This window comes from Zingiber officinale, chromosome 6A (genome assembly GCF_018446385.1).
Source record: "Zingiber officinale cultivar Zhangliang chromosome 6A, Zo_v1.1, whole genome shotgun sequence".
NCBI lineage: Eukaryota > Viridiplantae > Streptophyta > Magnoliopsida > Zingiberales > Zingiberaceae > Zingiber > Zingiber officinale.
Window position 1 is genome coordinate 97650593 of NC_055997.1, and position 144179 is coordinate 97794771.

The 144179-nt window shown below is 36.5% G+C and overlaps 6 protein-coding genes, 2 non-coding genes and 1 pseudogene across 32 annotated transcripts; 6 read left to right on the top strand and 3 right to left on the bottom strand.

Annotated features, from left to right (window-relative positions):
* Positions 1-2616: 2616 nt before the first annotated feature.
* LOC121998938 lies at positions 2617-2722 on the bottom strand. Its single transcript, XR_006116717.1, has one exon. It is a non-coding gene; the product is annotated as a small nucleolar RNA R71 (small nucleolar RNA).
* A 10132-nt stretch (positions 2723-12854) lies between these two features.
* Positions 12855-14118, bottom strand: LOC121995076. Its single transcript, XM_042548913.1, has 2 exons — positions 13954-14118; positions 12855-13649 (listed from the first exon to the last, which is right to left on the bottom strand). Exons 1-2 carry the CDS (start codon positions 14116-14118, stop codon positions 12855-12857), a joined length of 960 nt encoding a protein of 319 aa, XP_042404847.1.
* A 1471-nt stretch (positions 14119-15589) lies between these two features.
* LOC121997069 (pentatricopeptide repeat-containing protein At4g02750-like) lies at positions 15590-17643 on the top strand. 7 transcript variants are annotated; one of them, XM_042551292.1, is made up of 3 exons: positions 15590-16232; positions 16341-16441; positions 16518-17643. In XM_042551292.1, exon 3 carries the CDS (start codon positions 16609-16611, stop codon positions 17278-17280), a length of 672 nt encoding a protein of 223 aa, XP_042407226.1. In that variant the 5' UTR covers positions 15590-16232; positions 16341-16441; positions 16518-16608; the 3' UTR covers positions 17281-17643. The 7 variants fall into 7 exon arrangements, with proteins under 7 accessions (XP_042407226.1, XP_042407227.1, XP_042407228.1 ...); XM_042551293.1 differs by having other exon boundaries at positions 16351-16441; XM_042551294.1 differs by having other exon boundaries at positions 15590-17253; positions 17351-17643.
* A 2509-nt stretch (positions 17644-20152) lies between these two features.
* Positions 20153-42167, top strand: LOC121995077 (annotated as a pseudogene).
* A 22166-nt stretch (positions 42168-64333) lies between these two features.
* On the top strand, positions 64334-80527 carry LOC121997070 (probable LRR receptor-like serine/threonine-protein kinase At1g56140). Of its 7 annotated transcripts, XM_042551298.1 has the most exons (25): positions 65896-66243; positions 66875-66940; positions 68009-68080; positions 69721-70051; positions 70462-70533; positions 70610-70681; positions 70863-70934; positions 71084-71155; positions 71227-71298; positions 74536-74607; positions 74788-74859; positions 74938-75009; positions 75113-75184; positions 75304-75369; positions 75485-75550; positions 76781-76825; positions 76923-76987; positions 77094-77473; positions 77865-78066; positions 78143-78310; positions 78393-78511; positions 78590-78800; positions 79064-79295; positions 79377-79527; positions 79690-80527. In XM_042551298.1, the coding sequence occupies exons 4-25, from the start codon at positions 69927-69929 to the stop codon at positions 80086-80088; spliced, it is 2877 nt and encodes a 958-aa protein (XP_042407232.1). In that variant the 5' UTR covers positions 65896-66243; positions 66875-66940; positions 68009-68080; positions 69721-69926; the 3' UTR covers positions 80089-80527. The 7 variants fall into 7 exon arrangements, with proteins under 7 accessions (XP_042407230.1, XP_042407232.1, XP_042407229.1 ...); XM_042551296.1 differs by lacking the exons at positions 65896-66243; positions 69721-70051 and adding an exon at positions 64334-64470 and having other exon boundaries at positions 66875-67058; XM_042551295.1 differs by lacking the exon at positions 69721-70051 and having other exon boundaries at positions 66875-67058.
* Positions 80528-91972: 11445 nt separating this feature from the next.
* Positions 91973-98994, top strand: LOC121997071 (probable LRR receptor-like serine/threonine-protein kinase At1g56140). Its single transcript, XM_042551302.1, has 24 exons — positions 91973-92211; positions 92916-93093; positions 93255-93326; positions 93718-93789; positions 93861-93932; positions 94085-94156; positions 94290-94361; positions 94454-94525; positions 94691-94762; positions 94909-94980; positions 95061-95132; positions 95251-95322; positions 95424-95489; positions 95608-95673; positions 95843-95887; positions 96004-96068; positions 96135-96520; positions 96642-96843; positions 96916-97074; positions 97154-97272; positions 97371-97581; positions 97801-98032; positions 98111-98261; positions 98384-98994. Exons 1-24 carry the CDS (start codon positions 92088-92090, stop codon positions 98765-98767), a joined length of 3108 nt encoding a protein of 1035 aa, XP_042407236.1. The 5' UTR covers positions 91973-92087; the 3' UTR covers positions 98768-98994.
* Positions 98995-102313: 3319 nt separating this feature from the next.
* LOC121997072 (molybdenum cofactor sulfurase-like) lies at positions 102314-120372 on the bottom strand. 4 transcript variants are annotated; one of them, XM_042551305.1, is made up of 22 exons: positions 120000-120372; positions 119823-119921; positions 119554-119612; positions 118718-118878; positions 117688-117851; positions 116752-116878; positions 116426-116528; positions 116292-116337; positions 116141-116179; positions 115884-116040; positions 113784-113884; positions 112921-113024; positions 110094-110171; positions 108682-108783; positions 108189-108282; positions 107463-107573; positions 106845-106909; positions 106153-106304; positions 104419-104651; positions 103227-103372; positions 102841-102951; positions 102314-102675 (listed from the first exon to the last, which is right to left on the bottom strand). In XM_042551305.1, exons 1-22 carry the CDS (start codon positions 120109-120111, stop codon positions 102670-102672), a joined length of 2370 nt encoding a protein of 789 aa, XP_042407239.1. In that variant the 5' UTR covers positions 120112-120372; the 3' UTR covers positions 102314-102669. The 4 variants fall into 4 exon arrangements, with proteins under 4 accessions (XP_042407239.1, XP_042407237.1, XP_042407238.1 ...); XM_042551303.1 differs by having other exon boundaries at positions 102314-102704; positions 120000-120371; XM_042551304.1 differs by having other exon boundaries at positions 102314-102704; positions 103227-103369; positions 120000-120370.
* A 1229-nt stretch (positions 120373-121601) lies between these two features.
* TRNAK-UUU lies at positions 121602-121674 on the top strand. Its single transcript has one exon. It is a non-coding gene; the product is annotated as a tRNA-Lys (tRNA).
* Positions 121675-133904: 12230 nt separating this feature from the next.
* On the top strand, positions 133905-138651 carry LOC121997073 (OVARIAN TUMOR DOMAIN-containing deubiquitinating enzyme 11-like). Of its 10 annotated transcripts, none has more exons than XM_042551312.1 (11): positions 133905-134120; positions 134299-134457; positions 134844-135064; positions 135215-135288; positions 135898-135952; positions 136045-136119; positions 137346-137419; positions 137515-137563; positions 137726-137810; positions 138289-138345; positions 138445-138651. In XM_042551312.1, exons 3-11 carry the CDS (start codon positions 134900-134902, stop codon positions 138486-138488), a joined length of 678 nt encoding a protein of 225 aa, XP_042407246.1. In that variant the 5' UTR covers positions 133905-134120; positions 134299-134457; positions 134844-134899; the 3' UTR covers positions 138489-138651. The 10 variants fall into 10 exon arrangements, with proteins under 10 accessions (XP_042407246.1, XP_042407247.1, XP_042407248.1 ...); XM_042551313.1 differs by having other exon boundaries at positions 134299-134431; XM_042551314.1 differs by having other exon boundaries at positions 134352-134457.
* Positions 138652-144179: the final 5528 nt, after the last annotated feature.

A 144179-nucleotide genomic window follows, 5' to 3' on the forward strand; every position in this document is an offset into this window, starting at 1 on the left:
AAATAAAACTCTTCCTTGATCTTCAACTCAGATTAGTAGAATACTTATATAAATGAAGTTAAGCAACTAATAAATAGAGAAAGACACAAATGAATTACTTGGTTACAACCTAGTTGGTTGTTAATCCAAGGCAAAGTAAAGCGCTAAAAGATCTTCTTCGTGTAGGTAGAGAAGCCTATTACACTTTTCAAAAGCTCAGGAATGTGCTAGGAAATTAAGATTAGAGTTGATACATATTTCCGAGGTACAGGGGTCTTTTTATAGCTGATGTGCGTAGATTATATACTCTTTTATGCATGTTTTTACGCACATTTACATACTTTGAGCATGCTTGATCTATGCATTTTTATACTTCCAGCTTTCCTTTTAGCATATTTACTCTTTTGGTTCGGAGATCTGCTTTTTGTGCATTTTCTGTACACAGGAGTCGATTTGGTGAAGAATCTACATCTTTGAGCATCCATTGGAGGAAACGAAGGGAGAAAGCACCGGGCCGTGTACTTCACACGGCCCTGCACTGGTATGGAGCTCGGGCCGTGTGGAGTTTGGCACCAACAGAAGAGGAAGATGACATGGTCGTGTGAACCTCGCACGGCTGTGTCAAGATTTGAAGCTAACCAGAGCAGAAGCCTTACAGGGCCGTGTGGATCTACACGGCCGTGTGAGGGGCTTTACACGTGTGTACCACACGGCCGTGTAGCGCTTCCAGAGACTAAGCAGGCTGTGGCCATACGTGTAGCATTTCCAGAGAGCAGAGGGTTCTGGCCGTGTGGAGTCACTGCCGTGGCAGGGGAATGGACATGGCCGTGTGAATCTCACACTGCCGTGTCACGGGGTGGCGCCCGATTCCTCCTCTATTTAAACCCTTCTTCATGAATTGAAAGGGATCTCTCCCTTTGGGAGAAAGCAAGATTTGGTGGTTTCTCCCATTCTTGGGAGGATTTGCGATTCTAAAGGAGATCTCGACGATTTCGACTCGAGCGAGGATTGGATCCAAGACAAGGCTTCTTCGTAGATAAGTTTTCTTTCCTCTTCTTGTTTTCTTGGATTGGGGATTCAAGGAATGCTTGTAATCTCTATTTCTTCGGGTTTTCTTCCTCGATTCATGGAGTAGATCTTGTATTCTAGGATTAAGGGAGTATTTGTATGATGGATTGATGTAATCTCTTATGGATTTGCCATTTTCTTGTTTCAATGACATTATCTTGCTTGTATCAATTAGATCTTGAATGATTGATGGTGATTTGTGCTTAATTCTCATTCTTGATTGATTGTTTGGATTTCTTATGGACTTTGTAAAGATAAACTCTCACTCGATCATCCGAGGGATCCACGTGACAGGTGCAAGCCCGTGTAAGGACGTTTGAGAGATAATCTTGAAGAGGAAATAGGGATATTCAAGAGAGTAGGATGGATTTTATGATTAGCTTCTTGTATCTTGATAGATTAATGAGTCGTGGGCTTCTACGTTGATATCCCAGGAAGGCATAGTAATAGGTGCACTTCTGTGTAAGGACAACATATGTTTATGTCTAATTAATTCTATTTAGATACATTTCTCAGTCCTTAGCCGGTTGACTATTGCAAGAGGGAACCGGCAACTTTCTACATGTTTGGCAATTGAGGGATAAGAATTGGTGAACCATTTACATTCAAGAAATCTTACAAAGAAACCGAAACTCCTAGAATCTTCCTTTATCATAACCCAAAACACTAGACTCTTGTTTGTTGATCTTTAAGATTAGATTTGTTTACCTTTACTTTGCTTTTGAAACGATTGGATAGTTGTTTAGCTAATTCGCATTGAGACATTTCTAGTGCTTATTCCAGTCCCTGTGGATACGATAATCTTTTATATTACTTGTGAGAGAGAGTAACAAGTTTTTGGCGCCGTTGCCGGGGACTGCGCTATAACATTAGGAATTATCAATTGAGTTAGACTAAACATAACATTTGTTTTCCTTTCATATTGCATAGTTGTAACTAATCATTAGATTTCTGTTTTTTTTTACTTACTTGTATAACTTTCTCTTCTTGTTAATTCTTTTTGCACAAACTCAATTCTGCATTTTTGATTCTTCTATTTTTCTTTTTGTGTCGAATTGCTATCTGCTATCTTGTTCTTGTGTATGTGAAGATCTAACTTTGCAGGGGAATTCTTTCCTTTTGACCCTGAGATTGACAGAACTTTCCATAAAAGAAGAATTCTGCAAAGGCAAATTGAAGAACAGGAACATTTGAACATGGCAAATAGACCACTCAAGGACTATGCAGCACCCTATGCAAGAGGTTTCCGATCTAGTATTTCAAGACCTTCAGTGGAGGCTAATAACTTTGAGATCAAACCCGCAATCATATCTATGGTGCAGCAGAACCAATTTGGTGGAGGACCTCATGAAGACCCCAATCAACATTTAGAGGTCTTTTATGAAATATGTGGGACCATGAAAATGAATGGAGTTCCTTCAGATGCAGTTAGATTACTGTTATTTGGGTTTTCTCTAAGAGATAGGGCAAAGCAATGGCTGAATTCTTTGGCCCCTAATAGCATCACCACTTGGGAGCAGTGTGAGCAACAGTTTCTTGATAAGTTCTATCCACCAAGCAAAACAGCTCATATGAGGAATTTAATTGCAAGCTTCAAGCAAACTGACTCAGAATCTCTTTTTGAAGCATGGGATAGATATAATAGTATGCTCAGACAATGCCCACATCATGGGTTGGAAAGATGGTTAGTGTTGCACACTTTTTATAATGGTATCAATTATCATACCAAAGTGTCCCTTGATTCAGCTGCTGGAGGGGCACTTATGAACAAAAGCTTAGATGAAGCTGAAGAAATCATTGAAAGTGTAGCACAAAATCATCATCAATGGGCAAATGAAAGAAGTGGTGGCTACTCCTCTGTAAACCCAACAATTAAAGCATCAGGGAAGTTTGATGTAGATGCAGTCACTCTTTTGTCTGCAAAATTGGATGCTCTTACAAAGAAATTTGAGAATATGGGGACTAGTGCTAATATGGTCAATGCTATTAGTACATCTTGTGAAGTATGTGGGAGTTCAGAGCATTCAAATGACTCATGTCCATTGGGAGCTATCACTGCACAAATCAATCAACTTGAACAATGTGATGCAATCATGAGTTACAATCAAAGGCAGAACAACCCATACTCAAATACTTATAACCCTGGATGGAAGAGTCATCCAAATTTTTCTTACAGAAATAATCAAGATCAAGGACCATCTATGGGGGCAAGACCAAATTTTCAAGCTGGGCAACAAAATTTTCAACATCTATCTTCTCAAGGCTTACCAAAGTCAAATGTTGAAAAGATGCTTGAAGAAATTATCTCAAATCAGAATGAAATGAAGCAAGATTTAGCAAAGCTCATTCAGAGAATGGATAATTCTGAAAAGCATCAAAAGATCCAGGATAGTCAAATTGCCCAACTAGCTTCCTCATCATCCAGAGCACCAGGACAACTTCCAGGAAAACCTGATGTGAATCCTATGGAGCATTGCAATAGGATTGAGCTTAGGAGCGGACGGACCTTGGGAGACTCCCAAGTGACTGCTTCAAAAGGGATACAAAAAGAAGAAGAGCTCTCTCCTCCTATATCAAATCAGATTCAAGCTAATGAGGAGAGTACCATTGAGGTTGAAGAGACTCTTCCACTGAACCATCAGAGCAAAGCTGTCCCTTTTCCTCAGAGACTTACAATGCTCAAGAAGGATGAAGAATTTGGCAAGTTTCTAGAAAAAGTTAAGGAAATTTGTGTAGAGGTACCTCTTATTGATGCTATTTTACAAATGCCTAGATTTGCCAAATTCCTGAAGGATCTCATGTCAAATAAGAGAAGAAGAGGAGAGGTCGAGACCATTGCACTTAGTGAGGAATGTAGTGCTATTTTTGAGAAGAACACTTCTCCAAAACTGAAGGACCCAGGGAGCTTTTATATTCCTTGCAACATAGGGAAAGAATTTTTTGAAAAAGCTTTTTGTGACTTGGGGGCGAGTGTTAGCCTCATTCCCTATTCAATTTGTAATAAATTAGGTCTCAAAAACATTAAACTTACTACTATGGCACTTCAACTTGCCGATCATTCCTGTAGGTACCCTTTGGGTATTATAGAGGATGTGCCGGTAGAGGTGGATGGGAACGTTATTCCCACAGATTTTGTTGTGTTGGACATGGAAGAGGACCCTAGGATTCCTATCATATTAGGAAGACCTTTCCTTGCTACAGCTATAATTGATGTCAAAAATCATAAGCTTTCTTTGGTAATTGGTAAGGAAAAGTTGGAATATGATTTATCTAATATCTCTAACCATGTCTCGTCTCTTTTAAATGCTTGTAGCAGGACAAACATTTATAAACTTGAGGAATGGAATTTCTATCCTCATGGAAGGCCACCAAATGAAGGAGACAATGTGGTGGAAGATGTTGGGAGAAGATCTCCCAACAGAAACGAAAAGTATATCTGTCCTCCAAGGGCGAGGAAAAGGAGCGAATGATTAAGTTTGGTCGAGCTAAAGACCTTAAACAAGCGCTTCTTGGGAGGCAACCCAAGGGTTCTTTTAGTTAGTTTTGATTTGTATTGTAATTTCTTTTAGTTTGATGCATTCTTTTGATTTTGTTCTCAGGTTAGGTGCAAAACGGAGTCAGGCCGTGTGCTATACACGGCCAGGCAGAGGGTGCAGAGAAGGGAGGTGTTTGGGCCGTGTCATCCAGACACGGCCGTGTGGGATCTCCCGAGGAGAAAAAGGTATAGGCCGTGTCATAGACACGGCCGTGCAAAGAATCCCGAGAGGAAAGATGGAGAGGCCGTGTCCCAGACACGGCCGTGCGAGGAATCCAGAGAAGGAAGAGGGGGAGGCCGTGTGGATCTACACGGCCTGTGCAAAGAATCCCGAGAGGAAAGATGGGGAGGCCGTGTGGATCTACACGGCCCGTGTAGGAGAACTATTAAAGTCTACCTCCTACCTCACACGGCCAGATCTTGGCCGTGTTCCGCACACCCCCAACTCTCCAAAACATATCTTTCTCTCCCAATTTCTTAAAAACTCCTCTCTAATCTCTCAAGATCTTTTAGATCCGATTCTCCTCCTCTCTAAGACTTGGACTTTTGTTCTCCTAACCTAAGATCTTTTGTTCTTTGAAGTTTTGTTCTTTGAAGTTCCACAACTCTAGATAATTCTTCCCCTATCTAAACTCATCAAGATGTCCAATATTTTGAAGAGATTACGCAAAGGAGGTGGTGGATCTAGTGGAGACAAAGAGAAGGAGCCATCAAGAGACAAAGGAAAACAACCAGTGAAGGGCAAAGGCAAAAGGACTTCACGCAACGAAGGTAATGACAATGAATTCAATATTGTGTTCAGAAATGATGATCAAGTAACTAGATTTGCAATTCTTGTCAATAGAAAGATAGTGTGTACTAGATATATGGACCCAACTGTTCTTGATATGCTTGGAATTAGGGAAGATGTAGATTTGATGATTGGGTTTTTGGATTGGAGTGATATTATGTACACACATTTGCCTACATATCCTCGTCTTGTTTTGGAATTTTTAAGTTCATTGGATGTCCATTTTACTAATGAAGATGATTATTTTGGAAAAATCTCTTTTAGATTAATGAATCAAGAATTTCTATGGGCATTTAGTGACTTTAATTCTTGTTTTGGAATAACCATCGGTAGCCCTCGTAGGTTTGATCCAAGGTTTAATTGGAATCATTTTTGGAATGCAATAACTGGGTTAGATCAACCTTATGAGCCTTCAAGAGCTAAGGCCTCCCATATGCAAAACCCCATCTTTAGGTATCTACATAGAGTCATGAGTAAAACTATTTTTGGTAGGGGAGAGAGTGATGGGGTGGTTAAGAAGATAGAGCTTTATGCTTTATGGGCTATGCTTTATAAGGTTGAATTTGACTCTTGTTTTCATTTTATTCAAACCTTATTGAGATCAGCTAGGGCATCATCGGGATCAATTGTTTTTGGTGGTTTGATTACCCGAATAGCTTATAATTTAAATCTTGATGTTGATGGGTTGGAAATAATTCATGGTAATGACATGATTGACATTGATACATGTCTTGCTATGAAAATGATCGTTCAGGATGAGAATGGTTTCGCGTTTTCTAGGAGGAATGGTTCTCATTTACCCCTTCCTTTTCCTGAACGAACTACTATTCGTAACCGGGCTAATTGGGTAATTTCTGAGTTAGATTTTGAGGATAACCCTTCTATACCTGGAGACACTGAGCCACATAATGAACCCTCGTCATCTGGACATACGCAGCCTTCTAGTTTTATGGAGCCTGCTAGGCATTCTTTTGCATATGGCACGGGATCTTCTAGGTTTGATTTTTCAGATTTTCGTACGTCTCTAGAATCACTTCATGAGAAGCAAGATTCCCAACGAAAAATGTTGGAGGGGCGCTTCTCTTTATCTGATGATCAGTTTAGGGAGGTACAAAATCATTTTCAATTTACGAGGAATTTTCAAGGTCAAGTGGCTGAGTTTGTGCAGGATTATGATACTGATCAGGCTAGGATGAGAGATTTTATGCAGAGTATGACGCTTACTAGCCAACAAGTTGATGCTTTATATGAGTATCATAGATCCTTGGGTGAGATTCCAGGTTTTCCTAGTTTTCCTATTAGTCAACCACGTCGTAGACCTCCTTTCCCTCGTCCACCTCCACCTCCTCCACCATACTGATTTCATCGGGACGATGAAAAGTTTAAGTCTGGGGGGGTGTCATGTATGGTTTAGTTTGGTTTTCAGTTTTTAGTTTTTGATTAGTTTTTCATGTTGGTTCTTATTTTCTTTGCTTGTTTTTGAAATAATCATGGCAAAAAAAAAAAAAAAATCTTGAGAACATCAAATCTTCACTTATATGCTTTCTTGGATTCAAGTGAAATGTTAGCACGATTATTGTCTTGATTCATGATGTTCGCATGATGCTACTAGTAAACTTTGTGTAGTTCTTTTTTCTATCTTGGGAAGCATTAATAAGCTAAGAATCTTATGGTGATGAGTTTTAGTTTTGGTTCAACCTTAAGGATTTTATCTTCACTACACTTGTGCTTGATGCTTGAATAGTTGATGTCATTGAAATAGTCATGATTCATCTTGTTTGTTTAGTACTTGGTTTCCATGGTGATTTCTTAACTTTCATTTTGGTTACTGGATGAGGCTCAAATCATTAAAGCTCATTTGGATAAATCAAAATATCCCAACATGTGTGCTAAAAGTACATTTGTGAATAAGTTTTGCACAATGCAAACACTTATAAAAAAAAAATGAACAATAAGGGATATAAAAAATAGTTGTCATGAGTGGAATCTAGCAAGTCACCCCTTTGAGACCGAGTTAGGTTACTGGGGAAATGACTGTTTAGCTTCTCTTGAGATTGAGCACACCTTTGAGACCTTGGGTTAGTTGAGAAATATGAACCAAGTGAATGGTAAGTAAGTGTCTATCACTGGTTACTTGTCTTTCACTGGAAACATTAGGAATTCAAATTTGATGACGACTTGACTAGGACATGGATTGAAACTTGAAGGGTGTTGAGTTACTTTTACACTGCGCACAAGATTCTTATGCTTGAACCATACTTTACTTGTTTCCATGATCAAGCTTGTTAATGAAACTTTTGATAGAGTTAGGAAAGTGCACTGGTTTTATGAATGTGTTGTAGAACATATGAATTTAGATCAGATTTTGCTTGAGGACAAGCAAAGGTTTAAGTCTGGGGTGTGATGCGAGATTATATACTCTTTATGCATGTTTTACGCACATTTACATACTTTGAGCATGCTTGATCTATGCATTTTATACTTCCTTTCCTTTTAGCATATTTACTCTTTTGGTTCGAGATCCGCTTTTGTGCATTTTCCGTACACATGAGTCGATTTGGTGAAGAATCTACATCTTTGAGCATCCATTGGAGGAAACGAAGGGAGAAAGCACCGGGACACGACCCTGCACTGGTATGGAGCTCGGGCCGTGTGGAGTTTGGCACCAACAGAAGAGGAAGATGACATGGCGTGGAACCTCGCACGACCGTGTCAAGATTTGAAGCTAACCAGAGCAGGCCGTACAGGCCGTGTGGATCTACACGGTGTGAGATTTCCAGAGACCAGCAGGCTGCGTGTGCACCACACGGCGTGTAGCGCTTCCGAGACTAAGCGGTGTGTGTGCACCACACTGCTGTAGCATTTCCAGAGAGCGAGGGTTCGGCCGTGTGGAGTCACACTACCACATGCAAGGAAATGGACATGGCCGTGTGAATCTCACACCGCCGTGCGGCCGTGTGGCGCCCGATTCCTCCTCTATTTAAACCCTTCTTCATGAATTGAAAGGGATCTCCCTTTGGGAGAAAGCAAGATTTGGTGGTTTCCTCCCATTCTTGGGAGGATTTGGCGATTCTAAGGGAGATCTCGACGATTTCGACTCGGAGCGAGGATTGGATCCAAGACAAGGCTTCTTCAGATATGTTTTCTTTCCCTCTTCTTGTTTTCTTGGATTGGGATTCAAGGAATGCTTGTAATCTCTATTTCTTCGGTTTTCTTCCTCGATTCATGGAGTAGATCTTGTATTCTAGGATTAAGGGAGTATTTGTATGATGGATTGATGTAATCTCTTATGGATTTGCCATTTTCTTGTTTCAATGACATTATCTTGCTTGTATCAATTAGATCTTGAATGATTGATGGTGATTTGTGCTTAATTCTCATTCTTGATTGATTGTTTGGATTTCTTATGGACTTTGTAAAGATAAACTCTCACTCGATCATCCGAGGGATCCACGTGACAGGTGCAAGCCCGTGTAAGGACGTTTGAGAGATAATCTTGAAGAGGAAATAGGGATATTCAAGAGAGTAGGATGGATTTTATGATTAGCTTCTTGTATCTTGATAGATTAATGAGTCGTGGGCTTCTACGTTGATATCCCAGGAAGGCATAGTAATAGGTGCACTTCTGTGTAAGGACAACATATGTTTATGTCTAATTAATTCTATTTAGATACATTTCTCAGTCCTTAGCCGGTTGACTATTGCAAGAGGGAACCGGCAACTTTCTACATGTTTGGCAATTGAGGGATAAGAATTGGTGAACCATTTACATTCAAGAAATCTTACAAAGAAACCGAAACTCCTAGAATCTTCCTTTATCATAACCCAAAACACTAGACTCTTGTTTGTTGATCTTTAAGATTAGATTTGTTTACCTTTACTTTGCTTTTGAAACGATTGGATAGTTGTTTAGCTAATTCGCATTGAGACATTTCTAGTGCTTATTCCAGTCCCTGTGGATACGATAATCTTTTATATTACTTGCGATATTTCCGTACACTTGCGGAGAGTAACAATAGCCCATGGAAAATCTTATCCGTAGCTTGAGGGCACCTCTAAAGGGCTTGGAGGGCGCCCCCAATGAGGCGCAATGCTGAAGGCGCCTTCCATACTCATGGAGGGCGCCTATCATGCTTATAGAGGGCGCCCTCCATGCTTCTGGAGGGCGCCTTCCGCCTGAAGGTGGCGGAGGCGCTGGCGCGCCTTGGAGGCACCGACGCACCTTGGAGGCTCCTTCAACCCTTGTTGAGAGTGCCTCTAGTAGTCTTAATCAGCTTCTTTCGCTCTTCTGCTACTCCGGTCGCCTAGGTGATTGCGGCTAACCAAAATAGGGCTCATCCGAATTCAATTTCCGGCCTTCTCCTCGAGTAGGCTTCCGCTCTAGCTTCTCATCCCTCAAACATTACGTACGTTCTTCTCATCCACCAATATACTCTTCCGCAACATCTCATCCCTCGGATGTACCAGCCCATCGGCTCCCTTCCCATGCCATCCTTCTCGTTGGTTGCATCTTCCGCTCGACTTCCTGTACTCCTAAGCTCCTGCACACTTAGACACAGGGATCAAAAAAAATAGGACCTAACTTAACTTGATTGATCACACCAAATCAACCACGGGGTCCAACAGAGGACACTAGACAGGAATCTTGGTTGATTGAGAATATTGAGCAGGAAGTCTTGGAGGTTAAGAACACTAGTAGGAAGTCCTGGGGATCGAGGACACTAGGCTGGCTTCTTCTGGATCACCTGATAGGACACCCCGCTGCAGATAACTGATCATCATAGCCCTCCAGTCGATTGCCTATTCAATGTTGTTCTGCAAGTCTATTTGAGCTATTAAGAAGATCTGAGCTACCGACCTGTACAACACCCAAGTAGTCAAAGAGCTAGCCATTTTGGCCAATTCGTCGGCCTTTTGATTTTTCGCCCGGGGAATCTTAGTGACTGTGGCCTCCTTAAAGTCCTCCTTCATTTTCTCATAGGCCTCTCGGTATACTTGTAACTTATTACTAGTGACCTCGAAGTTGTCTGCCACCTGCTGAGCTACCAGCTGAGAATCTGAATATACAATGACCCGAGCTGCCCCTACATGCCGAGCTGCTTGCAGACCTGCCAATAAAGCCTCATATTCTACCTCATTATTAGTGGCTCTAAAATTCAATCAGACGACTAATTGCAAGATGTCTTCTTGGGGGATATAAAAAGGATCACTACCCCGCTTCTCTGTTGGGTGGATGATCCATCCACATAAACCTTTCAAGTTTCTTCAAAATCTGTCTGATGAATTTCCGTCAGAAAATGAGCCAGGGCCTGAGCTTTAAACGCCGCTTGGGGTTGATATTGTATGTCATACTCTCCTCAGTTGCCCATTTGATGAGCTGGTCTGCTACTTCCACGTTGGTGAGAACTTTACCCATTGTGCTATTGGTCAGGACTGTAACAGGATGTGCTAAGAAATAAGGTCTTAAGCGGTGTGCCGTGAGTACCAATCCGTAGACTAACTTTTTCAGGGTCATGTACCGAGACTCGGCCCCTTTCAATAAATGACTGAAGAAGTACACCGGTCGTTGTACACCATCTTTCTCCTTGACCAACACCACCCCCACAACCTCAGGGGTGGCTGACAAATACACCCAAAGTGGCTCCCCCACCATAGGTTTGAACAAAGAGGGTAGGGTCTCCAAGTGCTCTTTTAGTTCTTCAAAGGTCTGATTGCATTCTTCATCCCACTGAAACTTGGCCGCCCTTCTGAGAACTTTGAAGAAGGGCAAGGCTCGATCTGCCGATCGGGATATAAATCTGGACAGCGTCATTATCCTGCCTACTAGCTTCTGGGCTTCCTTCAGGTTTTGAGGGGTCTTCATGTCTCGAAGTGCACGCACTTTCTCAAGGTTGGCCTCAATTCCTCGCTTAGTAACGAGATATCCCAAAAACTTTCCTCCTCGAGCCCCGAATAGGCACTTCAACGGATTCAGCTTCAATCCATATTACCGCAATGTGTTGTAGGTCTCTTCAACATCAGCAATCAGATTAACTGCTAGAGTGGACTGGAAGAGTATGTCGTCTATATAAACCTCCACATTACGACCTATTTGCTCTCTGAATATCTTATCCATCATTCTTTGATAGGTTGCTCCTACATTTCTCAGCCCAAAGGGCATGACAGTATAACAGAAGGTGTCATCGGCTGTGATAAAACTGACTTTTTCTTGATCTTCTTGTGCCAGAGGGATCTGATGATAACCTTGGTAGGCGTCCAGCATGCAAATCCTTTCACACCCCAAAGTTGAGTCCACCATTTGATCGATCTTGGGCAACAGATAATAGTCCTTAGGGCTAGCACAGTTGAGGTCGCGTAAGTCGATGCAGACCCTCCACTTATTATTAGGCTTAGAGACAAAGACCACATTAGAGAGTCAGGATGGGAACTGTATCTCTCTAACGTGACCTGCTTTTCTAAGCTAATCCACCTCAGCTCGGATAATCTTATTCTGCTCGGCCGAGAAATTTCACTTCTTCTGCTTAATCGGTCGAGCGTCAGGCAGAAGATGTAACTTATGCTCGGCCACCTCGGGCTTGACTCCAAGTAGCTCTTTAGGAAACCAAGCAAAAATGTCCCTATTGCGAGTCAAACATTGGACCAAGTCCATCTTGACCTCCATGGGCAAATTGCTAGATATGCGAGTGAGACTTTCAGGGCGCTCAGGATACAATTGAACCTCTTCCCAGGGGAGGGGCTCCTCTGCTATAGGCAAAGGCTCATCTTGGATGACGTGAATCCTCCCATCCTAAGTTCTCTAGGCTTTGTGAACCTCTACCTTCACCATGTCTATGTAGCATTTGTGAGAGACCAACTGCTCCCCTCTTACTTCCCCGACCTAGTCTCCTACTGGAAACTTGATCTTTTGGTGGAAAGTGGAGACTGCTACCCGAAACTCATGTAACACCGGTCTTCCTAGGATGACGTTGTAGGAGGATGGTGAATCCACGACGATGAAGGTGCTCCTCCTTGTCCGCACCAGAGGTTCAGTACCTAAAGATGTGGTTGGCTTGATTTGGCCCATGGGGCGTACTTCATTACCGGTGAAGTCGTACAATGAAGTGGCCACAGGTTGAAGCTCGCTGGCATCGATCTGCATGCTCTCAAATGCACTTTGAAAAGCACGTTGACGGAGCTCCCAGTATCTATGAAAACTCTGGCCACGCAACTGTTGGCTATGACAGTCTTAATTATGAGAGCATCATCATAAGGAAGCTCTAGCCCCTCTAGATCGTGTGGCCCGAAACTAATTATAGGCCCAGCCGCTTGCTCTCGATTGCATCCCACAGCATGTACATCCAGACGACGCTCATGAGATTTTCACGCCCTGGCGGAATCCCTGTCTGTGGGCCCTCCAGAGATCATGCTGATCTCCCGGATGACCGTATTGTCCCGGTTTTCTGCCTCCCTGGCTTCCCCAGGCTCCTGGTCGCTATCGGGCTGCTAATTCCCTTGTCTAGCAAGATCAAGCTGAGGCCTGCCGGGTTGACCTGCCCCGGCCGTGACCTGTTGGCTGGCCAGTATCCTTTGTTGAGTCCTGGGCACGATTTCTAGCGGAGGTAGGCCCAGCTCAACAGCACGCCTAAAGTCTCGGGCAAACTGAAAGCAGTTACTGCTGGCATGGGTATGAGAGCAATGGTAAGTGCAGTAGCGCGGTCCCCACGACCCAGGCCTTGGGGATTGAACAGCTGCCACATGCGGAATCGGTCGAGTATCTAGACCGGGACCAAAGGGTGGTCGGGCGTCCCGAGCACACGGAAGAGGCTCGGCTGGCGGCTGTGGTGGCTTCTTTTCTAGTTTTTTGGTGGAAGTAGACACTTTGTCTGCTTTTCGTCGAGCAACCTGAGCCTCTTCCACATTGATATAGCTGGCGGTCTTCCCCAGCATCTCGTCGAAGTTCTTTACGGGATCCCGAATGAGGTCCTGGAAGAACTCCCCCTCTACTAGTCCATGAGAGAAGACGCTCATCAATATTTTGGAGGTAACTGATGAAACGTCCTGAGCCACCTGGTTGAAACGCTTGATATAACTTCGCAAGGACTCAGCTGGCCCTTGCTTGAGCGTGAAGAGACAATGATCCGTCTTTTGGTACTTCCTGCTACTGGCGAAGTGGCACAGGAAGACTATCTTGAAATCATGGAAACAAGTGATGGACCCATTCGGCAATCCATCAAACCATTTTTGTGCCGAGCCGGATAAAGTATTAAGGAACACTCGGCACTTGATGACATCACTATACTAATGCAACAGGGCAGCATTCCTAAACTTACGGAGATGATCCTCCAGGTCCTGACTACCATCATATTCTCCGATAGCAGGAGGTTTGTAACCCTTGGGTAACTTTTCCCCGAGCACCCTTATAGAGAAGGGCACTTACTCCTCAGGGTCCATTTTGAGCTCTTCTCTGAGGACTATAGCTTTACCCTTCTTAGAATCCCTGGGGCGGGGAGCTTTCCGCCTCATAAGCCTATGATTGCTCTTTCTTATTATAGCCGCCTGGGCTCTTGTTATGGTAATCGAGGCCCAGTTCTCGATAGAAGACCAAGGGAAACTCCTCGAGCTGTTTTCTTTTGGACCCTCTGTCAGAAGCGTGGGTCGACTCCTTAGAAATTGCCTGCATCTTATATGGTCGAGAAGCGATGGTCTGCTTCTCGGAGGCTGCCCGCCTCTTGGCTTCCTTGTACAGTTCGTATTCTTTTGTTGTCATAGTTACGTTGATTATGCTGGTGTCCTCCAGCTTTACGCTCCAGAACAGGTGAAGAAGCTTCCCATAGACGACGCTAAATTGATCTTGTTCGGAGTCCGAGTCAGACGAAGGTCGGATGAAGTGTCACTAACGTTGACAGGGAGGAGACTTTGATGTTACGGTCGCATGGGCTTCAGAGAACGGACCCCCATGTGGCCCCGAAGAACTGTTGGGCCTGCGCCGACGATACTAGAACTCTACACTCGCTCAGACAAGCACACAGAACGTTAGAGACCAAGAACTAGGGAAAAAGTCCCCGGAGCAGACTCTCCGACGCTCAAGTTAGATACTTTTTCCCCAGAAGAACAGTGAACGAAGGAAAAAAGAAAAGTAGGCAAGTGTGCGAGTAAGCGTACCTGCGCAAGGGAGAGGGCACCCCTTTTATATAACAGTGCGTACCTTCTGGAGACTAACCCCTGTCAAAGGGTGTCAGGTGTCAAAACTTGTCCAGCGATGGGGGGCACATGGCCTTCTCTTATAGTTGGGAGGAAGGTTCCACTTGCAGATGACCCCAACCGCTGGAATATTCCCTAACATGCAGCAGATATTCTCTAATAGGCAGTTACGATTCCCTGACCTATTGTCGCGTAGCGCCTTATATCCCGCCCGGGTGCCATCGGAACAGCTCGGGTCAGTCCTCTAAGTGCTGATGAACAGACTGGATGGATGAAAGGGTGCGGCCAGAGTTCCTCCCTGTCGGCCTTTACGATTCAGACCTTGACCGAGAATGCCAAGTTTGCTTGCGTAGGCTAGTTTGAGAACACTCAATCAGGAAAGTCAGGTCGGGCTTGATCCTAATCACGCCTCCTGCCGCAGACCTAGTTTTTCGACCCGTAGACTCTGCTTGGGCTTTATATGCCGAATGGCCCCGAGTGGTCCCAGTCTGTATATTGACTGTCACATCTCCTTAACTTCTCACTATCACATCCCTTTAACTTCTGACTGCCACATTTTATTGATTTTTTATTGTCATATTTTTTTTAACTTCTAATTATTACGTCTTCTTGATCTCTAACTATCATGCACGGTATCACCGATCATTTATAATTTAACAACGAGGCATTCTTTTTTTATTATTTCCATGCATGTGGTCCCAATGCGTCACTACAAGATAATTGGGATTTAACAACACTTGAAAGACAACGTTTTTTTAAAAAAACGTTGTCTTTTTTTTTTACAACGCTTTTAGTGAAAAGTGTTGTCTATCTCTATATTTTTTTTACTAATAGACAACGTTTTTTTAAAAACTGTTGTCTATTACTGATTTTTGTAGGTCAAAGACAACGCTTTTTGAAAAGTGTTGTCTATTAGTAATTTTTTAATGTTTATGACAATAATTTTTAAAAAGCATTGTCTATTGTCAAGTTCTAATCTAGATTTAGAATGATATGAACCGTTGGATAAGAAGTTGAAAACCCTAGACTTCACTCGGCACCCACTTATCTCCGAATACCCCCAAATCCCTCTCACGCGTCTTCGATCTCCTCCAGAACCCCTCTCACACAAACCTCATCTCACACCCTCTCCGGCGAACTCTTCCATGAACCTCTCCTCCTAACTCCTCTTTGCCAAATGAAGCCAAGCGACATTTCCTTTCCTAGGCATATAGGCAAGAGAACGTGTTCCTAGGGGCACTCACCGTGAGGGAAACCATCACCTACTTGGCCCACCTGCGACTTCCGACTGCAGGCAAGAGGGAGGCAGAGATGGCAGCAGTGGTGAAGGTGGTGGAGGTGACGATCCTTGAGATGGAGCTGCAGGAGTGCGCAGACCGGTTGATCGGGAACTAGCACATGAGGGGGATCAACGGCGGGGAGAAGAAGAGACTGAGCATCGCGCTGGAGATCCTGATGCGGCCGTGACTCCTCTTCCTCGACGAGCCCACCACCGGGCTCGACAACGCGGCCGCCTTCTTCGTGGTGGAGACGCTGAAGCACATCGTGGTGGACAACAACAAGACCATTGTCTCCTCCATCCACCAGCCCAGCAACGAGGTCTTCAGCCTCTTCGATGACCTCTGCCTCTGATTTGGCGGAGAGGTCGTCCTCTTTGGAGATGCTAAGTTGGCTACCCAGGTAACACTTTTAACAAATATCGTCGTTCAAGGAGAGGGGATGATCGCAGTGATTGAATTATTGATCTATAACTTGAGGAAAGATCTAAACTCTGATTTGGTGTTGTAGTTTTTCGCAGATGTTTGAATTTTTTTGACATTTTCCCCTCAATCTCGCTCTTGCTTTCGTTTGGAAGTTGAGCGCTAAAGATGATCAGATCGCCCTGAATGGTTAAATATGTTCTGTGCGATTTCTAAAGGATTGTTGGTAGTTGCTCGTTTTTTAACGTGAAATTATCTTATGTAGGCTGTGATTGTTGAAGATAGGATAACACGCGCTTGTAATCAACGCTTTCGATGTCGGCGACTTTCGCACCGCTTCCTCCCTCTTCTCCGCCATGCGCCATCAAGGCGACGCCAACCTCAACCATTACACGCTTCCCCTCCTCAACTGGCCTCGCAGGATTGGCCTCGCAGCTGATGTCTATTTATGCAACACCATGATGGAGGTGTACGCTAGGAATGGTCGAGTCCCCTTGGCCCGCCGGCTGTTCGAAGAAATGCCTCTTAGGGATGTGGTAACTTGGACGTCCTTGTTATCTAGCTATGTTAGCGCGGGAGACTCTCCCGAGGCCTTCCACTTGTTCTGCCAAATGCGAGCGGAGGGTCTTGAGGTGAATCAAGTCACAATGGCGGTCTTGCTTCGAGCATGTTATGGTTCCGAAGACAAGGTCGCAGGGTGCCAACTACAAGCATTTGCGAACAAGGCAGGCCTCCAAAGTCATGAGTTGCTTCAAAATTCAATTTTGAGCATGTTCAGTAGATTGGCTTGCTTCGAAGAGGTCATGAAGTTTGTCATCATTCAAAACAGGAGCATTGCCTCTTGGAATATCCTCCTATCATCCTACTCTTTCATAGGGGATGTTTCCAGAGTAGTCAAGTGCTATAGGAAGATGAGACTAGAGGTGACTCCTAGCAATGAGACTCTAACTTTGCCCATCTCTGCATTCGCCAAGTGTGAGCATCTCCCTGGTGGAAGAGAGGTACATTGCAATGCCATCAAAACTTGACAGATTGACTCAGTTCTACGTGCCACTCTCGTCGATTTCTATACTAAATGTGGTGAATTGAAATCAGCAGTCATGTTGCATGATGAATGCCAAGTGAAGTGCAACACCATATGGAGCATCATGATGTGGGGCCTTATTCAGAATGGTGAGTTCTTGGAAGCTGTCAACGTGTTTGAAAGAATGCAAAAGTCTGTAATTAAGCCTTGTAAGGATGCTCTAAGGGCCTTAGTTATCGCATATACTAACTTGGGAGCTTTGTTGTTGGGTAGAGGAGTTCATAATCTTATGTAGGATGTGATTGTGTAAATAGAATTTTTTTTGTAAATATTATAGTTTTTGTAAACATTCGAATTTACTATTGTGGTAAAAGAAAAATAATCGTTTTTTAAATATAAAAATAATAATTTTGTAAATAGATTTTTGTTTATTTTAAAAAGACAACGTTTTTAAAACGTTGTAAAAGTATTATTTTTTGCAAAAAACAACAACGCTTTTAAAGCATTGTAATAATGTTGTTTTTGAAAAAAAAAACAATAACGCTTTTAAAACATTGTAAAAGTGTTGTCATTGCTACAAACGACAACGCTTTTAAAGTGTTGTCGTTGAGCAGACTTTTAACAACGGTACTTTTAATAACGCTTTTTCAGGCACATAGATAACGCTTTTAAAGCGTTGTCTATCAACTTTTTTTTTTTTTTTAGTGCATGCTTCCAATCCAACACAGGTCATTAGGATTAACTTTTTCCCAAATAACTACCAATGTGATTTTTTTTTTTCCTAGATGTGGACACTTTGGTCAAAATTCTCTAAAAATGTCTTTGTAAACGAGTTAATTTTCATCAATTTTAAAGTCATAAGTTCATCTGCAACTGTGGAGTTTAGACGACTTATAGCTTTGAAAATTGAATGGCTTGTGTGTGTGTATATATATATATATATATATATATATATATATATATATATATATATATATATATATATAATAATTTGAATTTTATTTTCAATTTAGTTGATCATTTTATTAAATCTTTTAATTATTAGATAGTAAATGGATGTACAATTTAATTAACTACTGCATGCTTAAGAATTTTAACATCTTACTTGCATTAAGATTTTCATAAGCTGAGAACTCTAATATAATGCTGAAGAATATTATTGTGTCAGTGACATTGGAACAGTAATGTCAATGTGTTTATATCAAGCCATCAATGTCGACATAGACGTGCGGGATTGCTCCTGGCCAGACTAACCAGGAAGGAGCTTTCGTTTGATAAAAACATTAATTATATTCCATGGACTTTTCCCCATGGCGTATCAGATCATCTGTTTATATAAGCTTTTGACGCAGCAGCATGCATGGTGGCCACCAGAGTGGCTGAGGCTTTCTCCTTCCCAAGATTAAAGAATGGTGTTGTAGCTCTTAATTCGTGATCCTGTGTTTAATTTGCTGCTCAGTGCGTCGCTGGAGAGAGAGGACACTCAAGAGTCAAATCAAACTCAATCTAAGTGACAAAGACAAATCCTGGTGAATGGTATATATAATTAATCAGGTTGATTGGATTTATCCTATAATTATAAATCTCATTTGAAAAAAAAATCTTTAAAAAAAATCTTTATAAATATATCATAATTAAAAATTGAACTGTGAATATCTATGAAATAGTTAAGGATCCTTACCGCTACACCAGAATTCTGGGGACCTGATGAAGATATATATATGGCAAAAATCAATTTGCTCATCCTGATACCTTTATCAATCCATCCCTAAATTAATATGGAAGAGATAAATTCTTAACACTGCATGCTTAAGAATTTTAACATCTTACTTATATTAATTAAGATTTTCATAGTCTGAGAACTCTAATATAATGATGAAGAATAATATTTTGTCAGCCACATTGGAGCACTAATGTCAATGTGTTTATATCAAGCCATCAATGTCGACATAGACGTGCTGGATTGCTCCTGGTCCGACTAACCAGTTCCGTAAAATGTTAGGTGTCATTAAGTCAAACGAAAACGGATATCGCTTGGTAAAAAGATGATTCACTCCCTGCCTCCATTAATATATTTTTAGTAAATATAAAAAAGATAAATTATATATGGCCATTAGTCAATAATGTAGATGATCAAGATATGAAAAAAGTATGCTCAGACTAATAAAAGAAGGCACAGAACCAAGTTAAAAGTTTAATTTTATTATTAACACACTGTCCAATTAAGTATATATGTTAATTGATTAATAGGAGTGTAGATCTTCTAATCCATAATCTCTAGTCTTCTCCTAGTCTTTTTCGTAATTTTTAAGTCAAATCAAGTTTGGAATTAGGCCAAAATTGACTACAATCTCTATTGGATTCATCTTCCCACCTATATTATAATTTGAATCGACACAGACGACCGGAGGCTGCTAGTGATAGGCGAACTATATGACACCTAGCAAGGGTTGCCTGCCACCGTTAACGGCATTTGATCGTCTGTCTCGATTCAAACTATAATCTGAATGAAAAGATGAATTTAAGAAAAATCATAGTTAATTTTAACTAGATTTCAACCCTAATAAATTAGGGATGGGACAAGAACGAAAATTAGGATTACGAACTAGAGGAGTTCCTCCAAATTAATCGCAGTCATCTTGATTGTGATTGACAAGGAAAGAAATAAGGGGTCACAATTGTATTTTACTTTTCGCAATAAAAACATTAAATTCGATCCTGAAAGTCTCCCTCTTCGGTCCCATGCCTGCACGACCACGAAAAGAAGGGATGGACCTTTTCCCACTGCATGCATATCAAATTATATATAATAAGCTTTTGATGCAGCATGTAGCTTGTTGTTAAGCAGCTCGATCGGCTTTCTCCTTCTTCTTCTTCTTCTTCACAGCCAACTTCCAAGGTTAACAATGGCGTTCACCTTCACGGTTCTGTATTGTTTACTGCTCTGTGCGTCGCTGGAGAGAGCAGCGGCTCAAACTCAACCTAAGACAGATCCTGCTGAAGGTATATGTGTCTGCGTTAAATCTCATATTGCACGACACTGACTTTGCGAGTCCCCATGGCCGGCCTCCACGAGGCCCCGTCTCGCGAGAAGCCGTTTAGTTTTTTTTTAATAATTTGTTTTAAGCCGTACGTTGAATTTGTTTTTTTTTTTTTCAATTTTTATTTTTTTTTCTTGTTTTAATTGTTAATTTTTTTTTTTCAATGATTAATTCTTTTTCCTTCTAAGTTTTTGCACCTTCCTCTCCCTATTTTAAAATTTTTAATTCATTTTATTCTTAAACACGCCAAAATTTAATTTTTTTATTATTTTCCTTCAAGAAAAAATCGATTAATATAAAGTAAATTAAATTAAATTAAATTTAAATCTATTTAATCCTATTATTAGACCTAGATTTTAATTAATCATAATTTTAAATTATTATTTTAGTCTAATAAGTAAGTATTTATAATAATTAAATAGTTTTTTATCGAACCACATAGTTAAGTTTCTTAAATACCCAATTTACAGACCCCACAGGTCATCCGAGTTGGTATGTGGTGGGATGCTTACCACATGAGGTCGCGAGGTCAAAACTCAGGGTAGTCGGGGCGTAAATCCCCGGTCCCTGTGCAACTCACCCCACCTGCCACATGCTGGCTCAAGATGCTGTGATTTACTTCCCTCGTGATCGCCTTGGGTCGGGTGCGACGGGGGCGCTGGGGGCGAGCGATTTCGCCTTATGCTCATTTTACCCTTCTCATTTACACTAGTAGTAGTTGTAGTAGTTGTCGGACCAGTGTATTATTTTTAAAAATAAATAGTTGTTTTAAGACCTATTCATATTTAAAAAATATAAAATAAATTATTTATTTCAATATATTGTGTATTTTTTTTTATCAAAATCGATTGATGAATTTAGAGTTCGTAATAATATGATACCACATCTTATGTGTTCCTCTAGTTTTCTAATTATATTCATATTCTTAAACATCAATTTAGTCTAATATATTAAGATTAATGATTTTTTTAATACAAATTAGATTTTTTTTTGAACACATTCATATTTTAAAAATTAATACTTTCAATATATTGTGTGAAATTAATATTTAAGGATATGAATATAATCAGGAGACCTAGACGAACATATATGACTTGATTTTATACAATTCTAAGCTCTATAGGTCTATAAGTTTTTTTTTTTTTTTGTCAAAATCGACTTATGGATCTAGAGAGCTTGGAATTGTATGCATTCAGGTCCTATGTGCTTGTCTACTTTTTTTGATTATATCTATACCTTCAAATATCAATTTGACATAATATATTGAGAAATTACAGTAGTTAACTGCTATATTGTAGTAATCACGTATAAATAAGCGGGATAAAATGAATATAGGATATATGATTTGGTTATTTTTAAAAAATGATAAATTTAGTTAACCTCATCGATTATATCTAAGGTGATTGACTTGACCCCACAGAATTTCGCACTGGTCACTACGGTAAGTTGGGAAGCGTGCGTGGTGGACAGTCCAGAAATCTAACATCCTTTAGTTATACGTCCCATTTGGAAAAAAAAATTCTTATAAATACATCATAGTTAAGGATCAAATTGTGGATGCCTAGATAATAATATAAATATTTTATCATGATACTATAGCCTGGCATGATTTAGGTATTTAGGAACTTAATTAGTGGTTTCAGTAAAAAAAAAAATTAATAATTAAATATTATATATCAAAATGATAATAATAAATTTAGCCTAAATTTAATTTTGAAATCCTCATGAATTGACGTACTAAATAAGTCAATTCATATATATATATAAATATATATATATATATATATATATATATATATGTGTGGATAGTTCTCCAATACATATATATTAGATTAATTTACTACAGTAGTAAAATATTTCACTAGTTGTTTGACTTGTATAAAAGACCGCTTGATAAATGTCCCGTAATTTAATGAGAAGGAAGAATAACGGAAAAATAAAGTTTGGAAATGGAAAAGAAATCAATATTTTCATCGAAAAAATGTCTTTCGTTAATGAATTTATTTATATATTTTTAATGAATTGTTGAATTAATAGGGGAAGTTGGGAGGATGGAGGAGATGCATGATTTTGCCACCATTTAATTTATCCAATTTTAGCGATGAAGTAGTTTATTCAACAACTTTAGTCTCGGTATCCGAATCCACCACTCACTTGTAAACGCACTGATCAGATGTCGAAAATGGATCGGAACGAAGGTGCGAAAGATTCTGGTTTTAATCCTCTTTGCCCTTTTCTTTTACTGGGTTCGAGTAGCTTCGTTCGTCTCTGAAATGGAAGTCGTTTGAGCTCCTTTCTCAACGGTTTAATCTCTCTATTTCTTGAAGATCTTTACATCAACCTTCACTCGATATTTCATATTTATATCCTGTGCCATGGTAAGAAAGATCAGAATTCTGTACAGTTCGGTAAAAGAGTTGTATATTTTAATGGCTCGGAGTGCCATTGACCTAATTAAGAAGTATTGCTCTTATATGGTAACAAGATGAAAATGCCTAGTTTTACCATAGCTAACTTGAGTTTATTGAAATGCTTGTAGTTGTGGCGTTGAACTCAATTCTAGGGAGATGGAGTCTGAAGGCATCGTCAAAATGGAATTTTAGTGGTGAACCGTGCAGTGGTGCTGCTGTCGATGAAACTAGCATAGATAATGATGACTTCAACCCAGGAATCAAATGCGACTGCGGTTTCAGCAACAACACCTGCCATATCACTAAGCTGTATGATAAAATAGTGTGAATTTAGAGCTATTTCTTACTTTAGAGTTTCTATTACTCTTCTTCATGGTTTGGCAATTTTACGTCATCTCGTGTCACACATGCTGATTTTCCTATCCAAAGAAAGGGAAAAGAAATCACATACAAGCATGCTTGGAGTATTAAATTATTGCTACTCCTCTACCTTTTTTGAGGAATTAATCACCAAGATTGTGTCGGGAATTTATGGTTCTTATGGTAAAGCTATTTCCTGTTAGAAATATGATGGACATAGTAATGCTTCAGTTTTTGTTGAAGAACTAGAAAATCAATGTGACTGATGACATTTATGAGCGCTCAACTTGTATGTCTAAATTACTAGTTTTGCTTAATTCTATCTTAATCCCATTTCATTCATATAGAAATCATAAACATTATACTTATTATGTTTGGATTAGCCCTATATGTACCAACATTTTCAATCATTAGGGTTGAATGGCGCATGATTCATTGCAATATATTTAATTTTAGCATCACTTATTGTCATGAATGGCCTACTAATGATGTAGTATAGTTTTAAATCACAAGTTTGGCATCACCACACTTAATCACATTTAACATGCACGAATAGTGTTTGAACCATTGCTAAACAGGAGCAAGAACCTCATACATGTGTTCCTTTTTTTTTTTTTGAGAATTTTTTCCTTTTCCTATAAATATGTGTAAATTTTATTCATGTTGCTTTCAGAAAGGTATTTTCCTTGGATGTGACCGGAACTATTCCGCTAGAGCTGCAGAATCTACCCTACCTCACTAATCTGTAAGATAGTTTATGTTCTTGATCCTGTAATTTAATTTTCACTTGTCTTTGAAAATAAATGGTTTCCAACTCTCTACATATCATATATTGTCATGCTATGCCTGAGGTTGATCCATTGAATAGTTGTCTTCAGTTGGCTCACTCGATCTAAAGCAACATCAAAATGAGAACTTAACTATACAATATACCCCAATCAAGATAACCAAAACCAACCATGATTAGTTAGCATGATCAACTCGATAACCAAGCTAGAATTGAAGGTAACACATGGAATATGAGTACAAATGTGGAAAGCATATAAAGAGAAGCATGAATAATTATCCACAGTCTATCATGGCAATACTATAGAAATTGCTTGATTATGGCAAATATATCTATTGCAGAAATTTAGGGAAGAACTGCCTCACTGGTCCTCTGCCTGCATTTTTTGGGAATTTTACTGGGATGGAATACTTGTAAGACTTTTTCACTTAATAGATGATCTAATTTTATTTTTCATTATCACTGTCTTCTAATCAGTTCATATGATCATCGTTAGAACTGTAGGGGTTAATGACTTGTCAGGGCCAATACCAAAGGAACTTGGGAACCTTCAGAAGTTAAACTCTCTGTAAATATATTTTTTAACTTGTTCCTGAGAGTTTTCTTCCTTTTTTTTTCATTTCTGGCATAAAGTTTCTGAAATAAATGATCACATCCTAATGCACATGATTAGTAATATAATGATCATTAAATTTGCACCTTCCAAGTTTCTAAAGGAAAAGGAAAAAAAAAAACTTTTGCAGGGGTTTGGGAAACAACAATTTCACTGGTTCTATTCCCGCAGAATTTGGGAATCTGACCAACCTAAACAAATTGTCAGTTTTTCTTGCCTCTTGAATTCCCAATCACAATTACCTTACTGCATAATTGATACATGCTGAACTCCTTTGTTCTACCGATCTATAGGTTTGTGGATAGTGCTGGACTTAGCGGTGAGCTACCTCCAACTCTGTCCAATCTCAAAATCATGACGACATTGTAAGTTCAACTAAAGTCTAACTTGGCTATATTATAGTTTAGTCCAACATGGAATCTCATTCTTTCTTCAGGCGGGTTTCAGACAATAGTTTCATGGGAAGAATACCTGATTACATAGGGGGATGGAGCAACCTAATCAGCTTGTAAGATTCAGTACTTTCATTCTAGAATCTCAACCCATAGTTCCAACTACTTAGAAAAACTATACATGCATCAAACCCTGCTATTCAACTTCTATTTAAGGATATGTTCTTTTTTTTTTCATGATAAGTATTAGTTTCAGAATGGACTTTATAACTAAAGCATGTTTCTTATGATGATGTCAGCTTTTTGTCATAATTTAGCTTTCAAAGTTGTCAAAATGAATATCAAGATTGGGATCAAATAGAAAAGAATCTCAAGTGTTATGCTATATTGGATTGATTAGATCATCGAAGCTGTATGAAAAATTTAAAAATATAAGAAAATTGTTTTCTATACATGACAACCAAAGATATTTGAAAACTTATGAATAATGAATGTCATATTTCATTAAATACCATATTATTAGCAATACACAATATAAGTAATAAATAAAATAAAAGTTTAATAAAATTCTGCATTAACATACAATATATTATCACAACAACAATCATAATGATATTTGATTATCCATACATATGTTATTTAGGTTATAAATGAGTAATTAAATCATATTTAATAATGTTAATTTAATTTCAATAGGTCAAAATAAATAAGAAAGCATATTCATTAATGTATAAATACTAATTAATATTAGATTATTAATATATTATTTATAAAAGAAGATGGAGGGTTGTATTAGATCTAGATAACTTATGCAAGTTGTCAACCCAACGTTAATCTTAACCATAAGATAAATGGCCGGATAAGAAACATGTCTTTAACCCAATTATTGAGATTCCTAACTTGTTTTAGTTAGTTTGGCTTTGAGAAGAGGGTTCTGCAATAACTGACATATGTTAATTAAAATATTTTCATTATGTAACTGTAACATGTACATCTCTATTCTATGTTCATTGTCACTAAAACAGCAGTTTGATATGTGATCATTTTTCATAGACAATTCTGATACTGGTTTTACTATTTTTCTTGATAGGCGCCTACAAGGTAACTCCTTTGAAGGTCCAATTCCTGCAACATTTTCTAACCTCACCCAAATGACTGAACTGTAAGTTGTTTTATATAATGAATCAAAAGTGAGATTCTTTTCTTGGCGCAAACTAAATTCAGTTTCTCAAGTGCTATGAATGTGTTAGATTTCTCTAATCTATGATTTTGTGGCAAACCCTCATTGAGTATAATATTTCAGATTCACACAAAGCATCATATTTCTAAAGATCCAGAACTATAAATTCTTAATTGATTAAGAAAATATTGAACTTTCTTATGCAGAAGAATAGGAGAGATAATAAATGGGAGCTCTTCTTTGGAATTTATTAGTAACTTGACATCTTTGAGCACTTTGTAAGTTAACCTGGTTAAATTTGTTTTCTTGTTTAGCTTAGGCTTCATGTCCCATATAACGTCATAATTATTTTTGTAGAGTGTTAAGAAACTGCAAGATTTCTGATTCTATTCCACAAGACTTCTCACGATACACAAGTTTAAAGGACCTGTAAGCTTCTTATGCCTTGTATATGAGCTGTCAATCTGTGTAATGTTCCCTGATGTTCTAGACTTCTAGTAGTGGATCTCAGCATTTTATTTAATGTCCATCTTGTCAATGATTTCACCATTCATAACTATTTGCTTCTGCAGAGATTTGAGTTTCAACAATATAACAGGCCAAGTTCCTCAATCTCTCTTCAGTTTAAGTTCACTTCAATACTTGTGAGAAATGCTCAATTAGTCCTTCACACTTAATTTAACATTTTTTTTTGGTCTGGATTGATCACTTTTTGAACTTAAAATCTTTACTCATCTACTTTTTAATCAGATTCCTTGGCAACAACAGCCTATCTGGTAACCTACCAGCGGAAAAGAGTAATTCACTAATGAACATGTATGTTTCTTGTTGCTTATGGCTTCAAACCTAGGTTTAAATTTCCATCTAGTTTAATTTCCTTATATGTATTCATCTGATTCTTATTATGTAGATTTATGTGTTTCTTTGCAGTGACCTATCATACAATTATTTATCAGGAAGCTTTCCCTCTTGGGTTAATCAACAGAATCTAGAATTGTATGTGGTACACATGAATCTTCTTTGATCCTATAAAAGCCAGTTAATTCTAGCATTATTTCTGAAAATATTATCAATTAGAGCATCTGCTAACTCATTATCTTCAAGTACTCTTGAACTTTAGTCAGACTAAAACGTTTTCATCATAACAGTTTAGTTAGCTTCTTTGTGTTTCTTCATCCCTTTTTTCTCTTAATCTCGGGTATCCAGGAACTTGGTGGCAAACAACTTTGTTATTGACGCTTCCAACAGCAGGTACTTCCTTAATACAAAAAAATTATCCCAAGTGTTGTGTTTTTTTTGTGTGTAATGTCTTTTTGTTTTTAAATCATTTTTCTTATGTTTGGTGATCTAAGCAGCCAATTGCCTTTGGGGTTAAAATGCCTTCAGCGTGATATCCCATGCAATCGTGGTTCTCCAAACTGTGAGAAACTACAACTTTGTTCACTAATAATTATGTGTTAACTCCTCTTGATAGAAACTTATTCAAACATTCATATTGATTCAGCATTATCTTTAAAATAATTTCAGATTATTCCTTTGGTATATTATGTGGAGGTAGTAGTCCGGTTAAATCTTCTGATGACACTGTGTATGAGACAGACAATGCAAATCTCTCAAGTGCATCATATTATGTGACAGACCCAATTAAATGGGGTATTAGCAGTGTTGGAAATTTTCTAGATGCTGCCAATGCTAATTATATAATTAATCTCGCAACTGTATTCGAGAATACTTTAGACCCAGATCTATTTCACAATGCAAGAATGTCTGCATCTTCACTGAGATATTATGGTTTCGGTCTTCAGAATGGAAATTACTCCATAAGGCTTCAATTCTCTGAGTTTATCATCCTTGAAAGTACTTGGAAAAGTTTGGGTAGAAGGGTTTTTGATATCTATATTCAGGTATGACTTTTGAAACTGAATTTTTAGCAATCTACTTTATTGAAATGATTTTCATTACAAAATTTAAAACATAAACTACTAAAGTCGAGAACAAACAACGCATCACATGCTTGCATCAAAACTAACTCTGACTTTGCAATAATTTTTGACTGATCTTGTACAGTGTGTATGATTTTCTAATTTAACTATAAATTTTTAAATATTTTAACATTATGTTTCCAAGGAGACTGCAAAAAGGTCAAATAACGGGTTGTAGTAGTAAGAAATGTTTCTATTGTTTCCACATTAACCATGCTTTCAATGTGAAGAACATACGATCATTGAACTGTTGCAACTTGCATGAAGTTACTAGTTCTTTATGTTCTTTTTCTGTATATCTTTAGGGTGAACGTAGAGAGAAGGACTTTGATATAAGAAAAGAGGCCGGTGGGAGATCCTTTAGTGCTGTTGTTAAGGAATACATTTCTCCGGTAACAAACAATTTTCTTGAAATCCATTTCTTTTGGGCTGGGAAGGGTACTTGCTGCACACCGTATAGAGGATATTATGGCCCTTCCATCTCTGCTATTAGTGTATACCCTCATGGTAGTCACGCAAAGTAGATTTTCACTTTCTTATTTGATATGGCTAACTCCTAATATTTAGAATGACTGCAGATTTTACACCCAATGTATCAAACAAACCACTGACAGCAAGCCCTGAAAATGGTCATAAGCATAAGAGTTTAATTGCTGGTGTTTTGGCTGGTGTTACGGTTGTAGTGTTCTTAGCTGTATGTGCAACCTTTATGTTAATTCAACGACAGAAAAGGATAAATGAACAATCTAAAGGTACTTGTCAGCATATTAATCACTCATATAGCCATATCTTAATTAACATCTTATATCTCTTTGCAAAATGTTAAACAGTATTAAAAGAACTAGATGTGAAACCTTACACCTTTAGTTATGCTGAACTGAGGGCTGCAACCGAAGACTTCAATCCGGCCAACATATTAGGAGAAGGAGGTTTTGGTCCAGTGTTTAAGGTAAGTATATATATTGTTCAGTGTATAACAAGTTTGCTTCTTTGCATCATCTGAATTGACACAATTACATAATTTGGATGGTTAACAAATTTTGTAAGAGCTTTGTGCATTTAAATTATTACCTAAATTAAAGAAGGAATTCATATTGGTCAATAATTTAATGGTGAAGTGAAAATTGTCATTTACTGTATTTTTATACTAAGTTACCAATCCTTTATCCATACAACAATAAGTTGGACCAATAGAAGCAAATTGGCTAACATGCAGGGCACACTGAGCAATGGAAGAAAAGTAGCTATTAAGAAACTCTCGACCACATCTTACCAAGGAAAGGACCAGTTCTTGACAGAGATTGCAACCATATCTGCTGTGCAGCACCGAAACCTTGTAAAATTGCACGGCTGCTGTGTCGATGAAGAAAACCGGATTTTGGTGTATGAGTACCTAGAAAACCGTAGCCTTGATCAAGTAATTTTTGGTATGTTGTTATAGATGCTTAATAGATCATGGAAGGACACTTACATGTATGCTGTGGAGTAAATGATTTTGTTGTTTCTGAGTGCAGGGAAGAGAGATTTACATCTTGATTGGCCAAAGCGTTTTAATATATTATTGGGTGTAGCAAAAGGTTTAGCTTATCTCCATGAGGAATCAAGTGTTCGTATTGTGCATAGAGATGTCAAGGCTAGTAATATTCTACTCGATGCTGATCTTAACCCGAAAATCTCAGACTTCGGTCTAGCTAAGCTCTACGACGACAAGATTTCTCACATTAGCACAAAGGTTGTTGGTACAATGTAAGTGCTACTTCATCTGGTATCGATTTCACTATAACTAATATTTGCTAATTATTGATATTGATTATGCTAAGTGGCTATTTGGCACCGGAGTATGCCCTGAGAGGGCATCTTACAGAGAAAGCTGATGTCTTTGCTTTCGGAGTTCTAGCATTGGAGGTTGTTAGCGGAAGGCCCAACTCTGATCGACTTGATCACGAGACAGTTTACCTTCTTGAATGGGTAAGTACGTATAACACATGCTAATTATGGTGATATAACTAAATCCCAACATTTTAGATCTGATTAATTGTATTAATTTACTTGAGTTCTTTGAAATGAATTAAGGCTGTAGCCTTTTTAAAAGGAAATCTCAGCTGAGACCAAATTCCTGTCTTAATTAGGTCTGGAATCTACTCGAGAACAATAAAAAAATAGAGGTGGTGGATCAAAGCCTAACATCATTTGACGAGGAAGAGGTCAACCGGGTCATTGGAGTAGCTCTACTTTGTACCCAAGCATCACCAGCGCATCGACCACCGATGTCGAGGGTCATGGCTATGCTTGTAGGGGATCTAGAAATCATGGATGTGACTGAGAGGCCTTCTTATTTGCTCCTGTGGCAATGCAGGGATGTGAGCAGCAGCAGCTCTGTAACAGCTGAGAATTCTGATGCTTCATACCGAAGACATGTACAAGTGCGACCTAGCTTTCCAGTTTGGAGCACTGACAGTGTGGAAACCAGAATTTTGTCTGTTGAATCGATTGGAAACAGTAGCATCGATGAGGGAAGGTGAACTTGAACTTGATCGCCATGGCTGAAACTTCTGTTAATGCAAGGTTGGACTCAGTTATACTGAACTCATGATCGGATCGACTGAATTTCAAATTTGTATGGTTTGCTAAAATATTTGGAAGTTGAATTTCTAAATTGTATGATTTGCTCAAGTTTGTAGAATGAATTACATGTTGGAAATCATTACTATCGATTCCAACTTACATGTAGAGATTAAATTAGTTAGAAAAATGTCTTTAAAAATTGGTATAAATATTGTATTGCATCAAAGGTAAAATAATTGAGTTTACAAATTATTTTTCCTAATATTTTCTTAATATTTTCTGAATTTGAGAATGTTGAAAGCAAGAAAGTACAGCCAACAAAGCTTGTTGCGGTCAACCTTCATTTACCATATTTTTCATGGTTTAATTTCAAGTCTATGCTTCGTGGATCTACACTTTCTCCCGCACTACTGATTGATCATGATTTGACAACACAGAATTCACAAAGAATACGACGAACAAATATTATTTTAGTTGGGCAATTGATCTAGAGATGCCTCGGTCCAGTACAATTACAAGCCATTCACATTAGTTTTTCCCAAAATAATTGCCGTTGTTTTCTTGGTTAAAATTCTCTAGAAAATAACTTTGTAAACAATGTTTTCATCGATTTTAAAGTCGTGAGTTCATTTGCAACAAGAGAATTTTAAAAAGAAAAATAATATGCTCAAAGAAAAGTTCAAGGATAGACACATAAAATGATGATGCCTACAAAAAGTGAAATGATGGGTCGTGACTTTATGTGTCTATCTTTAAATTTTTTATTAAGTTTTTTTTCCTTGAGTATATCATTATTCTTTTAAAAAACCTTTGTAAAATTTTATGTGAGTTCATTTCCAACTGAAGAATTTTCATGTAAATTATATATGCTAGTATTATCAGTAATCATATGTGATTTATTTTCTCAGTGTTAATCTAAAAATAGATTTATAGAGACGTTGACAATGAATCAATTTTTACCACATGTATTAGTACTAATCAAACAAAAAAAACTCAAAGAGGAGAGGAGGAGATCTAAAATTCATTAAATCTAACTTTTTTTGAGTAGTATTCAATCGAAATCAAATTTCTTACATGGAAGAATGTGTTTATATTATGTCATCAATGCCCAAGTATAAGGTCTTTTGACGATTTATGGAGGTTTATAATATGAAATCAACTTTCACATGAGTACAAAATAAATAAGGGTTTAAATGCGTGCACATATTATAACTTAAATAAGAAATAAAATAATTAAAGAGAAAGTTAAAATTAAATTAGGCAAAGAAAATTTGATTAGGAATAATAAAATATATTTAAAATATACATAATAATAATATGGTAGAGAATCAAATAATTAGAAAATTGTTTAATTTTATTATAACGGAAGGATGAAATAAAAATGACGAAAACTTTTGATAAAAAATTTTCCCCCTATTTACTTTATTAAAAAAAAAATAAATTTCACGGAATTTCATGATAAATTTTTTTAACCATCGTATTATTATGTTTGATCATTTTCTACTAGCGGTGCATTCAAATTTCACTACTGCAATCAGTGCACGATAGCCCAATTTAAATTATAATCTAATGGAAAAATGAATGAGAAATCATAACTAATTAATTTCATTATGAACAGATCCATAAAAAGTGACCAAGGATCCGGTCTCACCCTACGCCGCCACAGCCAACAACCCTCCGACGACCGGCGCGAGGAGACATCGCGCAGTAGCCCCTAGTAACTTTTTTCCCACTTAAAGTCTGTTGATTGAGAAGTTCCCCGAAACAGCAGTCATATGACGACTCTGAGTGACAAGGAAAGAAGTGGTTGGATTCACTTGCGTTTTACTTATTCAGAAAATTACGACTCCCTTCTGAAATCAAATGCTTTAGTTGACTGGACAAGGAGACTCACCAACTCACCCCGCACAATCCTGTCTCTGAATAAAAAACTAAGAAAGTCTGTGAGCCTCGTTCCAACACGGAAGCTTCATTTTGGCGGACGAACAGTTGATGATTAATTATAATGCTAGTTTTCTTTCAATAAAAACATTATATTCGATTCTGAAAGTATGTCTTTCTCGTAATTTATTTTTTTCCGTATTAGGTCCGGACGGATTGACGGGGCGCTGAGGACACGAAAGTCTGTCTTCCTTTTGGTCCCACGAAAAGAAGGGATGGACCTTATCCCACTGCATATCAAATTATAATAACCCAACTTGTCGTTAAGCAGCTCGATCGGCTTTCTTCTTCTTCTTCACAGCCAACTTCCGAGGTTAACAATGGCGTTCTCCTTCACGGTCCTGTACTGTTTGCTGCTCTGTGCGTCGCTGGGGAGAGCAGCGGCCCAAACTCAGCCTAAGACAGATCCTGCTGAAGGTATCTATATACATGTGTGTCTTCTCAGCTAAATCAATATTTTTATCAAAAAAAATGTCTTTTTTTAATGACTTTATTTATTTATTTTAATGAATTGTTGAATTAATAGCGTCGTGGATCGAAGGGCAACAATATAATTGTCCCATTTTAGTGATGAAGTAGTTTATTCAAAAACATTAGTCTCGGTATCCGAATCCACCACGCTCGTAAACACACTCGGATGTGGAATGGGTTTCGAGTAGATTCTGGTTTTGATCCTCTTTGCTCTTTTCCTTCACTGGGTTCGAGTAGATCCGTTCGTCTCTGGAATGGATTTCGTTCAAACTCCTTTCTCAACGGTGTAATCTCCTCTCTATTTCTTCAAGGTCTTTACATTATCCTTCACTCGATATTTCATATTTATGTCCTGTGGCTCTGTGCTATGGTAAGAATTCTTTGCAGTTTAGTAAAAATGTTGTATATTTTAAGAAGTATGGCTCTTATATGGTAACACGATGAAAATACCTAATTTTACCATAGCTAACTTGAGTTTATTGAAATGCTGCTAGTTGTGGCGTTGAACTCAATTCTAGGGAGATGGAATCTGAAGGCATCGTCAAAATGGAATTTTAGTGGCGAACCGTGCAGTGGTGCTGCAGTGGATGAAACTAGCATAGATAATGCCGACTTCAACCCAGGAATCAAATGCGACTGCGGTTTCAGCAACAACACCTGCCATATCACTAAGCTGTACGATAAAATAATGTGAATTTAGAGATATTTCTTAGTTTAGAGTTTCTATTACTCTTCTTTATGGGTATTTGATTTACCAGTCGTTTACCAAATCATTGCCAATTTTATGTCATCTTGTGTCACAAATGCTGATTTTCCTATCCAAAGAAAGGGGAAAGAAATCACATACAAGCATGCAACAATCACGTGTCGGTAATTTATGGTTCTTATGGTAAATCTATTTTCTGTTTGAAATATGATTGACATAGTAATGCTTCAGTTTTTGTTGAAGAACTGGAAAATCAATGTGACTGATTGAGCATTCAACTTGTATGTCTCAATTACTAGTTTTGCTTAATTCTATCTTAATCCCATTTCATTCATATAGAAATCATAAGCATTATACTTATTATGTTTGGATCAGCCCTATATGTACCAACATTTTCAATCACTAGGGTTGAATGGCGCATGATTCATTGCAATATATTTAATTTTAGCATCACTTATTGTCATGAATGGCCTACTAATGATGTAGTGTAGTTTTAAATCACAAGTTTTGGCATCACCACACTTAATCACATTTAGCATGCACGAATAGTGTTTGAACCATTGCTAAACAGGAGCAAGAACCTCATACACATGTTCCTTTCTTTTTTTTGAGAATTTTTTCCTTTTCCTATAAATATGTGTAAATTTTATTCATGTTGCTTTCAGAAAGGTATTTTCCTTGGATGTGACCGGAACTATTCCGCTAGAGCTGCAGAATCTACCCTACCTCACTAATCTGTAAGATAGTTTATGTTCTTGATCGTGTAATTTAATTTTTCACTTGTCTTTGAAGATAAACGGTTTCCAACTCTCTACATATCATATATTGTCATGCTATGCCTGAGGTTGATCCATTGAATAGTTGTCTTCAGTTGGTTCACACTATCTAAAGTAACATCAAAATGAGAACTTAACTATACAATATACCTTAATCGAGAAACCAAAACCAAGCATGATTATTTAGCATGAACAACTAGATAACCAAGCTAGAACTGAAGGTAACACAAGGAATATGAGTACAAATGTGGAAAGCATATAAAGAGAAGCATGAATAATTATCCAGAGTCTATCTATCATGGCAATACTACGGAAATTGTTTGATTATGGCAAATATATCTATTGCAGAAATTTAGGGGAGAACTACCTCACTGGTCCTCTGCCTGCATTTTTTGGGAATTTTACTGGAATGGAATACTTGTAAGATTTTTTTCACTTTATAAATGGTCTAATTTTATTTTTCAGTATCACTGTCATCTAATCAGTTCATATGACCATCATCAGAACTGTAGGGGTTAATGCCTTGTCAGGGCCAATACCGAAGGAACTTGGGAACCTTCAGAAGTCAATCTCTCTGTAAATATTTTTTTTAACTTTTCCCTGAGAGATTGTTTTCTTCCCTGTTTTTCATTTCTGGCATAAAGTTTCTGAAATAAATGATCACATCCTAAAGTACATGATTAATAATATAATGATCATTAAATTTACACCTTCTGTCAAGTTTCTAAAGGAAAAGGTAAAAATACTTTTGCAGGGGTTTGGGAAACAATAACTTCACTGGTTCTATTCCTGCAGAATTTGGGAATTTGACCAACCTAAAACAATTGTCAGTTTTTCTTGCCTCTTGAATTTCCAATCTCAATTACCTTACAGCATAATTGATACATGCTGAACTCCTTTGTTCTACTGATGGATAGGTATGTGGATAGTGCTGGACTTAGCGGTGAACTACCTCCAACTCTGTCCGATCTTAAAACCTTGATGATAATGTAAGTTCAACTAATGTCTAACCTGGCCATATTATAGTTTAGTCCAACATGGAATCTCATTCTTTCTTCAGGCGGGCTTCAGACAATAGTTTCACAGGAAGAATACCTGACTACATAGGGGGATGGAGCAACCTAATCAGCTTGTAAGATTCAGTACTTCATTCTGGAATCTCTCAAGCCATGAGTTCCAACTATTTAGAAAAACTATACATGCATCAAATCTTGCTATTCAACTTCTATTTCATGATAAATATTAGTTTCAGAATGGACTTTATAACTAAAGCATGTTTCTTCAGATGATGCCATCTTTTTATCATAATTTAGATTTCAAAGTTGTCAAAATGAATATCAAGATCGGGATTAAATAGTAAAGAATCTCAAGTATTATGTTATATTGGATTGATTAGATCATCAGAAGTTGTATGAAACATTTTAACATATAAGAACATTATTTTCTATGCAAGATAACTAAGGATATTTGAAAACTTATGAAGGATGCATATCATATTTCATTAAATACCATTATTATTAGCAATACACAATTTAAGTAATAAATAAAATAAAAGGTTAATAAAATTCTACATAGCGGACAATATATTATCATAACAACAATCATAATGATATTTGATTATCAATACACACCTTATGTTTATTAGATTATTAATGAGTAATTAAATCATATTTAATAATGTTAATTTAATTTAAAAAGGTCAAAATAAATAATAAAAGTATATTCATTAATGTATAAATACTAATTAATATTATATTATTAATATATTATTTATAAAAGAAGATGGAGGGTTGCATTAGATCATGATAACCTATGTAAATTGTCAACCCAAATGTTAATCTTAACCACCAGATAAATGGCAGGATAAGAATCATGTCTTTAATCCCATTATTGAGTTTCCTAACTTGTTTCAATTAGTTTAGCCTTAAGAAGAGGATTCTGCAACAACAACAGATGTTAATTAAATATTTTCATTATGTAACATGTACATCTCTATTCTATGTTCATTGTCCCTTAAACTGCAATTTGGTATGTGATCATGTTTCATAGACAATTCGAATACTAGTTTTACTATTTTTCTTCATAGGCGCCTCCAAGGTAACTCCTTTGAAGGTCCACTTCCTGCAACATTTTCTAACCTCACCCAAATGACTGAACTGTAAGTTGTTTTCTATAATGAATCAAGTGAGATTCTTTTCTTGGTGCAAACTAAATTCAGTTCCTCAAGTGCTATGAATGTGTTAGATTACTCTAATTATTGCGTATAATGTTTCAGATTCACACAAAGCATCATATTTCTAAAGATCCAGAACTATAAATTCTTAATTGATTAAGAAAATATTGAACTTTCTTATGCAGAAGAATAGGAGAGATAATAAATGGGAGCTCTTCTTTGGAATTTATTAGTAACTTGACATCTTTGAGCACTTTGTAAGTTAACCTGGTTAAATTTGTTTTCTTGTTTAGCTTAGGCTTTATGTCCCATATAACATCCTAATTATTTTTGTAGAGTGTTAAGAAATTGCAAGATTTCTGATTCTATTCCACAAGACTTCTCACGATACACAAGTTTAAAGGATCTGTAAGCTTCTTATGCCTTGTATATGAGTTGTCAATTTGTGTAATATTCACTGATGTTTTAGACTTCTAGTAGTGGATCTCAGCATTTTATTTAATTTCCATCTGGCCAATGATTTCACCATTCATAACTATTTGCTTCTGCAGAGATTTGAGTTTCAACAATATAACAGGCCAGGTTCCTCAATCTCTCTTCAGTTTAAGTTCACTTCAATACTTGTGAGAAATGCTCAATTAGTCCTTCACACTTAATTTACCATATTTTTCTGGTTTGGATTGATTGCTTTTTGAACTTAAAGTCTTTACTCATCTACTCCTTAATCAGATTCCTTGGCAACAACAGCCTATCTGGTAACCTACCAGCGGAAAAGAGTAATTCATTAATGAACATGTATGTTTCTTGTTGCTTATGGCTTCAAACCTAGGTTTAAATTTCCATCTAGTTTAATTTCCTTATATGTATTCATCTGATTCTTATTATGTAGACTTTTGTGTTTCTTTGCAGTGACCTATCATACAATTATTTATCAGGAAGCTTCCCCTCTTGGGTTAATCAACATAATCTAGAATTGTATGTGGTACACAAGAATCTTCTTTGATCCTATAAAAATCAGTTAATTCTAGCATTGTTTATGGAAATATTATCAATTAGAGCATCTGGTAACTCATTGTCTTCAAGTACTCTTGAGCTTTAGTCAGACTAAAATGTTTTCATCATAACAGTTTAGTTAGCTTCTTTATGTGTTTTCATCACTTTTTTCTCTTAATCTTGGGTATCCAGGAACTTGGTGGCAAACAACTTTGTTATTGACGCTTCCAACAGCAGGTACTTCCTTAATACAAAAAAATTATCCCAAGTGTTGTGTTTTTTTTGTGTGTAATGTCTTTTTGTTTTTAAATCATTTTTCTTATGTTTGGTGATCTAAGCAGCCAATTGCCTTTGGGGTTAAAATGCCTTCAGCGTGATATCCCATGCAATCGTGGTTCTCCAAACCGTGAGAAACTACAACTTTGTTCACTAATAATTATGTGTTAACTCCTCTTGATAGAAACTTATTCAAACATTCATATTGATTCAGCATTATCTTTAAAATAATTTCAGATTATTCCTTTGGTATATTATGTGGAGGTAGTAGTCCGGTTAAATCTTCTGATGACACTGTGTATGAGACCGACAATGCAAATCTCTCAAGTGCATCATACTATGTGACAGACACAGTTAAATGGGGTATCAGCAGTGTTGGAAATTTTTTAGATGCTGCCAATGCTAATTATATAATTAACCTTGCAACTGTATTCGAGAATACTCTAGACCCAGATCTATTTCACAATGCTAGAATGTCTCCATCTTCACTGCGATATTATGGTTTCGGTCTTCAAAATGGAAATTACTCCATCAAGCTTCAATTCTCAGAGTTTATGATCCTTGGACCAACTACTTGGAAAAGTTTGGGTAGAAGGGTTTTCGATATCTATATTCAGGTATGACTTTTGAAACTGAATTTGCAGCAATCTACTATATTGAAATGATTTGCATTACAAATAAAAAAAAATATAGTAAAGTCGAGAACAAATAACGCATCACATGCCTGAGTCAAAACTAACTCTGATGTTGCAACAATGTTTGACTGATCTTGTACAATGCGTATGATTTTCTAATTTAACTATAAATTTTTAGATATTTTAACATTATGTTTCCCAAGAGACTTCAAAAAAGTCAAATAACAGCTTGCAGGAGTAAGAAAAGTTTCTATTCTTTCCACATTAACCAGAGAATGCTTTAAATGATTTCTAAGAAGAACATACAATCATTGAACTGTTACAATTTGCCTGAAGTTACTGATTCTATATGTTCCTTTCCTGTATATCTTGACTGTTATAGGGTGATCTTAGAGAAAAGGACTTTGATATAAGAAAGGAAGCTGGTGGGAGATCTTTTAGAGCTGTTGTTAAGGAATACATTTCTCCAGTAACAAACAATTTTCTTGAAATCCATTTCTTTTGGGCTGGAAAGGGTACTTGCTGCACACCGTATAGAGGATATTATGGCCCTTCCATCTCTGCTATCAGTGTATACCCTCATGGTAGTCACGCAAAACAGAATTTCACTTTCTTATTTGATATGGCTAACTCCTAATATTTAGAACGATTGCAGATTTTACACCCACTGTATCAAACATACCATATACAGCAAGCCCTGAAAATGGTCCTAAGCGTAAGGGTTTAATTGCTGGTGTTTTGGCTGGTGTTGCTGTTGTAGTGTTCTTAGCTATATGTGCAACCTTTATGTTAATTCAAAGACATAAAAGGATAAATGAACAATCTAAAGGTACTTGTCAGCATATAAATCACTCATACCATAGTTGAATTAACATTTTAGATCTCTTTGCAAAATGTTCTGCAGTATTAAAAGGACTAGATGTGAAACCTTACACCTTTAGTTATGCTGAACTGAGGGCTGCAACCGAAGACTTCAATCCTGCCAATATATTGGGAGAAGGAGGTTTTGGCCCAGTGTTTAAGGTAAGTATATTTTGTTCAGTGTCTTCTCTGCATCATCTGTCTTGATTCAATTACATAATTTGGATGACTAACAATTTTTTTAAGAGCATTGTGCATTTAAGTTATTACCTAAATTAAAGAAGGAATTAGTATTGGTCAATAATTTAATGGTGAAGTGAAGATTGTTATTTGCTGTATTTTTACAACTAAGTTACCAATCCTTTATCCATACAATAATAAGTTGGATTTATTGAAGCAAATAGGCTAACATGCAGGGCACACTGAGCAATGGAAGAAAAGTAGCCGTTAAGAAACTCTCAGCAACGTCTTACCAAGGAAAGGCCCAATTCTTGACAGAGATTGCAGTTATATCTGCTGTGCAACATCGAAACCTTGTAAAATTGCACGGCTGCTGTGTCGATGAAGAAAACCGGATTTTGGTGTATGAGTACCTAGAAAACTGTAGCCTTGATCAAATAATTTTTGGTATGTTGCGATTGATGCTTAATAAATCATGGAAGGATAGTTACATGTATGAATGAGTTTGAGTCCTGACTGTGGAGTAAATGATTTTGCAGGGAAGAGAGATTTACACCTTGATTGGCCAAAGCGTTTCAATATATTATTGGGTGTAGCAAAAGGTTTAACTTATCTCCACGAGGAATCAAGTGTTCGTATTGTGCATAGAGATGTCAAAGCTAGTAATATTCTTCTTGATGCTGATCTTAACCCTAAAATCTCAGACTTCGGTCTAGCTAAGCTCTATGATGACAAGATTTCTCACATTAGCACAAAGGTTGCTGGTACAATGTAAGTGCTAGTGTGCTACTTCACCTGGTATTGATTTTACACTATAAACTAATATTTGCTAATTACTGATATTGATTATGTTAAGTGGCTATCTGGCACCGGAGTATGCCCTGAGAGGGCATCTTACCGAGAAAGCTGATGTCTTTGCTTTTGGAGTGCTGGCATTGGAGGTTGTTAGCGGAAGGCCCAACTCTGATCGACTTGATCAAGAGACAATTTACCTTCTTGAATGGGTATGTATAACTAAATCTCAACATTTTAGATCTGATTAATATTGTATTAACTTATTCCTTGAAATGAATTAAGGGTCTAGCGTTTTTTAAGAAAATCTCAGCTGACCAAATTCCTGTCTTAGGCCTGGAATCTACATGAGAACAATCAAAAAATAGAGGCGGTGGATCGAAGCCTAACATCATTTGACGAGGAAGAGGTCAACCGGGTCATTGGAGTAGCTCTACTTTGTACCCAAGCATTACCAGCGCATCGACCACCGATGTCGCGGGTCGTGGCTATGCTTGTAGGGGATCTAGAAATCATGGATGTGACCGAGAGGCCTTCTTATTTGCTCCTGTGGCAAAGTAGGGATGTGAGCAGCAGCTCTATAACCCCCGGGAATTCTGATGCTTCGTACCGAAAACATGGAACAGAGCGATCTAGCTCTAGCTTTCCAGTTTGGAGTACTGACAGTGTGGAAACCAGAATTTTGTCTGCCGAATCGATTGGAAACACTAGCATCGATGAGGGAAGGTGAACTTGATCGCTATGGCTCAGACTTTTGTTAATCCAAGGTTCGATTCTGTTATACTGAATTCATGATCGTATCAATTGAATTTCTAAGTTGTATGGTTTGCTAAATTTCTAATTTGTATGATTTGTTCAAGTTTGTAGAGTGAATTATATTACATGTTTGAGTTCATGACCACCAATTCCAACATACATACATGTACTAGAGATTAAATTAGTTAGAAAATCTCTTTTAAAATTGAAAATTGATATAAATATTGTGTTGCATTATAGGTAAGGGAAAAAAATGGAAAAAATAGTTGAGTTTACAATTTTTTTCCTAAATATTTTCTGAAATTTGAGATTGGTCGATCTACGCTTTGTCCCGCACTACTGATTGGTCATGATTTGATAACACAACTAGCGATGAGGACCATTATTTTTGATCAATAATTCACAAAGAATCTTTGCTCCAAAAGAGTGGCTTTGACTTTAGACACATCCTTTCTTCTGCTTTCGGTGCTGGGTGGATGGAAGTCAACGGTCAACTCCACTCAATTCGGCTACATAAATCTGGGAAACAACGAGCCTAATTCAATCAGTGAAGGAAAGAAGAGGGCGAGGAGTAGTGCAACTCATGGGGAGGAGGAAGGAGGATGGAGTGCCAAAAGGCTATGTGCCGATGATCGTCGGAAAAGAAAAAGAGGAGAGATTTTTGGTGCCCACTAAACTCTTAAAAGATCCGTTTTTCGCAGCGTTGCTGAAAATGGCTGAGCAAGAGTTTGGGTACGCGCAGCCAGGAGTTCTTCGCATCCCGTGTGATCCTGAACAATTCAGATCAGTGGTCGATGCCGCAACTAAGAAGGCCAAATCGTAGCATTTCATTTTCTTTCTCAATGCTTGTCCGATGCTAGGATCTTTGATCAAATCAAATTTTCATAAATTTATGAGTAATTACTAATTAGAGAAGATTTTGTACACGAGTTAACGGTTAAAGTTATACAGATATTTGTATATGCACTCGAGAAAAATGAAAGTGTCTATTTCTTCCATACATGTTTTCAAATATTATGCAATTTACATATAGTTCAATTATATCACCCGCCTTGTTTCTTCGCTTTGCTTCATCTAGCCGAAACTTAAAGACGCGATGAAATATAATTTTCGTAAAACTATACAACTAAAACCGATCCAAACTTGACCCGGTCTGAGATCGTGCCATGCTAATTGGGATTCCAACACATTGAAACCTTTACAAACAATTTAATGATGAGTTCTTTATTATCAATCCTAACCAAGTCAAACTTGACCTGATCTAAGTATAAGTCTAGTGGTCCCAAATAGTGTAAATTAAAGCTTGAGACTCTAATTGATCGAAACCTTTACCGATAATTTAATGATGAATTCATTATTATTATTTCTTGACTGTGTCTTTAGGTCACGTCTGCTTGCGGTCTGATATGGACTCACACTAGTAGATTTTCGAGGACTGTGATCAGGACGCAAGTCATTCGGATTAACCTTTTTCCCAATATAATTACCAATGTAATTTTTTTTTTCTTAGATGGCTACACCTTTGATCAAAATTCTCTAAGAATACCTTTGTAGACACAGTTTTCATCAATTTTAATTAAAGTCATAAGTTTATCTGCATCTGAGGAGCTTAGACGAGTAGTTAATGTTGAAATAGTGATATATGTTTCATCCCACATTGAAAAGAATGAAGATGTTTGATAGACTTATTAAAAGATGTGCATCAAGTGTGTTGTATTTAATTGGTAACCTTGGTAACCAAGTGGAGCATATTTATATATATATATCAAAGATGGGCACTTGGGGTGCCCACATACGGAATGAATTTAATTTTGAATTTTTTTGATGAACAGATGTGACAGTTAACGTGTCCGCTCATGAATAGGTGTCTTCACAACCTTTCTCAAAGGTTGCATTGTTCACTATATATACATCCTTTTAACATCTTCTCGGTAATTACTTTTTATTCTCTAATTTGTCTTGGGAGAATCTATAGAATTACTGTCTATAGACTCTACATTGTTTTGAGTATCCTTGAGAGAATTTGTCGCTAAAACCCGACAGCAATATAGTGGGGGCAAAATTTCCTTAAGAAAAATGATTCACGCTCCAAACAAGGTTCCATCTTCATACTGCTTTCAACACTTAATTAATAGCTTTAATTTATATATATATCACCTTTTAATTTTGTCTTAGATAAGGAGATCAGAAAAGAAAATTGAATATGTATCACGTCACTATGCCCGATCGATCGACGACTTAGGATGACATGATCTATTAGATTTTTAAAGTGATCTATATTATTTATTTAATAATTTAAAATTTTAATCTTTTATAAGATAGTAGATTATATTCATCATCAATATAATTAATTAACTACTTAACTACTGCTTAAAAATTTAACTCTTTTAACTTACGTTAAGACTTTTTTATTTCAATTATCAACATAATTGGTTTAACCTTTAAAATATCCATTTTGGAAAAGAAAAAATATTGGAAATTTTTTTTGAGAAATTTTGTTTGTTAACCGCCAAATCACTTAAAATATCACACATCCAAAGTAATCACATTCCAGTTTATATCACTATTTGTTAATACGGTGGAAATTCATTATTTAAGTTAAATAGAATTAAATAATATAATCTTAAATAGTGATGTAGCATCAACTTAACATGACTTTTTAAACTTCAAACGATCATAACTCTTGACACAGAATTCGGAATCAAACTCTATCAAATCTATGCAGAATTTGAAAATTTACATTTATTATTAGTGTCTATAAGAATCATAGTTAGTCTATAATAGTATCCAGTTTTATTAATTTTAATTTCTATCAAGAATTTTTTTTTTATGAAAAGATCTCTTTTCTTTTTTCTATAAGATTAAAATTAAAGTACATATATTAAATTTTTTTTCTTAATTATATGGTCTAAAATTTATATAAACATACTTATAATGGGATGGAATCAAACTCTTTTATATATAGGTGATATCCTGCGGGACTTCATTTCCGCGCTTGTGCGCGACTGCAGAAAATGAAAGTCGACGTGACTTATTTTATTTCCTTCTTTTCCTTAGCCATTACGTGGCTTTATTTGATGTTTCTTTTATTTGACTTATACAATGCTTTGCTTTTTCACAAAACGTCGCGCACAACTCTCTTCGGCAAGGAAAAACGACGAAGCTAGGGCACGCCATCCTCGCCGCGAAGCTGTTCTCTCGGCCGCGAAGCTTCGCCGCGAAGCTGTTCTCTCGCCCGCAAAGCTTCGTAGCGAAGCTAGGGTAGCTTGGCGACGCTCTCTGTGCTCATCAACTCTCACAGCGACGAAGCGAAGCTCTACATTCTCGCCCCGACGCTCGCCGCATCCTCTCACAGCGAAGCTTTCCCTCCCTGTGCGGTGTCCTCTTCCCTCGACGGTGAAGCTTCGTAGCGAAGCTAGGGTAGCGAGGCGACTGCAGCAAAGTTTCTCCTTCATTGTTCCGGCTCACCGTCATTTCCTCTCCAGGCATATAGGGTTTTCTATCGACTTCTAGCCCTAGTTTCGCCCCTCTATGTGAGACTCCTATACCTCATTTCTATTTGCAATTCATTTTTCTTGACATGTATCTAAAGGATCACACTGTTTCAATTTTCATGCGACTTTAGAAGATCCATTTTTCTTACCCATTCCTAAATGAAATGATACAAAGCTTAATATTAAAATTTATGTTTTTGTTTAGCAACTTGACAGCTAATCACCATGGCAGATAATTAATAGTAAGATTCAAGATGAGTTTGGGCAATCCGGTGGTTAACAACTGATTTTGGTTAACGATTCAATTGAGATTTTTAGCTACTTATAATTGAGGAAATGTGCAATTTTATAATATTTCTTTTTCTTTACTAAGAGTCCTTACATCAATTTGTATTCGTTATATAAAAAGTCACATATGCTTTTCTAGCAACTGATTGTGTTTTTTTTTTTGTCTTATTATTATCTTTGTGTTTTTGTTCGGGTTGCATGCATGAGCTTGAAGTATCACTCTTACAATATTTTTTCTGGCTATTTGATAATGATATGCAGAATTTCATTTCATCTACATCTGAAATTTCTTAGCAATGGGTGAAAATCATAGTGAAGATCAGCTATACATTCCTCAAGTTGCAGATGATCGAAAGCCAAAAAATGGGATGAAATTCTCATCAATAGATGAGGCCTTTTTATTCTATAACCAATATGCACGCGAATCCGGATTTAGTGCCAGGATAAATAGTAGCAAGAAAAATAAGATAACAAATGAGGTTGTGTGGAAAACATTTGTATGCTTTAAAGAAGGTCATACGGATGATCAACGGAATAAACAAGCAAAGGGTGATCAACGGACAAGGGAAAGAACACGTGGTGAAGTTAAAACTGGTTGTAAGTCAAAGATTTCACTTGTCAAGAAACAAACTGGATCTGCATGGGTTGTCACTAATTTCACAGAAGGTCATAATCATCCACTTTCGACTCCTTCAAAGGTGCATTTGCTACGCTCACATCGTACTGTTTCAGCAGCAAAAAAAGCATTGACTCAACGGTTTTCAGAAGCCAATGTGCCAACTTGCCAACAAATGCGATTATTAGAGATAAAATATGGAGGGCCCGAGCAAGTAGGATGTACAGAAAGAGATATTAGAAATTTTGAGAAAGAGCTAAGGGATGAACAAAAAGGTATCGATGCTGAAACACTAATCGAGCTATTTGCATCTGAGAAAGAGAAAAATCCAGCTTTTTTCTTTGAATACCAGACTGATTCAGATAACAGATTCAGTAGATGTTTTTGGGCTGATCATATATCAAGAACGGCATATAGTGTATTCGGTGATGTGGTTGTATTTGATACAACATATAACACCAACAAATATGGGTTGATTTTTGCACCATTTGTAGGAGTGAATCATCATCACCAGACAATTATTTTTGGTTGTGGCTTTATAAGTGATGAGAAGACTGAATCTTTTGTATGGCTGTTTAACAAGTTCATAGAAGCCATGCCTAAAGGTGCACCAAATGTGATTATCACTGATCAGGATCCTGCTATGACAAAAGTCATTGCCCAAGTTTTCCCTCAAACAGTGCACCGATATTGTCTGTGGCACATACTGAACAAATTTCCAGAAAAATTGCATCCTTTGACTTTTCGTGACTACTATCAAAGTATAAATAATGTTATTAGAAATTCTACAACGCCTGATGAATTTGAGAATTCATGGGAAGAGGTTATCAAGTGTGCTAATTTAGAGAAAAATGATTGGTTATCTTTGATGTATCAATTGCGACATAAGTGGGTGCCAGCTTATATTAGTCATGTATTTTGTGCTGGAATGTCAAGTAGTCAGAGATCTGAAGGCTCTCATGCTTTTTTCAAGAGATATGTCTCAAATAAAAACTCATTGATGGACTTTATCACCCGTTTCAATAGGGCACTGAGACACCAAAGACACAATTGTTGGGATCTTAGATGGCTAGAGGGGGGTGAATAGCCTCTTTGAAAAACACTAAACAGAAATTTCTTCAAGAACTTTGTTAGCACAACACAGCGGAAGTAGAAAAACTAGAACGAAAGAAAACAAACACACAGCAGACACAAGAATATACGAGGTTCGGGGATAACTTGCCCCTACTCCTCGGCGTGTCCGTAAGGAGGACGACTCCTTGATCTTTCGGTAGATCACACCCCGGACAAGATCCGGCTAAAGATGTCTCCTTCTCGGTGGAGCAACCTCTCAACAAAGTCTCAGATGATTATAGATTTAAGCACAAGACTTACAGTGGCTGAGAAAAATATTAAGATGAGCTTACAGCCACGCGGAGAAGAGAACAGAGCAGAGAGCGCACAATCAACCTTCTCAGCAAAGAGCTCACTGCTTCACCAACTTGCTTTCTCGAAGGCTTGATCACAAAAGACAGAGAATTCAGAATCGCACTTTCTGAACTCCTCTTCTTCCTACTTATGTCTCTCTGCTCGAATCACCGCCGTCTGCAGAATCGCTGCTGCCAGCAAGGCGTAGCCAATCACCTCTCCTCCTCTTCTGATTCTCTGAACACATGCCAATGGAAATCACTGGCGTCTCTGGATACCAACCAATGGGTAGAAGTCAAACTGAGCAGCTCAATCGTAATCGGATTTCACCAGTGAACGTTGATGCCCCAAATGTATCTGTTGCAACAAATTACAGTGAAAAGGGTACTTGTCTCCTTCTCTTAATGAAGCTTAATTTGAATCCAAACATGAGAATGTGACCTGCAACCTGCAAGCTAGAAAGACTCACAGCAGATGGTTAAAAACAGATGGTGAAGACAAATACGGCAATCAGAAAAAGTACATGCAAAACAAACAATACTGTGGATCGGTCTACCGATCGACGGAGAAGCCTCTGTGGATCGCATCTGTATCCCTCTCAGAATGGCTTCCAGTTCGTGATACCACCGACTTTGGGGTCGCGATTCTGCTAGCTACGGCGTCTGCGAACATCACTGTGCCAGTGTGGCTCGACCGATGCACCCGAGTCCTATCTGATCAGTGCGGATCGATGCATCGCAGTTGATTTTGATTTCTCCATCGGAAGTGGGGTCGCACCGACACATCACAGCGGGCTTCTGCGATGCTGCTAAGAAGGCGACAGACGTGGAGGAAGATTAAGGTCACTGGATCGGTCTGCAGACCGATCCAGCTTCTTGACTCAGTCCGGGTCGAGCCCTCTCTGACCTAGTCCGGAGAAATGAGCTCCCTAGCCCTCTCCGACTTCATCTGGTCCTAGAGAACGAGCTACCGAACCCTCTCTGACTCCGCATGCCAAGTTTCCTTCTTGGACTTTTCAACACCAGATGTCCGATCACCCTTGATCCATCTGGATTTTCCCTTGCCCGGCTTCACTCACCAGGACTTGCACCTAGCTTCACTCACTAGGGTTTTCACCTGGCTTCACTTACCAGGACTTGCACCTAGCTTCACTCACTAGGGTTTTCACCTGGCTTCACTCACCAGGGTTTTCACCTGGCTTCACTCACCAGGACTTTCCAACTGCTTCAATCAGGTCAACCTAGTCAACCTGGATTAGTAATTAATCTGAGTTAATTATCTGATACAAACTTAAATCAGTGTCAACAGCAAAACAACATCCAGGTCAGACTGTATCAACAATCTCCCCCTTTTTGTTGTTTGACAACACGATTTAAGTTTAGATCAGAAATGCTCATATACCCATAATTTTAGGGAAATCAGGATCCTCCCCCTAAGACGGATACACCACCAAGTCAAGGACGGGAATCAAGATCCTTCCCGTTATCCTCTCCCCTAAAATCAAGCTTTCATACATTTCTAAACTTAGGTATCCTCTCCCCCTTTGTCAAACACCGAAAAGGTGCAAATGAGGTGACAAAAACTCAAAAGGCTCCCCCTTAATCCATACTGCCTTCTCTTAACCAACCTAGAGTTCCCTCTAAGGTCTCAATATGACAGTAAGATAGACAAAAGATACAATCAAATCATGGCATAGGAACAGCATAATAAAAAAAAAAAAAAACATAGACAATGAAGCATAATAAGGAGCAAGCAAATATAAAACCGAGTATCATAAATATATGAGTAGCATCAGAAGTGCAAACATCCAGGTCCGACATAAAGACTAACAAATAACATCCAAAATACAGACAGCCAACAAACAAACTGTATCAATCAACATCCTCACACTGAGGAACACCGCCATCATCGGCAGGAGGGGTGAAATCCTGAGGCGGCACGCTGGAGGATGAATAGCCTGGGTAAGACTGCGGAGGCGGGTAGCGTGCCATCCATCCGAGTAGCAACTGCTGTGTCACCACCTGATGACTGCGCATATCATCGAAACGCTGGTCAATATGCCCGCGCAGGTCATCGTAGCGCTGGTCTATCCGAATACGTAGTCCATCGAACTCAGCAGCCACCATCTCCTCGTGTCGATCAAAGCGACTCTCCAGCTCGGCGATCTGCCAGCGCAGATCAGGATCCGCCTCGCCAATGTCAGCAGGAGGAGCAGCTGCAACCTGTCGTGGAGGTCCCCATGGTAACTCACCTAAAGCTCTCCCATCCTTCCACTGAACATCCCCATTTCGCCCTATGATTCCAGACTTGGAAAATGCCCGTTTCCCAAGTCGGCAATCCTGCCTGACCATTTTGATTATTCTACCCTTAGAGACATCAACCTGAAGGGTCTCAAGCCAATCAGTAATTATATGCCCATAAGGCATATAAATGGTGAAGCCGCTAGGCTGAGAATATGATATGATCGAGGAGTAGATGCTCGACATGATATCAAAATCGAGACGCCGACGCAAACCATAAAGCATAAGACAATGATATGGTCGGATCTCAGATAATGGTTTAGATGTGATAGGTAGAAGACAGTTCGTGACAATTTTAAAAAGAATGTAATCTTGAGGAGATAATCTCAAGGCTGCAAAAGTAGGGAAGTCAACATCTAGCTCATCTAGCCCTTGTCTAGGCTGTCTGAAGAAGTACTCATATATTTCGTCAGATGAGATATCAAACGGTGGAAGTAACTGATCTGGTAAGTCAGGAAATATCGAAAAGACATCACCGGAACACCTCCGACAATTGAGATACTCAAAGAAAGATGAGATACTGAAATCAAGAGTCCGCTTAGCAACTCTTGTTCTAAAACCTTGATCATTAGTCTCATGAAGGTTATTATAGAACTCAGATACCAAGTCATAGTTGATATCCCGTTCCAAGTAGACTAGTGAATCGAGTTTGTAGTATGCTATGATTTCGGACACTTGTGGGCAAAATTCGTCCATGAATTTTCTATCCACGGACCTACAAGGGAGTAATTTGAATGTCCTTTGTTGAAAAGCTTCCTCAGACTGACGGTTTGGGAATCTACTGGAACTAGCTGGTTGGGGTCGGGAAGGAGCAGCAGGAGTTTTGGATTTGGATTTCTTGGTTGGTTCCTTAGAGGTTCCCTCACCATCAGTGGGTTTCTTCCTAAGGGGTCACAATGAGAAAAACGAAAAACACAGGAGCCACCAACAATTAAGAATCGAAACAACAGAACAACAGAATCAGTGAGAAACATAATGCTGCCAAGTTCTAGAAAGGTAAGAAGTTACCTTGGTGCCATTTGAACTTTAGAATAGGGCTTCGAGGGTTAGAGCTTCGGGTAGGGTTTGGTGTGCAAAGAGAAGAGAAAAGGGTGGAATGGTGGGGAGAGACGGCTAGGGTTCGCGTGAATGAGGAAAAAGAGGGATCGGAAGGTTTTAAGGGTTTAGATGGGTGTACAGTGAAGAAATGATCGGACGGTTGTCCGATCAGAAGGTTTCCGAAGCCCCTGATCGGTCACCAGACCGATCAGGGAACCTCCTGATCGGTCTGTAGACCGATCAGAAAGTGATCAGTAGCATTCTGCGAAGCTGATCGGTCCCCGGACCGATCAGGGAACTTCCTGATCGGTCCGTAGACCGATCAGAGATCGATCAGTAAGCCCAAGTCACAGACTTAACCAATGGAACCACTGATCGGTCTATGGACCGATCAGAAGAGCCCTATGCGTATCAGATTATCCTGATCGGTCCCTGGACCGATCAGTGAGGCGCACAAAAATAACCTGATCGGTCCCTGGACCGATCAGATTACAGACAGAAAGGTTGGGAAGTTTTTGGATCGGTCTGTCGACCGATCCATCTTCTCCTGATCGGGCTGTAGCCCGATCAGTGTCTGATACTGAAATTTTCAGTGATTTCAGTAACCGAAATCCTTAGATATGTTTGATAGTTCGTAGAAGTTTCTCCAGTAAAACTTTCAAAATCAATATCTAGAACCCTGAGAATCTACAAGCATAACTATGTCCTAACGATGGGCTCTTATGGTGTGAATTTGTTTATAATTTGAGACTTTCAAATTCGACTACAAACACTGAGATTTCAGACAAGTTTCAAGTTTGTCAAAATAGACAACTCAAGGTTAAAAACTGAAATCTTCAACCTTGCTATGTCCAGTCCCAAATTTGGCAAAATATGTCCAAATTTCTATCATTATTTCAATGACCTATCCTAGTGTCAATCAAAATCATGAAAGGTCGATCAAAGATATCAAACAGTCCAACAATCAAGGTTACATGATTTATAGGGAAAAGTCCAACCAAGTTTCCTTGGTTGGAATATATGAGTAAGATCTAGGAACCAAATACACATGAATTATGTAATGGTCTTCCCCATACTCAATTAATGTCTCTTCAACCTAATTATTCAAGGGATGCATGATACATTTTGAATAATTTGGTTGTTCCTAGCATCTCACCCCATTTCTAGCAAACAAAAATATTTTGTTAAACCTTATAGTTTGTGTGAGATGTTCCCAAGTTGCCCAAAATAATTCTCAATTTCTTTTGTCATTTTAATTTGTCCTTATTGATCATGGTGAAGTTCTAATGACCTAAGGAGCCAAACACATTCCCAATTCCCTCCTTAAATGACTAAATTCATTCTCCGGAAGGGGTTTGGTGAAAATATCAGCTAGGTTTGACTTTGACTCCACATATGTGAGCACAATGTCACCCCTAGCTACGTGATCACTAATGAAGTGATGACGCACTTCAATGTGCTTGGTCCTTGAGTGATGGACTGGATTTTTAGTTAGGTTGATCGTGCTAATGTTGTCACATAGCACTTGTACACCCTTATAAGAAAGTCCATAATCCTCTAGGGTGTGTATCATCCACAACAATTGCGATACACTCTCTCCCATGGCAATATATTCGGCCTCGGTCGTGGAGAGAGCAACACAATGTTGCTTCCGACTTGACCAACTAACTAATGATGAACCTAAGAATTGGCAACCCCCACTAGTACTTTTCCGATCCAATTTGCACCCAGCATAATCGGAATCGGAATAGCCTATCAAGTCAAAAGACTCTGTACGAGGGTACCATAGACCTACTCGAATTGTGCCCTTAAGGTATCTCAATATTCTCTTAACTGCAATTAAATGAGATTCCTTGGCACAGACTTGATATCTAGCGCACATGCCCACAGCAAAAAGTATGTCTGGTCGACTAGCTGTGAGATATAGAAGACTACCAATCATGCTTCTATATTGCGTTAGATCAATTGGTTTTCCACTCTCATCATTGTCAAGGCGAGTGCTTGTCGCCATTGGAGTGGACACTTCCTTAGAGTCACTCATATTGAATTTTCTAAGCATCTCTTGAGTGTATTTTGCCTGATGGACATAAATTCCATCTCGAGTTTGTTTGATTTCAAGTCCAAGGAAGAATGTCAATTCTCCTACTAGACTCATCTCAAACTCATTTTCCATGTGAGAAATAAATTCATTCAAATAGCCCTTGTTATTTGAGCCACAAATTATGTCATCGACATATACTTGGGCTACAAAAATATTTTCACCATCTCTACGCAGAAATAGTGTTGGGTCTATTTGGCCTCTCACAAAACCCTTTTCTAGTAAATATGTTGACAACCTTTCGTACCAAGCTCGTGGTGCTTGTTTAAGCCCATAAAGTGCTTTCTTGAGCTTGTACACGTGGTTTGGAGCTTCGGTATTCACAAACCCCGGTGGTTGTTCAACATAGACTTCTTCTTTAATAAAACCATTTAAGAAGGCAGATTTAACATCCATTTGATAGAGCTTGAAACCTCTATGTGCAGCAAAAGCTAGCATCAGGCGAATGGACTCTAATCGGGCCATGGGAGCATAAGTCTCATCATAATCGAGACCTTCGACTTGACTATAGCCCTTGGCTACAAGTCTTGCTTTGTTTCTTACAACTTCTCCCTTTTGATTTAACTTATTTTTGAAGACTCATTTAGTTCCAATAATGGTGGTCTTCTTAGGTCTAGGAACTAAGTCCCACACTTGGCTCCTTTCAAATTGACCTAATTCGTCTTGCATAGCTATGATCCAATCAGGATCGTGCAATGCCTCATCAACTAATTTTGGTTCAATCTCTGAAATCAATGCGACTTCATTAGACTCATTTCTGAAGAATGACCTAGTCCTAACCCCTTGTTGAATGTCTCCCACAATTTGGTCTTGGGGATGACTAGAGGCTATCCTAGATTGTCTTGGTGTTGATGGTGCCTCATGAATGGTCTCACTAGGCACAGGCAAGGACTCAATATCTGGCAAAGGATCAAATTGAGTTCTTTGTTGCCTTTGCTCATCAACATCAGAGTCAACTTCGACTCGTTCTTCATTTTGATCATTCAAACTTAGATTTCTAAGTTCAAATTGAATTTCTCCTATAACCCTTGATTGATCATTTGAGTTAGGGATTTCTTCAAAAGCTACATCAGAGGACTCTTCAATCAATTTAGTCCTATTGTTGTAGACTCGATAGGCTTTGCTGGTGAGCGAGTACCCAACCAGTATCCCCTCATCAGCCTTGGCTGAAAATTTTCCAAGATGGTCCTTGGTATTTAAAATAAACACCTTACAACCAAACACCCTAAGATGTTTAATTGTAGGTGGTTTCCCAAACCAAAGTTCATGGGGAGTCTTTCCTAAAAACCTATGTATCGGAGTTCGGTTTTGCACATAGCAAGTTGTATTCACAGCTTCAGCCCATAAGTAACTCGGTAGTGAGTACTCATTGAGCATGCTTCGTGCAGCCTCTTGTAAGACTCGGTTCTTTCTCTCCACAACCCCATTTTGCTGTGGGGTCCTTGGAGTTGAGAACTCATGTCTATACCCTTTTTCTTGACAAAATTCTAAAAACCTATGATTTTGAAATTCACCACCATGATCACTTCTAATGGTTTTAATTGTTGTTGATTTTTCATTTTCAGTTCTTCTACAAAAGGAAATAAAAATATCTATAGTTTGGTCCTTATGTTTCAAAAAGAAAGTCCATGTGTATCTAGTAAAATCATCAACGATTACCAAGCAATATCTACTTCCATCCAATGATATTACACTACTGCAATCAAATAGGTCCATGTGCAATAAATCTAAAGCAGTAGATGTACTTACAATGCTTTTACCTTTATGAACACCTTTTGTTTGCTTACCCTTTTGACATGCATCACATAGTTTGGTCTTGTGGTACTTGATGCTGGGTAAGTCTCGCACTAATCCTTGGTTGGCCAACTTCCGGATGTTCTTCATATTGACATGTGCCAACCTTCTATGCCATAGCCAAGACTCTTCTTCTTTTGACATGAAACACTTAATCAAAGCATTAGTAGCACTTTTAAACGATACTTGATAAATATTATCAACCCTTGTGCCTACTAGTACCGTGTCAAGTGTGTCAATGTGTTTAACCAAACATTGACTTGAATGAAATTCAATTGTGTAACCCGTATCACACAATTGACTAACACTTAGGAGATTAAAAGTCATCCCCTTGACTAGAAGGACATTCTTGATATGGAGACATTCGGATATATGAATGTCTCCAACTCCTACAACCTTAAGACTACCATTGTTACCAAATGACACATTACCTCTATTTTTGTTTTGAATGGTAGAAAATAGTGACTTGTCCCCGGTCATGTGCTTGGAGCATCCACTATCAACAAACCAAGTTGATAGACGCTCCCCCTTTACCAATGCCTACAAGACACGAAAGATAGATGTTTTAGGTACCCAAATCTTGGGACCTAATGCATCTACAATGAAAGACTTAGGCACCCATGCCTTTGTTACCTTCTTCCTAGTCTCATGAACCCTAGAAACATGCGATCTATGAAATTGGGTTCTTGACACTAAAGAAATAAAACTAGACTCCTTAGGTTGGTATCCTAATCCAGCCTTGTTGTAGACCGCCCTTTGGGCATTTAGAATCATGTCTAAGGTCTTAGAGCTGGTTGAGAATTTCTCAAGCATTTTCTTGAGCTTCTCAATTTCACCCTTCAAGGTTTTGTTTTCATCCTCTAGGGCCTCTTGATAAAGGTCATCGACCTCATCTTCCCTAAGGGCCCTTAATTTCTCTATTTCATCTTTTAGCAGTTTAGTTTCTGTTTTTGATTTTTTAAGGGAAGTAGACAAATGTGCAATTGTTTTATAACACTTTTCTAAATGGGGAGATGTTACCTCTTCATCATCCGAAGATGATGAAGTCGCGGCTGAAGAGCTTGAGTCCTCACTCTCGGACTCGGACTCCTCTCTTGCCATGAGGGCTAACTGCCGTGTACTCTTCTCCCTCTTTTCTTCCTCAGATGAACTTGAAGAAGACTCATCCCATGTAGCTTTTAGAGCCTTCTTCTTCTTGACTCTTTCCTCCTTCTTTTTGGCTCGTTCCTCCTTCCTTTTTAATTTCGGACACTCGCTCCGATAGTGTCCCTTTTTGCACTCATAACATGTAACATTAGTTTTGTCAATATTTTGTTCACTAGGTTTACCTTTCCCTTTGTATCTTCTGCTCCTTCTCATGATTCTTCTCACGAAGTTGGCCATCTCGCTTGATGATGATTCACCTTCATCATCGGACTCGGAGGAGGATGAAGATGAAACAATTTCTTTCTCCTTCTTCTTTTCTTTCTTCCTTCTTCCCTCCTTGCTCTTTTCTTCTGCAACCAAAGCAATACCTTTCTCTTTTTGCCCTTTGTTAGCAAGTTCATGTAATTCCATTTCACAAAAAAATTCATCTAACTTAACAATGGAAAGATCCTTGGATACCTTGTAGGCATCCACCATAGATGACCACAAGGCATTCCTAGGAAAAGCTTTTAGAGCATACCTTACGAGGTCACGGTTTTCTACTCGTTCATCCACCGAATGGAGACCATTGATGATCTCCTTGAACCTTCCATGTATCTCACTTACAGTTTCATTTTCCTTCATGACAAGGTTCTGTAGTTGGTTTAGGAACAAATCCCTCTTGGCGATCCGAGAGTCTCGAGTCCCTTCTTGGAGCTCGATGAGCTTGTTCCATAGATCCTTCGCACTTGTGAAAGGACCAACCTTGACAAGTTGATCCTTGGCTATCCCACATTGCAAAGTGACAACCGCCTTGGCATCGGCTTGTCCCTTGCGAGTTTGCTCGGTTGACCATCTCGATGAGTCAAGTTCCTTACCTTCTTCATCCTTTGGAGGTGAGAATCCCTCCTTGACGGAGAACCACATGGAGATATCGGTCTTGAGGTAATACTCCATGCGGCTTTTCCAGTATTGAAAATCTGCTCCATCGAAATAAGGTGGACGGTTGGTGCTGAGTCCCTCCTTCATGGCCATTGTTTAGCTCTTTTGGTTGTTAGTCAGAATGAAGAGCACCAGGCTCTGATACCACTTGTTGGGATCTTAGATGGCTAGAGGGGTGAATAGCCTCTTTGAAAACACTAAACAGAAATTTCTTCAAGAACTTTGTTAGCACAACACAGTGGAAGTAGAAAACTAGAACGAAAGAAAACAAACACACACAGCAGACACAAGAATATACGAGGTTCGGGGATAACTTGCCCCTACTCCTCGGCGTGTCCGTAAGGAGGACGACTCCTTGATCTTTCGGTAGATCACACCCCGGACAAGATCCGGCTAAAGATGTCTCCTTCTCGGTGGAGCAACCTCTCAACAAAGTCTCAGATGATTATAGATTTAAGCACAAGACTTACAGTGGCTGAGAAAAATATTAAGATGAGCTTACAGCCACGCGGAGAAGAGAACAGAGCAGAGAGCGCACAATCAACCTTCTCAGCAAAGAGCTCACTGCTTCACCAACTTGCTTTCTCGAAGGCTTGATCACAAAAGACAGAGAATTCAGAATCGCACTTTCTGAACTCCTCTTCTTCCTACTTATGTCTCTCTGCTCGAATCACCGCCGTCTGCAGAATCGCTGCTGCCAGCAAGGCGTAGCCAATCACCTCTCCTCCTCTTCTAATTCTCTGAACACATGCCAATGGAAATCACTGGCGTCTCTGGATACCAACCAATGGGTAGAAGTCAAACTGAGCAGCTCAATCGTAATCGGATTTCGCCAGTGAACGTTGATGCCCCAAATGTATCTGTTGCAACAAATTACAGTGAAAAGGGTACTTGTCTCCTTCTCTTAATGAAGCTTAATTTGAATCCAAACATGAGAATGTGACCTGCAACCTGCAAGCTAGAAAGACTCACAGCAGATGGTTAAAAACAGATGGTGAAGACAAATACGGCAATCAGAAAAAGTACATGCAAAACAAACAATACTGTGGATCGGTCTGCAGACCGATCCATGCTTTCTGGATCATCGCTGATCGGTCTGCGGACCGATTAGGAACTAATCTGATCGGTCCCCAGACCGATCAGGCGTCGCTCTTTCCGAAGGTGCGCAGCTTCTGATGGGTCTGCGGACCGATCAGGCACTAATCTGATCGGTCCCCAGATCGATCAGATGTCGCTCGTCCCAGTGCTTAAAGCCTCCTGATCGGTCTGCAGACCGATCAATAAAATCTCAGTAGGCTACTGATTGATTTCTGATCGGTCCGTAGACCGATCAGTAAAATCACAGTGGGCTACTGATCGATTTCTGATCGGTCTGCAGACCGATCAGTAAGCGTTCAGTAGCCACTGATCAATTCCTGATCGGTCGGCAGACCGATCAGTTATAAAAGTTTCACTGGATCGGTCTGCAGACCGATCCAGCTTCTTGACTCAGTCCGGGTCGAGCCCTCTCTGACCTAGTCCGGAGAAATGAGCTCCCTAGCCCTCTCCGACTTCATCTGGTCCTAGAGAACGAGCTACCGAACCCTCTCTGACTCCGCATGCCAAGTTTCCTTCTTGGACTTTTCAACACCAGATGTCCGATCACCCTTGATCCATCTGGATTTTCCCTTGCCCGGCTTCACTCACCAGGACTTGCACCTAGCTTCACTCACTAGGGTTTTCACCTGGCTTCACTTACCAGGACTTGCACCTAGCTTCACTCACTAGGGTTTTCACCTGGCTTCACTCACCAGGGTTTTCACCTGGCTTCACTCACCAGGACTTTCCAACTGCTTCAATCAGGTCAACCTAGTCAACCTGGATTAGTAATTAATATGAGTTAATTATCTGATACAAACTTAAATCAGTGTCAACAGCAAAACAACATCCAGGTCAGACTGTATCAACAACAATGAATTAGTTGCAGATCATATTGATATGAATGAGCATCCTAGGATTAAGACAAATTGGCCAATGGAATCTCAAATGGTTAAGTTGTATACAAAAAAAAAATGGGTGGAGTTTCAAAGTGAAATGAGTGAGAGTCATGGTTATTATGTGCAACAAGTATTTATAGGACTTGACTCAGTTGTTTATCATGTGATGAATTTTCAAAGTTGTTCTTCCTCCAAACCAAGGGTTCTCACGCATGACAAACAGAGGGATAACATATCCTGTAGCTGTAGGAAATTTGAGTTTGATGGCATTCCATGCAGGCATATGTTAGCTTTTTTTCGTATCAACCAGGTGTTTCATTTGCCTGATAAGTATATACTCAAACGATGGACACGAGATGCAAAGGTTGAAGCAATATATGCTTTGGGGGTGCAAAGTTTTATTGATGATCCAGATAGGGTTTTGATGTCAAGGCACTCAAGGTTATCTTATAAAGCTTCAGTATTAATTGATGATGCATCTTTGACAGATGAGGGGACAAACTTCTTGGATGAGCAATTAGATTGTATTTACAATAAAATTCAAGAGATGAATATTAGTAAAACATGTGACAATAGAGGTCAAAGGAAGAAATCTATGGATGAGTCCCTAATATTATTGATCCTTCTTTAGTAAGAACAAAGGGATGTGGGAAGAGATTGAAATCATCAAAGGAGAAGTCAACCTCAAAGTCCCGGTTATGTCGTGGATGTGGGCATCGAGGTGTGTCACATGACAAGCGCAATTGCCCCATTTTACAACAAGGGTATGTGTCGATTAATTCTCCATTTGTATAATAATTTTATTTGCAAATCATCTTTTATTAAATATGTATATTTGACATGGTGTTGATTGTCAGATCAACTTTGGATAATCATCATAACAGCGATGATGACACATATGAAGAAGAATTGGCATCTATAGCAGGCAAGTACTATTAAAGTTTAATTTAAAGTTAGTGGTTGATTGATTGAGATATTAAAATTAATAATTGTCTTTATTATTGTAGGTTCTAACAATATTCGTTAGCAAATAAGATAGCAGGTAGGCATCATTCTACAATTGGTACAATTGGTTTGTCCATGATGTTTTTTACAAGGATTAAATATTTGGCATTATTTAGATTTGGCATAATTAATTGTTGATTGATTGATGCAGAAACCGAAACAAGCTTCAGTTGGTGATGCAGAAATAGAAACATTTGAGCGGGTTGTTTTGAACTCTTTACTTATTTCTTATTTCCGTATCTATTTAAACAAGCAATTGATACTTTTCACCTTTGATTAGACTATTTTGAACTCTTTAAGCATTTCTGTCTTTAAGCATTTCTGTATGGAAAGTGGATGTTGCTATTTAAATTTGTCAATGTAAATTTCATCAAAAATTGCTCCAATTGTTGTCAGTCTTTGCAAATTTATTTTGAGACTAGTAGATTAATAGCAACAGGTAACTCTATCTGTACCCTGCGGGACTTAGAGAATGCGCTGTGCAGACTGCTGTGATGGCAGGTATGAATTACATTAATTAAAAGTTTTTGAAATCTATAGCAGCTGAATTTGTTATCTGTTGCTTTGTTATGCAGACTGCTGTGCTGGCAGGTATGCTGTGCAGACTGCATATCTGTTGCTTTGTTATGCTTCTTCACTATCATTTGAGGTGATCCAAAGGCTGCCAATTTTTCCCTCGCCTCACAGTCATCCAAGTCAATTGAAGATGCTGGTAAATTCATTTTTCTCTCCTATTATTTCCATCCAAGTGGACACGGTTCAATTATTTTTGCCTCGCCTCACTGCCATCCAAGTCATTAGAATCATTATATACTTGTCCAATGCTTTCATCATTTTCACACTTCTTTTCCTGTTTCTCTGTATTCTTGTAGCATTACTATGAATGTGCTGTGTGCGATCTAGGAGGCAATTTGCTTTGTTGTGATAGTTGTCCTCAAACATATTACCTTGAATGTCTCAGCCCACCTCTTAAGGTAATTCAAATTTCTTTTATTCTTCATTTGCTTGATTATGATGTCTTTGCTGGATGCTGATTCTCATTTCTCTGTCTTCCCCGTTTCTTCAAGTGTGCTGATTTTCATTTGCTTCATTTTGCTATAATTGGCGTTTAGCATAAGGTGGCAACTTATCTTTTATCATTCTATTTTAGTTATTCCTATATAAAGCTTTGTTCTAGTAGGTTATGAGCTAATCAATTTATTATACAGATGTCATCTGAGCAAGCAAGCCTGTTTTCACAAGATTTGGATGAACAATGCACACAATCGAAATTAATGTTAATTTGTTTTATGGAATTTTATTTCTGGCAGACAGATAAAGCTTCAGTTTTGATGGAAACCATAACTTACATCAGGATTTTACAGGAGCAAGTGCAGGTAAGAACTGCAAATATCATAATATTGCAAAGCCTAATTTTGTGTAAAATAATAATAATAATAATAAATATTTGTGAATATTTTTTTTCATTTATTTTTATTGTCTGCCATGACAATGCAGCTGCTGAGTGATCCATACTTGAGGTTGAGTGCCATCAAGGTATAGATAGAACAATCAAATTGTCAATAAGAAACCGTTTTATTTTTGTAAAAAAAAAAAATAATAGTTTATGTGTTTTTAGGAGCAGGATAGTTCGTGGGACGGAAAGATGGAGACGACGGTGGAGTCAGAGGTGTATAAGCTGAGGAGCAAAGGGCTTTGCTTGGTTCCTGTTTCCTCCATCCCTCAACTCGAGAGTGAGCCGAATAGACCGGAATTTTGGATGCCGGCATTTCACAGCTGCTTGTTTTGATAATAGCTCGAAGATGTATCTTCTCGTATAACCTTGTGATTATAGTCGTAGACAAAGAGAGGGTAGCTAGAAGTACTATCTAGAGTGACTGAGCATAAGGCGTTTGTAAGTGTCGTCTTTGAAGTCCACAGTTGAATTCAAAGTTCTAGTATGTAGATGAGAGATAGGGACAGGGAATTTACGATGGCAATTGAAGTGTAAGGGATGAGAATTTGCAATAAAGCATTGGATGTACATTAAAAAAGAGTTTAATTTTCTCAACAAAAAGTCTTCAAACAAAACTAAGAAACTGATACATTTGCAAGAGACCAAAAACTTCAAAAAACTTTCAGATGCAGTTGAAACAAAGATAGAACACAATCTATACTTGAAACAACCATACTGAGCATGGCAAGAAAGAAAACAACATAGTACCATCAGCAGCTGTCGAAAGTCAAATTAACTTAGCAGCGATTCGAAGGTCTGGAATGCCAGGTTACAAATCCAAGCTAGTTGGGAAACTGAGCGTGTGGCACTCTAGATTCCTCAGATTAAGCTGTGGATCAGCAGTTAAAGAGCAGATAGAGATGAGCTAGTTGATGTAAATGCATGACATAGAGAAGTAACATCATGGTAAAGAAAACCATGTCATTAGTTGCATTAATATGAATGATACCAGGCCACAATCTGGAGTAAATAAAAGCTGCGATGGCTACAACTATTTCCAGATAACATTTCCAATTGCAATCCAGATAATATTTCCATATAACATTTCCAATTGCAAGAGACGATTATAACCATCAAGCAAACATACAGTACGCTAAAACTATTAGCATTAACAATATTTTGATCCAAATCATTAATTCTCAAGGTGCATAGCAACAAACCACATCATGAAACCAATTCAGCTTAAAGTATCATTCTGATTTCAATACAACACTTGCAACTACTCAAAATAAAATTAGTGTTTGAAATTCAACTCATATAACGACTTGAAACAACATGCCTAATCATCATCATTATCATCACTGATCATAAGAGAATCCAACTGATGTTCTAGCTCTTTCAATGCATCTTTCAACTTAATAATTTTTTCAGTTTTTGAAAGTTTTTTCTCTAAATTTGAACTTGAACTTGAACTTGAAGTTGCACATGATATTTCATTTCGACTTGGTGCAAAGGAAGTTGGTGCAGATTTTTTATCCACGTATGCCTCAAAAGCTTTTTTTGCCTCCTCTCTACTTTTGAAAGATTTGTGTATAGCGCCCTTAAAGCGAATAACATGATCAGAAGCTTCTGTCCATGTTTCATAAATTCCCGGTTCACGTCCAACAAATACAACATATGTGTTTTCCCTACATTTAAAACAACATTTAGAATTTTATAAAGACAATATATTAGAACTTAAATGAAATGATTACCATGGATTGGAAATAAATAGTCGAAGTTTTGCAAGTTTCCTGTAAAATCTAGAACCAAAAGAATATAAGTTATCAAAGAAAAAATATTGAAATCCAAATGAGACATGTCAATTATAGAGAAATTTCATAAATAACTGATTAGTATAATATTGATGCAACCGATAGACAAAACATAAATTTTCAATTTAACATTTCGTTATTATTAACTAAATTTTATTCATAACACTTCATTTGACTAAGGAACCATAATTATAACACTTCATTTTTGGAAGGTAAAAATAAATTAATAAAGAGGTTATAATTTGTTCTTGTAAATAAACTATAAATATTAAATCTCTAACATGTGGCCATTGTATTGTATGTTTTACCTAATCAAATTAAAACAGTATATTGTGATCAAATTATTAATGGTTTAAAATATACGCAACAAAAATACTAGTGCCATTAGAAAAATGTAATTATATACAAAGATCCTTGTTGTTGATTTTCTTGGAAATACCAGTGGTTATTATAGCTGCAACAAATAAAAGGCAAAGGTCCTGCAGGAAAAAACAAGACAATATGTATGTGACAACAACCTACCTTTCTCAATCTATCATCAAGTTAGAAGATTTTTTAAACAAATAAAGCTTTCGAGATAACAAACTGGCCACAAAGATCATTTAGCCTTACATAGAGGTGGTGACGAGCTCGATCTGGAAGCTTCGTGCCCTAGCTTCGCGTCGGAGGTTTGCCGACAGAGATCGCCCTAGCTTCGTGCCCTAGCTCCGCGTTGGCGAGGCCGGCGTGCCCTAACTCTTTGTCCCTTTGGTGTGGCGAAGAGAGCTCGATCTGGAAGATTCGAGAATGTAGAGCTTTGCTTCGTCGCTGTGAGAGTCGCCTCGCTACCCTAGCTTCTCTACGAAGCTTCACCGTCGAGGGAAGAGGACACCGCACAGGGAGGGAAAGCTTCGCTGTGAGAGGATGCGGCGAGCGTCGGGGCGAGAATGTAGAGCTTCGCTTCGTCGCTGTGAGAGTTGATGAGCACAGAGAGCGTCGCCAAGCTACCCTAGCTTCGCTACGAAGCTTTGCGGGCGAGAGAACAGCTTCGCGGCCGAGAGAACAGCTTCGCGGCGAGGACGGCGTGCCCTAGCTTCGTCGTTTTTCCTTGCCGAAGAGAGTTGTGCGCGACGTTCTGTGAAAAAGCAAAGCATTGTATAAGTCAAATAAAAGAAACATCAAATAAAGCCACGTAATGGCTAAGGAAAAGAAGGAAATAAAATAAGCCACGTCGACTTTCATTTTCTGCAGTCGCGCACAAGCGCGGAAATGAAGTCCCGCAGGATATCACCATTGTATATATATATATATATAGAGAGAGAGAGAGAGAGAGAGAGAGAGAAATTTTATCCTGCGGTGCTGTTGCTGTGATTTCGCTACGGTACTTGCCACGTCAGTGAGAAAATACAAAAAAAAATCAACGTTGCTCTCCTCCTGATCGGCCTGGACCGATCAGGCTCCAACCTGATCGGTCTGGGAGTCTCCTGATCGGTCTGTGGACCGATCATGCCCTAGGCTGATCGGTCCCCAGACCGATCAGGAGACTCCCAGACCGATCAAGAGGAGAGCAGCGTTAATTTTTTTTTGTATTTTCTCACTGACATGGCAAGTACCGCAACGAAACCATAACAATAATACCGCAGGGTAAAATTTCTCTCTCTATATATATATTTTGACGTTATCTGATACATGATTAATAATTATATCATCCTGTCACCGACGTGGACGTGGACGTGGACGTGGACGTGGACGTGGACTTTGTTTATTGCGTGTGTGAATATATATATATATATATATATATATATATATATATATATAAAAGCTTTTGAGGCTTGGTGCCTACCAAACTGGCTGAGGCTTTCTTTCTCCCTCACAGCTGACTTCCAAGATTAATAAGAATGGCGTTCTCCTTCGTGATCCTGTGTTTGCTGCTCTGTGCGTCGCCGGAGAGAGCAGCCACTCAAACTCAACCTAAGACAGATCCCGTTGAAGGTATATATGCGTGCATCTATTAATTAATTATAATTAGAGCGGCGTTTCTTCTGTAGTCTTCTTCATCAGTATTTAACTGACCTAATTAGTAGGATGAGATGGAGACGAAGAATAGAGAAGGGACAGAAAGTTTTTATTTTACCTGTTCAGTTTTTTTTATTTCTAATTTCAAAATTTTAATCTGCTCGTTTGTTCGTAGTTTACTTTTGATTTCTTCTTGTTTGTTTTAAATTTTTAATGAAGAAGAAACATTGACAAGAAAGTGTACGGATTTAATTAATTTAATGGATCAACTAAGACCTTAGGTTTTGTTAGAAAAAAACCGATCGATCTGTCTTTCAACATTGAGAATATTGCCAACAAATAGATTTTATATTAAAAATGAAGTTGATGAAATAAATAATAAAATAATTTCATTTATAGAAACATTATATTAATTTAAAAATAATTAATTACAGGACTCCATTTTTATAAACCCCACTCAACTCAATAATAAATATATATATAAAAACATGTTTTATTTTATTTTTTTTAGGGGACACCATAACTCTTGGTCCAAAAAAAAGTGGACGAAGAATGAATCACTTGTAACTATAATCAGATCGTGATCATGATCCATTTTTTGTGGACAAGATATCTATCCGGGGTGGATGAGATTAGATTTTTTTTTTTTTAAATCTCTAGTTGAATCTAATACAAACCCACGTACAATTCAAAATATCTAAATTCAAATCCTACCCGAATAATTTGAATAACTCGAATAATCCAATTAAAAATAATTTTCTGAATCATTTTCTCTATAATTTTTTATTTTTATCTTAATACTCAATATAATATCAATATTGGTATATAATATTTTAATTTTTAAAATAAAATTTATTTAACTCTAAAAAATCAAAACTTGAATAGACCCGGGTCAATCTTAATCCGATCTAAAAAAAATCTCCAACTTAAAAAAAATCCTCCAACTTGAATATGAACTTGATTTTTTGGATCGATACATGTCAGATTATTGAATCGTCAAATCGAATTCATTTTTGACACACCTATTTTAAATAATACTAATAGGGATTATATTTATTATTTTTACTTATTATTAAAATAAAAATACTAATTACTGAATAAAAAAAATTAAAATTCTGATAATAGAATAGAGTTGACTTGGTATACATTGATCAAGCCACAATTTCATCGATACAAAATAATAACTAGCAGTGAAATGACAAACGTTAAAGTTGACTTGATGCAATTCAACCATGGGAAGGAGATGATTTGTTTTTTTTTAATTATTTAAATTATTTACATTTTTAAATTTATTTGATTGATTAATAAGTTAATATTATAAATTTATTTATTTTATTTTTAAATTTTTAAAGCTTAATAAGATATTTAAGATTAATAAGTATTACTGATAATAAAAGATATCTCCATAGCTGGAGTTCTCCTTCCTTCTCTTGCTGTCGCTGGAGAAAGCTGCAGCCCAAGACGCTCCGGTTCCTCATCCTCAATCTAAACCTAGAACCGATCCAATTGAGGGTACGCGCATCAGTCGATGCTAAGAGACAATGTGACTGCGAATATGTGATGTCCCTCCCAAATCTGAAAGGAAGCAAGTCGATCATCTCTAAGCCCTCGCTTCTTGGATGAGGAACGGAGGCATGGTGTTCTCCTTCGCCTTGTGCTTCCTTCTCTTTCTGTCGCCGGAGAAAGCTGCAGCCCAAGACGCTCCGGCTCCTCGTCCTCAATCTAAAGCTAGGACCGATCCAGTTGAGGGTACGCGCATCAGTCGATGCTAGAGAACATTTTTCCCGACTGCTTGATTGATCTCAAGTAGCTTAAGAGGTTTTGAATTTGATTTATCGATTAGTTGCGATCGAGTGCCTTTGGGTCAGATCGGATGGAGTCGTGCTTGGTTAATTTCTCTAGGAACAATCTTCTTTGCGAATCTTGTTTGATTGCTTCAGTCAATGAGAGGGTTGGACTGACAGATCGTTCAGCTGAGTCGAACGCATCATTTGGCTCTCACTGCGATCGACCCCTCGGCTTCTTCGTTGGCCCAGAGAAGATGGCCCCGCCTCCCGATTTCTTCCTCCATTTCTTCAAAACCGTTCCTTCCTTCAAAAGCGACATCCTCCTCCTCGGTGTATTGTGGTTAATCGGACTTGCATAGATGAGTATTACAGTTCTGTTAGTTTTACTTTACGATTTGAAAAGGAGTTATTTTTAATTTCTTGATGGATTCAGGAATTATTGATTGACTTTGAATTCTTTGCTGAATCTCTTGTTTTGCTCCAGTATCCATCCACGTTGACAAGTTGAATACGCACATCAAATTTGTGATGTTATGCGAAACAAATAAGTGGAGTTGACCATAGCTAACTGAAGTTCTTGGATTTGCATGTAGCCTTGGCGTTGAACGCGATCTTTGGGAGATGGGATTTGAAGGCACAGTCAACTTGGAATATTAGTGGTGAGCTATGCAGTGGCGCGGCTACTGATTCGACTGTAATAAATATTGACAGCTTCAACCCAGGAATTAAATGCGATTGCAGTTACAACAATGGCACCACCTGCCATATCACTCAGTTGTATGACAATATAAATCTCCATCTATTTTCTATTTTACTTTTCTTCTTAGCAAGCCATCATCTTTGCGACTATTTTAGTAGCTTGTAGTGTACTTAAATTTTTGCCTATTTACTATTCTGCACAAATATCCTTAAAAAGATGCTATTTTCTATATTTACCACTTCAAAATTTAATTTTGCAAATATATCATAAATTTAAAATCTTGCATGTATGCCATTACTGAGTTTATCCTTTTTAAAATCCTGTGTTGCTCTTAATTTAAAAAATTATATGAAGTGTCTTTCAGTCTAACCACTTAGCAACATTTTCTTAAATTTGTTTTTTGAAGCTAGTATATCTAATATTTTTAAATGACATTTCATGATGATCAAAAGGAAATAAATTGATAAATGTATCATAAATGTGTTTAAACCAATGATGTTTTATTAAAATTCTCTATAGATAATGTCTTTATTATAGTATCGAGTGCGTTCTGTCACAACTTTTATCAACTTCATTCTTGTGCTATAAAATAATGTTGTGTTCCTTAGAGTAATTAATGTTCTCCATATGTTGATACATGTAGCATAAAGCACCAAACCTAATAGGTGTTAGTGAGTATAAAGCACCAAACCTCTTCAGTATATTTACTTGTATTTGAGACTGGTTACTTTTTTTCGTAGTCTTTGATTTTACCTCGATCATGTGCCGCTTGTTTCTCCATCTGTGGTGTTATTTTACTAGAGTGAAGCAATTTTTTTGTTCTTAGGTAGGTCATTCGTTTCCATTGTTCCTTTGGGTGCTTTTTGTTTAACTTCTCCCTCTATCATTTGGAATGTTGTTAAAAAAAACTATTTAACAGAGGAAGCTCATACACTTATTATTATTCATTTCAGTAAAGTAATACTAATTTTTTCTCTTTCTCTTACCATACCTATTTACCTTTATGTTTGCATTGTCTTTCTTTCAGGAGGATATATGACTTGGATGTGACTGGAACTATCCCCCAAGATCTGCATGATCTTCCTTATCTCTGGAATTTGTAAGTTACTCATTCTCATGTAAAGGATTGTATAGTTCAAACTTCAAAGGCATTTCTCCAATCGAAGTGATAATAAGTCATTAGACTAAGCAATCGTTAAAGTAAGTTTTTGATGTATCATTGAATGATTAAATTCCCCCCACTTTCATTGTAGTATTATTTCCTTTTGGTGAGTATGCCCTCAGATTATCTTAAAGAAAGTATAAAAAGAAATCATATTGGTATATGTTAATTTGGTTTTGCCTTGTTTCATTTGTCTTTGAAATGAAGCTGGACCTATTATTGGTTTCTGCCCCTTCTAACGAAAAGTAGAAAACCCTATGCTGGATATCAACAATATTTGGGTATCTTTTACAAGTCTCACTGAAGGAAAATTGACAACATGAAGATTAAGTCCAAATCTGATTACTAATATCACTCATTGAATACCATCTACGTTCGATGTATCTACTAGCAAAACACAGGTTTTGTATAGACTATAGAGTACATCTGGTTTTAAGGTTAATACCTTTTGAACCTTCAGAAAAATTGACCGTCAAATGGTTGAAAATATTCCAAATGAGAATGATAATCAGAAATTACCTCCATGGTTTAAATAATATTTTCAAGTGTCCGTTATCACTACTATATGTGCTGACATAGTTTTGGTGATTCCAACTGAGACATGACTTATCTTGGTCAATACCATTAAAAAACAGCCGAGTTAGTAAGATTCTCTTCCCATGGGTTAACCTTCAGAGATGAACTATAAATTTTAGAGGCATGGGGAAGAGGAGAAGCCCAAGAGAACTAAAAGGAGAGATATCATAGTCAAAGTAATTAAGACATATCCGTGTACTACACCTATGTTCTCTTGTTCCACTTATGCAATCTAAGTTCAACATATGTTGTGCTCTAGATTTATCCGATAGGCAAACCAAGGGGATACTGTCTACCTATTATCAAATAATAATAATAATAATGGTGAATATTTGTTATTCTACGCCCACCAAGTTCACTGTATATTTAGTTCTGAGGCCAAGTTCAATCATCATTCCACTGAAAAGTTCCCACGTGACTTGTCTATTTTATTGATATTGAATAAGGAATCATGATCTGTGATGGCTAAGAGTCTAACGTCAGAGAGTACACTATTAATAATCTAATTGTCTTGAGGTGTGCTTTCATTGAGTATTTAGTCAGTTGGATGCCTTGCAGATCACCACATCCTGCACTCCTTGTGAGATATCTCCTTCCAATGTACATACAAGGATAAACCTAGGTGAGATAGGGAATGTTTCCATCTCACATCCAAACATAGCAGCTTAAAGGTTGCCTTATGCTGGTCTTTCCCCTAATGTTATTAATGCCAGTTAGAGCTCATGCAGATATGATATCAGGATATTGAACAGATGAGAATGACAGATAAAAGAAATTATTTCTTATGTACGATGCTACTGATGGTGCCTATTTTATCAGGAACCCTAGGTTTTGAGATTTAACTTTATGTTGTCTTGCTCATGTAATCCTGTAGGTACTGGAATCATGTCTACTGATGGCTGTTTAGCCAACAACTACATTATTTCTTTCTTGAAAAAACTACTATTCCATTTCTATTTTCTACTATTGTATATTTTACAATGTTCTAAATGGCGGCCTAGGCGGCCACCTAGGCGAGGAGGCGGCCATCAACCGCACCGTCTTTGTATGAGACAATGCTTTAGGTGGTAACTCATCTCTTTTCGCCTCCGCCACCACTGTTTCACCACCACGACGCATCACCTGGGCCTGCCGACGAGTCTGTAAGCATCGTTTGAGCCTTGTGACGAGTCTGGATGCGTGGTTTGAGCCCGGCGACGACCCATAAATGTTGCTCGAGCCTAACGATGGGTCTGGAGGCGTCGCCCAAGCCTGGCGACAAGTCTATAGGCATTGCTCAAGCCCGACGACAAGTCCGAACGTGACGGTCGCCGGGCCGAAACGAGTACACAGGTAAGTTAGGGTTTAATTAAATAACTTTAAGTTAATAATTTTAATCAATTCATAGATTAAGATAATTTAAATAGACTTAATTAAAAACTAATAAAATTATTTCATTAATTTAATATATGTATATATATTTTAAATTTTAAATTTTTTATTTTTAAATATTTAGATTAAATTTTTAATTTTTAATTTTTAATTAATATATTTTATTATAAGTAAAGATTGTAAAAAATAATGATTATTTATAGCAGTAGGTGATCACTAATCGCCCCGCCACCATCCATCACCATTTACAATATTTTACATTATTGGAAGCATCAATTCTTAGCTTTACTCCTATACAAATTAGTGTACAGTGAACAAATAATGAACGTCTGTTCCACTATCTGTAAAAATAAAGGCCCTTTTTCCTGCAGAGATTTACGGAAAAACTACCTTACTGGTCCTCTGCCTGCATTTTTCGGGAACTTCACAAGGATGCAATACTTGTAAGTCCCTTTTACAGAACAATGGACCTATTTTCATTATTGCCATCATCTAATTACTTTGTATGTTCATCATCAGGAGCGTAGGGAATAATGCCTTGTCAGGACCAATACCAAAGGAACTTGGAGACCTTCAGGAACTTATCTCTCTGTAAGATCTCTTTTCCCCAATACATTCTCTTGTTTCCTTTGTTGTTCTACAGGAGTATGCTCTACATTCATCTTTCTGTAATAATACCAAGCATCATGAGAAACATGATTGATCACTGCTATAGTGGCCATAAATTACCATCTATCATGTTTCCTAAGCAAAAAGGAAAGGACTCTTGCAGGGGTTTATCAAACAATAACTTCAGTGGTACCATCCCCCCAGAGTTTGGAGAATTGGCCAGCATACAAGGATTGTTAGTGTCTCTTTCTCTGTCCATTCCCTATGTTGTTATTCTGGATATCTAATACACACTGAATTCATTCTTTTTTGTGTGAATTCTCTGTGTTATTATTCTGGATATTTAATACATGCTGAACTCATTTGTTTTAATGTAATGTATAGATATGTGGATAGTTCTGGACTCAGTGGAGAGCTACCGCAAACCCTGTCCAATCTTAAAACCTTGTCAATATTGTAAGTTCTACTGAAGTCTATTTTTGATTTTATGTATATACATATAACATGGAGTACCATTTTGGTGGCAGTTGGGCTTCAAACTGTAATTTCACGGGTAAAGTTCCTGATTTCATTGGGGAATGGAAAAATTTAACTGTCTTGTAAGATTCAATACGAGAGTTTTCTTTCAATAATCACTCATTTCCCATCATATTTTGTTTGTTATGAATTACTTCTCTCAGAACGGTCATTTTAACAAGAATATTCTCTCACATCATCATTTTCTTGTTATAGTATAAAGCTCCTAAATTAGGGAATTGATGCAAATCAAAATAAAATAAATGGACTGTTTTTTAAATAAAATAGTTCAACAATACTATGAATTAGGGTGTATGCTTCAAGTTTATTTTCTTTCTACTAGTGGTTGAAAGACTGCAAACAAACTAAACATTTGTGTAACTTAGTTGGAGTTGTTGGTTGCTACTCGGAAAGCCTAGAGGTTCCACTGTACACAAATTTTGTACAAAGGCCTGAACCTTTTCCTAGCTACCATGTGTTCTTTTAAATTAAATTTTGGATCGCCTGCGGAACTTAACACGTTTGATCCAAAATTTAATCTATTTGTTCTTTTAGGTTCTGACTTGGATCTCCTGCGGAACTTAACACGTTCGACCCAAATCACCTTAAGTTATTAATTCCATTAAATATTAATTTCCATAATCGGTTCCCAGTACTGATGTGGCGAGGCACATGACCTTCTTGGATATGGGAGCAACCACCACCGACTAGACAAAACCTTTTATAGAAAGTTAATATTTAATTTCCTAAAATAACTTTAGGTTAACCGAAAAGAACAATCAAATCACAAGGAAAAGAAAAAACAAAAGAACACAACATCGAAAAACATATTCGAAATTCTAGAATTGTAAGCCTCTTGTATTTGGTATTATTTCCAAAAATAACTAGTATGATGCGGAAAGAAAAATTACTAGTTATACCTTTTAGAAAGACCTCTTGATCTTCTACCGTATTCCTCTTCTAACCTCGGACGTTGTGTGGGCAACAATCTTCCGAGATGAGAAACCACCAACCACCTTCTTCTCCTCCTAGCTAGGTTCGGCCACAAAAAGCTTAACCAAGGATGAAGAACAAAACACCAACCAAGCTCCAAGAGATGCTAGCTTTCTCTTCTTCTTCTTCTTCTTCTTCTCCAAGTAGTATCCAGCCGCCACAAGAGCTCCAAGCCTTTGAGAGTTTCGGCCACCACAAAGAGGGAGAGAGGAAGAGGATGGCCGGCCACTCCAAGGAATAAAAGAGGGAGAGAAATAATAGAAGTTGTCTCTTGTGAAGGCACCCTCACCCCTTCTTTTATATTCCTTGGCCTAGGCAAATTAGGAAATTTAATTACAATAAAATTTCCTTAATTCCCTTGACATGATTTAATTGATAAAAATAAAATAAAATTTCCCCAATTAATCTCTAATGGCCGGCCACATTAAAAGAGATAAATTAGACAAGTTTTAATCAACAATTAAAACTTCCTAATTTGTTTCCGGAAATTTTAAAATTAAAATTTCTCTTTAAAAATCTCTTCATGGTTGATAAAAAGAAATTTCCATAATTTTAATTTTATCAATATGTGGATAATTTTAAAGAGAAAATAAAACATCTCACCAATCTACAAATAAGGAAAGAGATATAATCTCTTTCTTTAATCTTTTATAGATCTTTTACAAGAGAGATATTTTAATTTTAATTCTCTTTAATAAATTATTTCTTCCACATAATAAAAATTAAAATTAAAATTCTTTTTTAATTTAATTTGGCCGGCCCCCACTAGCTTGGGTTCAAGCTAGGGCCGACCACCCCAAATTATACCTAGGCCGGCTCTAGCTTGGTTCCCAAGCTAGCTTGGCCGGTCCCCTTTGGGTGGGTATAGAAGGTGGGTATAGTACTCTATAAATAAGAGGCTACGATAGGGACCGAGAGGAGGAATTGGTTTTGGTCTCCCGATAAAATTAAGCATCTCGTGTTCGCCCCGAACACACAACTTAATTTTATCAATAATAATTCATTCCACTAGAGAACTATTATTCCGCACCGATCCCAAATTACATTTTGGGCTCCTTCTTATGAGTGTGTTAGTCTCCGTGTTTAAGATATCGAATGTCCACTAATTAAGTGAGTTCGACAACTCATTTAATTAATGTCTTAGTCCAAGAGTAGTACCACTCAACTTTATCGTCACGTCGGACTAAGTCCACCGCAGGTTTAACATGACAATCCTTATGAGCTCCTCTTGGGGACATTATCAACCTAGTATCTCTAGGACACAGTTTCCTTCTATAATCAACAACACACACTATAAGTGATATCATTTCCCAACTTATCGGGTTTATTGATTCATCGAACTAAATCTCACCCATTGATAAATTAAAGAAATAAATATCAAATATATGTGCTCGTTATTATATTAGGATTAAGAGCACACACTTCCATAATAACCGAGGTCTTTGTTTTTTTATAAAGTCAGTATAAAAGAAACGACCTCAAATGGTCCTACTCAATACACTCTAAGTGTACTAGTGTAATTATACAGTCAAGATAAACTGATACCTAATTACACTACGACCTTCTAATGGTTTGTTCCTTTCCATTTTGGTCGTGAGCTACTGTTTATAATTTATAAGGTACTGATAACATCATCTTCTGCATGTGGCACTACATACTATGTTATCTACAGTATAAATTAATTGAACAACTACAACTAAATGTAGACAATTTGACCAAATATGATTTTTTATTCATAATGAATGTTTACAAAGCTTAGGCTTTCAGTATACACTCCAACAGGAGTTCAGTTTAACAAGAGCTTGTTTATGTTCATTTAACATGCATAATGTCAATTAAATAAACAAGTTTGAACAAACAAGCTTAAATACATATATGCTCAACTCGTTAATATTCGTAAATAGAGCATGAACTATTTGTGAACAATATTTATGAATCAAGCTTATAAATCATGTTCATCAAAACATTTCTCATCAAACTTATAAATAAATGGTAAATAAATAAAGAAGCCCCATTAAGCTCATTAACCAATCAACCAAGCTTAAAAATGCAAAAGCTTCAAACAATCAAACAAGCATGAATTAAAAGCTCGAACCAAGCTCAAGCTCAACAAAAAAAAAAGCTAGAACAATTGTTTTTGTAGCTTTGTTAATTTTTGGCTTATACTATTCAAGCTCAAGCTCAAGCTCAAGATCATTTATTCTATTCAACTATATACTTGTCTTATACTACATTTTTCCATTATACCTTAGAAGTAAAAATAAACAGTCCATCTGTGATCATTTTTCCAAGACAGTTTTGAGTACTACCTATCATTTTCCTTATAGGCGGCTTCAAGGTAATTCCTTTGAAGGTCCAATTCCGGCAAACTTTTCTAGCCTCACCAAACTAACTGAACTGTAAGTTCATTTTTTTTTTAATTGAAGTGAGATTCATAATGTCCCATAGGATTTTTCATCGCAAAGCAAATGTTCTTTTAACAATGGAGTTTCAGTGGCACACAAAAGAATCATAGTACAAAAGATTCTGAACTATGTATTCTCAATTCATTGACAAAATATTTGACTTTTCTGGTGCAGAAGAATAGGGGATATAGAAAATGGGAGCTCTTCTTTAGAATTTATACGTGATATGACATCTCTCAGCACTTTGTAAGATACCCTAATTTGTTTATTGTTTAGCTAAAAAATTTCCAGCATATTAAATGTATGTTATTATTTTGCTTACAGAGTATTAAGAAACTGCAGGATTTCTGATACTATTTTGTCAAACTTTTCACACTATACAAGATTACAGCAACTGTAAGCCTATATGTCATCTGTTGCAATTAGTCCAATTAAGCATTCTAATTTTTAACCCATTTTAGCAGTGAATATACTTTTTCATCATTATTTCTGTCTGCAGGGATTTGAGTTTCAACAATATATCAGGGGAAGCTCCTCAGTCCCTCTTCAGTTTGAATTCACTTGCCTACCTGTGAGAAAAGCTTGATTCAACCTTAAGATTGATTATTAGACATATTGACTTGGTTAAAATTGAATAACTTTTAAACTTACAACTTTTTTTTTTTCTTTCTTTTACTTCTCTTCAATCAGATTTCTTGGCAATAACAGCCTATCTGGAAACTTACCAGCGCAAAAGAGCAATTCACTGATGAATATGTATCATCATTCTCATTTTATATACATTATTGAAATTGGTTACATTTTTTTCCTTTTAGTTCAATTGCCAATACTTACATGATTCTTATTAACCATAGCTATCCTTTCTTTGCAGAGATCTATCCTACAATCAATTATCAGGAACCTTTCCCTCTTGGGTTAGCCAACAAAATCTGCAGCTGTATGTTGAAACATAGGAACCTCCTTAATGTTAAAATTTTCTTGACACTATCTGTTTCAGTATTAGTATTGGGTCAATTACTGAAAATATGCTATGCTTTCAAGGTTCTCACAAAGTTATCCTTAACCTTTTGCATTGAAGTAGTTTAATCTGTCATATTTGATTTTTTTTTTTATTTACTTTACAAATGGATGGCATGGCATCGCAAATAATCATTTTCCATGTCATTCTAACAAAGAACAGATAACTAAACCCTGAATCTCGCATCCCTCTTTTTCTCTTTTTTTTCCTTTTTTGCTTATTTTTCTTTTCAAAAATTGCATCAACATAAACTTGATTTGTATTTAATTTAAAGTATTTGAGATGTCACATCATCCATCAAACAAGTGGATGGAACAGATGACATGGAATATTGTTTTCAAGGGTTAGTTGATTAAACTAGCAAACATATTTTTTCAAACCTAGAAATTATTTTCATTTTTTTCAAATATATCATAATTTCCACAATTCATGTAAAAATCTAGCATTTGCAAACTTTCCATTCGTCCTTTTGTTAAATTGCTGATGTGACATCAACGTAGAATTATGCCAACTCAACAAAATGCTAATATATGAATGCCTGCATGCATTTAGATTATCTATGGGATACCTGTTTAACCTCTGAGCAAATTTGACCTGTTTAAAACACCCCCCATTTAAATGGGTATCTCAATCACCCATTTAGGTAGGTATCACAATCAGATGGACAAGATAGTATCAATATTGCCATTCATATAAGTATCTTGTTGAGTTGGCGAATGCCATATGGATGTTACGCCAACGTTCTAGTGGCAGACAGATGGAAAGTTAAGGGGTGCTAGATTTGAACACAAGTTGTGGACATTGTTGATGGTTTCAAAAAAAAAAAAATGAACGATGTACTAGATTTGAAATACATGTAAAGGTTATGCTAGATTAATTAATTAACCTTTTTTAGTGGTTATAAAATTAAAAGGAATAGATGAATTTTCTTTAAGGTCGAGTAGGCCAAAATATTAGTTTAAGTTGAAAGGCCGGGTTAGATTTGTTAATGCCCTGAAAGTACATGATATTATGTAGTGGTTGGCACAAGATTATCAAATAGAACAGCTGCAAAACTTGTGAATTTAAGAATATTCTTTTCTTATAATTGCAAGTCACCTTTTTATTTCTCTATCTTCTTCTCTTAATATCGGCAATAATTCTCCGCAGAAACTTGGTGGCAAACAACTTTGTAATTGATGATTCCAACAGCAGGTTTATTCTCTTTTTCTAGCACATCACAAAATACTATTCTGTTTTCATTTTCTTTTCTGTTGTTCTTTTAGTAATATTCAGACAATTTGCCGTGCAGCATATTGCCTTCAGGGTTAAGATGTCTTCAGCGAGATATGCCATGCTATCGTGGTTCTCCAAACTGTGAGAAACAATCACCCCTGTTTGCTGAGATTTTGTGAAATCCTCTTATACAAACTGATTAAAACATTTTTTGTTTGATTTTGCCTCATATTTAATTCAATTTTAGATTATTCCTTTGCAATTAAATGTGGAGGCAGTTATCCAGTTACAGCATCTGATAACACAGTGTACGAGAAGGATAATGCAAGTCTCTCGAGCGCATCATACTTTGTCACGGATCCAGTCAGATGGGGTGTCAGTAATGTTGGAAGATTTACAGATGCTTCTGATACTAATTATATAATTAAACTTGCAACTAACTTCCAGGGTACTTTAGACCCACAACTGTTTGATAGTGCAAGACTATCTCCATCTTCACTTAGATATTATGGTTTTGGTCTTGAGAATGGAAATTACACCATAAAGCTCCAATTTACTGAGTTTGTTATCTATGATCGGCCTACGTGGAGAAGTGCTGGTAATAGGGCCTTTGATATTTATATTCAGGTATGTATTCTGGAACTAAACTTGAATTTTTCTATTCCAGTGGCATGTTTTTGATATTCGTGAGAACTAAGGAATTAACCGAAACATGAAAGTGCTTAATAAAAATATTTTGATAACTATGACATATATTTTGTGGGCTGAACTGAAGTAGAGCATACATTTTCCATTTTAATTGTAATTCTTTTCCAAAACTCACATTTCTCTTTCCATTGAAATTTTAGTAAATTCAGAAAATCAAAGAACATGCAGAAATGAGAATACTTTCTTCTCTTTCTTCCTTTTTCATGTTGTAAGCAATTAGTAGTTAGGATATAGAATCATACAGCCATTGTAATTTGCATTGAGATACTGATTGTAGCTATCACTCTCCTGTTTATCTTTACTGTCATAGGGTATTCGCAAAGAGAAAGACTTTGATATAAGAAAGGAAGCGGATGGGAGATCCTACCAAGCCGTTGTCAGGCAATATATTGCTCCGGTGACCAACAATTTTCTTGAAATCCATTTCTTTTGGGCTGGAAAGGGTACTTGCTGTACACCATATGATGGATATTATGGCTCATCTATCTCAGCCATCAGTGTATTACCTAATGGTAGCTATTTTGACAGTTAGAATTTTTCCTTCCTTAATTGATATGTCAACTCCTAACAATTGGAATCACTTTGCAGATTTTGTTCCTACTGTATCAAACCAACCACTTGGCATAGATTCAAAAAAAGACCACGAGGGTTTGATTGCTGGTGTTTCCACTGGTGTCGTTGTTTTAGGACTATTAGCTGTATGTGCAACTTTTATGTTGATACAAAAATGGAGAAGGTTAAACAGACAATCTTCAGGTAGTTGTTGTGCGAAAAGCCATTACCACCTATTACCATATGATGTTTAATTGACAATTTTATGTTGGAACCTCCTATGCAGTATTGATTGGACTCGATGTGAAACCTTACACCTTTAGCTATGCTGAACTGAGGGCTGCGACTGGAGATTTCAATCCTGCCAATATACTGGGAGAAGGAGGATTTGGTCAAGTGTTTAAGGTAGTATGACTTTTTTATTCTAAGATGTTAGTTTACCAATTACAGTAATTAGTTTGAAACAAGTTTGCAAACATGTAGGGCATACTGAATGATGGAAGAACAGTGGCTATTAAGCAACTCTCAGCAACATCTAACCAAGGAAAGGACCAGTTCTTGACAGAAATTGCAACAATATCTTCTGTGCAACATCGAAACCTTGTCAGGTTGCTTGGCTGTTGTGTTGATGAAGACAGGCGAATTCTAGTGTATGAGTACCTAGAAAATGGGAGCCTTGATAATGCAATTTTTGGTATGTTGGGATTGTATATAAAAAAAAAAATAGCTTGGTGCACGAAGCTCCCGTTATGCGGGGTCCCAGGGAAGGATTCATTATACGCAGTCTTACTCTGCTTTTTGCAAGATATTATTTTCAGGATTCGAACCCGTGACCTTTTGGTCATAAAGTAACAATTTTACCATTGCGCCAAGGCTCCCCTTTTATGTTGGGATTGTATAGATAGTAAAATTTCGTAAGTACACTAAATTTACTAGTATATTCATGTTGTTGTACAGGTAAGAAGAATTTACTTCTCGATTGGCAAACACGTTTCGACATTTTATTAGGTGTAGCAAAAGGCCTCACATATCTACATGAGGAGTCGAGATTGAGAATTGTGCATAGAGATGTCAAGGCTAGTAATATTCTACTTGATGCCGATCTTAATCCCAAAATTTCAGATTTTGGTCTGGCTAAGCTCTATGATGACAAGTTGAGTCACATGAATACAAAGGTTGCTGGTACAATGTAAGAACTATTTCTGTATCATTTTCACATTTTCCTCCTGTCGAAAATCAATATTCTGATCACAAAAACTACTTGTGGAAGTGGCTATCTGGCACCCGAGTATGCTCTGAGAGGACATCTATCAGAGAAAGCTGATGTGTTTGCATTTGGAGTACTGGCGTTAGAGGTTCTCAGTGGAAGGCCTAACTCTATTGAAAGTTCTGCTCATGAGACGATTTATCTTCTTGACTGGGTATATGTTCTTATGCTACTTATGGAAACAAAATCATAGAGAACATCCATATGAAGAACTAGAAATTTCTTTTTATGAATTCTAAGGTTTCTATACATGTAGAGTTGAATCAGGCTTGCTTTCTAAGTACATTAAACTACTGCTAATTCCTTCATTGTTTAGGTCTGGAACCTGCTTGAGAACAATCACAAACTGGAGATGTTGGATGAAAGGTTGGCATCATTCGATGAGGGAGAGGTTCATCGGGTCATTGGCGTAGCTTTGCTTTGCACGGAATTATCACCGGCTCGTCGGCCAACAATGTCAATGGTCGTGAGCATGTTGATAGATCATATCGAAGTTCCAGATGTTCTGGAAAGGCCAAGCTATTTGCTTCTTTGGCAACATAGGGATGTTACTAGCAGCGTTGGACCTGATGACAACACTGATGCTTCCAATGAAAGTCTAGCGAATAACCGATTGAGCCTCCCACATAGCTGGAGCAGAGAAAGTGTGGAAACCAGACCATTATCTATGCAATCAATTGGAAGGAATGGCATTGATGGGGAAGGTGAAATTTGATTACCAGCGTTGCAAATCAGCACTAGGATTTGGCTATTACCATCAGCATTCGGTTAAGTCTTTGATTTTATTTAGATGAAAGTTAAAAAAAAAAAACCAACCTTATTGGTTCTATTTTAATCGAACAATAAGTTAATTCAGCTTGATAAAATAGCTAAAGACATGACCACCAGACTTAAAAGTTATTTAGAATTCAACAACTCTAGTTTGGGTCGATCAAAATTCCAAGTGAATCCAAAATTTGTCCCTTGTGATTGAATGCCCAATTAGGCCAAGTCAACCCAATGGAATAACACACTCTTAACTATTTCCAGGGCGTGGTGTAGTGGTAAAGTAAAGTATTCAGAAGAACAACTCAGAGTATTAAAGTTTGAATTGTATTAGAGATAAATATTTTAAGGTTGTCTGTTAATTATGTATAAGTTGTGAATTGTATTTATCTGATAGAATCTATAACAGTAATTGCATATGGATCCAAGGCCCACTGAAATTATGAAAAAAAAAAAAAAAAAGGGTTTTGGTGCACTTTAATGTTCAGTTTTTATGCAGCAAAAAAAAAAAAAAAATGAAAAAAAAAGTGATGACCCTCACGGTCGCTCCAGGATTAACCCGATCTGGACGAGAGGTAAATTATGAAGGAGAGAGTTTAATTACGAAGGATTTTGTCCGGCAACCCTCTGTACGAGAGGCCAGGTGACCTGACTGGATTTTATATGTGGAGCGGATCATTGGAAGTGTGATGTATGGGAGTTGACGTATGATTCTTTTTTATTAAAATTTTATCTTAATCAGATGAAAAATCTCTGAGACGAACAGATATCTAGAAAGAGAGTTATTCATTCTGGACAATATTGTTGTCTGGGAAAAATTATTGAATTTAAAATTATAAAATCAAATCAATCTTAATCTAAAGAAGGTCTCACCGAATAATCTCAAGCTGTCAACTAATCTTATTTGGTCGAGCTTCTATTGGTATGAGTAGATTCGAAAGTGTAGTGTCAAGTCTAAGTGGGATGCTTCCAATTGTTGTTTAGCGACTTGTTTGAATCGCCAATACCAAGCCGTCTGACTGCTAAATGTTGTTATGTCGGGATGTAAGTCATTGAGTTGCACCCAAATGGATTGCCGAGTCGGTCCGAGTGGATGTGGAGTGAAAGCTTAGTGCTCCGGAGTAGAAGTCGAGTGCTCCGAGTCGATGCCAAATTGGGAAGCCGAATGCTCCCGAGTTGATGCCAAATTAGGAAGTCGAGTGCTCCTGAATGGAAGTTGAGTCGGGAAGAAGCGTCCCCGAATGTTCCTGAATGGAAGCTGAGTTGGGAAAAAAATATGCTAAGACCTATTTATAAGCAATTTCCTTAAAACAGATTCGTCCCGTCTTTTTTTATGCTTCGAAGTGTTATGGTCATCTGTTTCTCAAGATACAGAAGTAAATCATAATCTGCCATCAAACACTAGTGGATACGATGAACTAAAATAGTACTCGATTACTATCACATATAGATTTACCTAGTGGGCACATGACAAAAAGAAAAATGGGGAACGAAATGGATAAACTTTCTTTTCTTCTATATTTCCCTTACAACATCCTTCTTATAATAAGGAGCTCAACTCATTTACTGTCATTAACATGCCCAATTGAAACGTTGGTTATGGATTTCCCATGAATCATGGATTAATGCATCCATTTCATTTGAACATCAAATAAAAAAAAATCATGTGTTGGGCAAATTTTGATTTAATCAGTCCGACATTCAATACCTACATGTCATATTTGTATACGAGTCAATATAGTTTAGTACAAATCTAGACCTTTGATTTACACTCCCTTCGCTCCCACATGTGAAAAAGAACCTCTTTGCATATATTTATTTACATCATATATGTATATACAATAATATAAATTAACAACTTTATCTTGAAAGTCAAAATGTGGAACTAAATCTCATAGAGTCTCCTTTCCCTCCATCTCTTTTCCTTTCAAATTTCCAATAATTGAAACTAAAATTAATCCTTGAATAGCATTATTTGAGCAATAAAACTCCTTCAATCATCTGAGTTATGACATGAGTACTCTAAGGGCATCTACATTGGTGGGTGTTATAACATCCACTATCTCATAAAAAAATATAGGATTTATATGCCACATACATATTATATTAACATCTTCATTATCTCATATTCATTTAAACATCAACACTCATTAATTGTGAGGTCCACATGTTACTTACACTTATATTAACATACTCATTTTCTCACATTTATTTTAATATTAATATTCATTATTTGTAGATCCTGCTGCCTACTCATTCAGCTTTATTCTTATTTTACATTAAATAAAAATAATGTTATTTATAAAATTTAAATGATTATTATTTAAAATAAATAATAATATTATTTTTAAATATATTAGTTACATAAAATATTTTCCCCCCTTATTTTATGAGTGTCATTTATTTAAAATTAAAATATTATTATAAATTCAAGAGGAGGAGTACAACATATAAAAAAATCACACTAAAATTTAAAAATAATATATAAATTAAACATAAAGAGAAACTATAAATACTATAATTCAAGGATTGTTGTTGTATTGTGATCAAATATGTTCAACTAAGTCAGCATAAAGTTGGTGATGCACATGACTGTCATGTATTTTGAAATTTGTCCGGAGATAATAATGAAATCCTCGATTTGATCCTTGAACGGATTGTACGGGCTCATCACCTTCATGATTGTACCAATTTATCACATGACCCCCTCATCTTCAACAATTATGTTGTGAAAAATAATACACGCTAACATAATATGTTTTAACTTTTTTCTATACCAATAATGAGTTGAACCTCTAATAATTGCCCATCGAGTTTGGAGTACCCCAAATTCTCATTCAACATTTTTTCTTGTCGTCTCTTGTCTTTCCTTAAACAATATCCTCTTGGGATCTTCCTTGCAAGAAAAAACCTTCAAAAAAGTAGCTCATTCCAGATATATTCCATCGGTTAGATAATACCCCTTCTTATTTGAGTCCCGTTAACCATGAAAGTAATCTCCGAGGTATTTCCTTGCAAGACGTTATTGAATATGGGAGATTCATACAATACATTAATATCATTATATGAACCTGTGACACCAAAGAATGCATGTCATATCCACAAGTCTTGAGACACAATCGCTTCAAGCATGATTGTTGGTGATCCGTGACCTCTAGCAAACTGACATTTTCAAGCAACTGAATAATTTTTCATTCCCAATGCATGTAATCAAGTCTGCCCAATATTCCAGGGAAGTCATGCCTCTCATCATGCATTTGAAGAAGACGTTGAACATCAACAGCATTCGGCCTTCTCAAGTATCGATCACCAAATATTTCAACCACATAACCGTAGAACTTGAAAAGACACTTGATAGCAGTTGATTCACCCATGCGTAGGTACTCATCAAAATGGTCGACTGGAACTCCATAAGTCAATTGGCAAATCACAGCCGTGCATTTTTATAGTGGTGACAAACTTTTTCTTCTCATAACAACGTCCCTCTGTTGAAAATACGATGAATGACTCAAGTGCATTCACTATGTGACAAAATAAATTTCTTTGCATGCAAAATCGTCTTTGAAATATTTGATCTGGATACACCGGGTTTGTGGAGAAATAATCATTGAAGAGTCTTGCATGTCCGGCTTTACGATTTCTTTAGGTGAACCTTCTCCTTCGTCGCATCTCATTATTATTTTGATATGCTTCAACTATTTGTTGACTTTGTTGAAGTATCAATGACATTAGCTCCGGATCATAATCTTTGTCAACAACTTCAACTTGGACTTCATTTTCACTTGTCGAGTCAGAGTTGGTGCTACTTGAATATTGAGATATTTTGGAGGAATGTTCTTAGAATGACGAATTGTAGAGCACAAGGTGTCTATTTATTTTTTCTTATCAACGACTATATTTCAATGGATACTTTATAACAACTATATTAATTGACCAGGAATTACATATTAATTGAAAAAGTATAATAATAAAAATTATATTAATTGAAAAGTATAATAATTAAAAATTATAATAAATGAAAATTACATATTTCATCTTCCCCTAATCTCTTGACATAGATGTTCGCGGATGATAAATTACTTCTTTATCTCTTTAGTTGAACTTTGGCTAAGGTAACTTTTGCTTTCATCTCGGCAGCGTTTGCTTTCATCTCCTCAAATTTGAGTTTTTTTTTTCATTTCAACTTTAACAATTTTTATGCTTGTATACTCAGTAAACTTTGCAAACATATTATCCAAATTTATTGTCATACCTTCAATATATGATTTCATTTTGCCTTTTCCGTTTCTGTTTGTTGCCTTCTAACCTATTAGACGAGTTTCTTTTTCGTTTAGGTCTATTTGTAGACTTGCATCTTGGTTAGATGAGGTGTTGTTTGCCCCCGACTCTGAGGTCCTTGCCTTCTTCGTGTCAACAAGATGATCAACTGATTGTGAAGTAAATATTGGATGATCTTTTATGATTCTCCATACATGCTCGAGATTAAATGCATTATCGTTATTTCCTTGAGATATTTTTAATACGCAAGCCACAATATGTCCTCATCACTGTGGTCGCTACGATATACACTATAAATACTATTATAATTTGCGTTGAAGCAATATACCTTTTTTATATGGTATTGTGTCAATGCGATCGTATAACACTAGTAATTCTATTGGGTGGACCTAGACAGCGATTCTCATTATAGTAGCTTGTAATACGTCCCCCAAAATATCCACTTTCTGATCATTGCCGATAATTGAATCATCATTGATAGTAACAAACAATCTCACTAAAACCTCATCTTCAACCTTATTCCATGTTGACCATTTTCTTTTACCCGCAGCATCAGAATCTGCCTTCTTCAAATTTGTGACTTCAATTAGGGATTCATGGTCAGACAATTGAGTCTCTGGAACAAAAGTCAGAGTAAACGGTTCATTTTCCGTCAAAGATGTAAAAGACATACCGGTTGCATGTGGATTAGATGAATAATATTATGGATATGGATTATATGGATAATTTGATGGATATGAATCATATGGATTTGATGGATATGGATTATGTGGATAGTTTGGTGGATATAGAAAATATATATAATTTGATGGAATTTGTGAATTTTTAGAAGAAGGATTTTCTTCCAATAATTGTTGGTAATTAAAAAAAATAAAATATCTTTAGTTATTTTTATCCATTTTAAAAGAAAATAGGACAAGATTTTTGTTAGAGAAGTTTAGATGTTTAAAAGATTAAAATAAAATAATAAGTATTTATAGATAAAATTTTAATTTTTTAAGTCAATGAAAAAGTTGTTATTTTGAGAAAGTTACTGAAATAGCTGTTGGCTTTTTAATTTTAACATTTTTTATTTTTATTTTTTATTATATATATATATATATATTAATATAAAAATTAAAATGGATCATGTGGGGGTGGGCGAGCACAGATCTCCTGGACCACTTTTTATGGTCCAGGAGATGTACCACTCATATTTGCGGTCGGATCGTGATTGTGATCCGATCGTAAATGGTTGCGATCTTTTCTTGGGTTCATCGTCCCCACCAAGTTATAGTTTTTGTTCGGAGCGGACGGCTGAAGTCGTCCAATGGTAGATAAGTGGTCAGGTTACTGGGCGCCAAGTAAGGGTGTCCTCCGGAAGGCCTTCGGCCGTCCGCTCCGAACAAAAACTATAACCTGGTGAGAATGATGAACCCAAAAAGAAATCGTAACTATTTACAGTCGGATCACGATGACGATCCAACCATAAATATGAATAACGTATCCCCTGGACTATAAAAAATTGTCCAGAAGATCCTACCTTGGGATGGGCCACCCTTGTGCCCGCCCCTCACGTACGTGGAAAAAAATAAAAAGGTAAAAAAATTTAATGAATGTGTTCATTGAAATGAATGCGTTTTCATTAAAATGTATGAACGTGATATGATGGATCAACCTCGTTCGACATTAATTTCAACGCTATAATATTGTATTAATTCATTCAAATTAGATGCGCTAAGAGTATTTTCAATGTAAACTTTAAAAGATTTGTAAAATTAAAAAAGCTCAACAAAAAAGTTTTAATAAGTGGAGAGATAAATTTTGATTTTTTTTAATTTTAAGAGCATGTTTGATTTTTCAAATCTATTTTTTTTCTTTGAAAGATGGAACTATTAATCATTGAAAAATTAATATTACATGTTTGACCTTTTAAAATCATTAATTATTTTATTTAATAATTAAATTATACATTTTTATTTTGAAAATAAATATATTTGATAAATTAAAAAAATACAAATGACTATAATTAAATTAAAATTCATAAGTTAATTAAATATTAAATAAAAATTATAAATTAAATTAAATTAAAAATCATAATTTCATTAATTTATTAATTAAAAATTATAAATAAATTAAATGAGAATTAAATAAAATATCAAGTAAAAATTATATAGAGATATTAAATAAAAAATAATAAATAAAGATGTGTGATTTATAATATAAGACCTATAAAAAAGTTGTTTGAAGGTTTTTTAATTGTGAAGAGAATAGTAATTTTTTTCACTTTTATGTGGCATATTGAAAATTATAAAAAAAAGTTATGATGAAATTTAATTATTGGAGATGCCCAAAGAGACATGTCAACTTCAATCTTTTGTATAAATTTAGATTTATTGTCATTGCTTGAAGAGCTACAGTGTGGATAGGAATGATAATGAGTATCAATTATTATATTCATACTCGTCTTCAGTGAATATTCAATTTTTATCATCACACCGTACCCATCCAAATACCTATTAACACCTTTAATTGTATTTTTTTCAAATTTAAATTATTTCTATATAGTTATAGATATTTATTAATTCTTAAGAAAATAATAAGAAAAAAAGATTAAAAATAAGAATTAGCAAATTTGAAAGGAAAGAGTTTTGAGGTGTAAGTGGATTTTGGATTTTGTTTGAATTTGAAAAAGAATTTTAAGTTTGAAGGAAACTGTAATCCTAGAGACTAAAATGGTAAAATAATCTATCCATCCATATAAAGGCGCACTACATTCCTAAAATTAAAATTATATGTTTTAATCTAATATAATCCAGAGCCTTACGCGTCCAACTAATCCTAATGGTTGTGATTGTAAGCAATCACGGTTCACTTGCACCGACATCTGTGCGACCGACACCCACCACTTTCTTAGCTAGGGTTGCAGACAAAACAAGTCAAGTCGAGTCGAATCGAGTTGATTTTTGAGTTGTTCAAATTTATTTAATAAGGTAATGCCGAACCGAGTCGAGTTTAAAATGAACTAAGCTTTTAAAATGAATGTTTAAGTTTAGCTTGGTTTATTTTTTATGAGCTTGGTTTGTTATCAAGCTCTCAATTCAAGTTTATCTTGAGCTTGGTTCGAGTTTGGTTAATTTAGATATTATTAAGCTCTCAATTCAAGTTTGTTTAATTGTTTGAAACTTTTAGTTATTTAATTGGTTATTAAGTTTGATAATTTAAATTTATTTATTTATTTAGTATATTGAAAAAAGTTTTATTAATAAATATGGTTCATGAACATTGTTCATGAACGTTAATGAGCTGAATACAAATATGTTTAAGCTTGTTTGTTTAGCTTAACGAGCTGTTCAAACTTATTTATTTAATTAATCTTATGTATATTGAACGAACATAAATAAACTCTTACCAAGCCGAATACCAAGCTTGTTCATGAATGTTTGGTTCATTTACAACCCTAATTCTTGGCTTTGCTTCAACCTATTGAAGTTTAATGTCATGTTTGGATGATAGATGGATAAAATAAATTTAGAAGTATACGAAGAAAATAGAAAGGAAGAGAAATTTTTCCTATGTATATTTATTTATTTTGATTGAAAGTGTTAGGTACATGTAGTGTAATTTTTATAATTGAAAAAATCATTTTTTAGTATATAACGTAATTTTATGAGTTAAAAAGGATACATATGTCAATTGTTTTGATATATAGTGTAATTTTATCAATAAAAAAGGTGTTGTTTTTTTCATCTTACTTTCCGTCTAATTTTAAGATGATTTATTTTAGCTCTAAAATTATCCGTTGATTGATTGCGTATCTCTTTCCTTCGAAAATTTTAATTAAGTAAACAACGAAAATTTTTTCACTAAGAAAACTTTTATTTATTTTTTTCATCAACATAGAGGACTGAATGTTTTGGAGGGCATAACTTTTAACTCATGACTCGAAATCAGACTTTGTCAATGGCCACACATGCATAATTAAAAAATCTACGTTTGTTACTATGAATCCATAATCACAAATTTTTAGGTCAAAATTCTATCATTTAGATTTTTTCAGAACCTTTTTTATTATTTTTAGTGATTTCTATTTTTATAATATTTAGGTTATTTTTTTGGTATTGCTGGTATTTAGGGGTTAGAGATTTTCTATATTATTTGTTATGAATTTTTTTTCTGGTATTAATAAAGTTAATCAAGTTTTTTTTTTCCTTTCTTTGCACACGATGAGTTTTTTTTTTTTGGTTCTCTTTTTACATTTTCCTCCTATCTCCCTTCTCGTTAGGGCGACCGATCTGACGTGTGCGCAAGTCATGCCCACACACGAGTCAACATGATTCAGTGTAATTCGAGTCCTAGATTTGCACCCCCTACACACTCACACTTGAGAGAGAGTCTCTCCCCATGCATTTGTTCACATCCTTAATGCATGTGAATCAATATAAACCAACCAACAAACCTTGAAACTTCCAATGTGGGACTAAAGTCTCATTCACTGGAACTTCTCTCTTTTTCCACCTCTTCTCCATGCACATATTTAGCAATATATTGCCTATAGTCTATATCACAAATACATTTGGGCAAAGATAAAATGTAAATCCCTCCTACAATTTGAAAAAAACAAAAGAAATATCTCACCTCGTCGCCCCTTCAAGGTGGCCTTCCACTGTTTGAAAGGGAAGTAAATTGCAACATTAGCATATACAAGGAGGGGTGGGGCAGAGAGAATTTCCGATGGAGTGATGAAATGCGTAGAGATCGGAAAGAACACTAATAGTGAAAAGCACTCTACTGGACCGACACTGACACTGAGAGACGAAAGCTAGGGGAGCAAATGGGATTAGATACCTCAGTAGTCTTAGCCGTAAATGATGGATACTAGGCGTTGTGCGTATCGACCCGACAAAAAAGGTCATCAAATAAACTAGAATAACAATTGAAATTATTGAAAAAGAGATATAAGTCAATATATGTTCTAAAATTGTAAATATTATAAAAAGAAGTTCCATAAGGTATTCCGTACCAGATAGGAATCGACCCTATACCCTATTTCAAATAACACCCTTGTATAAACTAACTGTGCTAACTCAGAGGGCCTAAAAATAAATTTTGTTGTCGGGACTTGAACTTGGGTCTCTCATGTAAGAGCCAAGTAGCCAACTAGTCTACAACCGAATTTTTTTGAGCTTAATGCTTATTGAGTCAATACAAGCACAACCTAGTAAAGCTATACATACAACTAAAACCAAGTTAAATTTGTCATGATCTAAATATAAGTCCAGTGGTCCCAAATCGTGATAAGCTCGAGACTCCAATGGATAGAAACCTTTACAAACAATTTAATGATGAATTCTTTATTGTCAACTATAACCAAGTCAAGCTTGACCTGATCTAAATATAAGCCCAGCGGTCCCAAATCATGTCAAGCTCGAGACTCTGATTGATCGAAACCTTTAGTGACAATTTAACGACGAATTCTTTATTCTTTCCATCCATGTGAACTCATTAAATATTTCATATTCATCTCATCCTCACCTAATCCTCCCTCAATAATATTAAATTTCAGCCATCTTACTTGAATTAATCAACTTTTGCATCCTAATACTTGTTCTTGATAGCTACGCAAGAGGTCCTCGGGGTCATGATACCCTGATAAGATATTTAAATTGTCACCTAGGTATTTGTTATTCGAACTCCAGTTACGATATATTTGTATAAATTTTTCCTTCAAATAAGGGGCGCAGCGTAAGGATTTTGGGTTAGCCGTCGCATGCGCTTCCCGATTTAACCTGATGCCTGGTGGGAAACTTTCGTGGGGCCAGAATGCTGGACTTCTGGACTGGCCGCCGCGTGCGCTTCTCGATTTACATTGATGTCATGTGGGAAACTTTCGTGGGGCCGGACTGATTACCGTAGGAATAATCAATGAGACTAACTGAGATTATCATTTCTTTTATAGCTATCTAAGGTTGCGCTTCTCGATTTATCTTGGTGGCAGATGAAAAATTTCTGTGGGGCCAGATTGATCACCCCAGGATAGTCAATGGGGTTAATTGGGATTATCGTTTTGATAGCTATCCAAGATGTCCCTGGAGTTATGGTGCTGCAGTAGAATATCCAAGTTGTCACCTAGATATCCGTGCTTCAATCTCCAACTATGGTGTATTTGTTGCAATTTTTCTTTCAAATGAAATATACAATCAAAGGATGTTGAACTTCTGAGCTAACCGTCACACACACTTCTTAATTTATCCTACTGACTGATAGAAAAATTCCATGAAATTGAACCGATCATATCAAGGCCCCAAGTACTTCTCGATTAGCCAGACTCAACGTTATCCCACCACCATTTATTTCTTCCATACATATTTTCAAATATCACAAAAAAAAAAAACAAAGTATTTTTGAATTATATCGCCAAGGGAAGAAGTGGCAATTGTTTGAATATGAATAATTAAATTGTTTGAATATGAATAACAAAATTCAATGAATGCGAAGTTGACAGTCAGACAACGAAAGTAATAATGACAATTGTTTTTTTGCCTTTAATTACAGCAAAAAAAAAAAAACCCAACTAAATTGGTTCAAACAACGATATATTTGTTTGTTAATTTATTTTTTAATTCACATTGTTTGTCACATAGTATGAAAGAATAATTAATGAGAATTAGGTGGTGTAAGCGTGCAGGTATTTATCCAAAATGACACTGTAATAAATATTAATTAAACTCAATTCACTGTGTTTACCTGTTTTAATTGAACTAAAATATTTGGAGATTTTTTTAAAAAAAGTTATAAAATGATGAGAGAAACAGTGAAAGATATGTTTAGAGGAAGTAAATTCAAACTTGCCCATTCGAAAAGGCAAAAAAAAATCAGAATTAAAGGGTTTTTTAAAAGAGAATGAAAAACTTTTGCGGTAGAGAAATGTTCTTATTTTGGCGGCTTGAAGTCAAGTTATCCCACCAACTGACTAATTGAAAATTACTAGGCACAAGAAAAACATAAACAAAAAAATTTGATAATTCATTGACTATTATGGATGATCAATTCGGTCCCATGAAATTTTTTCATCGGTCATCAAGGTAAATTCGGAAGTACACGCGACGATCAACCCAGAAGTTCAACATCCTTTGATTACGTCTTCATTTAGAGGAAAAATTTCTGTAAATACGTCATAGTTGAGATTCGAATCATGGGTATCTGGGTGACAACCTGATGACCTACCGTGATATCATGACCCGAGGACAAGAAAAACATAAATAAGAAAGCACAAGAGAAGGGAAATATCTTCCAAATAATTTCGATAATTGCGTTTGTACCTGATGTTGATATTTAATTTCAGAAAAAATTTAGATATTTGTTCGATTCCAATCAAACAGTAGCTGCTAATGGAAGAAAAAGTAAAAGAAGAAAATAGCGTGCTTTGACTCTGCATGCACTCGAGTTGTTGAGACTTGAAAGAACTATTTGACGATTAGAATCTTGCGATTACTGCGAATCTTCCAGTTGTATTGGATATAAGTGCGGGTGGTAAACTAATCTATTATTTACAGATAGATTTAGTACTTCATATTTGTTTACTATAAAAAGGAAACAATCTTTATTGATCATCAATGTGCGTGAGAACTAATTGAGGGAATTTGCCCCTGCAGTTTTTCTTTCGTCTTCATCGTCGTCTAGCTCCGGTAAATGGCAGCGCGCGAATCCCATGCCTCTTGGCCGAGAGCTCAGCTGCTGTTCTTCTTCATCCTTCCTCTGCTCCTCTTGCAAGGGAGGGTTGCAGCTCAAGCCAACGCTACAGATCCAAACGAAGGTACTTGCGGAGGCAAAACCTCTTATTGTGCCCTTTGCCAAGAAAGGGAATGAAAAAATTAGCCCTTGTAGGCACAAACCCTTTTCTAGGTTTTCTGAAGTATTCTAAAGTCTGTTCATACCCTTTTAGTCAAAAAGGGGCTCAGTAGCAGGATCTGAATATAATTTTTCTGCAGATTGTTTCTCTTCAGAAAATAAGATTTCAGATGCATTTCTTCTGCTAGATTGCTTTCTGTTTAATCTCCTGGTGTAGTTTGTTGTACTGATTCTATTTATTCCAGATTTGATGATTGATAGAGTAAAAAGAAATGTATATCCTAGTTCAGCCTGTGATAATTTTAACCAAATACAACAACAACAAAACCCTATGCTATTGCTCTCGATCCCGTTCTATATCCTCATCTATGATAATTACAAGCAAATGAGTTTCGGAAATATGATTTCTTCAATTTGGCACCGAGACCGCAGCTTTTAGTACCTTGATGCTGACTGACTTTGGACCTTCCAATACTACTCATTTGATTGCCTGATGATCAAATTGCTATTCGACATAAATCCTATTTTGTGTACTAATTAGGTTGAACAAGTGCCATTTATCTTTCCAAGTGTGGTTCTCATTGTATGATTGGTGTGAATCATATAGTTTTTTTTTTACTCTCTTTTTTTGGTGAAAACAATTGAACTTACTTATGCAAATGGATGTAGTTTTGGCACTGAACACTATCCTAGGGAGATGGGGTTGGAGAGCATCATCTGCTTGGAATTTAAGTGGTAACCCATGCACCGGTGCTGCCATCGATCAAACCCCAATCAGGAATATTAACCCTGGAGTCAAATGCGGCTGCACATACAACAACAGCAACACCTGTCATATCACTCAGTTGTATGAGATTATAATCTTTCTTGAGACTTGTTTAGAGTTCTTTTAACTTCCTGAATCCATCCACAAATTTCAAGCTAGTTTACAGACTTGAATCAACCAAACAAACTCTACATGCATCATCACTCTTACGACTAGTTATTTTGTGCATTGTGTGTTTGCAGGTGGGTTTATGCCTTAAATGTGCGCGGACCTATCCCCGAAGAGCTACAAAACCTACCCTACCTCTTTGATTTGTAAGAACTACTTGTTTTTATGAGATTGCACAATTCAATGTTTGGATTTGGACCTTCCCGACTTTCAAATTATAATTTAATTGTTTTGAATTAAAATTCAACGAATGTGGGAGGGGAAGGAACAAAGAGGGGGTTCACATTAAAAAAATTTAATTCAGCTTTGGCTAAGACTTGTTTCTAATGCTACTTTGATATATCCATTTGCATATCGATGGTATTGTTTTTCTGGGATAGAGAATAATCTTCATAACCAACTACTTTAAAATAGCATGATCTTATGAATAGAAATCTCTCATCCTTAAATTATCAGATGGTATTACTTATACGATAATGAGAAGAACAATGAATACCGCAAAGAGTGATATTAACGAGATGAACTCTACTTTTACAGAAATTTAGGGCAAAACTACTTGACTGGATCTCTGCCAGCTTTCCTAGGGAACTTGACTAATATGCAATACTTGTAAGTCTCTTTTGCACCTCAACCATTGTTTTACATCATCTTTGTATGTAATATGTTCCAATAACTAACAGAAATCTAGGTATTAATGCCTTAAATGGGATAGTACCACCACAACTTGGGAACCTTCGGAGACTCATCATATTGTAAGCATTTTTTTTCATACCTTCCCTAATATGTTGGTTCCTTTACTCTTCTTATTCTAATAACAACATGCTCTAAACACGATTAAGAATTTGAAATATCCTGATTGGCCTATTTTTAGAATTTTAGAAGACTAAGGAAATGTCTTTTGCAGGAGTATTTCAACAAATAACTTCAGTGGTTCAATCCCTCCTGAGTTTGGGAATCTCATAAACTTAGAACGATGGTTAGATTTTTGATTAAACCTTCAACCAAACCTCAATCTTATGAAATTCAACACAAAATTATTTCTTTTCCCCACCATCGCCAATTGGCAACAACAATCTTATTTGTTCTTCCTTCTGAATATTGATATGTAGGTACATCGATAGTTCCGGACTTAGTGGTGAGCTACCACAAAATCTATCCAATCTCAAAAATTTACAGACAGTGTAAGTTCCTTGGAATAACCGATTTTGATATATGCAGATATGGATAGCTGCTGCTAGTAGTAATGCAATTTGCAATATGAATATTATTTCAGGTGGGCTTCAGACAATAATTTCACCGGAAGAATACCTGATTACATTGGGACATGGACAAACCTGACAACCTTGTAAGATTTACTAAATAATTCTAGAATGTTCTTCGTCGGCTTAAATATTTGCTTTCACCAACATTTGTTGTTATCTCAAGATATATACTACAAACATAATCCTTCATTATATTCTTAAAAGATGAACCATGTCAACAACATGTTAATCTTCCACTCTTATTGCAGGAGGTTCCAAGGCAACTCCTTTCAAGGTCCAATTCCTTCAAGCTTTGCCAGCCTAACTCAAATGATTGATTTGTGAGTGTTCGTCTTGTGGTTCCCGTAGAACTACAGAATTTCCCTTTGAACTGTTAGCTACACTAATAAAGGATCAAGTCTGTGAAGATTTACAAAGTATATGTTTTCTTTCTTATTAAAAACTACTAAATTTGCTGGTGGTGCAGGAGAATAGGTGATATCGTGAATGGGAGCTCTTCATTAGACTTCATTGGTAATATGACATCTCTAAGCACCTTGTAAGATCCTGGACAACTTTGAACTTCACAATTAACCTTCACTTTCCTGCCTTGTTATATCTTCAATTTCTCTCTTATAGGGTACTAAGGAATAGCAAGATTTCTGATACAATTCCATCGAGCTTTCAGCGATACAATGGATTAACTTTATTGTAAGATTTTTGAGCCATGTTGGTATTATTATATTGAACTTAATATTTAGAGGAATTTCAGCATTTTGGCACATCTATTTATGTGCATTTTTTTTATATTTCTCTAATATTCATGCAGAGATTTGAGCTTTAACAACATAACTGGCCAAGTTCCTCAGTCACTCTTCAATCTGAGTTCGCTTGCTTTCTTGTGAGAAAAAGTTTCATTGTCACTCCAAATTTGCTATCAAGATGCTGATTTGGTTAAATACCAAGTGTCTCAACTTATTTCTTAAATATTTCTTTTATCAGATTTCTTGGCAACAACAGTCTCTCGGGTTCCTTACCTGTGCAAAAGAGCACTGCACTAGTGAACATGTATAACGCCTCTATGTGCATTTATGCAAATTGACTTATATCCATTTCTTGAACTATTGATCGGAGTTCCATTGGTTTACATGATCCTGATAAACCATGCCACTTTGTTTCTTTGCAGAGATTTATCATACAATCAGTTAAATGGAAGCTTTCCATCTTGGGTTAGCCAAGGAAACTTGCAATTGTATGTTGAAAGATTGATTTGTTATCTTCAGTAAATATAGCAACACTCGTTTTAGCAAACATTGTAAATTTTATCACTTTAATTTCCATCCTGATCAATAATTTGACAAGCTTGAAAGATCAATTTTCTTACTTTTTTGCCTTAAGCTTGATGCTACTTTTCTGTCCAGGAATTTGGTGGCAAACAATTTTGTGATTGATGATTCCAGCAGTAGGTTGTTCCATGTTTCCCTGACATAGATAAAAGCACTCTGTTCCATATTTCTAATTTTCTCTCCCAACAATTCGTTTTCTCTTAGCGTTGAGCATTCTGCCACTGTTTGTTGTGCAGCAACTTGCCTTCAGGGTTGAACTGTCTTCAGCGCAATATTCCATGCCACCTTGGTGCTCCGATCTGTGAGTATTCCGAAAGAACCAATAAAACATTTATGCATCTCACCTAACCATAATATTTCACTTCAGATTCAGACTTTGCGATCAAGTGTGGTGGCAGTAGAGCAATAACATCTTCTGATAACACTGTCTATCAAATTGATAATGCAAATCTCACAACTGCATCATACTATGTGACCGATACAACCAGATGGGCTGTTAGCAGTGTTGGGCGCTTTATGGACGCACCTGCTCCAGCTTATGTGATGACCAGCCAATCTCAATTTCCGAATACTCTAGACTCAGAATTGTTTCAGACTGCAAGGTTGTCTCCATCTTCACTGAGATACTACGGTCTTGGTCTTCAGAATGGAAACTATACCGTTAAACTCCAATTCGCGGAGACGGATACTACGTTCCCTGACTCGGCTACTTGGCAAAGCTTGGGTAGAAGGCTCTTCGATATTTACATTCAGGTATGAGAGCCACAATTCTTACTCCAATAATAGCACTTCCTCAATACATGATGCAGAAACCATTCAAGCATTGTGAAAGAGAACTAAGTTATTACTCCCCTGTTTGTCTATTCTGATATAGAATGATCAAAAAGAGAGAGATTTTGATATAAAAAAGCAGGCTGGCGGCAGATCCCTTGTAGCTGTATCAAGGGAGTACACTGTTCCAGTGACAGATAATTTCCTCGAAATTCACTTCTTTTGGTCCGGCAAGGGTACCTGCTGTGTACAAACACAAGGATACTATGGCCCATTGATTTCAGCTATAAGTGTCTCTCCTGCCGGTAGTTACTTGCACAAGTTTGGCTAGTTTTCTTTTCTTCGACAACTCCTGACATGTTAGTGTTTATATGCAGACTTCACTCCTACCGTATCAAACAGACTGCCGAGTTCAAAGAAAAACCGTGCCGGTTTGATTGCGGGTATTTCAGTTGGAATTCTTGTTCTAGGATTGTTGGCTCTATGTGGAATTATTTTCATCAGACAGAGAAAAAGAAGATTAAATGAGGAAGCAGGTAACAAATAGTCCCTTGCAACTCTGCTGCCATGAATTACATTACTTAACTGATCGATCCAATTGTTTTGCGCTTTCAGTGTTAACAGGACTAGATGTGAAACCTTTCATCTTCAGTTATGCCGAGCTAAGGGCTGCGACTGATGACTTCAGTTCCTCTAACATATTGGGGGAGGGAGGATTCGGCCCGGTGTTTAAGGTAAGACTTTTTTTGTATTTATCATTGGCGCCTAACCTCTCAGAGACCTCTCTACTAAATTGTCTTGTTGAGAATAAAACAAATACTCAATTACGCAGGGGCTACTGCCTGATGGAAGAGCAATAGGTGTCAAGCAACTCGCAACGACATCTCATCAAGGAAGGGGCCAGTTCTTAACTGAGATTGCCACTATATCCGCAGTGCAGCACCGTAATCTCGTAAAGTTGTATGGCTGCTGTGTCGAGGAAGATAAGAGAATTTTGGTCTATGAGTACCTGGAAAACAAGAGTCTAGACCAAGCAATTTTTGGTATAGTAGGCGCAATGCATTCATATAATATGCTGCGCATTGCTCTAGTTGAAAGTTAGAATGCTATCAAACATTCACAAGTTTTACAGTCTTTAAACTTTCTGGAATTTGCAGCATAATCATGAAGCATCAGATTTTAATACCTGCAATTCTCATATGCAATAAGTTTTATATGGTTTTTCAAAAAAAAACAAATCTTTAACCATTTCTGGATTGCAGGGAAAAGCAGTTTGCATCTCGACTGGCCGAAGCGATTCGATGTATTGATCGGGGTAGCAAGAGGTTTAGCCTATCTGCACGAGGAGTCGAGAGTGCGGATTGTGCACAGAGACGTGAAGGCTAGTAATATTCTACTTGATGCTGATCTCAACCCAAAAATCTCAGATTTTGGTTTGGCGAAGCTCTACGACGACAAGATGACTCACATTAACACAAGGGTTGCTGGCACAATGTAACATTCACTCTTTTTATCCTTTCCTTTTGAGTGTTTTCTTGTAGCATTTGTTATCGTTAGAAACCTTTGTTTTAGTGGCTATTTGGCACCCGAGTACGCGATGAGGGGGCATCTAACAGAGAAAGCTGATGTTTTTGCTTATGGAGTGCTGGCTTTGGAGATCGTCAGCGGAAGACCGAACTCCGACGAAAGCCTAGAGCATGACAAGGTTTATCTTCTAGAATGGGTAAGCCAACATACATTTCGTTTTTCGATTGTATCAGTTTATAGCTGATCATTTCTGATATGAGCATATGGTACTTTAGCTTGGCTATGTTCTACCAATCATCAATTCTTCTAATGTCTCAGGCTTGGACTCTACATGACAAGAAGCTTGAACTGGAGTTAACTGATCCAAGGCTAACATCATGCAATGAGATCGAGATTCGCCGTGTCATTGGTATAGCTCTGCTTTGCACCCAGGGGTCGCCCGTGCATCGGCCACCGATGTCGAGGGTAGTGGCTATGCTAGTAGGAGATGCTGAAGTAGCAGATGTCACCTCGAGGCCTAGCTACTTGACTGACTGGCAATTCAAGGATGGAACCAGCAGCTTCACAGCCAACTACTTCGACTCTTCAGCCCAAAGATCTGAAAATAATTTTGCATCTAATGCGGAAACAATGGTTAACATGGAAAGCAGGCCTTTGTCCTCGGAATTGTATGCAAACACTGGCATTGAGGAGGGAAGATGATTCTTCGTTACCGGGGAAGTATATGTACAGTTTAGAGATTTGTAAATGCGAGAGTGCCATGAGACTTTGGTCGTTAGTATCGGTATTGTGTTTGTGCCTTTATATTTGTTGAGAATCATATCCTCATTCTGTAAAGATAGTTTGTGAGTTCATGTTTGTTAAATGGATGTTTACATTGTCAGATTTCATAAAATTTGGGGTATGTTCCTTCCCAAAGTATTTCGCAATTGATCGAATTGCCTACTATAAGAACTCTAAACTCAAGTTGAAACTAAATTAGGTGCACACCTCCGCCTTGTCAGCCTGTGTCATACTTGGCATATGACTCATCGGACGTCTTCCCTGCTCAGCATGAGCTCCGGTGAACCGTGATCGTGCTGGAATTTTGATTTCGTCAAACTAGACAAACAATTACTTGTCACTTCTGATGAGAATTATGAATTATTATTAGCTTCTCGGAAAAAAATTCGAGTTCAGTGTGGTGGTTACAAGATCATGTAAGAATTTACATATTTCTCAAGCTATAAGTTACGATAAATTGGAGATGCACATGAAATTAGAATTATGATTTGATCACACAAATCTTGTTTTACTTTATTATCATACATGACACATCAATTTTGAGCGAACTTCGATTACTAATTTGAAATTCTTTCAAACACTATGGATGAGATCACTATTGGTCAATGTCTCAATGTTTTAGAAATTAAAGTGAAATAATGAAGAACATATATTCAACTTTAATTATTGAATTAATGATTTGATATGATCACATGAGACTATCAAATAGAAGATGAAAATTGAATGATTACGAATATCTAATAAGGGCATTTGGTCAATATATCCCAAACCCTAATATCCTATTTTAGATATTACAGTTAAGCGATAAGGATAATATGTGAGATCGATCAAATAGAGGATATGGTTATTGATTATAATCTTTAGTCATTTTAATTAGATAAAATGAAATTAATAAACTATTTTGAGTTGATTAAATCAAAATTAATTTATTAGAACTTGACATGCTCGTCCTTCACAGTTAAATATTTGTTGTATCTCAGGATATATAACTACAAAACATAGTCCTCAATGTATTCTTTGAAAAAGACAAACAATGTTAGTTGTAACTATTTGGAGTCAACATGTTAATCCTCAACTCTTATTGTAGGAGGTTTCAAGGCAACTCCTTTTAAGGTCCAATTCCTTCAAGCTTTGCCAACCTTTCTCAAATGACTGATTGTGAGTGTTCATCTTGTGGCTTCTATAGAATTATAGGATATCCCTTTGAACTGTTGGCTATAGCAATAAGGGGTCGAATCTATGAAGATTTACAAAGTATATGTTTTCTTTCTTATTAACAAACTACTACATTTGCTAGTGGTGTAGGAGAATAGGTGATATTGTGAATGGAAGCTTTTCAATAGACTTCATTGGTAATATGACATCTCTAAGCACCTTGTAAGATCTTGGACAATTTTGAGCTTCATAATTAACCTTCACTTTCCTGTCTTGTGATACCTTACATATCTCTCTTGATTAGGATACCAAGGAACCATAAGCTTTCTAATACAATTCCATCCAGCTTCAGCGACACAATGGATTAACTCTATTGTAAGATTCTTGAGCCATGTTGGTATTAATATAATGAACTTAATATTTTGTGGAATTAGCACATTTCGGCATTTTAGACTATCTATTTACATGCAATGTATTAATATTTCTCTAATATTTTCTTATATAGAAATTTGAGCATTAACAACATAATTGGCCAAGTTCCTCAATCACTCTTCAATCTAAGTTCACTTGTGTTCCTGTGAGAAAAAGTTTCATTATCGCTTCAAAATTTATGATCAATATGTCAATTTGGTTAAATGTTTCAACTTACTTAAATAATTCTTTTATCAGATTTATTGGCAGTGACAACCTCTCGGGTTCCTTACCTCTGCAAAAGACCATTGCACTAATGAACAGGTATCATGTCTCTGTGTTTTTATGCAAATAGTCTTATTTCCATTTCTTGAACTATTGATTGGAGTTCCATTTGTTTACATGGTCCTGTTAAAGTATGCCACTTTGTTTCTTTGCATGGATTTATCATACAATCAATTATCAGGAAGCTTTCCATCTTCGGTCAGCCAAGGAAACTTATAATTGTATGTTGAAAGATTGATTAATTTTTTACACTACATATAGAAACACTTGTTTTAACAAACTTTGTAAGAGAGAACTTGTGAGAAACTTTTCGAGGTATGCGAGCCACAATTCTTGCTCCAATAATAACAGTTCCTCGATACATGATGCAGGAAGCATTTAAGTATGGTAAAAGAGAACTAAGCCTGGTTGTCTATTCTGATATAGGATGATCTAAAAGCGATAGATTTTGATATAAGAAAGTAGGCTGGTGGCAGATCCAATGTAGCTGTATCGAGGGAGTTCACAGTTGCAGTGACTGATAATTTTCTCAAAATTCATCTCTTTTGGTCCAGCAAGGGTACCTGCTGTTTACCAACACAAGTATATTATGGCCCGTTGATTTTAGCTATAAGTGTATCTCTTGGTAGTAACCTGCACAATTTAGCTAGTTTTCTATTCTTCGACAACTCCTAGTGTATCAAATAGATTGTCGAGTTCAAAAAAAAACCATACCGGTTTGATTGCCGATATTTCAATTGGAGTTGTTGTTCTAGGATTCTTGGCTCTATGTGGAATTATTTTCATGAGACAGAAAAAGAAGGATAATTGAAGAAGCAGGTGATAAATAGTTGCTTGCAAGTCTGATGCTATGAATTACTTCAGTTAACTAATTGATCCAATTGTTTTGTGCTTACAGTGTTAACAAGAATGGTTGTGAAACCTTTCACCTTCAATTTTACATAACTAAGGGCTGTAACTGAAGACTTTAGTCCCTCTGACATATTGGAGGAGGGAGGATACAACCCCGTGTTTAACGTTAGGCTTTTTTTTTTTAAAATTTATTTATCATTGGCGCCTAACCTCTCAGTGACCTTTCTACCAAATTGGCTTGTCGAAAATAAGGCAATGCCAAAAATATGCGTTATTGAAACAAATACTCAATCATGCAGGGGCAGTTGTCTGATGGAAGAGCAATAGCTGTTAAGCAACTCGCAACGACATCTCATCAAGGAAAGGATCAGTTCTTGACGGAGATTGCAACTATATCTCGTAAAGTTGTATGGCTGCTGTGTTGAGGAAGAGAAGAGAATTTTGGTCTACGAGTACCTGGAAAACAAGAGTCTAGACCAAGCAATTTTTGGTATAGTAGGCATAAGGGCATTCATATAACCTACTGTGCATTGCTCTAGTGATTGTACTTGATAGGAAGAATCTAGCTAAGAGTTAGAATGCTATCAAACATTCACATATTTTACAGTTTTTAAACTTTATGGGAGCTTTTAACCGTTTTGGAATTGCAGGGAAAAGCAGTTTGCATCTTGATTGGCCAAAGCGATTCGATGTATTGCTTGGGGTAGCAAGAGGTTTAGCCTATATGTACGAGGAGTCAAGACTCAAAGAACAAATATATTGTGATTTCATCAATGACTCAAGATTTCTTTAAGACTATAATTATGTTTTTACAAGGTTTACAAGATTGCTTCCTACAATTGGAAGCAATCAGTATATATTTTATTGAACCTGTATAGTATTGATGGAACTTTTTAAAATCTTTTTTTTCTTGTTGCCCACTCACTCCATGGACCTGTCAGCAATTTCCTCCTTTACAAGTAAATTTTACTATTAATCAAACAACATTTAGTGTTCAACACCTGTAAGTATCTTAAGAGGTATCTTCCATCGTTTGCTCGTTGGATGCATACACCTCTTGCCCCGACTGAAGCCATGTTTCTGCACCACTATTTTGTTCTCCATCGCAATCTTTGGCTTCATACCTTAGAAGGATGCCAAATAGTATCCTACCCTGTTTCGATGAGAATTAATATGTTGAACAAAAAAACAGAAAAAAAAAAAAGTTCTCAATTGGAATAAGAATGGTAGGCATTATTAGATATCGATAAAATCACCGGCATGTGGAGTAGCATATTAGCATGACTGACCTGCACCCGTCTGTATGATGCTAGAGTTGCCAAAGGTTCTTTTGACCTGAGCAACTGTCCAGACTGCTGGTCAATATTAATCATCTGACAACGACTGCAACCCCCTAAAGACTGCACAAGAAGAGACCAGATTGATGAATCACGGCAAGGGAAATTATAGGTCTACAATATTCTACTACAGCGGCTACAACCATATGAGAACATGTAAAAACATTATACATCTAATTGTATGATAATCAGATTATCTTAACTGGATTCTGATTGGGTAAGGAACATGGAATTGCTATTCCTTACTCTACTCGACCTGTCCATCCTTTTTATAAATTATCCACTAAATTCAGCCTTCCATATAATACATACTAAATCCATAATTTGTACAGACTTACACTGAAGTGAGATTTTCCGATATAAAGGCTTCTCCAGGTATCTTCTGCATATGGTTCTGCTCCTGAAATAACAAGGTTTGGTCGAAATCTCATTGCGTTGATAGGCACAGTTTGTGCAGATTGAGCGTTCTGTACCAAAATATCTGCTGATAACATAATATGGATTCATGGTTATCTCTCTATAAAAACAAAATTGTTAATAAAATGTTAGAGTAACTTAAGCTTGCTGCTTTTTCACCAAAGTAATAGGAATTAACAGAGAAATTTACCCTGTAGACATTCACAAAATTAAATAACATATTATAAATCTTAGTTCATCACAATAAAAAGATACATTATCTGAATAAGTTAGTAGTTTGATCATTTCCTATGTGTGACCAAGTAAAAGCTCCTGCATATATCACTCTACTTTCAAATAGCAATTATCAGATCTTACTCAAATTAGTAAGTTATATGAAAGTTAATGTTGAGACTATGTTTAGGAAGGGAAACAAGAGAGAGAGAAAGTGGGATGGAGTTTCAACGACTGAGCTTGAGAAAGGGTGCGGCGAAAATGAAGATGGAAAAAATTTCTTCACATGTGAAGATGGGGAGAACTGACAGCCAAGACGAAGATTCACTAATGGCAAGTCTTGTGAAAATGGGTAATGGGTTGGCAAATCTTGTGTAAACCAAGCTACTCTCTTCTTGTGCACCACTTGTAGATGGATCAATTTGGAGCAAAGAAGGCTCATCTTTCCTTTCCTCCTCTTCCTATTCCTTGTTCCTTCATAGAAAATAATAAATTCAATTATTGTCTTCCCTTTTCCTGGCAACCTTCACCATCTTGCCCTTCTTCCCAAGTAAGAATAGCTTAAAAGATCATCTACGTTAACATAAAGAGAATCCGATATGAGAGATTGATAGACTGGATATTGTTGGCATAGTCAAGGATGATATGAGAAAGATTGATAGACTGGCTATTGTCAGCATAGTCAAGGATGACCCCTTGGGTAATACTTAAAATCTTACTAAGTCTTGGCATAATGAGCCACGAAAAGATTCTAAAGCACATGGAATTTATACACCATACTAATTGATGGAGAAAAGTGGGAAATAATTGGAGTGATTCATGATTATCCTATGTAATATATTTAATTACTGAAAAGCATAAAACAAATCCACAGCTAAGTAGATAATCACAGAGGCATACTGGAGTTTAACCGGCTGTTCAGGTCACAGACACTCTCCTCTGACACTAGTAATAGCTGTGCTTCATTTACAAAGTTCAACTTCCCCCATGTATCTCTGCATGTTTTTCCTCTGCCTCGAGTATTGTTACAAGATCGGTACTCAGAACTTGAACATCTCACAAAAGTACAAGGCCAAGCAATGGCTTCAGCAAACCATCTATTCACTTCATTATTATATGCCTGCACCTTGTATCTATGACCAAACAAAAAATTTCAAGGCAATATTACAACAAGTCAGAGCACAAGAATTTAAAATTTATGCATAAATAAATAAATGTCAGCATGCACTTGAGTTCACAGACTATTCATTAGTATTGATGTGAAACCAGATTAACTTTGTTATCCCCCACCACTGTCAAAGAAAGTGATATTTAGGACGCATACGTCCCCCTGAACTGATTTCAAAACTTCTTTTAAATAAATGATTTATTGGAACCTAGACACATACTCATTGGCTATGCCCATGGCTAAGTCCAAGTGATTCAAATGATTAATATGCAAGTGTGGAGAAAAGTTTATGCATATATGCTAGTGCTATGCTTAAAAAAAACTAAGCCTGAGAGAGAGAAGGCATGGATGTGGGGATGGACCTCTGATTCACATTAAAATTGGTGATCTCTCCCTATGGATATTCTTGATTTTCTAATGCTCAAAAAATGACGGCTCTGATCCCATATTGGGGGGGAAGAGTATTATATTGCATGACTAATGCAACAACCCAACATTTGAAATATTAATGTGGACAAATCCCACAACACAAATAACTCTTACTGGGGAAAATCTCACAACAAACTCACTTTTGAGGGGATCCAAAATGTGACTTCTCTAGCAAGTTCCTTATTACATTCCTTTCAGTATCATTTTACCAATATGAGAGAATGAAAGCAGCTCCATCAGGCATAAATTTAAACAACAGTTAACTTCTTATATTCAGACTATTCATCCGTATTGATGTGAAACCAGATTAACTTTGTTATCCCTCACCACTGTCAAAGAAAGTGATATTTAGGATGCTAGGTCCCCCTGAACTGATTTCAAAACTTCTTTTAAATAAATGATTTATTGGAACCTAGACACATATTCATTGGCTATGCGCATGGCTAAATCCAAGTAATTCAAATGATTAATATGCTAGTGTGGAGAAAAGTTTATGCATATATGCTAGTGCTATGCTTCAAAAACACTAAGCCTGAGAGAGAAAGAAGGCATGGATGTGGGGAAGGGCCTCTGATTCACATTAAAATCGGTGATCACTCCCTATGGATACTCTTGATTTTCTAATGCTCGAAAAATGCTGGCTCTGATCCCATATTGGGGGGAAGAGAATTATATTGCATGACTAATGAAACAACCCAACATTTGAAATACTAATATGGACAAATCCCACAACACAAATAACTCTAATACTGGGGAAAATCTCACAACAAACTCACTTTTTGAGGGGATCCAAAATGCGACTTCTCAAGCAAGCTCCTTATTACATTCCTTTTACCGATATGAGAGACTGAAAGCAGCTCCATCAGGCATAAATTCAAACAACATTTAGCTTCTTATACCCTCCATTTATTTTTATTTTTATTTTTTTTTGTTTCGCTCTTGTATCTGAATAATTTCATTACTCTTAATATGATAAAATATCCTAGGTCATTTTACATTTTTATTCAGAAAAAGACTTGGGGAAAAATAGCACGTGCCTTTGATTAAAAATATTCATTTCCAGCACACCATCACACTGTGAATCTTTCAGAATGGAGACTTGCAATCTTTCGTTGCAACGTGGTGATTCTAAAATGAGTACTCCTTTCTCCAAATCAATAAATGTCTGAATATTACACATCTCAGGAGCCTGCAATTGCAAATATCAGTATTTCAGGTTTGTATAAGAGGACTGTGTAGTATGGAAATGAATTGCAATTCCAATTGCTATTTCAGGTTTATACACAGTCCTATCTTTTCACAAGGATACAGATTTTCCCTTTCTTGATTTACCAATTAGCCTCTCAAAATCAAAATCATAAAACACATATCAGCAAATTGGCATTGTTTCAATAACTTCAGCAAATTACAACACTTATCTTTCAGTTGTTGTCTAGAGTACCTTTTAGCATACTTCTTATTGAGTATAATATTAAAGCAAGATCTACTTGGTTACACATGAGACAAAGTCAGAGTTGCTCGACCAATATCAGCATTATATTTAAGAAAATTGCTCCAAGGTAGTCGAGTCAAGTAGCATTAATGGCAGATGCACACTGCTTGTAAAGAAGCTTGAATCATAAAAAACCATTTGAAGTCATTACTTATTGGAAAGAAAAAAGTGAAGGCAAAAAGGTGAAACCATAATCAGAAATTCATACAGATAGTCAAAAAAATCATATGAACTTACCTTCTTCTGAGTAATTATTTCTCCAGTTGGTCCTTTGAGAAGCCATTCTCGATCATATTTTAAACCTAGCAAAATATCAAAAGCAAAAAGAGCATATGATATCAACAACAAAAAGAGCATATGATATGAAATGGTACTCAATTGTGCAGCGTAACACCAAACAAGATTTCAATCCATGCTTTTCCTAGATTTATATTAAAAATTGCCTTGTCAATTCAATTCAATGTAGCTTATACTTATGACAACATTTGGTTGACTCAAAACTAGCCGTCACTAACTTGAACAAAGTCAAATTAGACCAAACAAGTAGAAACTTTGAATTATTAATTTATCAAAAGAAAAAATAATAAAATATAATAAGGATTTGTCATACCTTTGTAACCTTTACCATCTGATACTACAAGGCAAAAAATAGATTATTAAACCTTTTTATTTTTTTATTTTTGTTAACCTAGATCATATTTGATGGGTTCTCTTATGAAGCATCAAATTCACAAAATTTTCATATTTAGCATATTTATGTATGAGGAGGAATTAAATGTCAAATGTGTCCCAAAAACAAAGATAGCTACAAGAGAATAAGGTCCTACTACCTATGTTGCTCAAATAAGGTATTACCTATGTTGCTTAAAGGCCATTTATGGACGGTAAATCCTGCACAAGATTTTACAGGGTAAACTGTGATGGACTTCAACTGAATTCCATGTACAAGCTGCTTGGAACCAAGATCTGCAACATGTAAACAAAGATCCAACTAATTAAAAAGAATGTGGTGGAATTATACAAACAAAAAAAGATAAGCAAAATTATTTTCATATTTCTAAATCAGCAAATTAAAGGATCTAATATTTACTCACTATCACAATCTATGTTCATAGAATTTTGATTGAAAAATGCTTAGTTATTATGACTTCACATTTGAAAGCAACATCCCTCAGGATTTGATTACTTGGATGGAAGATATAAGAGAAAAGCAGGAAAGGGTCACAAAATTAGATAAATAACTCCAACGTTTATGTACATTTTTTTATCATTTTGGCTCCTCCCTATATCTTCCATCCAAGTTATTGAACCCTCGAGGATATATCAGTGCTCAACAATCAGATCAAGTTGCTTATTCAAAATTTCACCTAAAACACTATTTTGTTGACCAGTTAGGACCAATGTATATGATTGGTTGCAAGCTACTATTAATGATTTCTGTAGACATGCACCGGCATCACCATTCTCGTTCCAAAACTCATTTATTTTCCTAATGAAAAAATAGAGGAAGAAATTGATCGGTGGAATTGTTTCTCCAACTCAATTCAAATGTTCGAAGGCAGACAAAGAGGCAACTTATACCTGAAAGTGGGTCACTCTCCATTCTTAATGCAACTATGTCTGCAGATGAATCGGACTTGCTCACAAAAGCTTTGTCTAAAAATCTTAGGAAAATCTGCAACAAGAAGCGATAGTAGTTAACAACATATAGTATTCCAAAAGGAATAAAAACTAAATAATCGATTTCCAAAAATATTTGAGTTACTACACTTATAAATTTTCTAGGTTATGTACAACAACATATTGAGGAAACTCATTAGTTTGATGTATTATCATGTATATACTGAAAACAATAAACTGTGAACAAATTAACATAATTATCTTTTGTGTCTAGTGTTTCATTATAAACTTACCCCCAACATAATATGTATAATGAAAGAGAGTTAAAATTCAAATCCCGAGGGGCTATACAGTGCCTCACATTTAGATCAGATCAATGTTTATCCTATAAGTTTAAGGTAAGAAGTTAAGCATGACTAAGCAAAATAATAGAAACACGGATGCTATAAAGTACTTCTGCATCTTCGTATGTTGACATATAACCAAAGGATATCCTGACAGCTCCAGTTGGTTTTCCATGCAAGATATCATTGTCATCCCAGCAAACATGTCCTGCCTGACAAAAATAAATCAATAACCAATCAATAAGCATGTACTTACATAACAAAAAGTGGAAATGTTTATCAAAATGCTGTATCATAAACATGCTCTTCTTTGTGATACGCCACAAGAACATAAAATATGCCCCTTTAAATGTTGCATATTTATTAGCTGATGTTCATGCCACTGAACAATGACCATAGAACCAAGTCTTGCACTTTATAAGTTCATGGTAGTGCAGCATATGCATCTCCAATTAACCTAATACTGTTCTAATATATCTAATACTTCTTCTTATTACTAATCTATTACACTTTACATTTACTATGAATGTTGTCACAAACTTATAAAGGCTTGTCCCCCAACCATTCAACATTGTCATTAGTATTGTCAAGATAACATCTAAATCAAGTGTGATAACTTGCTCTTACAATAGCTTTATATTGTGACTTTCAAGTATCATTGAGCCTGACAGCCATCAAGTCATTACCCAGCAGTCTATCTTCAGAAAATGTCCCTTGAGTTTTGATTCTGGATTAGTCACATAACTGATACTTTAAAACATCAGACTAATCATCGATTATGTATTAGAATTTTGCTATCAATTGAACTGGGTTAAGTTACAAGTTGGATCCATTAACTATAATATTAGGGGATGTGTGTCCCCCTTTTTTCCAATGCTTCCCTGATCTCCAGATCCTATACTCTATATTCTACCTCCCTTCATATCCTCTCCACAGGCTCATCCCTTGCTCCATTACTATGCCTCAGATCATCACGGGAGCAAAAGGATGCTCCATTCTGCAGCTATTGCAAATGGATGCCCTCAATTCTTCATTAGAGAGCAGCTGCCCTTCGCCCATCAAATATACCTTCCGCTTCTTGCTTCTTATGGAGATACTCAAGAACCACATTAGTTTCCTCTCTATTTTTTCCATGTGACGGATCCATCTCCACCAGTAAGATCAAAATATGTGTCTTTTCATTTCATCTAGTTTCAGTGGGCATGGGAGAAGCACATAGTTTTTGCTTGTGCCAACCCTGTTCTAATTTGCTCTATGGGTGCAAATATAAGCTGTGCCTCTTTCCAACCGAAACAGGATAGTTTAAACTATGAATGAAACATTAAATAAATACTCATAAGACAGATTACTCTTCCAATCAAATTATTTGCTAATCTATGACACCATGTTAATCATTTTCACTTGTAGATAAATGAAATTATCATGACAAGAAGTTGCAAATCTTTCCCTCTTTCCCTACATAAAGACATGGAAAGATAAATGAAGGGAAATCAAAATAAATGATAAGAAAGATGAAATTTACCTCAAGATTAGCGATAAGATCGAAATGAGACAAGTCAAGATACTTGGCACAAGCACCTGGGTTGCAAAAGCAGCCAGTCTATAGTAAAACCATTTTAAAAGTTAAAAAAAAGGGTTAGAAAGAATGAATTGACCATTGTAGATTTCACAATAAAGAAACAAACAAGATAAACTGATAAATTAATATATTTATTTTCCTGGTTATGACAGAATTTTTACCGACTAACCAAGATAATATATTGACATAATTATTAAAATAAATGAAGAATGTGATCTTTGTTGATTGACCTGTTAATCTTTGGCAAAAAGACATAAAATAAAAACCTAAACCAGTCAACTGAAATAAGAAGAAATCTATATCCAGAAATCAGAATGAGATTGATCAACAAACTTTATATCTTGACCTTAATTTACTCACTAACAAAAGGCGGATGAGAATGCAAGCAAATTTAATAGACTTGAATGTACTTTGAAATCAAGTCACTCTCTCTCTCTCTTATCAAGTTCTTTCAATCAAGCTTCAGGAGCCATCAACTTCAATGAAAGTGCTTTAAGAAAAATAACAGGAGGAGAAGAAATCATTGAACATTACAAAACTCTATTGTTGCTTAATTTTTGTTGTGCTTGAATGCGCCTAATTCCAACCCCACCTGGTGGGATAAGACTTGATTGTTATTGTTGTTATTTGTTGTATGCACCTAATTGTAACATTAGAATAAGTTAAGCAGTAAATGACTAGGATCCTTGTAGTTGAGGCCTTGAGGGCATCACAAAGAAAGGCTACAAAAACTGAAAAAGATCAACTGTCTAATTGGGGTACGAAGGTTCCATAGTTGAGTAAAAAATTGAGAAAATACGAGAGGAAAACAGTCTGTAACCCCTATAGTATAATTGAGTAAACTTTTTAAGAGCTTATGTGGAAAGTTTGAAACGTGCAGAGTTTCCAGTGAAGGGCTTTTGAGTGAGCTAGTTTGTAGTCATTTCATGTGTGATACATTTGCATAAGTCTGAGCACACTTATAAAAATTTTGTTTTCACGAACAGTGACCGTCGAGATACCTTGCAAAGGTAACACCAGAGCACGCACAAGAATATTTGGGAGAGAATTTGAATCATGGTTTACAATTTCATATTATTTTAATCAATGGGTGCAATATTTTGATTTGCCCACCAACCAGCAAGCAATACAACCTGAGACAATAAAACTCCTTGCAAAGCTTCTGTGATGATGATGGTAATGCAGCTAGTGGCTTCCCCTAAGTTACGTGAGGATTCTGCAAGGTGGCACGAGATTGGCAATGACTGCACATATCCATGAAGCTTTCGAGTGTCGGCACTGACTTTTGTGCGAGATCCAGTGATGGCAACAGCTTCGATTGTGGTCTGCGACACTTTGGCAACAAGCGAGGTGGTGCAAGGTCAGCAATGATTGCATGTGAAATCCATGGAGCTTTTGGGTGGTGGCAATGATTTCTATGCAAGATCCAGCAATGGCAACAGGTTCGTTTGTGGTCTGCGAGACTTCTGTGACAAGCCGAAATGATTCAATACGTAGGTTATCGTCCAATAGGTACACTCAGTGGCACTGGCACCTGGTACACTCAGCATCTCTTAACTCTCAAGCATGCAGGGAATGGAAACTCCAGCTAGGCTCAAGATTTCAAACTTTATTTTCAATATTGTCATGCTAGCATGATAGAAAATAAAAGGCATAAAGATCGACTAACATGAAATCCTAGGTTAAAAACCTAGTAGAGTATTGGCTCACTCACAGGAATCTTGCTCCAGAATTTGCATTGTCTTTCCGATTTGATTGTCCCTTTTATGCTTATTGAGAATCACATGATTATTTGCAACTTTTGATCATCAATGAATATGGCTCATAAATTGTTGCTTGAAGCATACTTATTCATAAAAAAGGGCAGTCCAATGCATGAAGCTCCCGCCAATACGGGTCTCGGGGAAGGGTATATTGTATGCAATCTTACCCTGCCTTGCAAAAGATTGTTTCCGAAACTCGAACCCGTGACCTCTAGGTCATAAGTCACATGTCACACGGCAACAACTTTACCGTTGTGCCAAAGCTCCCCTTCAAGCATACTTATTCATAGATTAATTAAAATATCTAGAATAAGCATTATCATTTAGTGTACCACATTCTTGATAGATAAGAAATACAAGCATTCTTACACTCTAGAGGAGCTCCTTGTTTTAATATATTAAATGGGACTAGTTAGCCAGTATTAGTTATTAGTGGTTCATCAAGGAGTGGACTATTACTCACGGACAGCTTGCCTCTCCTCTTGAGTACGATTAAGATATTTTGCATGTGTCTAACGCAAAACTTAAAAATTTTAGATGAATCTGGATTTAGTTCAATTCTTCCAAAGTAATGTTATGTGACTGTAATGTTACTATTTATCTTCGTCATAATCCAATGAGAAAAAAGGCACATGCAACTGAAATAAATTGGAATCTCAGAACTTCTTACTGTTGTAGGCTTGATTCAGAAATTGTCAATCTATTAAAATTAAACTGCTTTGCTCCTCCTCAATTTAACAGGAAGATGAGTGATGTCAATGAGAGAAAGGTTCAAAAATTTGGAGATAGATATCATCCGAAGCAGAATACTACAAGTTTTGCTCTTTTCACTTCCAGCATCTACTTTAAATTACTAATAACGTGTAAATTCTATTCATGTTGTTCATAAAAATGAACAGTGAACTTGAGAATGCAAACTCACTGAACATAAGTGTCACACTCCAGAGAAGGATGTCAGTATATAGACTGGAAAAAGAAAAAATGTCAAGTAATAATTTCTTCCTCACCCGCAACTGAATTCCTGAAAGAGAAGCCAACTTTTCAACCTCACGATATCCAACCCAGGAGCCATCTGCTCTTCTCAAATTGAATGCAATAGTAGGACCTTTGTCTAGATGTCAAATGAAATAATTAAACTTGAGATATTAGAGTAAAATAATGAATATGAAAACTGAATAATAATCCAATACATTCCTTGTTGAATCTCTCGTCTCCAAACTATATTGGTTTAACATAAAAAAAATGTTGTTCTTATATTCAGTAAGACAGTCGCATGCAAACACATGCATTTGATGTTAACTAGTTTGTCATCACCAAATACATACAATGATATTGCAAGAAAATTGGAAGTACTTATCCTAAGATAATTTATCTTAGAATTCCCCTTAAGAATGACCTTTGAAGTGAAATAGCAAGAAAAGTAAATAGTTCTGAATGGGTCCAATGGACAATATGATAGGTTAGCTAGAGCCTCTATGTACTCCCTAAATGAAATGTATTAACTACAAGAAAAGGCATATGAGGAGGACAATTTATCTACATTGAATTGTAAGGGAAAACTTCCACGTTTTTAGAGAATGTATATATAAAGGAAGCATGGACACAGCATTTCTGTTGAAATTCTTAAAAAAATCTAGCAAGTGTTTTTCTTCATTGTCCTAGAATAAAATGTGGACAGAATCCTAATTCATGCATGGTTTTGATCTGCTCCAAAATATGAGGCATGAACTAGACTGTCAGCCAGGAATCCTCGATTTTGAAGAAACAGGTTTTTCGGAAATCAACAGATAGTGAACAAATTTGTTTGAAAACGAAGAGAGAGGGCATATTACTTGATTATAACACTGACTCCTGCAAAACTCATACTGACCTGAGAGATATTTTCCATAGATGTTGCAAACACCCACTCCATTTGCATGCTTTAGGCCCATCATGGCGTCTCTAGTATAAGCGGCAAGAGATGTTGTATGTCTGAAAAGGATGTAAGCAAGAAAATTTTTCTTGGGGTAAATGTAGTAGGAGGTGAAAGATAAATGTCAATGCCATTGGATTATGAACAAAAACAAATAGAACCTCAGTACCACTGGATTGAATCTTTGTTTAATTTGCATAGTTTACAAGAATCGAGATAAAAACATAGTCTACAAGCATCAAGTTAACAAGATAAAAAACAGAACTATGTCATAATCTTTACTTAAAGCTTGAAATCGCAGTCAAACCCCAAAATCTAATTTATGACCCAGAATCATCTCCAATCAGCAAAGAGTTAGGTTAAATGGCGTCCCCCATCATACAGAAAGTCTTTCTAAACACTTTATCAAACCTAGGCAATAGTATAGAATTTTGCTCAAATACCAAATTGTCACATATTATCAAAATCGGAGAATTGCCATATTAACTCATTAGGCCTAACAGAATGCATAAGCCAAAGTTAATAGTAGTACACTCAGGTAAACCAAAAACCCCTTCATTAGCTAACAACTCTCCATGTATTGGAACTAAATAAGGATGTCACATCCTTTGATCCTTTCTTCCCCCGAACCTATCATGTTCTCGCAAGTGCATCTGTAGTTTACAATTTCAACTTTGATCTAATGTTAACAAAGCAAAATTGTAATATAAAAAAAAATGAAGAACTATGGAACATGTAACTAACTAAAAAAAGTAATGTAAATAACTTAAACATGTGGAAGTCACTATTTGAAAGGATACAAAAGATACAGATTTTGTTTTTCAAATAGTGATAGGATTAGTGATGTTTATTGTCTCTAGAGTTATGGGAAGTGGACTGGAAGGCATGTGGAGGAGAGGTTGTCATAGCAATAGATCTTAAAATATAAGTTTTCAGCAAGACTGGAAACATATGTGGTAGGGAGAAGCTGTCACAGAGAAGGCAAAATAGCACACAATGGAGACAAAGGAGAGAGAGAGGCAATCTCTCTGCAAAATATAATTGAAGAGCAGACAGTATTAGAGTGATAGGGTTAAACAAGCACCTAACAGCTTAGTATTAGAGCCATCCATGAGCAACAGTTCCAACAAGTGGACACATTTATAAAAATGTGAAATTGTGCGATCAAGCAAAAAGGCAGTAAAATCAATGCAAGCTTAAAAACAATAACAACTTAAGAGCTTACGATTTGGAGGCAACTCACATCACTTAGTCATTCAAAATGTCAAAAAGCTCCCTCCTAGGCTACCTATGTGTGAACCACTACTGTATCTCAAAAAGAATCACTTGATAAATATCTTAAGCTAAAAAAAATGGTCACCCAACCTATATTAACACTGTATCATAGAAGAAAATCACTTTCCAAGTCTTACAAGTGAAAATAACCAAAAATTCATACCCTGAAGTTTAAAGATAAATGGTGGCAATCTAATTTAGCATTGTATCAAAGCAGAAAGTATTATTCTCAGTTGTAGTGCATATAAGTTGTATTGAACTGGTCTAGGTTAGTATAGTTACTCACAAGCACAAGGGCAAGTTTCAAAGTCTCATCCTGTACCATGATATAAGGAAGAGGAGACTCAATATAGATAGAGAGAAGCATGAGAAATTCATCTGCTGGATGTTCTTCTGTCTTTTTTTTTCTTTTTTCTTTTTGGGTACTCTAGGCATCCAGCTCTTTGAACCGACTAATCCTGGAGGCAACCGGTCCAGCCCCACAGAAATTTTCCACCGGCCACCAAGATAAATCTAGGAAGCGCTTGCGTCATGCACTCGGCATCGGACATTCACGGTCCATAATCCCACTGTAGGCAAATGCTTTCTGGGCGGGATTCGAACCGTGATGCTCCTGCTTGTCACTGAAGTGCCTTATCGTTGCACCATGCCCTAAGGGGCATTCTATCTCCTTTCCTTGATCCTTATAGGAATTACATCAAATGATCAAATATTTTAAAACATCAACTTTTAGTATGCCGATAAGAAAAAGAGCATCAAATTTTCTGAACATTGTTATCCTACCGAAATATAGCAGTAGAAGTCAATCTATTGATTATCATGAATCCATGATGGATGGAGGCTATAGCCAAAAAGGACAAGGTACCGTCTTCAAGAACTTGTTCAATGTTTTCCCTTCTCTTTATGAAATCAACATCAGCAATGGAAGCAGAAACAGTGCCTGGAGAGAAGGATACATAGATTTTGTAACAGAACAACAGTATGGTAGAGAAAAGAAGACACTAACATGCACGTTGTCAAATAAGTATTATTGTACTAACCTCCACTGAAGTACGTTTTTGTAAGAATTCGTGCTGCTTCTGTAATTCAAATTTTATTAGAAAATCAAAGAGTGTAATGTTTTCAATATTTTCATAAGTTACTTAAAGGAACACTTGCTGTTAGTCTACCCATTATGGGCAGAATGCATACCAGAGTGAATGATAAGTGCTCCAAGCCCTGTAGGATATCCAAATATCTAACACAGAAAGAACAAACTGAGTGCATTAAATCTCAAAGTCACAGTATTGAGCATAAAATAGATTCAATTATTTGTGTCTATTTACCTTATAGAAAGAGCAGACAACAAAATCAGCATGAAATCTAGCCAAATCAGGTGGTTCAGTAGCAGATCCTTTGGCAGCATCTATCAAGACCATCCAACGACCACTGCAGTTTAAAAGCATTTAATTTGATTGATTCATATTTCTTTCTACTCTAAGGAAAGACTGAAAATGACAATTGACAAAATCCAGATAGTTTATGAAATTTTTAACTTTTAGTAAATTCTTAATTAGGACCGAGAGAATTACGGTGGGTTTACTGGGAGTGAAATATTTGGTCTTGTCACCTTGATTTCCAAAAAAGAAAATGAAATCAAATCAAATTTTACCACAGATCTGGTGAGCTTTTGAAAGGTTCTCCAGTACCTTCCTTCACATAGTTGACCAAGTCTAGAGAAAATTTCTGACCTGAGAAATTGCACTCTGAAGGGAATGCAAACAGGTTGCATGTGCTTCCTATGTGACAGAAGATGTGAAGAAAGAATCATGAGTTATCAATTTGATGCAAATTGTGAGAGAAATAGCTCACAGGCTAGTTAGCATATCTGTACAGATTATTTTTTTCCAGTTCTAGCAGCAGGTTAAAGGCAATGAAGACATGGAGAAACCACTCCTATCTTTCTAGGAATCATTACCAACAGATAATTCTAGAATAGTATTCACAGTAAGGCACAGATTTCTTCAAATTAACACAAACCATATCAAGGAAACAAATGTTTAGTGGCCAATTAGATACTGTATGAGGGCATTCCGCATTTTAGTTAACAAATGAGCACACGATATACAAGATAAAGATTAGATTATGGAGCCCACAAATTTAACAAGAATAAAAACTATCTGCCAATTGCGTTATTGCCCAAGCAGAACATGTTCAGGATTATGAAATTTGCAAATGAATTTTAATTCCCATTTTTCTCTTAAAAAAACAAAGGTGAAGATTCCAGAATAACTTTGTAACTGGCGATGAATGAATTTCTATATCTCTTTTTTTCCAATTCCTATGGGTAGTTATTCTTCATTTGATCAAATTAATATTTTGGATATTCTCTTGAATGTATATAAGGTACAGTATACACAACAAGCATCCTACATTGAGTACATTCCCAAAATTCCAAGTATAACTGGTAATATAGAGTTATATTACAGATTTCCATCATGGAGGTTGAAGAACAAAGTAATTGTGTAGAGAAAAGCTACAACTTTTCCAATGTCAATCATGTTGAACCTAAAGAATATTGTACCATCAGATTTCAAAAGCTACATACCTGAAAGTTCGCCATTCTGTCCATGTTTCAGTGATAAACTTTCAGGTCTTCTCTGAACTGTGTGTTCTGAGAACACAAACCCCGAATTGTGAGTTCCATTCTGTAAATTTGTGATATTCTCAACATCAACAGCAACAGCAGTTGCTCCATGATCAAGAGCATATCTGGAAAACAATAAGGATACTCTAAACAAAATGACATAAAGAATGTAGGTAAGTGGAAAATACAACAGGAAATAAAGGCATGTTAAGTTTTTAAAAGATACAGTACATCTCCAATCCATAATTCAGGGTTAAACAATTTGAGCAAGCCTAGTGAACATGTCATATAATAACATAATCTCTCAAATATCAAATGTAACCTAGTAACCCACTAAATCAAACAACATATGAACCATGTTATTTGTCAAAATTTGAGGTTTGTATCTGCTAAAATCTACATGGTGGTTCTCATTCCAACGTTAATAATCTTATTTGAAACATGGTTGTTACCATAAAGATAGCAGAGACATAATGCACGGTCCTTAGCGAGCAAATTGTTTGGATTACCTGGTTCTGAATTTGCAAAAAATCCAAGGTAGACTAAACAAGCAAAAAGGAAATAGTAATAGGAAGAAAATGGCTCTTGTATGCTAAAAACACTAAACTTCCATTATTTCTTAGCATATGGATCTTGTAATGTTATTATTTATTGTAAGCTAGACCAGAAATGCAGCTAACGTTGAACAATACCTTGTGAGAATTACTTGTCGAGTTCAACCATACCTTAATTTTTTTTCCTTCTACTTTAGCCAAGTTATATTTTGTATCTTCAATCCTAGTTGTACTTAGCCTAAGATATTTAGTTTCTGAAGGTTGTCATGAGTCCTTGTGTTTAAGTTTGAAGTTTATTTCAGCCAAGCTGTCAACATTAGCACACAGCATCTGGAAAAGAAGAAAGAGAGTATTGAAGATTTTCTTCAGTATCATTAGCGAGTTCATCTCAGAATTATCTTATCATGAGGTAAATACTATTTGGTGTAGAAGGATACTCTCTGATTCCAAGGACACTATTATGGTTTTCCATTGTGTACATGTAAAAGCTTTCGCTAGACCAGGGAAAGCATTCCCCAATTAGTTTCAGAGCTGCTGTAGCCCCAGAAGTAAATATGCATTTGTAGTTCTCTGGTGATGCATTAAAATAGTCCAGGACCTGATTAACATAAGAAATTTGATTACTAGCTGCACCAGGAAAAGGTGAAACAATTTTTTGAAATATAATCCATTGCTCAAGGTGTCACTATCGAATGCCATTTCCATAAAAAGTTACAAGACAATAAAAGGATCAATCTTGAAACATATAGTCATAGTTCCACTCATGGCAAAATATGAATGGAGAAGGACATGCATAAAAGATATTGATTTATACTATATTTATATCGCAAATTATAACTTATAGTAATACCTCAACTTACAATTCAAATATAACAGAAGACTTCGATCGATTAAAATGTTAGGCATGAGCTTGTTTCACAGACTAATTCTTTAAAAGGGAAAGCACATTACACTGACAGAATCTAAGTCAAATTCATAATTGACAAGTATAAATTAAAAAAAAAAAAAAGATAAATCAGTTCGAGGCATTTCCATCTTCTAGAATCATGATCTCTTGCTCAACAAGATGCAAAAATAACAACTTCGAAATTTAAAGGTTCTGTAAGCAATGATTTCTGCCCATGAAACAACAAGAACAATTGTATCAAGACGAGAATAATATTATCTATATAGCATGGCTCAATGTTGTGACAACAGTCATCTAGAATTTATTCAGTTATTGTTTTGCACCATAAGCATAGGGAAGTAATTGATGACCAGTGGACGGAAACACCTTTTGTCGTGCAGCACTAATGATGCCTGTAGTTGCCATGCTGGAATCACTCTGGCTATCTAAATCCAACTCAAAGAGGACAATGTAACTATCTTCACTCAAACCATTGAAGTGTTCATTTGTAAACCGTCGGGTATCCAGCAGAAATGGAGGAACAATCGAACAAAAAACATAAGAAATACGGAATAACTGATAGTTCAGTGGAGAAGCCATCGAGAATCACGAAACGAAAAATAAAAAAGAATGATCTTTTCGGAATTAACGGATACGAGGGTTCCCGTAAACATTGGTGGTCAGGTCCTTGACGACGGCTTCCATCTGCGCTTCGGAGTACAACGTAGCTCCGGCGTGATCTAAGTAAGTAAGCCCTAGAGAAACCGAAAAGGAATTCTATAAGTTTAGAGTTTCAAAAGGCATCCCAGGTATGCAGGAAGTTGAATCGGGACCTTCCAAACGCTTGAACTCTGAGGCTCTGATGTCGTCGATGCTATTCACAGCATCCGGGTAGCCGTAATCCTTGCCGAACAGTTCCGAGAACGCCTCTTTCCCCCTCTCCATGGTTCCCACGAATCAACCCTTGGTCGCGGATAGACTCCTCTACGGCACCGCCTCGCGATTCCTAACACGCCTCGGAGTCGGAGGAGAGGCCTCGCCCGGGTCACCTCTGCGGCCTGTTAAATGGGCTGCGGGAGATCGGCGATGAACGGGAAGAGCGAGAAGAACCACGACGGCCCCGGAGGTCTCGGAATCGTACGAACGGAAGAGGAGAAAAATGGGACACGAAGCGGCGAATTCAGTTACGGAATTACCAAAAGGCCTACCTAACTCGATTTTCCAAATCGGGCACTTATTTTTCATTTTACTCCTCTCATCAATATTATTACGATGCTGCATTTAAAAAACATCCAAACTATAATATTGCATTTCAAAAATCATTCCTTCCACAAAATGATATTAATTTTTGAAATTTTGTGTTTTCATAATTCTAAATGCACCCTTGTGTTCAATTGCTGCAAAAATTATAGATCTTAAATCTATATGAAAGTCTAATTGGCTAATGGTTTCAATGCCCTTTTCTGTGTTTTTATTAACCATAACTCCGGTGCTCTCAATTGTGTGATGAGGTTTGATTAATTATCTCATAAATATATACAAAGTGAGAATAAATAGGGCACTTAATGTAACACATGTAACATGAATATATATATAGCAAATTGTTATGCTGTGTATATCTTTTTACACGAATATTCTCTAATGAATATCTTTGTTTTTTTAACAATGAAAGTAAAAGCTTAATAGTATCAACATCAGCAAGAGTTTGAGTTGGAACTTACAACTTTTTTCAACCCTTCTGAGTTCCTTAAGCATAGGATAATTGAATTTTGTTTGATAAATATTGATGACCGAAAGCTCTTTAAAAACTTATATAAAAGGCTCCAATATCTCTACTTTTAATTTTGTGAACAAATTGATATAAAGAAATACTTGTTCAATAGCTTGATAAAAAATCAATTGACTAAACTCCATAGGACGCAAACAATATTAATAAATAGTATTCATGATGGGCAATCTACTCTCCTAGATAAATTCTAAATGGTTGGTGAGATCTTAAAGGAAAACAACTAGTCAATAGGATAGTTGATGAGACAGCGCCAATTATTAATGAGACGATCAAAAATTCAAAAGGGGGCAATGATGGTGAGGTGATCAAAGGGAAAAAAAAATTGATAATTCAAATTAATTTTATTAATTATTTCTGGGTGATAAGTAAGTCTTATGAAAATAAGATAAATCGAAAAATACATGTGACGATCAATTCAAAAGTTTAACATCCTTTTTGATTATATCTATTATTTAGAAAAAAATTCCTACAAATACTTTATCTATAAAAATTGAACTGTAAATATCTATATAATAATAATTTGAATATCTTAAGACCGCATCATAGGAACGATCAAAGGACTTAAAAGCACGATCAAAAAGTACTCTATTGGAATTCTCATTTTAAATATTTTAATATTAATAATATTATCTACAACATTTCAAAAGCCGTCTTAGCTCAGCTGGTAGAGCGCGTGGCTTTTAACCACGTGGTCGTGGGTTCGATTCCCACAGACGGCGTGTTTTTATAAAATAATATTGAGAAACTTATATTTTGATCGCTGGAGTTTTATACCATATGATTAAATTTATTTTTATTTTAAAATAATATTTTTATTTTAAGTTCAAACAAATTTAATAAAGAGTTTTTTATATATTTAATAATTTAGATTAAATTGAAATAAGTTTTTTTACTTATAGTAATTATATAATAGGTAATAACTATGACTTAGATACTATAGTGGAAGTATAGTAATTAATGTTAAAAAATATATTCATATATTGTTTATTTTTGAAAAAAAAAATCTTTTAACGAAAATAAATAATAAAGGTGTCCTTTTTATGTACTATTATTTTTTTATTTTTTTTATATTTATAAAACATAATACGGGAGAGATAGTTTGTTAATAGAAAAAAAAACTATAAGAAGTAAAGTGTGATAATTCGAAATTTTAGGGCCATTTTTGGAAGAACGCAACCCAAACTTAGGGGATGTATTCAATGACTTTTAATTATTTTGAATAATTTTTATGGATTTTAAAAATCTAGATATATTCAATTAAACTTTTATAAATTTTATAGAAATTCAGTGATATTCATATTAGATTTTTATAGATTTTTAAAAAATGATATGGTATTTAAACTTGACTTTTTAAAACTCTATGAAAATTTTTTGGTATCCAAAGTTTAATAGATTTTCATGATTCTTTTAGAATTCCTTAGATATAAAATTTTAACCAATAAAAGCTCTCCAAAATACTTGGTATAACTTTAAAAATAAAATTTAAAAAAAAAAATCTTCTCCTCACCCTTGAGATTTCTATCGACTTCAAATCGCCTTAATTTTTTACGAATAAGCCTTTTCTCTTCCCACCCCTCGATTTTGATTATTTCTTTGATCTAAAAGGTCATGTCCTTGTTCAACCTCTCGACGACCTGCATCAACCTCTCAGTATGCAAAACTGAGAGTCCTCCGAAACACCGTTTTCCAACGTTATAATGGTAAAATAATAGATCGAAACCGTCGGAACGGAACGACAGCCGCTTGCAGCCTTTTCTTCAGCAGCGGCTCACAGTGGCAAGCTATAGGCGAAGAATTTTCTTCAGTTGCTCATGATGGGAAACAATGAGGGGTGTCATCAGGTGAAGCTTGCAGTGCGTCAGAAAGGAAGAAAATAAATAAAAAATTGTTTGAGGCGGTTGGTGATGTTTTCGCCGGCTACTTGCGAGCAGGTCAAAGTCGAAGTCAATTTGGACGGTGGAGCTGTGCGTACAGGGAAGAGAAACTTAAGAATTTTAGTTAATTTTAATATAAAATATATATTAATAAATCAAATTAATTTTCAACTTAATTAATAGATAATTTAATAAAATCTAATGAAAATAGGAAAAATATTCTATAAAATTTATTTAAATCTTAATAATTTCTAAATAAATTTTATATATTTATATTTATTTATTTTAATAATATTATTACTAATGAAAGTAATAATATTATTATTAATTTTATTACTAATTAAATTTATTAATTCAATACTTTATTAAAAATTTGACCAAATTAAAGGGTTGACCAGCATTTCATAATAATTTGGATCAAATTTATAAATAAAAATATTTAAAAGTATTATAATATTATTAGATATAAAATTATATTATTAAAGTTTTTTTAAAAAAAAATTACAAATGTTATCCTCTCTTTGTTTTTAGCTAAAATAAGATAAAAGTATAAAAAGTTGAAAAAAAAATTATGAACAAATATGTTATTTATTATTTTATTAAAAAAATAAATTTAATTAAGTATTTTAGGTTTTATTCGAAAATAAATATCATGCGAGACCATGACCACCTATAATTTTCCAAAATTAAATACACCCCTTAAATTTATAAATTTCCATAAAATTTACAAACATCTTTAAAAGTTATGCAAAAAAGTCTATAGAACTCTATAAAATTCTTTTCATAATTATATGAGATTCTATAAAAGTCAATAAAAATCTATCAACTTTATAAAAATCTCATTAAAAGAAAGTCATAAGAACATCCACATTGGTACGTTATTAGAATGTTATAACCCATATATTGGTGTTAAAACCAATGTGACATGGTGTTAATGCCAACGTGACTTTGAACGTATTCAAAGCATTTGTTTATATAACTAAAAAAAGTTGCCACCGACAACTCCTTGGGCCTTGCACAGGGCCTGAAATATTAGGCCTTGCACAGGACCTGAAACATCAAATCTTTCGTCTCTATTTTTTCTTCCAGTGGAATAAAAACAGCTAGTAGATCTACAACGGCTAGTAAATTCATATAATGGCTAGTTAATAGTCCCCAGGGCGTAGCACAGATGGGGAGTGCATGGTTCTGTGGCTGAAAGGTCCAGGGGTCGATCCCCGGGGTGTCACTGCCTGGGGTTAACGTCTCCGCTATGCACTTTCCACCTGTGTACCTGCATTTACCTCCCTCCATATCCGTGGGACCGGCTCTAGGGGGCCGCTGATGTGGCGGTTCCACATTTTTATATAATGGCTAGTTAATAGCTATTTTAACAAAAAAATCAAAATTCCATCTATAAATACTTATCATCTTACACAACTTCTTTCAATCATACAAACACCTAAGTGCTTCTAAAAATCCTCTCTCTACTATTTTTCTCATAAATGGATGAAAATAATCGAGGATTCTTTAGAAATTTGGTAGAAAATGCTTCTTCCCAAAATTTCTAAATTCCACTAAATTTTTCATATTTTCTAGATCCATATAATCCATACCTATCACATAATTCATATGGTCCATATCCACAAAATTATCCATCTAATCTACATTCAACTGGTATGCCTTTGATATCTCCGACGGAAAATTAACCATTTACTCCAATTTTTGTTCCGAATACTCAACTGTCTAACCGTGAATCCCCAATTGAACTCGCAAATTTGGAGAAGGTGGATTCTAGCACTACAAATAGAAGAAAGCGGTGAACATGGAGTAAGGTTGAAGATGAGGTTTTAGCGAGATCATTTGTCAATATCAGTGATGATCCAATCGTTGGCAACGATCAGAAGGTGGATGCTTTCTGAAGACGTGTTGCAAGTTACTATAATGAAAATCGTCCTCCAGATACACCCAGTAGAATTGCAAGTATCATATGATTGTACTGACACAATATCATTCAAAAAAAGGTATATCGCTTCAACGCAAATTACAATAGTGTTTATAGTGCGTATCGTAGTGGCCATATTGATGAGGATATATAACGGCTTACGTATGAAAAATAGTACGAGGAAAATAATGACATTGCATTTAATCTTGAGTATGTTTAGAGAATCATTAAAGATCGTCCAATGTTTACTCTACAAACCATTGATCATCTTGTTGGCATAAAGAAGGCAAGGACCTTAGAGTCGGGGGCAAGCAACACCTCATCTAACCAAGATGCGAGTCTACATGTAGACCTAAATGAAGAAGAAACTCGTCCAATGGGTCAGAAGGTAGCAAAAAGCTAAGAAAGGGAAAAGGCAAAATGAAATCAGACATTGAATGTATGACAACAAATTTGGACAATATATTTGCAAAGTGTACTGGGTATACAAGTATAAAAATGGCTGAAGTTGAAATGAAACAAAAACAACTCAAAGTTGAGGAAATGAAAGCAAAAACTGCCTTAGCCAAAGTTCAACTAAAGGAATAATGGAATATGTTGGATCGTGACGCACGTGAGAGATGGTGAATCACGTGGTTTTCAAAACACTTCTTTTTTCAGTTTTAAAAACTCGAGTACGCAGCGGAAAGTAAGAATTCAAAGATTAAGAAACACGAAAAGAACACAAGCAGTTTTTACTTAGTTAGGAGTCTTTGGCGACTTTTACTCCAAAGGCGAGGTCCCACGGACCTATCGATAGGCAATATACTAAAGGCCTCTTTCGGTACCCTCGGAAGAGAGAATCGAGTACAAGAAAAGTTAGGTCAATTGCAACACACTGCACTTGTCTTTTTATAGTAATTAATTATAATAACAATATTTTACCAACACTTTTAAGAATCGAAATGAGGCACTTTGTGTTGATGTTTGTCTGCCAGGCGTGATCGGAACTCCTCCGAGCAGTCTTCGAGCTCAGCAGCTTCACAGTAGAGTTGCAGCAAGAACCGGGAGCAAACGGAGGCTCAAATATGCGCGCAGTAGCTTGTATGTACTTGTTGTGTAAGTGCCTACTCGAGACTGCCTTATAAAGGACTTGGAGAGCGCCTCCCATAAGCATAGAAGGCACCTCTAATAAGGCAATCTCTATCCTAAGCAAACTGACACTTATCTGCGACAGATTCCAAAAATTATCTTTCGGAGGGCGCCTTCTATAACCATGGAAGGCGCCTTCTATGAATAGTATTGAGACATCTTCCATAGCCATGGAAGGTGCCCTCGGGTACTGTTCACCCGAAGGTAGCTTTGCTTATTTGCTTGCTTTATTGCCCTGCAGAAAATGTGTTAGTCCAAATACCCTGCAAGATAAGTGTTAGCACAAATATAATAAATAAAGTAATTAGTTCATGTCCTCCCAAGACCAGGAACTAGTCAAAGTCTCAGTTTAGGGATCCCAAATGGACCTAAACTGGACCGATGCCTACTATCCCTCAATTGGGACGCATCTTCACAGTCACTCTCATCTAGAGACTTATCTTTACTTACCTTTTTCTAGACTTCCGGTCAGCCTATCGACCAGTCTGTGTTGGAGCAATCCCAATGGTCCGTGGGACCATGTGTTTTGATGTTTGGGCAAAGGGTTTAAGTTAGGTTCACCCTTGTTATTTGATATGTGTACTTGAGTTATGCAGGACTGTAGAATACACATGTGACTCATGTTGACAGCTTCGGGTCCGGTGAAGGATGGAGCATCCGAGGGATCGTGGATAAGGCAGCAAGGACAAGGGCTGAGGGAAGCGACTTCGAGGCATACGCGAAGGATGACATTGGGGACGATCCGCATGCTTGCATGCATCTGAGGGACGAGAGCCAAAGAGGAAGTAGACTTGAAGGCAAAAGGTCAAGGCTGCAAAAGAAGCATCAAATGAGTCGTAAGGGTGAGGGTACGAGTCCTGTGAGAGAATGTACTCGGTACCAGTCGACTACATGTTTCATCAGTCAACTGAGGGCGAATAGAATGCTTCTATTTGCTCAACCAGTGTGGAGCAGTCGACTGCTAGTTTTAGCAGTCGACTGGTATCGAGTCGTTGGAATGTAACGGTCGAATTTTCACAGAGGGCAATCGACTGCATGTTTTGGCAGTCGACTGGTAGGTGGGGTTTTCAACCCGCGGCCTATATAACCAAGGCTTGGAAGCTTGGTTATCCCTAACGAAATTGGACTTTGTTAAAGTCTAATTAGTAGTCTTTTGTACTCAAGAGATCTTTGTGTGCCAAGAGGTATTGGTTGGAGTTGTGGTGAGGTTTCTCCATCCACAAGGAGGTTGAGCTAGCCAGAGTTTGCCGGGGACTAATCCACCGACGGATTGAGGGATCATCCACCTTACGGACATACCGTGGAGTAGGAGCAAGTTATCTCCGAATCACGTAAACGAACGTGTTAGTGGTTTGCTTTCTTGTTCTTTCCTTTAGTCTTTAGCTTGTTTGTTTTATTTGTATTATTCCGCTACACAAGCTAACATAGCGTAGGAAGCAATCGATTTGGGGGTGCCGCCGATCCAACCCTCCTTCAAGCTGGTCGTCTGATCCCCAACAAGTGGTATCAGAGCTAAGGTCGCACTTCACCGGACTAATCACCGAGAAGAGCAAATACAAGAAGATGACCGGCTTGATTGAACCTCTAAAGTTTGAAGGAGGAAGCCTTGGGGACATCACCTATTGGATGATAAAAATGGAGATCTTTTACGACACGGATTGGGACACCATGATGGTGGTAAATGAACCGTTCGAAGTCCCAAGAAACAAGAAGGGGAAAAGACTCTGACCACGATATTGGACGGAAGAGCAAACCTCACGATCGGAGACAAACTCAAAGGTAATATCAATCTTAATAGATATATTGCCGTCTAATGTGATGAGTGGTGTAGGTGAATATAAGAATGCCCACGATTTGTGGAACAAAGTGAAGATAGTTCTACGGGAAGAACCTAAACCTACACAAAAAGAAGAAGAACCCAAGGAGATGGGTTTAATTGCTCAAGTTGAGGAGGAGCAAACGAAAGTTGAGTCACGCTCAACATCCGAGGAGGAAAAGGAAGATGAGATATTATCTACATCCTCAAGAATTAAAGAAAATTCCAAGACAAGTGAAGAAGAAAAAGAGGTCTTGGAAGTGGTCAACCTAGCAAGCACCTCCACCGAAGTGAAGTCAAAGGACCATATAATTTGCTTCGGGTGCAATGAGAAGGGACACTACAAGAGTAGGTGTCAAATGGGTAAGAAGAAGGTAACTCCTAAACTCATTCAAGTTAATTTGAATACTAACAAGGGTTGTAGGAATGAAGAAACCCAAGGAAGGAGGATGTGCATCATATGCTTCACGTGTGGAGAGAAAGGTCACTACCACACCAAATGTCCCAAGAAGGGAGAGATTAAGAAGCTAGCGCATCTAAAGAAATGGGAGAACAAGGAGAGAAGCAAGTGTCAAGGGGGAGCTTCAAGGGTAAGGGAGATATACCCTAACTTGAATCGTAATTCAAATTCTTATACTCCCATGCATGCTAGAAAAAATAATGATTATCATTATGTAGTCATGCAAAATTTTGGATTTAAATATCATGATAGAAGTAGGGTAAATATGAATCATAACCCTAGGAAATCAATTCATGATATATCTAGAAACGTTAGACCTAAGGAGACCCAAGACATTAATCCTAAGAAGGGGAGACACATGCCTAGAAAGGGTAGGTCTAGGAATGTCCATGGTGGACATGTTGACTCTAGGTTTAGGAACCTAGAAAAGGAAAATCAAGTTTTGAAGGTAAAACTTGATAAGTTGGAGAAAACACTAGAAAGATTCAATGTTGGATCTAAGGGTTTAGGTATGGTGTTGGGTAGTCAAAGACCTAACAATGATAGATCGGGTTTAGGATATCGATCTAGTGTCTCCAATGCTAAAGGAAAGTCATATGCTAGGGTTGCATATGACTATAGCAAGGAGAAGCCAATAAATGGCAAGGGAAAGACATTTAAAGGTAAAGAAAAATTAACCAAGGACAAAGTGTCCAAGGTTAAGAAAGTTAGGTTTGTAGGTCTAGTGTCACCGGAGGTACACCGATGTGGCCTAGTCATTATGGATGAGTCACGTAGGGAGGTGGCTAAGGTTAAAAGCTCTAGGGGAAGCTCTAAGAGACAAGTTGAGACCCATGGAAAATGGATCTCAAGTGGATACTACTTGGGAGTCTAGATTGGGTCATGAAATGTGTCAAGTGGTTTGGAGACGGACTTGAGTCTCAAACCTAGGGTTTTGGCACAGTTGAGTTGAGTTTCATGCTTGAAAATATGACATTGGGGTTATATAGCATGATAATTAGTTTTGGATATATAGATCCCATATAAGCCAATGCTAGGGATGCATTGTGGGTTAGTATGGGTAAATACATCAAGAGGAAGACAAAACTAGGACTTTAGGTCAAGGTTCAATTGAACCATTTAGCTAGTTTTGAATTTTGTGTTAATATTGAGATTGATAATAAATATATTTTTTAATGTATTTTTTCCAAGTAGACATGGGTAAAATAGACCTCTCCATAAAATTTGAGATTTTTTGGAGATCTGTGGATTCAATGGTACATTTTTGAAAGTGGGTCAAAAATACTGAAAAGGGCTGAAACAGTGTGCCAGTCGACTGGTACAGTTACTAGTCGACTGGTAACTGTGAAAATTGAGCATAGAATGGTTCTGTGTGCTGTTTCGATGAGGCCAGTCAACTGGGGCAGTCGACTGATACCAGGTTGATTCTGTTTTCAGCCTTGGTTTGTGACCGAATCAGCTCATATATGTGTATGAGATTCATGGGGAATGAATACACGAGTTTATGGTCAATTTGGATGACAAGTTTTCAACAATTGGGATATTGTTGAAGAACCTTTTGGATGTTAGGCAAAGGGGGAGAAGTAAGGTTTAGTTGGGAAAACCTTAGTGCCTTTACGTAGGGGGAGCCTTGTAGGTTCTTAAATAGTCCTGTGGTAAAATTCCTACCTCAATGGGGAGCTTAGGTGTAGGGGAAACCTTGTGATAGGTTCAAATGCATTGTTACTTAGTGCTTACGCATGTTGCATTATTTTTGATTCGGCAGTGTAAGTCCAAGTGTGTAGCCTTGGCAACGTAAGTCTATTCGGCAGTGTAAGTCCAAGTGTGTAGCCTTAGCAACGTAAGTCCTTTCGGCAGTGTAAATCCAAGTGTGTAGCATTGGCAACGTAAGTCCATTTACTTTAGCATGTTTATTTGCTATTATATTTTCCCTAACTTAAACGTATTGCCAAACATCAAAAAGGGAGAGATTGTTGGAGCAATCCCAATGGTCCGTGGGACCATGTGTCTTGGTGTTTGGACAAAGGGTTTAAGTTAGGTTCACTATTGTTATTTGATATGTGTACTTGAGTTGTGCAGGATTGCATGATACACATGTGACTCAGGTTGACGGCTTCAGGCTCGGTGAAGGATGGAGCATCCGAGGGACCGTGGACAAGGTAGCAAGGACAAGGGCCGATGGAAGCGACTTCAAGGTATACGCGAAGGATGACATTGGGGACGAGCCGCGAGCTTGCATGCATCCGAGGGACGAGAGCCAAAGAGGAAGTAGGCTTGAAGCCAAAAGGTCAAGGCTGCGAAGGAAGCATCAAATTAGTCGTAAGGGTGAGGGTCCGAGTACTGTGAGAGAATGTACTCGGTACCAGTCGACTACATGTTTCATCAGTCGACTGGTTCAATTGACTGGGCAGTCGACTGGGAGCGAACATAATGTTTCTATTCGCTCAACCAGTGTGGAGCAGTCGACTGCTAGTTTTAGCAGTCGACTGGTATCGAGCCGTTGAAACGTAACGGTCGAATTTCCACAGAGGGTAGTCAACTGCATGTTTTGGCAGTCGACTGGTAGACGGGGTTTTCAACCTGCGACCTATATAACCAAGGCTTGGAAGCTTGGTTATCCCTGACGAAATTGGACTTGGTTAAAGTCTAATTAGTAGTCTTTTGTACTCAAGAGATCTTTGTGTGCCAAGAGGTCTTGGTTGGAGTTGTGGTGAGGTTTCTCCACCCACAAGGAGGTAGAGCTAACCAGAGTTTGTCGGGGACTAATCCACCAACGGATTGAGGGATCTTCCACCTTACGGACAAGCCGTGGAGTAGGAGCAAGTTATCTCCGAACCACGTAAACGAACGTGTTAGCGGTTTGCTTTCTTGTTCTTTCCTTTAGTCTTTAGCTTGTTTGTTTTATTTGTATTATTCCACTGCGCAAGCTAACATAGTGTAGGAAGCAATCGATTTGGGGGTGTCGTTTATCCAACTCCCCATCAAGCCGGTCGCCCGATCCCTAACAGTCTGGACTTCGTGCCAACTATCCGGTCGACCTGTTGACCCAGTTGGACTTCCCTGCAACACTGCATTAGCGCAATAGATAAAATAGTAAAGTAAACAATGTTAACAGATTTCAAGATTTGCTGGTCCGGTCGACCGCTTATCGGTCACATATAACCTAGGGTTACCTCTCCTACGGCTGCCCAGCTTCACTCACTAGGACTTTCATTGTCTAACTTCACTCACCAGGACTTCCACCACCTAACTTCACTCACTAGGGCCCGATTTCACTCACCCATGATTTTCATTACCTAGCTCCACTCACTAGGGTCTGACTTCACTCACCAGGACTCCCACCACCTAGCTTCGCTTACTAGGGTCCAACTTCACTCACCAAGACTTCCACTACCTAGCATCACTCACCAGGGTCTAGCTTCACTCACCAGGACTTCTCACCTACCTATCATTTGGGTAGGACTTATCTTTGCTAGTCATCTAGTCGTGACTAGACTTCTCTCTTCCAAACATCAAGTTATGTTTGGATCAACTCTTGGTCAAATTATCAAACATCGAAACCCTAGAGGTCGATTGCACCGACAAAATACGCAATCCTTTCGAAGGGCACTTCACAAATGACAGAGGAACAACTTATCATCTATGAATATCTATGCCAAGAGATTAGGGGGAGATGAAATATGTAATTTTTATTTATTATAATTTTCAATTATTATACACATTTAATTAATGTAATTTTCAATTATTATACTTTTCGATTAATATAATTTTCTATTATTGTACTTTTTAATTAATGTACAATTCCTAGTCAATTAATATAGTCGTTGCAAAGTACCCATTGAAATATAACCATTGTAATATAGTCGTTGACAAGAAAAAATAAATAGACACTTTGTGCTCTATAATTCTTCATTCTAAGAACATACCATTTCTCAAACATATATTTGAATTCGTTTCCTCCAAAATATCTCAATATTCAAGTAGCACCAGCTCTGACCCGACAAGTGAAAATGAAGTCCAAGTTGAAGTTACCGATGAAGATTGTGATCCGAGGAATGAGCTAATGTCATTGATACTTCAACAAAGCCAACAAATAGTTGAAGCATATCAAAGTAATAACGAGATGTGGCAAAGAAGGTTTATTCAAAGAAATCATGAAGCGGGGCATGTGAGGCTCTTCAATAATTAGTTCTCCACAAACTTGGTGTATCCAGATCAAATATTTCGAAGACAATTTCACATGCGAAGAAATTTATTTTATCGCATAATGAATGCACTTGAGAGTCGTTCATCATATTTTTAGCAGAGAGATAATGTTGCGAGAAGAAAAGGCTTGTTACCACTACAAAAATGCACGGTTTCAATTCGCCAATTGGCTTATGGAGTTCCAACCGACTATCTTGTCGAGTACCTATGTATGGGTGAATCAACCGCCACTGAGTGTCTTTTCATGTTCTGCGATTATGTGGTTGAACTATTTGGTGGTCAATACTTGAGAAGGCCGAATGCTTATGATATTCAACATCTTCTTCAAATGCATGATGAGAGGCATGACTTCCTTGGAATGTTGGGCAGTCTTCATTGCATGCACTGGGAATGGAAAAATTGTCCAGTTGCTTGGAAATATCAGTTTACAAGAGCCCATGGATCACCAACAATCGTGCTTGAAGCGGTCGTGTCTCAAGACTTATGGATATGACATGCATTATTTGGTGTCACAGGTTCATGTAATGATATTAATGTGTTATACGAATCTCCCATATTCAATAATGTCTTGCAAGGAAAATGCCCCGGAGATTAGTTTCATGATCAACGAGACTCGGAATAAGAAGGGGTATTATCTAACGGATGGAATATATCCGAAATGGACTACTTTCGTGAAGACTTTTCCTTGTCTGGAAGATCCCAAAAGGAGGTTGTTTAAGGAAAGACAAGAGGCGGCAAGAAAAGATGTTGAATGAGCATTTTGGGTGTTCCAAGATCAATGGACAATTGTCAGAGGTCCAACTCATTATTGGTACAGAAAAAAGTTAACACATATTATGTTAGCATGCATTATTTTACATAACATGATTGTTGAAGATGGGGAGGGTCAAGTACAAATTAGTACAACGATGAAGGTGATGAACCTACACAACCTGTCCAAGGTTCAAATCAAGGATTTCATGATTATCTCTGGACAAATTCTGAACTACGTGATAGTCATGTGCATCATCAACTTTGTGTAGACTTAGTTGAACATATTTTGTCACAATACAATAATAATCTTTGAAAGTGTTGTATTTTAAGTTTATGCAAGTATAATTTTTTTTATATGTTGTACTCCTTCCTTTCAAATCTATAATAATATTTTAATTTTAAATAAATATATTAATATTATTATTTATTTTAATTTTAAATAAATACATTTTAATTTATGTAAATAATATATTTAAAAAATAATAATATTATTCATTTTAAATAATAATAATTTAATTTACTTAAACATAATTAAAATTATATTTATTTAATGTATAATAAAAATAAAAATGAATAGACAACGAGATTCATAGATAATGAGGATTAATATTAAAATAAATATTATATATATATATATATATATATATATATATATATATATATATATATATATATATATATGTGTGTGGATCTTGCAATTTTTTTAATTAAGTGGGGGGTATTATTACATTCATTAATGGGGAGACTCGAAGAGGTAAAATAGATTTTTTTTTCTTCCTCTTATATTGTTTTTATTTATTTTGACATAGGCGGTGGCAACGAACGGCGAAGGGAGTCGCGCTAAGTGTAAACGTCTAAACGAGCGGCCACACACTCCCCCGTTTCGTCCAAGCTTTCCTACTCCCACCATTATTGCAAAACCCCATCCGCCAACGCCCGCGATCGACGGCGACGCTTTCCTATCCTCCCGCCGTGGACGCTAAGTTTCCTCGATCGATCAGGTGACTTTTCTTTTCTTTTCTTTTCCACCCTTCTTCATTTTGATTGTCGTCGCTCGATCCCCTTCTTCAGTTTGCTTTTGTGTAATTTCTACTTTTTTTTTCCTTTTTTTTTTTTTTTTTTTTTTAAATCTGCTCTTCACGCTTGTTTTCATCCCCATGATCTTCCCGTTTTGGATAGATCGTCTTTCAGTTTAGGCAATGGTCGAGTGATTTTGCAATTAATCGCTGTAGATGAAGCCGATCGAGCTAACCCAATCGGTTCGATAGGGTTCGTGCCATTTAGGAAGATCCGAGATGCGTACGACTACTGTGTAAGTGTCTTTGGGCTGATTGCAAGGTAGATTCTCCGGATCTATTAATTGCTTATTTGTCTATTTATTTCCCTTTAGCCCCGACAAGTAAAGAATTAGTGAAAATTATTGCATTCGTGAGAGAAGGAAGAGTATATTAAATAGCTATGTATATTATATATATATATATATATATATATATATATATATATATATATATATATATATATATATATATATATATATATATATATATATATATATATATACATATATATTTTAAATTGTTTGTTAGATCAGCAAATGCACCAGTCCCTGAACTTCGATTTTGATTATACTAGTCAATGTTTCCTTCATCTATCTTTGATATATATATATATATATATTTTCCTTCAACAGTTAAGTCTCAGTTCTAAGACTGGAAGTTTCTCAGTTCAAGGAATTTGTGGAAATTGCAACTAGCAACAGATGTGCTTTTCTTAAGAAAACATGTCTGGACAACCTGACTACCTTCGGGAGAGTTCCAGTTCAAGCAGAAGCAGCTACATTCAAGAGAGTGAGGATGATATGACAATAGGTAGCATTCTAGCTGAAGCAAATCATAATAACGCTAAGAATCTAGGGAAACGCTTGTCTCATTTGGACTCTATTCCGGTATGTTGTTTTTCTTAATCCATGCACAAATTCAACACTCCCGAAACATTTTCTTTTTACAGTCACGATTTTGTTTTCCTTAATAATTGCCAGTAGCCCAAAATGATATCTTCGAGTATTGATTTCTGGTCGTTATGATTTACTGGACAGCATACTCCTCGAGTTAATGGACGAATTCCTGACGTCAATAATGCAACTTTAGATCATGAAAGGCTATCAGAAAGGTATGTGCTAAATGCTTACTTTGTGTATGTTGTGAACTTTATCAAAGTGCACTTACCTGTAAATTCCTGTCATCATTCATGACTTTGAGAAGGCCAATAAGGTCCTGGATGCAGTTCTTTCTCTTGCTATTTAGGATATTTTCTCATATAATCAAGTCAGTTCAATTGTTCAACCAGTCAAGCGAAAGTTGTAATCTAACAGGTTACAAGGCAGTTGCTTAACTTGAGCTCTAAATTTATTTTTACTAGCAAGTAGTCTTCATCTCATACTTATTTTTATATTGTGATACTTCACTTTATTAATATCCATGTTTCAAAGAACAAAACCAACTTTTTTTTTGCTTCCATTCACAGAAGTCTATATTTCAGCATGCTGAAAGATAATGTATAAAGTAGAACGTTTAGGTGATTAGCTCACCACTCAAAATTAAGATATATACCTATTGTAATGTTTGATTCCATTTTTGCAGAGTAAAACCAACCTGTATCAAAGAAGAATCTGCATTTTTTTGTACTCCATATGTTTACCATACCTACCCGTACATCTTTAGCAAGGAGTTTTGTTTGTTTATGCATCATACAATTTTTAACCAAGCCTCTTGTCTGCAGACTGTCCATGTATGGCTTAGCTGAATTCCATGTCGAAGGAGACGGAAATTGTCAGGTGAGTAATAATTATCCATCTACTTGGTATCCTATAATGATGTTTTTTTGTTAAACTCTTTATTCATGGACCAACATTTCTTTATTAAGCAGTTTCGAGCATTGGCAGACCAGCTTTTTCACAATCCAGAATATCACAAGCATGTGAGGAAGGCTGTTGTAAAGCAGGTATTTTTTTTGTTTTTTTTGTTTGTTTTTTTTTCTCATTGCAATAATTGTGATACTAGAAGACTATAAACTGTTCAGTATAATGCTTCTTGATCAGGTTATTTCTGGACGAGAAAATTACGAAAATTATTTGGATTAGATTATCTATCTTATGCCTGTTTATAATGATGGGTGTTTGGAATATAATTTTTTAACTTCCACTGAAATGCTATTTGCGTACCTAAGTCAATGCTTCATGCACAAAAGGCTGATATTTCTTTCCCACTGAAACACAATAAGGAAATGAATTAGTTAAGACATCACTTTAAAATAGAAGGAATTCAAACCAATGTTGCTTCATTCTGTAAATGAGGTTCAACTTTTTGAGTCCGTGTCACACCATTGTGGTATTCATTTTCGGGAAGACAAGGTGATTGTTTATGTGATGTTATATCAAATAAATTATAGCTAATTGAAACAATAAATTTCACTTTTGAGGACTGTTGATATATATATATATATTTTTGCTGCTACTGCTGGTGGTGGTAGGTGAGACTTCCTCCTCCGCATGGACATTACCTAAGTCAATGCTTCATGCACAAAACCTGATATTTCTTTCCCATTGAAAAAACAATAAAGAATGAATTAGATAAGACATCACTTAAAATCGAAGGAATTCAAACTAATGTGAGGACTGCTCATAAACTTTTTTTTTTTGGCTGCTACTGCTGCTGATGGTGGTAGTAGGTGAGACTTCCTCCTCGCCATAGACATTATGTCAGTCAATGCTTCATCCACAAAACCTGATATTTTTTCATGCTGAAAGGCACTTCAAATGAATTAGATAATACCACATTTTGTAATTAACTGAAATCAAATCATACGGATCACTTTCTAAACTTAAGTGAGGTTCAACTTTTTGAATCTATTTCACCGCAATGGTATTTTTTGAGAAAGTTTTTGGTGCCACATTTTTGTTTTGCGATGTTATATAAAATGAAGTATAGCTAATTTTTTGCTGCTACTGCTGCTGGTTGTGGTGGGTGAGACTGCCTCCTCGTATTTCAAGTTGTAAGCGTGGTCCTATCTTGTAATAAGCCCATTCATTCTCTCTCTCTTATCTTTTTTAATAACCCAGTACCAATCATCACTCTTATTTTAGTTCTTGTAACATGCATTTACTTTCTTCATTTTTTTTCCCGTTGAAAGTAAATATTTTTTATTGATTTCCATCTCTGCCATCTCAGCTTAGACATTTCCGGGAACAATATGAAGGCTATGTACCAATGGATTACAAGAAGTACCTGAAAAGTATGAAAAGGTTTGGAATCTTAATCATGTCTTCCCTTTGCTCCTCTCTAGAAGTTTGATTTTGATTCCAACTTTAATGCTTGTGCAATTTTTATATGACATCAGATCTGGTGAATGGGGAGATCACTTAACCCTGCAAGCAGCTGCTGACAGGGTAGTCATTTGCCTTCAAATATAATAGATTACTTGTTTCCAGATTAGAAAACAGTTACTACATGTTCCACATTTATTTCATATTCTCACAGACAGTAATTATTTGCTGACAAGATAGCAATATTTTCTGAAAGGCTTCTGAAATCTCATCATTTTTTGTCAGTTTGGGGCAAAAATCTGTTTGTTAACATCCTTCCGAGATACATGCTTCATTGAAATTAATCCTAAGGAGCAATCTCCAACAAGAGGTAAAGGATGCAACATTTTATAAATACCTGGAGGAAAATGTTTGCTTATGTACCATTTATTGTCATCCTCTTCAATAGTTTTGTCATATAGAATTTGCTGTTTCAGATAACTGAACTTATATTTATCAAGACAAACTCAATGTGCCAAAGTATTCGTTCTTCATAGCAATTTATCTCTATTACCCTATTACAATAACTTCTTGGTTCTTTAATATTTTTGTAATCTCGGGTTGCCATTTTTGATTTTGAATGAGTTACAAATGGTCATCTGATTACTTAAATTCCCGATTCCACTGGATTTTTTCCTGTTATTTTATAGGCATTATCTCGCATCAAGGGAGAATTCTTTGAAAATGGCTATGTTTTTTTCTGTCTTGTGAAACACATAAATATGCAGCTGAAATTCGCTTTAGAACAACTTTACTCTTTGTATACAGAATAAAAGAATTGAAATTCCTAACATATCCTTGCATTCCAGAACTATGGCTGAGTTTTTGGAGCGAAGTACACTACAATTCATTGTATGAAGCTGATGGTATAAAATTCTTGAACTTTTGTAACCCTACACTTGGCACTCCAGCTGGCCTGGATACAGTCGGTATCGATCTGATATCAAAAGATGTTTACTTTGCAGATCTCCCAACGAGGATACCCAAAAGAAAGCACTGGCTCTTTTAAACACCTCCCCCATTACTCTCATTTCCAGTCCTGTTAGTGTTGATGTACTTCCAAAACTTTTTTACTAGATTTTTCTTAATTATTGTATGTGTATATGTACGCCGAACAGCCTTGGCTGCCTCGAAGTCGTGTAGATTATGTCTGTGATGGCATTTATTCTTCATCACGTACTTTGTGCTCCAGGTACTGTACCTTTCAAATTTTTTTAAGATAAATTATTGAACCACGAAGTTAAAGTTGTCGATCATCCAATTTCTGGATGTAATTATCATTTTGCTCTGGGCTCGTCTGACCCAGAGAAAAAATGTCGGATCCCGAACCACGTTTTCATTTTCCCGCTCGAGCCATGTTTTTGGCTGGGCTAATTCATAAAAGCCCTAACTCTTCGATCCTAATGAATTTTCGTCATCAGAGTCCCCTTCACCGCTTATTCATAAGGTTGGCCAATTAAAGTTCCAAGCTCGTGCATCATCGACTTCACCTCCGTCTCTGTCTCTGTTCCCGGCAGCTTCGAGGTCCGGCTCGTGCATCGCTGGCTTCACCACTGTCACCTCCTTCTCTGTTCCCCGACAACTTCGAGGTCTGGCTCGTGCATCACTCTGGCTTCACCACCTTCACCTCCTTCTCTGTTCCCCGGCGGCTGCAGCATCGAGGTCCGATTTTGTCCCGACCCAATTCCATGCTTCAGTGAGACACCGTAACCCTCTCCCCTTCTTCGGCCAAAGCTCCTTGTCCATACCTCTAAACCCTAGGCTTCCTCCAGCCCTCTGCAGAACTTTAATCTATCTCATTATCAACTTTGGAGGAAAAGTTATTAGATTAGTAAGTTAGGATATTTTATAAAATTCTAAAATTTTCACAAAGGGAAAGGAAAAAAGGGTCATTGAGAATTTTTTCTTCATGAAAAACATATTAGTGTTATAAGCACTATCGTCTTTGTGGTAGTGAACATATTTGATTGAGAATCAAAGATATTTAAATTCTTCAACGTGATTGTGTTTTTCACAACAAAACAAGTAACATTATTGCTTAGAATTCCCGATAGAGGCACACATCCAGATGAATTCTAATGGTGCTTTTGGTGTATTATTTTTGTTAAAAAATTGTAAGAAAATGTTAGATTGAGAAAGTGCCGGTGATGAATAGTGTGATTCATATGTATGCGTTCGAAAAATAAAATAACGAAGCGGAAGGATAGCAAAGTAGACAAGAAATACTTTTACTTTTACTTGGTTCGCAGTGTCGTGGCTACTACTCAAAGATTTGCATTCAGTTTGATCACTTTCGACGGACAATCACTATTAACCTTCTTATGTCGCTTCTTTTACAATGATAAGGTTTGGTAACAATCTTCTAACCCTCGGAATATTTTAGCATGAAAAGAAACAAGTATAACAAAATGAAATGCAACTAATTAGGCATTACCAAATACTAGACTCGTTTGAGCTCGTAGCGGCATCACGTCATTGTTGTGTTATTGAATCTTGAGTGTAACAAAGTTTCGAAGTCAGAGAGGTGCAGAATGACTCTTGGAATGATGTTGTTGTCGTCGAATCTTTGGCCTAGGATGGAAGCGTAGAGGCGCAAAAGGATGGTCTGAGGTTGTTGTTCGAAGACTCTTTTATGGGTGATTTCAGGCATCTTGACCAGCCCCGTGAGCCCCTAGCATGACTTATCTGATCCACTTTCGTCGGTCAGTTAGCCATCTCCGGGCTCGTGGATCCCTTCCGAGCATGTCAATTGTTGATGTGGAACCATCTAGACGAAGATTTATCCTTCGCAGTTTTATCTCTTTTCGGGTGCCTGGAAGTTGACGTGCACCATCCAATCATGATGTGCCACCTCATCTGGACGAGGGTTGGATTTCGAACCATTTGAGCGCATGGATCCACTTGAGGCGCCAGATCTTCGGTCGTCTAGATATATTCCGAGCGCCCAGAGTTCCTTTTTTTATCAGCTCCCATTTTTAACTTTCTACATCACAGTGTTAGCACAAGCATAATAATATAATGATGGATAGTTTTCAAGCTGTCTAGTCTCAACTGTAGGTCTTCGATGAAATTTTATGTTGGACCAACGTCTGTTGCTCTTTTTTTGAGAGTGTATCCTCATCACTCCACTTGGAAAAGTTTACTTGGTGCCAAACTTTGGTCCACCCGACGTATTTGGACTTTTACTCAGCTTGATCTTGATCCTTGGGACTTTCCGTTAGATTTCTGATCCTTAACTCGTTTAGACTTCCTGCCTGATATACTCGACCCCCGTGCTTCCTGTCCAATGTTCTCGATTTTTCAAGACTTCTTGCTTAGTCTCTTCGACCAAGACTTTTTTATCCAGTCCCTCTAACTAGAATTCCTTATCCAATCCCTCTGATTAAGACTTCCTTATCTAACTTCAACTACGACTTTCTTACCAATTTGATAAGTACATCAAATCTCAAATAGACTTAATTTTAACTTTTTTCAACATTAAAATTTAGATTTGATATCTTACACTATTAGTCTCCTATTTTTTTTTATTATTGACAATATGGTTAAAATTAAGTAACATTATATCATTTAAAATAAATGAGGGATAGTAAAAAAAACAGAAGAAGTGCAGAACAAAAAGTTAAGTGTAGAAAAAAAATTGGGTTCACATGTTCGCATTAAGTATAAAACACTATTTTTTTTTCTTCTCCCCTTCAATATTTATGCCTAGCTAGGTTTTTTAGGTAAAAGATATTTTACTGAACTTTTCCTTTTTCTCACCCTTTACCTAATAGCAAAATACATTTAAGTAAAAAATTTCAAAAACATTTGTAATTTAAAAGAAAAAACTTAGGTGATAGATAAATATTTTAGCAAGGAAGGGAAAAATTTAACGCAAGGAAGAAGGAAAATTTTTTTAAAATATTAAGTAACGAGTTTTTTCAATAGTATTTTTAAGTAAAAAATTTTCAAAAATATTTTGAAGTAAAGAGATTTTTAAAAATATTTTGAAGTAAAGAGAGTTTAAAAAAATATTTTTAAGTAAAGAGATTTTTTTAAAAAAAATTAGAGGAAAAATAATTTTAAGTAAAGAGATAGATTTCAAAAACATGGATAAAAATGTGTAAAGAAAAATGTTAAATGTAGTAAAGTTTTTTTTTTTAAGAAAGAAAGAAAAAAAATGAAAAACATTTTTAAGTAAGAAAAAAAATTAAGTAAAAGTATAAAGAAAATAAAATATTTGTTTATTTTTTATTTGTCCTTACGATCCAAGCATGTGGAAAATGAAAAGGAAAATATTTTTTTTAACAAATAGTTAGTTAAAATAAACCTCTAAGTTGTTGTCCTTAATAGAATATCTGAGCTCTTTTAGCTTAACCTAAATAATATACATTTATCATTGAGTTAGTTTTGAGTTTAGTCATATTATGTGATTATTTTTTATTTAGACTCATTTTAATTTATGTTGATGTACTTGTTCTATATTTTGAATTAGAGTAAATTTTTAAATATTTCATGTTATTCTATGTGGTTCAATACATAATAAAGTTAAATCTAAGGGTTGTGAGGCGTTATGATTCCTTAAGATTTCTATAGATCATGATTTTTAAAATAGAGTGTAAGCTAAATCCATTTTGCATAAATAGAAAAATATTATAAAAATATTATTTAATAAGTAGCATGCAAGAAAGAAATGAAATTCCTATTCTACTAAGTACATTCCTAGTTATCTTTTAAGTATACTAAACTCAGCTAATAGAAGGGGGTTTGGTAAAGATATCAGTTATGTTTAACTTGAATTTAATATAGTCTAGTACAATATCACTTCTAGTTACATGATCTCTAATAAAGTGATATTTAACTTCAAATTGTTTGATCCTTGAGTGATGAATTGCATTTTTTGTTAGGTTAATTGAACTTATATTGTCAATTAGGACTTTGATATTTTTGTAGTCAAGCTGAATGTCTTTTAATGTGTATATAATGCATAATAGTTGAGCTACATATTCGTCCATTGCTATATACCCCATCTTAGTTGTAAATAGTGCAACACAGTATTATTTTATACTACTTCAGCTGACTAGATTTTGACCTAATAGTTGACAATTACCACTTGTGTTTTTTCTGTTGGGATGTATACTATAAGCTTAACTTTTGTATGAACATCTGTTTTGAAATATTTTGAAATGAGAATTACTTTGGTCAAATGTCTGCATTTTATATTTCTATATATGTCAATGCAGTTGCCCATTTAATTTATATTGTAAATAACATGGCGTGTAGTGCTACACAGAAGATCATATTATTGGTTTCTTATAAATTATAAATAGTAGCTCACAACCAAGATGGATTGGGACAAACCATTGGAACGGTTGTAGTGTAATTTGACATTAGTCTGTCTTGACTATAAAATTATACTAGTACATTATCGTGTATTAAGCAGGACCGTCTGAGGTTGTTTGATTTGTACTGACTATTTAAAAGAACATAACCTCTATTATTATGGATGTGCGCCCTCTTAATCCCTATATAATAACAAGCACGTATACTTAGTCTTTATTTCTTTAACTTATCAATGGATGAGATTTATTCGTTAAATCAATAGACCCGATGAGTTGGGAGATAATATTATTTATATGGTGTGTTGTTGATTATAAAAGGAAACTGTGTCCTAATTATTTAGGCTGATGATTGTTAGAATGTATACTAAAAGCCTAGCTTTTGTAAATATTTATTTTAAAATAAAGAATCACATTGGTCAAAAATGTCTACATTTATATGCTAAGTGTAGTTGTTTAATTAATTTATATTGTAGATAATATGGTGTGTGATGTCACACACAGAAGATCATGTTATCAGTTCCTTATAAATTATAAACAGTAGCTCACAACCGAGATGGAAAGGAATAAACCATCAGAACAGTCGTAGTGTAATTAGGTATTAGTTTATCTTGACTATATAATTACACTAGTACACTTAGAGTGTATTGAGTAGGACCATTGAGGCAGTTTCTTTTTATACTGACTAAATAAAAGAACAAGACCTCGGCTATTATGGAAGTGTGTGCTCTTAATCCTAATATAATGACAAGCACATATATTTAATATTTATTTCTTTAATTTATCAATGGGTGAGATTTAGTTCGATAAATCAAAAAGCCTGATAAGTTGAGAAATGATATTACTTATAGTGTGTGTTGTTGATTATAGAAGGAAACTGTGTCCTAGTAATCTAGGTTGATAATGTCCCCAAGAGGAGCTCATAAGGATTGTCATGTTAAACCCTGCAGGTGGACTTAGTCCGACATGACGATAAGGTTGAGTGGTACTACTCTTGGACTAAGACATTAATTAAAATGAGTTGTCAGTAACTCAATTAATTAGTGGACATCCGATATCTTAAACACAGGGAGATTACCACACTCATGATAAGAAAGAGCCCATAATGTAATTTGGGATTCGTGCGGTAGTGCAATAATAACTCTCTAGTGGAATGAGTTATTATTGATGAACTTGAGTTGTGTGTTCGGGGCGAACACGGGATACTCGAGCTCGTCGGGAGGCAAAACTAATTTCTCCTCTAGGTCCCTATCGTAGCCTCATTAATGCCTCATATCCACTCATGAAAAGTCCATCTTGGTGTCCAAGAAGGGGGCCGACCCATGGCTTGGTGACCAAGCCATGGGGCCGACCACTTCCTCCTCAAAAGGGCCGACCACTTG

Coding starts and splice junctions, on each gene's coding strand:
- LOC121997071 (XM_042551302.1), top strand. CDS start 92,088: ATGGCAGCGCGCGAATCCCATGCCTCTTGGCCGAGAGCTCAGCTGCTG. Junction 96,521..96,641: donor TCTTCGATATTTACATTCAG/GTATGAGAGCCA, acceptor ATTCTGATATAG/AATGATCAAAAAGAGAGAGA. Junction 98,033..98,110: donor ACAAGGGTTGCTGGCACAAT/GTAACATTCACT, acceptor CCTTTGTTTTAG/TGGCTATTTGGCACCCGAGT.
- LOC121995076 (XM_042548913.1), bottom strand. CDS start 14,118: ATGACAACAAAAGAATACGAACTGTACAAGGAAGCCAAGAGGCGGGCA. Junction 13,650..13,953: donor AGCTCGAGGAGTTTCCCTTG/GTCTTCTATCGA, acceptor CTGTTGCATTAG/TATAGTGATGTCATCAAGTG.
- LOC121997072 (XM_042551303.1), bottom strand. CDS start 120,111: ATGGAGAGGGGGAAAGAGGCGTTCTCGGAACTGTTCGGCAAGGATTAC. Junction 108,283..108,681: donor CAACATACGAAGATGCAGAA/GTACTTTATAGC, acceptor TTCTTGTTGCAG/ATTTTCCTAAGATTTTTAGA. Junction 102,952..103,226: donor TCGGAAAATCTCACTTCAGT/GTAAGTCTGTAC, acceptor CTTCTTGTGCAG/TCTTTAGGGGGTTGCAGTCG.
- LOC121997069 (XM_042551294.1), top strand. CDS start 16,609: ATGCGCCATCAAGGCGACGCCAACCTCAACCATTACACGCTTCCCCTC. Junction 17,254..17,350: donor ATCTCCCTGGTGGAAGAGAG/GTACATTGCAAT, acceptor TGAAATCAGCAG/TCATGTTGCATGATGAATGC.
- LOC121997073 (XM_042551312.1), top strand. CDS start 134,900: ATGTCTGGACAACCTGACTACCTTCGGGAGAGTTCCAGTTCAAGCAGA. Junction 135,065..135,214: donor CTCATTTGGACTCTATTCCG/GTATGTTGTTTT, acceptor TTTACTGGACAG/CATACTCCTCGAGTTAATGG. Junction 138,346..138,444: donor TTCATTGTATGAAGCTGATG/GTATAAAATTCT, acceptor TTTACTTTGCAG/ATCTCCCAACGAGGATACCC.
- LOC121997070 (XM_042551295.1), top strand. CDS start 66,114: ATGAGGAACGGAGGCATGGTGTTCTCCTTCGCCTTGTGCTTCCTTCTC. Junction 74,608..74,787: donor CTCACCAAACTAACTGAACT/GTAAGTTCATTT, acceptor TTTCTGGTGCAG/AAGAATAGGGGATATAGAAA. Junction 75,010..75,112: donor TATACAAGATTACAGCAACT/GTAAGCCTATAT, acceptor TTCTGTCTGCAG/GGATTTGAGTTTCAACAATA.